The sequence below is a fragment of the Panulirus ornatus genome, chromosome 19 (genome assembly GCF_036320965.1).
Source record: "Panulirus ornatus isolate Po-2019 chromosome 19, ASM3632096v1, whole genome shotgun sequence".
In the NCBI taxonomy this organism is placed as follows: Eukaryota; Metazoa; Arthropoda; class Malacostraca; order Decapoda; family Palinuridae; genus Panulirus; species Panulirus ornatus.
Genome location: NC_092242.1, coordinates 64,119,272 through 64,238,775, shown reverse-complemented (window position 1 = coordinate 64,238,775; position 119,504 = coordinate 64,119,272). Strand labels below are relative to the sequence as shown.

The 119,504-nt window shown below is 39.9% G+C and overlaps 3 protein-coding genes across 9 annotated transcripts; 1 reads left to right on the top strand and 2 right to left on the bottom strand.

The window, feature by feature from the left end:
* Nucleotides 1-4,286: 4,286 nt before the first annotated feature.
* LOC139755603 (battenin-like) lies at nucleotides 4,287-49,567 on the top strand. Of its 3 annotated transcripts, none has more exons than XM_071674139.1 (12): nucleotides 4,287-4,438; nucleotides 30,457-30,921; nucleotides 36,261-36,561; nucleotides 38,397-38,475; nucleotides 40,040-40,219; nucleotides 40,845-41,077; nucleotides 42,306-42,449; nucleotides 43,250-43,400; nucleotides 43,531-43,599; nucleotides 45,949-46,098; nucleotides 46,660-46,800; nucleotides 47,421-49,567. In XM_071674139.1, the coding sequence occupies exons 2-12, from the start codon at nucleotides 30,804-30,806 to the stop codon at nucleotides 47,553-47,555; spliced, it is 1,701 nt and encodes a 566-aa protein (XP_071530240.1). In that variant the 5' UTR covers nucleotides 4,287-4,438; nucleotides 30,457-30,803; the 3' UTR covers nucleotides 47,556-49,567. The 3 variants fall into 3 exon arrangements, with proteins under 3 accessions (XP_071530240.1, XP_071530242.1, XP_071530241.1); XM_071674141.1 differs by lacking the exon at nucleotides 4,287-4,438 and adding an exon at nucleotides 9,705-9,826; XM_071674140.1 differs by lacking the exon at nucleotides 4,287-4,438 and adding an exon at nucleotides 9,786-9,930.
* Nucleotides 49,568-50,437: 870 nt separating this feature from the next.
* Nucleotides 50,438-83,327, bottom strand: Srp54 (splicing regulatory protein 54). 3 transcript variants are annotated; one of them, XM_071674136.1, is made up of 13 exons: nucleotides 83,112-83,327; nucleotides 81,199-81,439; nucleotides 80,747-80,890; nucleotides 80,353-80,525; nucleotides 75,271-75,453; nucleotides 72,665-72,751; nucleotides 66,847-66,927; nucleotides 65,991-66,327; nucleotides 62,948-63,102; nucleotides 62,646-62,750; nucleotides 57,990-58,025; nucleotides 56,315-56,450; nucleotides 50,438-54,091 (listed from the first exon to the last, which is right to left on the bottom strand). In XM_071674136.1, exons 1-13 carry the CDS (start codon nucleotides 83,231-83,233, stop codon nucleotides 53,954-53,956), a joined length of 1,938 nt encoding a protein of 645 aa, XP_071530237.1. In that variant the 5' UTR covers nucleotides 83,234-83,327; the 3' UTR covers nucleotides 50,438-53,953. The 3 variants fall into 3 exon arrangements, with proteins under 3 accessions (XP_071530237.1, XP_071530238.1, XP_071530239.1); XM_071674137.1 differs by having other exon boundaries at nucleotides 72,677-72,751; XM_071674138.1 differs by lacking the exon at nucleotides 72,665-72,751.
* A 6,003-nt stretch (nucleotides 83,328-89,330) lies between these two features.
* LOC139755600 (kelch-like protein 24) lies at nucleotides 89,331-118,433 on the bottom strand. Of its 3 annotated transcripts, none has more exons than XM_071674133.1 (14): nucleotides 118,156-118,433; nucleotides 116,181-116,360; nucleotides 112,919-113,041; nucleotides 110,323-110,457; nucleotides 109,240-109,406; nucleotides 106,702-106,873; nucleotides 105,574-105,771; nucleotides 101,930-102,042; nucleotides 100,887-101,041; nucleotides 99,767-99,987; nucleotides 98,544-98,646; nucleotides 98,016-98,123; nucleotides 97,622-97,782; nucleotides 89,331-95,954 (listed from the first exon to the last, which is right to left on the bottom strand). In XM_071674133.1, the coding sequence occupies exons 2-14, from the start codon at nucleotides 116,310-116,312 to the stop codon at nucleotides 95,910-95,912; spliced, it is 1,833 nt and encodes a 610-aa protein (XP_071530234.1). In that variant the 5' UTR covers nucleotides 116,313-116,360; nucleotides 118,156-118,433; the 3' UTR covers nucleotides 89,331-95,909. The 3 variants fall into 3 exon arrangements, with proteins under 3 accessions (XP_071530234.1, XP_071530235.1, XP_071530236.1); XM_071674134.1 differs by having other exon boundaries at nucleotides 118,165-118,337; XM_071674135.1 differs by having other exon boundaries at nucleotides 118,180-118,337.
* Between the last annotated feature and the right edge of the window lie 1,071 nt (nucleotides 118,434-119,504).

The following is a 119,504-nucleotide window of genomic DNA, read 5'->3' as shown; positions in this document are numbered from 1 at the left end:
GTTCCAAGAGTTGAATGAGCCGTGAGGTGGTGCTAGGAGAGCATTGTGCGTAGATTTCTACGCCGTAATCAGCACCTTGTGAGTGCCTCGTAAACGCATACGCGCGAGTGTGGGAACCCACCAATGCAAAACTATGTTCTCGTACCGTGCAAGTTGCCCATTACTTAACCCAGCCACTACACCCTCACTTAAAAGATTCGTCACTGGAAATATATATATATATATATATATATATATATATATATATATATATATATATATATATATATATATATATATATATATGTATATATAGTCGTTTACAATTCATACAATCACGTCAAAGAATTTTTTATTTCTCATAAACGCCTTGCTAATTTAGAGTCGTCGGAGTTTTAATGAATATCTTTAAATAACACTTACGTAGTTGATATTGATACATTATCCAGTTCAAGATAAAAGTATTTCTTTAAAGAAAGTTATAATTAAATTTTAGAAAATTATAAAGATGGAGAAAAATACGTAAAAACTCCTTCCAAAGGGAATTTATTGAAATAAAACGCAATGGAACTTGATGTGGATATAAGCGTTCTATTTGTAAACAAAGGCAAATGCGTGGTCTTTAAAACAGTGTAAGGCGCTTGGTGATATTGTTATACCCTCTATCATGTTGTCCAAGAAGCAAATTTTAGTTGTAATCCAGGACAAGACCATACCCACCAAGCCACATATCTACGCCGGCTGTGCATACCACTGTGTGGTCAGAGACGGAGACTTGAGGCAGATGTGCGTGACAATCTGCCCGGCCGACATACAGAGGAAACCAGTTTCAACTAGTTATGATCAAGAAAAAAGGTATTGCCACAGTTGTAATTTCAGTGTTTTGTAGTTGTGTGAGCATGAGCGTATTGTGAATGACAATTTTGGTTTTCAACGAAGATTGAAATCTGCCAGTTATTTAATGTTCAATGCAAGTGGTTAGGTTATTATTTTTTTTTTTGTCAGGTATGTATAATGTAGAACGCACAATCATTTAAGAAAAAGAATTTATTCATTGTGGCTGTGTTATAAGTTGTTCCTTTTATTTACTAATCCGCAGAGAAACCATCGTAGCTTATGACAAGGTTGAACCCGAATGTAATTCTCTACTTGCTAACTGCACTCAAGAGTCAGGTGGGGAGGCAGCTTCCTGATTTAATTTTTCAGGTCACTCAACTCCCAGCCACTATGGATCCCTGCCTTGACGTTATTGAGTTCATAGAATGAACCATCCATAGGCCAGAAGCAATTTGCACAACAGCAGGTTACAAATTGATGTTATTAACTAGGAATTCAGTTATGAAGGCGCAACTAGGCTTCAGAGAACGAAGTAGGACAGTTTATTAAGGGATGACAGCTTCTACGTATATTCTAGTGACGACGTATATGTAAACACAATCAATAAATCGCTTTACATGAATTCTTATTAAGACGTAATTGTTTTCACTTAAGCAGAAATTATACTGTACATTGCAGACTTGATATAATCAGTCTTTAGTAAATCATAAATTAGATGTATCAAATGCTACGATAATTCACAAGAGCAAAGTCTTTAAAGGAATAGAAATACTTCATTGCGCCACTGCCCCGTCATCGTGAAGGACGTTTGGCAGAAACTGCTTATTGAATCGTTTAACTGCTGTCAAGGTTTGGGCTTCCAGAAACCGCTTTGTGGAGAGCTGAACTCCGTCGACACTTGGGTATTCCGAAAACTGATTGATTTCTGATAAGACGTCTAACTGTCGCTACACGAGGTGGATTTTTCAGAAACACACTTGGTACCTGGCATAGGCCAGGGTTGGTGTATGCGTAGGAGTAAAGACATGGTATACATGTACAGATTTTAGGTATGGGGCAACATGGGTAAAAATCTCTCCCCGTAAAACAAATACTTATCATATATTTCGATAAACTGCGGAAAATGTTGATTAGGATAAACTGCCAGAAATTTATGTAAGCAGCCTACAGTGAAGCACAGAATAATCCACTAGCTTTGTTCACTTACATTTCTACCAGGTTTCATGTAAAATAGAATATTTTGCACTTAGCGCAGCTCTCGATAATGGGAAAGAAATATACGTGAGCAGAACAGCATTTTAATAAGATAACGTACTGAAATACATCATCTAGAAAATCTTAATAGTTTGGTGGTGGTCATTCCAATCATACCACTGCACCATTATAACTTGATTTATTTCACGATATCAAAAGTAATTTATGAGAAGTATTTAATGCATGAGGTAATGGACAAGAAACACGACAGAAATGCAAATGCGTGCTTTACATTCAGATGATGATGTTTGTTTATTACCCGGCTTGCCTTGGACCAATCAGTGTTTGGAGGCGAGCGACGCAGTTAGGGGCGAGTGTTTTGGGAGTATGGGATGGAATGAGGGCGAGGGTGTGGCGGGATTAGGGTGAAGTGGTGACGGAATTAGGGTAAGGGATAACGCAATAAGAGTGATGGAAATAGGGTCAGTGTAGGTTGAAGGAGAGGAAGGGGGTAATTAGGGCCATAGGTGATAGATCAGACCTAAAAGAAAGGGCTTACAGTACTTAGCCGTATGAAGATGGAGCAGTCGAACTCAAACAAAGACTGATGTTTAATTTTTTATTATTAGAAGTAATTCAAATTGACCTCGACCAAGTAATTAGGTAAGCTATGCATCATCGATAGTCTAAATGTTCCATATTTGATATTGATTAGTCTCTTTATTTCGAAGAAATTTGGTAATTGTATTATTGGCACACTTCGGCACATTCCTACACACCTAATTGAGTGCCCACACCATATCGCAGCTGAGACGGATTTTGATATTTCGTTTTCGTGGACCGGTAGAGTTGCCCATCCTCTAAATTTAATTATAAATACAGCTTCGTCCTAAACATAGGATCATGTGTCCGAATGGTAACTTCGCCAATTTTCACACCGGTATCACAACCTCTGTTAACAGGACTTTCTGGTCTTACAGTGGCAGTAGGTATCACCCTGATTAGAAAAAATAAAATCTGGCAAAAGCGGAACAAAAATAAGTGTTTAGCTTTATTGGAAAGAACAAAATTGTGTTAGTCATTGAATGAAGACATTTTACCAGCTGAGTGTAGGTTATCCTTGGGGACGGTCGCTCCCACTCCTGCTTTATATAAAATCTTAAATGACGCCACAAAAACATGACGGTGTGTATCACATGGCAAGTGGAAGGTACAAACAAGTTTCCTTTCTGTTTTAGTATCATAAGTGATCTCATTTCGGACCCATGCAACATCTCGAGCGTGGGGAAGCAGTAACCTAGTACAAATTCAACGTTGTTAAAACGCAATTTCTCTCTATGTCGCTTTGTAAGTTTCCGTCGTGATCATTCCGTTCAATTTCAAAACACATTTCAACTCTGTATAATCATGTAAGTTTCCGTCGTGATCCTTCTGTTCAATTTCAAAACACATTTCAATCCTGTATGATCATGTACGCCCAAAATTCAAAACTATGTAGATACGGAATTTATACATTGATTAGATGATAGTCGTACGTGGGTGTTTACGCAAAAGTAGTGTAGGGAAGGCTTTTTGGTACTACGGCACAGCCTTTCTGAAGGTCACGCGATCGTCAGCCTGGTTGCTACTGAATTATTAACAGTGTTGAGGTCCGTGACATTTGTTCCTAGGGTTACCAGGAACCTCGCATTCCATCACAGTACATAGGGATCCCGTAGAACAATCCGCTTAACGGAGCACAGCCCCAATCGCTCATCAGTTACGTTGATAAACTATAACAGTAAAGAGTCAGAATAAAGGCTAGGTTTTTTTTTTCTTCTCCGCGTTTGGTCGTTGGGAAGATGATCAGTCGTTAGGAACAGTTGCAGTTGAAAACAGTCGGGAGGTTTTCTTTGAGATTACAGAAAACGATCGATGAACAGAGGTGGTAACCTCTCACAACATGCGATGGATAGACGAGTTGAAGTAGCGAAGCAGTCGCACGAACCAAAATTGAAAATACTAAAGGAAATCCGCGTAAATAATGATAGGCTAACGACAATCATATGGATTGCAGACTCGTCGGGCATCACCTTCTCGACGGTCAGTAGGTTGGAACCCATAATAAACTAGTTCAACTTGAAAGAAAGTACTTTGCATAGACGCAGCCTAAGGTAGGGAGGTCCGCTCGTAAGTGGAGCGTAGTTAAACCTAACAGCCAGAGCGGCTCTGGCAGCCAGTGACCACCAACACGCCCGTGTAAACACACCCGCGCATGCGCAAGTCACAGATCTTAGTACGCGTAAAACATTGTGTGTGGAATAGTAGTGGAGCCGCTGATGCGTCAGTTGTCAAGTGGTGTTCTTGGTGCGGAGTGGGACTCCTGTCAGCCCCACACACAGCCCGTCCACCTTCGACCGTCTACCCCTAAACCTTGATTAGGCTATAGGTGAGTGCTAGGGATGCAGCGGAAATTAAGGTGTCTTATTGTTACTATCGACCGTAGTTGTCATTGCTTTTTTGTTGAATTTCGATTTAATAGTTCTTCCCAGACAGGTGTTGGGATCTCTTGTATAAACTGGATTTCCGATATGCATAACTAAAGCGTTTATTACTTTGTAAACAAACAGTTTGTTGTGCTACTGACGCACAAATTAGAATTACTGATGTGCTCGGTGCACGCGCTGAAAAATACCAGCGCACAAGTTTTATGGACAATCGATGAAACTTGAATAATTCCCTGTGAACAACGCTACGGTAGAATATGACGTTTTCGTGCGAGAAAAGAATGTGGAACGAATGGGAATCAATCAATGAGTAATGGAAGCGTGTGAAAACTAAGGCAGACTTGTAAATCCAAGGCCGAATGACGAAACATTGGGAAGAATGAAAACTGGTAGCTTAAATCCACCACTAAAATGATCAGATAATTTGCCTAAGTCTAGAAATAAATCGGGCGGTAACTTAGTGTTAGATAATTGGCAAATAAATCAGGCGGTAGCTTAGTGTTAGATAACTAATGAGTAAATCTTTACGAGGAATAAATCAGACTAGCCCGTTTGTCCGAGTATGATTAGCCGGGAGGGCAAGTCCATTTGCAGATAAGTGAGATAGATCTGGGGACCGCCAGAAAATGTACACCATTGTCATCAAATGTACATCACTTCATTGTACATCCCTGGTAGAGTGTACGTCATCACCTTATGTACACCATATTTTATTACACATCATCTGCACCACCAGAGTACAGTACACGTTATTTCGATGTGTCCTTTGCCTTCAGTTTACTAAGAAACGCCAGTAACGTCTGACGCCATTCATTATTATTATATAACCTCGGGACCTCGTCGCCAGGGGCTTCTGCACCTTTACAAAGCTGCGCTATAATCAGTAGCAAGGGAAGGATGGGCTCCTTTAGAGTAAGTGTAAGAATTTCTTGGACGAGATTGGACCTTGATGCCAACAACCTCGTCAAAGGTGACTTTTCTCTAGCGATATTGCCACAAGCAGAGTCCGGTAACGCCAACGCCATCTTTTAAACCAGTGAGCGATGGGCTACATCGCTAACTATTGAACATCTGATACGAGGTTTATATCGTGGCTGACATTTCCGTAGCACCGTTGCTATACTTGCTATAGGCTGGCATGTTCCCCTCGCCAGTAGACGGCGCAGGAGAAGCGTTTCGTTCCTCCTGTGTCATGTAAACATTACTGGAGCGTAAGCAGAGCCATCTGTTAAGCATTTGTAACATTTCTGGAGCAGAGATATTAAGGTTAAACCGAATCCAAACATTAGTCATTAATGTTTAGTCCTCGATAATGGATGCTATCAGCTCACATCAGGGGGGATAATAAAAGGCACTTTTAAGACGAGCGGACGGCTATGGCAATGACTGTGAGTGCCTGTTAACGTAGTTAGGACGTTACGGGGCTTCTTAACTACACAGCCAACACCGTGGATAGAAAAACCGTCACCGTACCAAGCAAAACCGGCGCCTTACGTAAATCGACCGGCAACGTACCTAGAATAAGACAATATAAACTACTCGGCAGCAGCACCAGACGTAACCGCCTACCTTGAACAACCGGCACGTATCAAGAACAACTAGAACCGTACCGAGAGAAAACCTGCGTAGGACACACACACACACACACACACACACACACAGCAGCCGGCATCGTAAGAAAAAACAGACGGCACCATACCTAAAGCAACCAGCACCATCCCCCTGAACAACCGTTACCGTATGTTGCACTGTCTTGCTTTGCCTCCAACGAAACTCGTACAACATTGATTGTGGTCCGTTGTAATTCGGGGATCACCACTGTGAGTTGTGGCGGTTGCACGAGGTGTTCTCTCATGTGGCGTCGTGCTCCTATAATGCAATTAGACAAATACATATATGAAATCGTATGTTACGAATAGGTAAATGCCAACCAACGAACCATTGAGTATGTGTAATAGGAGATTAGAAACGTAAGGTCTGAGTATGGAGAGAGTTTGTGAATTAGAAATGGCCGAAGACATTATTAAAGAGGAACAAGATTGCGTCGTTAATGGACTCGGAGCGAGGTGTTTCTAGTTTCGTTTTAATGGCATGTAATTGTGTTGCTTTCAAGTAGTCTAGTTGGTCATTTCATATGATAATTGTTGTTGTTGATTTGCCTCGTTTGCAGTAAAATAATTGCCCACAGTTTGGATCCTAATTCATATTAGGTTTCCTTGTCTTGTATAGAAGATTGCTGCAACTATATTATTATACTAGAAATTGGGCACGAAAGAGAATCGTGCTGTAATTATTTCCCCTGTTAATTTTAAAAGTATGACTCACAATACATCTGTTTTTGTATTAAAACAATAGGTAAATACTAATTTGGTAAGAGAGTAGTAAACGAAAATGAGTTAATAGACTCAAACATTTAGGAAGTATTGAAACGTAGGTTAGGTAAATGCATGGCCATTTATAGCTGGCGCTAGATAGGTGGCCAGTAGGGCCTCCTCCACCTTCGTTTTAGTCATGCTTTCAAGTATTTCTTGCTCGAAATTAGGTGCCTATTTTGTGGGTGACACGCCAGCTAGCGGGTAGAAATTAACATAAGTTTCCTTTTTACTAACGCAAAGGAGACGCAGCCACTTTTACCTTTAAATAATTTAATTTAGATTTGTATGGAATACCTCTATACAAGGAGATACTTCCTCGGTGTGTTTTTGTGATGAAAATTCGGTGTTCATTATGGCGTACAAATTTATGCTTGTCTAACCTTAATGGCGCTGAGGACAAAGACCGAAGAGATGGAAATAGTGAAACGAGTTCACAGCCGCTTAGTGTGCCAAGAGGGGAGATTTAAATCTTCCACTTCCCGGTGATGTGCATTTGATTAGTTGTTTGACCCTCTCCAATGTGAGGTTCACTCGTTTGGTTGTTTGATCCTCCACGCACGTGATGCTCACTTGATTGTTTGTTTGATCCACCGTGATAGGCGCTTTATTGGCTGTTAGATCCACTACTTCCTTCTCATATGCACTTGACCGGGTGTTGAATCCACTGCCTCCCCAGTCAATGTGCGCTTGATTGGCAGTTAAAGAGGATTAGCACAGGGCATCAGAAGGCACGCTTCTATTTATCCTCATGTATATTAGTCTTTCCAGAAGAAAGCAAAACATTAACATGTATTTTAATTACTTTCGCTCTTTATGTATTGCACATCTCATAATGGAACCCAACCGATAGAAAGTTACGACTTATTGAACAAAATGGTTCAGTAGATTTAGGTAAAATCAAGAAGGACTAGGGAAATTTAAGCAGAACTGGAAAAATTATAAATGATAGGAGGCAGTCACCCTTGATGTAAGACACGTGTATACATACTTTACATTTTGTGATGGAAAAGGAATTAACAGAAGTAAGGAAATAGTTGACGTTCTTTTGTTATATTAGTTCTCGGTAGATGCGAGGCTAGGCTTGCCAGCCGCTTCGCTGCGTTGCACAAATGCTGAGTTTGGACGGATGTCTCTTGATAAACAGATTCCTCCGCCGTCCATCCTATATGACACGTTCGAACACACTGCACTATGAAAGACCACAGCCCCCTCCTTCACACGGACGGAGATTATAGTATGAAAGTAGGTGTTAAATTCGACAAATTGTACGCTCTGTATTTTTCAGTAATCTAGAAGTTCGTGTTGTTAACTTAAGAATGTCCTACTATTGTAGATGAAGCTGAGGTTTAAAGCAAAGTAATGAAACAAGTTCTTTCGTGGCATAGTTTATAATCGTTAGCTCAACAAAGAATGAGGTTAGTTCGCGCTCTTATCATGACCTCGTCGTAAACGAACTGAGACCTGAAGAATTTCACTTTTGAATCAAAAGCTTCAAAGTCGGTGGCTATTTTGCCTATTACTCGGTACCGGTGGTTCACACGTTGTTTTGCCGACTAAGTTATTATCCGTTATCTCCGCGTGGGTTTATCGACTGATCGCATTTGCACATACCATCATTCATACAGAGATCACTTCTGATAAGATGAATTTGCACGGAATCTACTAGGGACGCTGGAAGGTTTGTGATCAGTCGCCGTCTTGAACGTATTTAACCCTAAACCGGGAGGACCTCTGTCCCCCGCGCCCTGGACCGTGGCTTACCTCGAAATAAACTAACAGAGATAAGATAGATGGGAAGGGGCCAGAATAAGACGGAAGGGAAGGGGCGAACGAAGTCTCCCCCGACAACGCAGGTTTCAGGTAAAGACACCAACCGTGCCACTGTCTGTGCTAGTTATTGGTGTCATTGTTTACCTTTGTATTTTGGGTTATTGGTTTATCAGGAGACCATCATACTCGACTGACCTGGACTGATCTGTCCTAAATCCATAAGCTTGGTTGTCGACGCCGGAAGCGTCGAAGTCTGTGGCCCCTCAAAATTAAGGTCTGTTGAAGATCTATGCCGTAACCTAAACTGGATCAAGGGTGGTTAGTAAGGGTGTCGAGTGGGAGAGTACGCTCTCAGAACACCCCTGGTCAGGTCAGTCAGGGTCAGAGGTCATATTGAGTGTTGTGTAGGAGGGTACAGTCTCGGTACACCCCTTGGTCAGATCAGGGAGGAGTATATTCGGTATTGACCAGGTCAGGTTAGGTTAGGTTGTACACTAAAAAATTCCATAATGAAATGGAATGAGTTTTGTGTGTGTGTGCTTCAACCATTAGACTTAACAGAAGAAGACTTGCTGATCTTATGAACTCATCTTCGATGCACTACTTTGGATCTTTAAGTACTGAGGGGGTATGTCATCTGCCTCCTTTCTTGGCCACTATTTTGAAGCAGCTAACGCGACAGCTTCCCAAGGTAATATCTAAGAGGCTCACGTTGATTCGCCTTTACACGTTAATATTTTCTAAGGACAGTTCATGAACACATCATGTAATCTCTTTTCAGGTATTAAGTTTCCTCCTCCTTTCCCTCCTAATTGCTTACAAAGTCCACGGCTGTAAATCACAAGAGAGATTGTAACATCGCCAGCTGGCGCATGTTTACACTTCCCAGCTGATTTTCCCGCCTTGCCATTGGTTATTGGTTGCCATGGCGACGAAGACTCTCCCCTGTGATTGGCCGAACTTCTCACTTGCGATGCCTTAGGCGATCTTACGAGAATATTCTGAATAGGACTCGGGGAAGGGGGTTTGGGGGGGGGGGGGTCTCATAGCCTCTGGAACATCAGTAAGTTCAAAGCTCGCCAGAAAGGAGCGCAGGCAGACTGTGAACTGGCAGCTGCTCGTGTGAAGGGAGACGACCACGACCCCGGACCGTACAAGACATTTACGATCCTCCCTCACTCAGAGGTAATTGAGGACAGTCTTTCATTTCATTTCACGCCGAGGAAGCTGTCTGTGTCTGTGTGTGCGTGTGTGTTTCTAGCAACAGAAAAGAGAAAACAGAGCATCAGGTGAGCACATCAGAAGTTTCATTTGTTTTACGTGGAGATTTGTCTCTCTGTCTGTCTTTTATCTTTGGTTGCGACACGAAAGTGTATTGACCTGTCTAGCGCATCCTGTATGGGTCTGGCAGATGTATTTCTGATGGGAAAGGTTCGAAAACGAATTCAGCATTAAGAAGCGTCTTACGTCGTTTGACATTCCTTTTGTACATTTATATAGGGAGTCTTTGACATGAATAAGCTCCAAATGATGTATCGTCTCCCTCAGAGTGAGGTAGGAACGAATGACTATGAAATTTCGTAAGTGATTTCACGCCAAAGATATCGTAATGTGGAACAGAATATTTTTGAAGTGCTTGAAAAAGAGGTTGTATGTAGATACGGATCAAATTGATGGATGGACGTGAACATATATATATATTGTTGACCAGACGAATTTGGCTCGGACAATTAGTGACGGTTACGGCTATTGCTAAAAGTATAGGAAATTTGACGCGTGTTGGATGCGTATGTGCGTACCGGCTATCTGGATGTGGTGTGTGTGTGTGTGTGTTTTGGTCGTTGTCAAGACCTGCGTGTACCTGGATCGTTGTCAAGACGTGCGTGTACCTGGATCGTTGTCAAGACCTGCGTGTACCTGGATCGTTGTCAAATGCCGTGTGTTGGTAATTGTCAAGTGGTGTATGCGCGTATTAGCTGTCAAAGTGGTGTATGCACGTGTATGGATTATAGAAGCTGTCAAATGGTGTGTGTGTGTGTGTGTGTGTGTGTGTGTGTGTGTGTGTGTGTGTGTGTGTGTGTGTGTGTGTTTTGTCGGTAGGCTGCAGACCAGACTGCCACACAGTGAAAGACATGTTTTGCACACATGCTCAAGGCACGTCAGACCATAACACACAGACCCAGTCTCCCTAATTCCCAAATGCAAAAGGACAGGGACATCTCGCCTGGTACAATGTTGATAACGAGATGCTGTGCACCCAGTTATACACAAGACACCAACGCAAAGATGAGTGTCGAGAGTAATTCACACCATCAAGTCAGACAACACGAGGGGGAGACTAAAGAGATCCTCAGGGTTGTGACAGAGACCGAGGGAAGAGACCTCTTGAGTGAACACAGTCAGTCACAGCATAGAGACCAGGTACGTGCAGGTGAACCAAGGAAACTATATGTCTCTCGCCTGGCAAAGCATGACAGAGAAAAAGGAGTCGTTGAGTACAGAGACAAGATAGAAGGGTGGGGAGGGGGGGAGGTCATGGGTACCCCAGAGGGTGCTGACACACACACACACACACACACACGCGCGCGCGCGGGTGGGAGGGGGGGAGGGAAGCATGTCGTGGGAGGGGAAAGCACCTGGCGCTATTCAGAGTTGAGGACCAGAAAGTTACTGGCCCTTGTGATAGTGAACGGATCTTGGCATTCGTACATACATGAGCAATGTCGCAAGCCTGTGTGTGTGTGTGTGTGTGTGTGTGTGTGTGTGTGTGTGTGTGTGTGTGTCTCTGTCTGTGTGGTGGTGAGGTGGTGACACCACTGTGGTGAGAGGGAGGGTAGAGGTTGTATCCGGCTCTGGTTTTGGTACGATGGTGTGTGTGTGTGTGTGTGTGTGTGTGTGTGTGTGTGTATGGGAACATGTGGTTCGCCAGGTGACCTGGTATTGGATTACCAGTTAGAACTCTCTCTCTCTCTCTCTCTCTCTCTCTCTCTCTCTCTCTCTCTCTCTCTCTCTCTCTCTCTCTCTCTCTCTCTCTTTGTTTCACATCCTACCTACAACGGGATAATGTGTAGGTCGTATGTCAGTAACGAATATGGTTTACGAATATGTTGCCAAAGTTCAGCTGTTTCAAGAACGTATATTGATATGGATCAGCTGATCAGAGCAAGTGTGTTGACGTGGATCAGCTGATCGTAGCGAGTTTGTTGACGTGGATCAGCTGATCAGGGCGAGTTTGTTGATATGGATCAGCTGATCGGCGCGAGTGTGTTGACATGGATCAGCTGATCGGCGCGAGTTTATTGATATGGATCAGCTGATCGGCGCTAGTGTGTTGACATGGATCAGCTGATCGAAGCAAGTTTGTTGACATGGATCAGCTGATCGGAGGGAGTTTGTTGATATGGATCAGCTGATCGGAGCAAGTGTGTTGACGTTGATCAGCTGATCGAAGCACACACTGGCTCTCATCTGTCTCCTACCGTCCAACCTTCTCCCCCTGTCTCACTGTAACCGTCCATATTCATAGCTGGGATAAGACTTGTTTTTTTTTTTCTATATTTTCGTCAGACGTCGCCTGTCTGTATGTCCGTCTTAGAAGTCCAGACCACCCTGAAGTCCAAGGGTCGTACCGTCATGCTCAAGGGTCGTACGGCTGTACTCGGGGGTCGTTCCATTTTGCACAAGGGGATTGATTATATTGATTGTTCAGAACAGTGTCCTCATCATTGCTGGGAAATCATTGAGACATAATAACATTAGGAAATTAGAATTCTTGAGTGAGGAATAAGCAATATGGTGGTTGTATGGCAGCGAACGAACTTCATAAACTTAATACAGGAAGGGTGTCTGGGGAGTCAAGGAATTTCATAGAAATTTCTAGAATATCGACGAAATTTGATTCCAATAATGTTTTTACATGGAGTACTTCCTAAAGATGGTGTGTGTGTGTGTGTGTGTGTGTGTGTGTGTGTGTGTGTGTGTGTGTGTTCTAGGCATTTCTGTAGATGCATGTATGTGTGTGTGTGTAAATGATGTACATACCTGTTGTGTAGGTTTTTTGCTTGTCTTTTTCCGTGTGTGTATTTGTGTGTATGTGTAAGTGTTAGAGAGAGAGAGAGAGAGAGAGAGAGAGAGAGAGAGAGAGAGAGAGAGAGAGAGTACGTATGTGTGTGTGTGTGTGTGTGTGTGTGTGTGTGTGTGTGTGTGTGTGCAGGAGAAAGATATTGATCATCCATTGAATTCCTGTGGCTGGCTCTCAGCCCCAAGGCCCTTACCATATCCTTAGGCCTTGTTCTCCTCCCTCCCTCCCTCCCCCTTGTTTGATGGTTCTCCCTTTGTCATTCCAAAATCTCTACCTTACCCTCAGCCCTTGGACCCCATGATGGTCCATACTATCCTTGCCAGTGTAAGACCCTTGCCTTGAGCCTTGTGTCCCATGAGCTGTCCTTGTCACTCCAAGGGACCAGCTATAGCCTTAATCCTTAGGACCCCATGATACGGCTGCCCAAGTGTCCATGGCCCTGAATTTTCGATCCAGTGATGCCTGGAGTCCTCCTCATTCCAAGGGCTTTACCCTGGCATTAAGCCTTGGCTCCTCCGACGCCGCTGCTCCGTCTTGTGGCAGGGTTAGTGTGGTGGGGGAACACCCGCGCCCGTGCGGACAGCGCTCACCTCTCTTGTTGGTGGCTCGAGCACAGAACCAGCAGACCGGTTGACCCATCCCTTTATGACGACTCTGCGGCCTTAGGGTACGATAGCCTGGCTCCCCTTGGATCTTACGCCTTAAGGGAGGGGGTTCAGGCGAAAGGCCGAGGGTCGTATGATCATGTTGAAAGCGTTGGGCATATCCAGTTCAAGGGTTCGTACTGTCGTGGTCAGGAGGTTAAAGGTGGGATGTTGTGGCCGTGTGGTCAGGAAGAGGACAGGTTGATGAGTGTATCAAGATACTCGTTGTAGAGTCACTCTATCCTGACTTCCATCTGTTTGCAGGTCTTGTCCATCTATTAACCTGTGTGTCTGTTTGCCGAACTGTTAACAGATCGGTCTATCAGCAGTCGTATCTCCCTTTCCGTCTATGCATTCATTTCTAATACCCATATCTACTATCCACATACGGTTCTACAATCCTGTTAACAGTGTGTGATAAGATTCTGCGGTCAGGACTGTACTCTCTGTATGATGAGTTTGTTCCTGTCCATTTGGAGGTGGTGGTGGCACAGTGGTTTCAGCGCTCGACACGGGCAGTCTCGAAGCTTCACAATCGATACCCGTCTGAGAGTGGGAAGTGCCGGTCTGTTAACGCCATGAGCATGACGGTTCGGGTCTTGGGTACATTATCCTTGCCTTTCGACCTTCAGTCCTACAGGGTAAGGCCAGAGGCCAAGCCAGCATTCCCAAGGGTCGTATCTTTGTATTCAAGGGTCGTACCGTACCGTCGTGCTCTCGGACGGTACCGTCGTGCTTAAAGACCGTACCGTCGTGCTCCAGGACGGTACTGTCGGGCTCAAAGATCGTTCCGTTGCGTTTAGAGAGTTTTGAGGAACGGTGAAGCTCCGCGTAGGAGCTAGCAAGCACATTTGAGATCTACAAACCCCGAGTTCTGGGTGGTTTACCTCCAGTGGTATTGTACTTCTCGGATTGACCAATAGGAAGTTGACGATGTCTGGTGGTGAGTTGTGTCATCCGTTCGTGCCACCTGCTCCCGGGCTTCTGTTGACGACTCTTCTGTCCTTGGAACAAACGTGTTACTGTTTGATGTTGCTTCCCTGTGCGTGGTGCATTGATGACTGTTTCTCGTCGTATCACCGTCTCGAGTGTATGTCGTCGTTGTTTCTGTCTCCCAGGATGGCGTTTTCAGTGTTGTCCCTGCGAGGGTCTAGGACTGACCCTAGTGTAGGTACTGTGACCGTGTTGTGTGACCCTGGAGGTCAGGGGAATGTCAGTAGTTACGTCAGAGGTTGACCTTGACGGCTTCGATAAGCCGCCTAGGTTTGCTGGTGGCTTATTTTGCCTCTGCTTGTGGTGTCAATGACCATCACTACTTGATCTACTGTTTTTTTTTTTTTTATATGTTCCTTCGTTTTACTCTACTATTTCTTCGCCCTTCTTTTAACCCCCACTTGGGGCCAGGGCGGGTAGAATACTGACACGTTTCTGTCTTAACGACATGTTGATGTCTTAAGTCTCTCTCTCTCTCTCTCCCCAGAACACCATTAGAGCGCCTCTCCTCCCACCACGGGAGCCCGGGAGGTAGCCAGTCACTCTCTGGCCCAGTAGGTCTTGGCAAACTTCCCCCCCAGCCTGAGGGCGATGCCCCAGTGTACCCTACCTGCTGGTGGCTGAGTAGCCCACAAACCCACTCGTAAACAGAAACTCTGCCAGCCAGTTGGGAGCGCTGGGGAGACCCACTCCCTCTTGTCTTCCCTCGGGGTACTGGCGAACGAAGGTGGGGAGGGGTCGGCGGGACGGGGGGACAAGTCACTGGCCCCGTAGCCTTGTTCTCTCTGACGACGGCGGCTGGGGTCGATCTCCTCCAAGACTTGGGGAAGCTGCAGGAAGACTAGAACGTTGCTTCCGGACGATTTTTTTGTTGTTTACTTTCGCACGATACAGAGACGTGGGTCTCCCGAGACGTCGCGTCTGGTGACGCCTTCCCAAATGTTGGTCACGACGTCTCTGATCATCATCATCATGATCATCATCATCATCATCATGATCATGATCATCATCATCATCATCATCATTCATCATCATCATCATCATCGGGTCTGCTCGTAGTTGCTGTGCAGAATTCCTGTACCTCCTCTTCTTCTATCTTCTTCCTCAGATGTGACTGCTATTAGTATTATAACAGCTGCTACTATACTACTATAACAGCTACTACTATTACAACAGCTAGTACTACTACTACTCTAGCTACTACTACTACCACTATAGCTACTACTACTACTACTAATACTACTACTTGTACAGCTAGTACTACTACAGCTACTACTACTACCGTCAGTGCTGGGAGCTGTGGCGTAATCCTTTCCCTCTAACCGGTTATGCTGGTTTACCTTCTCACATGCCTGGCCTGGCCTGGCCTGGCCTGGCCTGGCCTGGCCTGGCCTGGCCTGGCCTGGCCTGGCCTCCCTTACAACCAGTTATTACACCCGCCCACCCCTGTCACACCTGCTTCTCTAGCTTCTTCATCTGATCCCCCACCCCTCCTAATACCTCGTGTCAGCACCCCCTAGTACCTAGTGTCATAACCCCTTAGTGTCAGTACCCTCTAGTGTCATAACCCCCGAGTGTCAGCACCTTCTAGTGTCATTACCCTCTTGTTGCCCGGGGACCACGAGATATTGTTAGCTGTCTTACCTAACCACTCAAGAGCCTCGCTTGCTTTGTCCTCTTGAGGGTTTATAATAGGGGGTTTTGTGGGATTGGGTTGGGGGGGGGGGGTGTTAGGTACCCTTGGTTGCTTACTGTCTGGTCACTGTTGTTAAGGCTGGTAGTGCCAACAGCAGTGATGACAGTGGTTGTGGAAGCCCCTACTAGTGACGTATGTCGCTGGTCCCTCGATGGAGGGTGATGTTGTGAGCAGACGATGATGTACAGCGATGGGTGATGTGGTTGTTGGAGAGTGGACGGTAGTTAAGTGTTATTAGATAACAGTAATGATAAAGATGATGATAATGTTAATGATAATACTGCTGCTGCTGCCAGACGTCCTGTAATGCTACCAGACGTCTAATACGCTTTCAGACATCCTGAAGCGCTGCCAGACGTCCTGAAGCGCTGCCAGACGTTCTGAAGCTCTGCCAGACGTCCTGTAGTGCTGCCAGACGTTCTAATACGCTTTCAGACGTCCTGAAGCGCTGCCAGACGTCCTGAAGCGCTGCCAGACGTTCTGAAGCGCTGCCAGACGTCCTGTAGTGCTACCAGACGTCCTAATACGCTTTCAGGCCTCCTGATGCTCTGCCAGACGTCCTGAAGCGCTGCCAGACGTCCTCAGAATAAGGCGAAGCAACCCCGGTGTTCCTGCTTCTGGTGTTATTGTTTTGTTTCCGTGTGTTTCTAACGACAAATCCAATGGAGATGTGGATCCCCATACGAATGAAACAAGGGTGTCTAAATCTATTATGGATCCCCGCGCGTGAGAATGAAGCAGGAGTATCTAAATCCATTACGTTGCGACCGGAGGCCGTCTTCAGGGAGACTGATGCAAAACCAACATACACCACTGTTTATTTCCTCCCGCTTGGCTATATTGAATCCCAGGAGCCGGAAGTATTTGGACAGCGGGCAGTGGACACTTCCTCCTGTCCCAGTAGATTCAAGGTCTTGGCTCTGGTCGCCAACACTGCAGGTGTTACCAGGGGAACTTGGTAGGATGAGAGAAGGACCTCCCAGTACTTTGTAGGATGACAGAGGGACCTCCCAGTATTCTGTAGGATGACAGAGGGACCTCCCAGTACTCTGTAGGATGACAGAAGGACCTCCCAGTACTCGATAGGATGACAGAAGGACCTTGTAATACTTGGTAGGAGCTTTTGATGTTTGACCAAGGTAAAGGTAGGAAGGTGCCAGGGTTAGGCACATACCCAGGTACTTGTGCCACGTATCAGGAATACCAGTTGGTGAGTCTGTATAGGGAAGGAGGGAGTGCCAGATGGAATCACTAGGGAGTAGATAGATAGATAGATAGATAGAGAGAGAGAGAGAGAGAGAGAGAGAGAGAGAGAGAGAGAGAGAGAGAGAGAGAGAGAGGGAGGGGGGGGGCGGGGAGGCATTCACAGTGGAGGGAGTACCAACAGAGTTGAGAACTCGAAGGGAGGGTGGAAGTGCCAGGGAGAGGAGGTCGACAGTGAGAGGACTGGGGCTCTGCATGACATGGGTGCCACAGTCCCACACCATAAGGCGTGCCGAGATCCAGTCTCAAGGGGAGGGACAGGGTGCCATGATGATGAACTGGGTAGGGGTACCAGGGTGAGGTACAGGGTATGAGGGTGAGGTACAGGGTACCAAGGTGTGGTACAGGGTACCAGGGTGAGGTGCAGGGTACCAAGGTGTGGTATAGGATACCCATTGTGGGAACAGGGCGGTGATCTGGGTGCCAGGGTGAGGTACAGGGGCACCAGGACGAGAGACAGGGTGCCTGGGTGAGGGACAGGGTGATTAGATAGGTACCAGAGTATGGGTCAAGGTACAGTGGAATGAGAACACAGTACGATGGTTGAGGATACACGATACGGAGCTTGTGGTGTGGGTTGCCACCGTTGCTTTGATGCTGCAGCACAGTGGTGTTGATGTATCGGGTGTAGGTAGAGACCACTAATTACAAAGACCATTGTAATACCAACGACCACTGTAATACCTGGTTGCAGACTACGACTACCTACAAAGACCATTGTAATACCTGGGTTCAGACTAGGCCTACCTACAACGACCAGTCAGCTGATCGTCTCATTCTGCATCATCTGTTTATCTCCTTATTCATCCATCTTTCTGTTGGTCTGTCTACCTACCTGTCTATAGACTTACACGTCTGTCTACCTACCTACATTCCTATCTACTTCCTAATCTTTCTACCTCCCTCTTGCCTACCTACCTCCCTATCTATCTGTCTGCGATGTTTACTTTCCCCTCACTATTTCATCCACTTGGCACTGCATGTTCCACTACTTACACTCTCGATTTACTCCACTTTCCATTCTGGTCCAGTCCACTCATCCACTTCATCTGTTCTAAACTTACCAGCTGGTTGGCGGACCAGCTGGTAGACTCCACCCACCAAACTGCCCTTTACACCCACCAGCTGGATAAATCATCGTACAAAAGGTGGGAAGTTACTGTCCATATTGGGTTGTTATCGTGCATGAGGGAGAAGATATCGCACCCCATGGGTTTTAAGCTGTCGTGCACAAGAGGGTATGTTAACGTACTCGTATAAGTAAGAGATCTTACTCATGGTGATTACCTACTCTACGTACGTATGTTATTCCATATATATATATATATATATATATATATATATATATATATATATATATATATATATATATATATATATATATATATATATATATATATATATGTATATTGGTTACATGATCACACACACAGTTACATGATTGTTAAGTTATCGAATACAGAGTAGGTAAGTCATCTTGCGGTAGGGTTCAGATATAGTACATGAATTAGATAAGTTATCGTATATTTGGGTTGTTACTGTGCACAGGATGGTACGTATTATATATATATATATATATATATATATATATATATATATATATATATATATATATATATATATATATATATATATATATGGGCTTAGTTACCTTACAAATAGGTTAGATTTTCTCACACAAAGTGGGAATGAATAATCGTATATGCGGTTTGAGTTATCGCACATACGGGATATCATAATTGATTTTCAGATTATCGATGTGGATACCAAGGGAAAAAGGACTTGGCATAACATGGAATCGTGGAGATTGGAGTGAGCCATAGGGTGGGTAAGGGGGCGTAGGGAACCTTTTTATAGGCATGTGTGGAAGGTGAGGTCATTGTCTCAGAAGACAAATAGGGTTATGTTTGATGGTATAGCAGTCCCGACGGTGCTGCATGGAAGCGAGTCTTAGGGCCTTGGATGCAAAAAAAGAACGGAAGAAGGAGAACTTGCTGGAAACGATGATGGCAGGACGTACGGTACCAGTTGAGATGGGTTGACCGTCTGTGACAGAGGTAAGGTAGCTAGCGGAGGATGGATAAGAGAGGTGACTAGGGGTGTGCTAAAACGGTTCGGACATATGGAGAGGATGAGTGAAGAGCGAGTGACCAAGAGAATCCAAGTGTCTAAGAAGTGAAGGGAGACAGGGGGAATGATGCACCAAGGAGACAGAAACGTGGAGTTACAGAAGCTTTTTAAGTTATTTGGGCGAGTAAAATTCAGGAGGGTGAGAGGCGTGCAGGGAATAGACTGAATTCAATCATTGTGTTGGGCTGGGAGCAACGTGGTGCCAGTAGGCAGAACCAGGAGATATAAAGTGGATGAGGTAAACCATGGAATGCTCTGTGGGGCTTGGCTGTGGATAGTCGGCTTTGGTGCAGTGTGCACGACAGGTGGAGGAGAGAAAATGAGGCCAATTTTCGTTTGTACCCGACGCTACCTCCATGGGCAGGGGTAACAATAGCGTATAAAGGAAAAACTATTTGATTATTATTTCATTTTATTATTGTAATTATTATTATTATTATCATTATTAGTATTTATCATTATTATTAATCTGGTATTGAAGTCATCGTGCCCAGTGGAATGAGGGAGTTTCTTTATTGTGGCAAAAATTGATTGAAGATGGTTTGATCTGTGCCAAAACACGCCGCTATTTTTTTTGGCAAGGTCACAAAGCAGGGCTCCCGGACGTGGAATGTGTACAGCGTGTAACCGTTTGTTCTCTCTCTCTCTCTCTCTCTCTCTCTCTCTCTCTCTCTCTCTCTCTCTCTCTCTCTCTCTCTCTCTCTCTCTCTCTCTCTCTCTCTCTCTCTCTCACACACACACACACACAGATTGCAGGTGCGGGATGGCATTTTTTAGAGACTACCTCGGTAGCTTCGGTGATTACGACCGGTGGCATATTTTAAAAGGTGATATTGGCAGCGGTGAGAGCACCAGCAGATAACGTCTGGCCATTCATACTATCAGGTTCGGTTATCAGACGGAAAAACACTCTCGTGAAGGGTCAAGTAATGTGGTATTGGTCGTTCGTATAACCCGGCGATGACATTGGCCACTATGACGGGACAAGAGGCTTATCCATAGAGTTAAAACCCATGTTGACCCACTTTACCTGCCTGATGATATATTATTCCCTCCCTCCTTCCCCTGTCACACCCCTATCACTCGACTGTGTCAGGCCTATGAGCACGCCACGACGGCACGATCCCCCTCGAAGTCGTAAAGGGTACGACCCTTAGGGATGATAATAGCCTAGGCTTCCGTCAGGGGATCGCATTGAAGACCAGGTCATCATACGAGCCTCAAGGGTCGTACCGTCCCGCTCTCGACACTGTCGCATTATTTGTGTCGCAAAGCGCCCAGTATCACGTGGAGTCTGCTGGGTTCCGACCGTCTTCTTAAAGCGCCTCGTACTCCATAGACCTTCGATGACGTGTCCCACTTGCTGCCTGGCCTAACCAGCCACCACACTCTCGTTCGCGGGTCACGTCCCGTTCGTGACACGACTGGCCCACGGCGCTGCATGGGACCAGCTGGGGGTCGACATGTCCCCTGGGCTTATAAGGTTAACTCTTCTATTTCTGGACGTGTGAGCCTCCGCCCCATATGCCAGGATTTTGTAGGCCAATAATGCCAGTAGGCCAGCGATGTATACCATGATTTCTGGCCTACGGCACCGGGTCTGTAAAGCTGTGTTTTTTTTGTTTTTTTTTTTAGCCAGTGTACAGTCGTGTAGCGAATCATCTCAAGTTGGACGGGGTGCCCGTCTCTGCTCATGCAGTCAGGAGGCCTAGTTACACGTCATCTCAAGTTGGGCGGATGCCTGTCTTCGTTGGTATAGATGGATGTGGCTCATACTTCCGAACATCACTTGGTCCACACCCGCCAAGTGTGAAGTATGTGGTTCCTGGCCATCACCAAGTGGCCCACGTCTTCTGTCGACTCATTCCTGGGAAATGTGTGTGTGTGTGTGTGTGTGTGTGTGTGTGTGTGTGTGTGTGTGTGTTGGCGTTGCAATTTTTTTTTATATAGTATACTTGGCGACCGACCACTGGGCCACCTTGGACCTTTTTCTTAGGATTTCTGTCGGTGCTTAGTGCCTGTCTTGTCCCATTTGTATTAACGGGTTTAGAACACTAGGGGGAAAAAATGCACTAACACACACACACTCACACACACACACACACACACACACACACACACACACACACACACACACACAGACACAGACACACACACACACAGACACAGACACAGACACACACACAGACACAGACACAGACACACACACACACACACACACACAGACACACACACACACACAGACGGAGGCTGCGGGCGAAGGATTGATTCTCCGTCGACTCTGGCGTTCTGGTGTATTCTAGCCCAGCGCATCATCAGACTCGACGCTCTCCCAAAGAGAGAGAGAGAGAGAGAGAGAGAGAGAGAGAGAGAGAGAGAGAGAGAATATGGCGCCACCGGAGAGATTCAGTTTGAATGGTTGATCCAACATCATGATTCTGGAAGGCGGTATTTTGGAATACTAATATAACAACATTGGAAGTGATTACCGAGGCAGAGCACACAGGTTGGCCTCGGTCTACAATATGGGGCAAATGTAAGATTTCGTTATAAAGATGAGGACATTACGTCCCTCTCATCATGGATTGCCCTGAGCCTTTGCCTCTGCTCCCATGCCTGACACAAGGCTTGAGAGAAGGCTAAACGAAGCTGTGGGAGTTATATTTTGGGCTGCCTCAGAATGACAGAGATTCTAAACACTATGAATGAACTTGGACTCCACAGCATCAGAGGCAGAATGACTGGAATTAAGTCTTCTTCATTGGGGTTCGGATACCCGGTCAAATCCATGAGAAATAAGCCTCCCATACCTTCATCTCTAGTGGAAGACGCCCATATATATATATATATATATATATATATATATATATATATATATATATATATATATATATATATTATGGGTCACTACACCTGCAATTGGATTCTGGGTGTGTGTGGTTCACGATCGTTGCCGTGCGAGAGAGCAATCACACGAACTACTTCGTAGGGAACTATTAACTCTAACATCCCTCCCCTCCCGAAGCCCCTGCACACATCACGGCCGGAGTTAACGCTGGAGGCATTAATAACACCCGTTATCACAGTGATACCATCTCAACCGGACGTAATCTCTCGTAGATCATCTGTACAGATGACCCCTTAGAACATGTACAACCTTGGTACTGCTGATGATATTGCTGATGTAAACACGTGCTGCTCTTTTCTTTTTTTTTTACGAGGATCAGGCAAGTCCGGGGTCAATGATTGGACATGTTCACACTCCAAACCGAGTTGTTTTGTAATCTGTATTAGCGCTTTAACTTGTTCGAATCTTCACGAGAAATAGTCTGGATGTAAGTGATTCTCTTTCCTCACCAGCTACACTGACTTACCTTCAGTATGAGTGTCGTATGCCTGTGTCTGCAGCACAACAAATGACCCTTTATGGAGTTAGAATCCACAATGTTTGGATATCCTTATATAATGGGGTTTAGAATGTGTGATAAAGCTCGTGAAATTATCAAAGATATCTGCACTGAAGTGTGGCACTGATTATCCCCTCCCTGGGTCTACCTGCGAGTAGTCTTAAAAACAATGATGCAGAAAGAACACAACAAAAGACGAAGTGAAACCAACACAAACAGATCCCCTCTGCCATCGTTCAAGGCGGACCACTGGATGTGGCTGCAATAACAGGATCGGTGGTAGACACCTTGACGTTGTTGTTGGCCGACTGCTGCAGAGCCACAGTGACTCGTAAGAGTTTGCTTGCCTCTGTTGTTGATGCTCTAAGAGACCGAATGAATATTTTGCCGGTAGTGCTGTTGTCATCCCTTGTCAAACCACGTCCTCGGCTGTCGTAAAACTAGCGAGTTAGAGATCATTTCAACAGAGCGTTGTAAGATGTGTGTGTGTGTGTGTGTGTGTGTGTGTGTGTGTGTGTGTGTGTGGGTGTGTGTGTGTGTGTGAAACCATCTCATCGTAACAATGTGACGAAGGTACTTCGAAGGTATTTGATGAAGTAGAAAAGCTATCTCCTGGTACATGTGTGACAGTGGACACGTATCATACTTTTGTGACGTTACCACATCTGTTTATGATGATGGTGACGTAACAAAGGGGGAACCCCGACCCCATCATAGGTTACACTAGTGCCCTGTTGGTGATGTGGGACTGATGATGGACTGGTTGAAGAACCTCCGCACGAGGGTAATCAGAATGACGTGCTGTCCGTCCGTGGGCTGAGGCTGGAAATGTGATGACCACAGCACCAGTGGAGACGCGCCCAACCCTTCCTGAACAGGATGTGGACCGTGTCACAGGTGAGGACGGACGTCCCCCCCGCAACACACCCGACCACCTGAAGGTGATCTGGATCAGCTTCCAGCGCGAGAGGCTCCACTTCTCCACCTCGTCGCTCCCGTAGCCTACTACTCCTGGAGCGAGATGGAACTGATCGCAAAGAAGACGTGGACAGTAGTTAAGGATGCGATAGAAACGTGGCACCACCACCCTTGTTGGCGACACTGAAGTCGACTCACCAGGAAACATAATTCGCCGAGGCGATCGTAACCCACCTGCGGCGGCGGTGTATGTGTGGGTGGGTGTATATGTGCTCATCATGAACGATTTGGCAGTCATCCCGCTCGTATCTATCCAAGGACGACCTAGAGACTGGTTGGGCAGGGATCCTCCTCCTGCGCAAGACTCGTCCCAGCCTAACGCGTGTCGGCTCTCGTCCGCCGGAGCAGAATGACATCTGTGAACAGTTCAAGTCGCGTGCTGAGTCAAGGCAGTGGTACCCCAGAGTAGGGATGTACTGTGCTGGGTGACATCAACGAATACCAAGTGGGACATCAACTGGGAAGGCTCCTGGGAACGCCTTGCGTCACTTCGAACCAATGTCGGGTCGTAAACCATTGATAAACAGTTGATAGTGGGACCAACCAAGTGTGCGTCTCGTCTGAACCCCCAATTCTGGACTGGATCATCGTATCTGATCATGAGATGATGTGTCACTCAGGTCTTAACTAGGATTAGACTCGGTGACCTTATGGTCTTATCGTGCAAGGTCACGAGAGTTCAGACCAGCAAACTCGAAACCTGCTCGGCCTCGATCTAAGGAACACTTCAGCCAGGAAAGCTTCGTCAGGTGTCTCGGTGAGCAGTGAACTGGTCCGTTGCCATGGTCGACGACATTGGGTGAACTTCAAGACAAATTATTATCTTTTTTTAAGGGGGAACAATTTAGCGTCCTTCAGGGAGATGCAGCTTAAACAGAAAATTGACCCGTGGGTTACCGTCGAAATTATTGGCTCGCATACGTCAAGTGGAACAGATCCATCGACCAAATTTAAGCAATGCAGAGATCAGTCAGATTTTGAGCAATACTTCGAAACCAGATCAGATATAAGAAAGATGAAGGGAAATCCCAAAAAGCATCGTAGGTAAATGCATTTACAGATACTAAGGACCGTCCACCATAAATTGTGGAAAATATTGCAAGGGTCTTGTTGCTCCATGAAACTAAATGTAGTAACATTGTCTTGAATACTGATGCTGTATTATGCTTGGACAAAACAAAGGTAGCTGGGTTTGATGAATTCTTCACCACCATTGCCTGTATCACCTGCATATTACTGACCTGCTTTGATCTCGCTCACGTCAAAAAAAAAAATTAATGAAAGTGAATATGCTAACAAGTTTCTTTCATCTGCTATTGCAGACGATCAAGCGTGTAAAAAAAAAAAAAAAAGATCTCACGCAACACGAGTGTACGTAATGTTGTTAGTTTAAGACGACCTTCTTGTGTCCCTCGCCTCGCGAACTGCGAGACGCAGAGGTGATAATAACATTAAGATACGTGATGCAACACACTGGGAGGATACTTACACCCCAGTGTGTACTTGGCTCGGGGAGGCGAAGGGCTTCCTGGCCGACCTGGGTTGATGGTATTATGGCCGCCAGACGCGTTCGCAGGCCTCTTGAATAGGATTGCGGACGGTGTAGGTCAGTAGACAGACGGTGATAAAACAGGAGCGACGGGAGACTGAGTGCTAAAGCATTCGTGGTCAGTACACGACGCCATATGAACTTACGACACGTAGTGTGTTCCTGCATGATTATACATTGCGACCCATCGTCGTACGACTCCACCAAAGTACGATAGCGACTCGTTGTACCATCGATTACACATCGTACACTTCCTTCTCTCACGACCATCCATCCTCCTCTTACCCTACGGGTCTTTAAAGTGTTTCATGGTGTGTACAGAACTACGTCAACACAAGGACCTAAAATTACCTTTTAAAGAAAATCCTTGACTGAGACATTTAAGGTCATTGACTTAAATGCTGTGTAGCTGGTGCTTCGCTACCCACTGTCCTCCCTCCACGTCAACCACCAGCCTAGCCTACTCATCACCACCCCCATAGAAATTAACTTTGGGTTTACTTTAAAATAGCACCCCCGAGATTACTTTACTTTAAAATAGCACCCCCAGAGATTACAGTTTACTTTAGAATAGCACCCCCAGAGATTACTGTTTACTTTAAAATAGCACCACCTTCCCTTCCCCTCAGAGATTAACCTTATAGTTTACTTTCATTGTTCCAAAGTTTATCCCTGGGTTTCCTTCAGCACTTCCAAACTTTCTCCCGAGCGATGGTAACTCGAACCATCGTGACGAGGTCAAGACTAGAGGTCACAAAAGGCTGACCCTCAACCGTGTGTCCTCCTCCCGGATGTGTGAGCATCTCCAGTTGTCTATCACTTCCCGCTGGTTACATCGTTACATTTTAAATTGTAAGCCTGGCAGCTGGTTGGGTCTTTAAAGGCAGCCATCCATCACCATCAGACTTAAAGACACCGAACGAAGAATGTTTCGACTCCTTTTTCTTCACGGGTGTTGAGGAGGAGGAGGAGGATTCTCGAGTCCTCCGCCACACCGCGTTGAGCTGTTGTTCGCGGTGTTGAGTGTCAGGGGCGCCCGTTTGTATATATCTCTCTGCGTAGGTCTTGGCTTAGAAGGTCGGGTCGTAATTATAGGCTATAGAGACATTCCCTTGGAATGTTGCAATACCCGTGCGAAACTACAGCATCGCCTGGTTGTTGGTTGTCCACCACAGCAGATGTGTTTTTGGTTTTTGTTCGTGCGTCGGGGCACCAGGAAGAATTTTCTTTGTTTCTTACAAAGCTGAGTTTTTTTTTTTTGTTTTGTTTCCATGTTTTCTTTTTTTGTCTGCGGTTTTACCTTGGTACAAGTTGGGTGCGGGTCCACTTCACAGCCTCGAGACTGATAGATCACACAATCTCCTCGTGACTGTGGGAGAAAATTGGCATCGTTCGGGGAACAAGAGGTGCGGTGAGCGCTACGCGCTAGCCCTGCCCCAGACAAAAAAAAAAAGTAAAAAAATATCACGTCCAAAAATCAGTCGTAGGTAAATGAGAGGAGGATAGTACGAATGAATGACGTGTGCAAATACGACAGATTGGTAAATACGTTTACCGGAGTCACAGACAGACTCTGTGTCTACTGGCCAATAAACTGCCCTCCAAGTGGCTAATAAACTGCCCTCCAAATTCCTCCACCCACAAACTGCCATTACCTATAACCATTTTTCCTCCTAGAAAACGATTTTTTTCAACCTCTCAAATTGACCCGAGTTTAGGGCGTCATCCAGAGGTGAACAGTGGAAGTCTTCGGCGATGATCAGACCTGGAGCACGACGGTACGACCCTTGAACACGACGGTACGACCCTTGAGCACGACGGTACGAGCCTTGAGCACTATAGTGCAACCAGAGGCCAAGCTGTTGTACCTGAAGGAGGATAGTATCATCGTGCTCAAGGGTCGTACCGTCGTGCTCAAGGGTCGTACCGTCGTGCTCAAGGGGAATTATATTTTTTCTCTTATCCTTTATATTTTCGACAAACTCCTTCAATATAATGCAGACGCAATCACGAGATAATCTAGGACTCGAACCTTCTCCCTCATAATGCTCTTCAAAGACACTGGAGAATCTGATCCGTTTAGATGCCTCTATTTTGTTTTTGTTTTTAAACTTAATATCTTCGTGAAAGCCTCTCGTGCTTCAGTTCCAGCCTGGTTATTAGGGACATCTACTGATAACTGAGGTGAATTCACTGAATAAGAAAGAAATTAATGGTTTAATGAAACTGTTATGATACAGTCCAATGTATTTAGAGAGAAAAAAAGAAAATCTGTGTCGAATGTCATCATGAAAACCTTGACGATCACTTGTCCTCGTGTGATCTTGTTGATGTTGAAATTAGTGGAGTTGAGGTACTGCGTCTCAAGTGGCCTTGTCACGCAAACTCCATACTTCCCAGGTCTGTTGGCGACGTATGTTGATGGGGGTCTGTTGGCGACGTATGATGAGGGGGGTCTGTTGGCGAGGTATGTTGAGGGGGGTCTTTTGGCGACTTATGTTGGCAGATCTGTTGTGCCTCGTCCGTGGCTGGGCTGGGCTGGGCGGAGGTCACCACCACACGGCAGCGAAGCTGGTGTAGCTTTCGCGTCTGGGGACGTTTGTGTGGGCTGCTGCCCCCTACCCTGAGCCTGAGCACAGGGCTGCGAATTGCTTGTGTGGGAACGCTCGCCTCAACTACCATTCTCTCTCTCTCTCTCTCTCTCTCTCTCTCTCTCTCTCTCTCTCTCTCTCTCTCTCTCTCTCTCTCTCTCTCTCTTTCTGTTGTAGTGTTATAAACGTCCGTGTAAGCCAAAGGTTATTACAATCCTGCCGATTAGCTTGCTCTCCGGCACTCTACCACACTGGCAGTCTACCACACTGGCAGTTAACGCTAGCCTCGAAATGATAATTGTTTTTTTCTTTTTTTTTCCTACCGTTTTGTACCGTCAGCCAGGACTCGGGGGCCGCCAGAGATAACTGGTCAGTGGGATGGGATTATCCGGCCAGTCGGTCCCCAAGGCCTAAAGTCCTGTATTATTATTTCAGCCACCACACCACCCGCAACCACCACCACCATCCCCACACCCGCTGACCACCACCACACCCGCTGACCACCACCACACCCGCTGACCACCACCACACCCGCTGATCACAATAGGATATTCTTGTCCTGATGGACTTCTGTGAAACCTGACCTTCCTGGCTGTAGCTTCATCGAACTGGTCGATGTTTGAGAGAGAGAGAGAGAGAGAGAGAGAGAGAGAGAGTGTATATAGGTATTTCGAACACGCGATTCGAATGACTATTATCAATTTTCATTTTTCGAAAGCAAAATTTGTATATATATGTGTGTGTGTGTGTGTGTAGATACAGCACATGTTTCTACGAGTTATACAGAGTGTACACACAAAAAATTCCTAGACGATTGGTATTGATATGTCCTGAGCCGCGTGAAGGCAAACCTCTCCATTGTCCCCGTCACTCCGGAGTTGAAGGAGTGAAATGTGAAGTGTTAAATCTTGTAAACATCCCTGAAGGGTTTTGTGTTATCCACCGGCGAGGGTTGTACCTGTGCTACAAGTGATGCACTTAACGGTGTGTGTGTGTGTGTGTGTGTGTGTGATTATAGTTCGTATGTTGCGGGGAGAATTTTTTACACTCGTGTTTCCCCGTCTTCTGACACTGTATATACGTACTGGATGTTTACTCCTCTGTTCACACACGCACACACACACACTCACACACATATCAGGCTTACGCTTAGTAAAGTAAGATATTGTATGTAAGTATACGAGATACAGACCCGAGTGTACAAGTCGTATTTATATCAGGTTTGCTGTGGTGTTTTGATACGTCAGGGGATCCGTCGTGAGGAGAGTCCTAACGCCTGTGTGTGTGTGTGTGTGTATACCACTGTGATGTAGGGGGTCCGTCAGGTGGAGTGTCACGTTGTGGCTAGGCCAGTGTGATGGTCTGATCGGCCTTAACGCGTGTGGTTGTGTAGAAACGTGGTGTCATACTTGGGGTTTTTTGATGGCATGCCTGACTTTTGAACTGACCTTTTAAATGGGTCAGGTCAGGACAGGGTAAGAGGCTTGACCCACATACCTCGGGTCGTACTCGAGGGTAGTATCGTTCTTAAACGTCGTTGTTTCGTATTGAAGGGTCGTACCTTCGTGGCCCAAGGGTCGTACCGTCGTACTGGGTTGTCGCACCGTCGCACGAAAGGTGCCAGACTACACAGTAAGCGACAGTCGGACGCCTAAGTCAATAGGGGCACACAGTAACGTGGGACCTGGTCGAATCTAGGACGCTGTGGATTTCAAAGTGTTTGTACTCTGGGCTGACGTTGGTCCAGCGTTCGTTCGTTATAACGTGCGTTCGATTTTAGGGTTGCTGGGTTCTGGGCTACCGTCGATCTGCTATGATTGTGTTCTGGGTTGCTATTGGTCGAGTGTATTTGTATTCTGGGCTGCTAATGGTCTGGGGTATTTGTGTTCTGTACTGCTATTGGTTTAGCCAACTGGTCATTTGTGTATATATATATATATACGCACGATCGTCCTAGAACTGGTCGTTGTTGGACGGCTTCTCCTGTGGCTGAGGTGGCTTCTTTCCTTCTCTTGTGGCGCCACCTTTATGTTTCTCTCGCAAACAAATATACACACTAACCAGAGTCGGTACATAACAAAGTAGTGATACTTTGTTACCTTACTTGGGTAGATTGTTTCTGAATTTACTTTCGCTCAAGTATGTAAGAATCTAACTGCTTTGGCCTTTCTCTCGTCAAAATTTGGAATATAAAAGTTAAATTAAAAATCTCGAAATAGCCTCATGAAAGTATTCAAAATTACCAAAGGCTATGATTACCTTGATCTGACGAACTACGTAAAGACGTGATTCGTTTAATTTCAGTCGTAGTAATGGATATACACTCGTGGCCAAACGTTTCGCCCTCGAATGAGGCGAAGTGCTTTGTCTTCAACGGGACTTTTAAGATGTAGAAAATGGATATAATAGTCAGGACGGTTGTGAGCAGGACACCAGACACGTCATACCTGTATTGTGTAACGATATCAATATCTTTTTTGCAGAATCATCACGAACCTCTGCGTCCGCATGAAGTGCAGGGTGTCGAACCCCCGGCAGAGCGTAGGCATGGTTGCAACGTCTCCCCTGCCGTAAGGCCCTGTGGTACACGGGCCCCCCCATCTCAGATTTCCTCTTTCACTTCCTCGCGTCCCGACACCGATCCTTCATCCCCGTACGCCAGGTTCCTCCTCGTATCCACATCTAACCTCGCTTTCCCTCTACCAGCACAGCCAACACATACACACTCACCGGAACTAAGCATTCCCTCTCAAGTACCTAATATTGTCCTCCTGGCCTAGACCCACTTGGCCCACGTCCTTGTCCTTGGCCACAGGCCCGGAGGTCAGAGATGGCCCCTGGCCCCCACGAGGAACCGCTGCTGGGGAAGAACCACGACCACCGCCAGCGTCTCCTGCACCAACAAGAACCATGTCGACTCCCCGTCGTGAACATCAAAAAGAACGCAGGTGCCTCTCTCCTTGCCCAGAACTGGTTCATGTTAACGTTAGGAACTTTTTTTTTAACATTGGTATGATGTTGGCTTTGAGCTTCAGATGTTTAGTGTAGGTAGGTGATAATGAGATTACCTTCTTTCCCCGGAATTCATCTCGCTCAACATAGCACTCGATGAAGACGACTTCCCTTGCGCTCTGTTGGAGTTAATTGGTGTCCTGGTTGTCTTTTCCCGTTACTTGTACACAAAGAATCGTGTGTATGCAAGCACGTTCTTGCATGTGCCATAGAGTCAGACCTACATTGCATTCCTAATACGTTCTGTACATTATTCATCTAAGCCGTCCTTGAATATGGTGTGTTGTTACAGATCCTTAGATTGGTCCCGGTAAGAAGTTCGTGAATGTGTTTATGATTTCGGTCGATGTCGTACGTCTGGTAGAGGAGTTGGGCGGCCGTCGCAGTGAACGGCCCCTGTTGCCGCCACTAGCCCGGTAGAAACTTTTAATCCTACATTACACGTTCAAGAAGACCAGAGGGTTACCGATATCATGCTAACTCGTATCTAAAACATGTTATCTCCCCAGTGATAAATACCAGTCCCTTGCCCCGTTGATGAACAGACCTTACTGGAACGGCAAACTTTGGCATTTTTTTTTTTTCATGTTTTTATGAATGATATGAAGACCGAAGGCCATGAGCGAGCGTGTAGGTGAGTGCTGGCAAGTGTTGTAAATTCGAATGTGTACACGCGAGGCTAGAGCGTAAGGGTAGGTGTGTGTGTGTGTGTGGTGAGGGTCGGATGGTGAGTGAGTAATAAGATACAGTTGGTGGTTCAAAGTCTCACTTGGTTGGTCATATGATACTGTGCGTACGCTTCCTCTTCACGGAATAGCTTCAAGGACATTCTTAAGAGGTCTCACGACCTATTTTCTGTCAATTGCCCGTCAAAAGATACATCTGTTGTACACTGTGATTGGCTATTTGTACGGTGCGGAGGAGTCCTAGGCTTTTAACTCGCTCATGTGTGTGTGTGTGTGTGTGTGTGTGTGTGTGATTAGTATTTGTGTGTTACACTTGTTTTGCCCCGTCTTATAAGCTTGTTTACTTATATCGTTATTCTTGTCTGCACACACACACACACACACACACCAGCCTAAGCCAGTGACCCACCTATCGACTTTCTCCAACGGAAGGATAGACAGCTGGGTTGGCTGTAGTCTGACTGCTACGCTCAGGATTCGAACCTGGGTAGGCCCATACCTAAATCAGGGTCAGCGCTGCTTACCACCACACCATGGAAGCCTGTAAATGTGTGTGTGTGTTTGTGTGTGTGTACCTATTTTTACTGTACGAAGAAGGATTTTCCGCAACAAGGATTCGGACCTTTGCGCTCGATCCTTGGCGACAATGACCGCTACAGCGCGAAAGTTCCGCATTCACTATGTCTTCTTTCACTTTCTTCCTGCCTGGTGGTCCAGCCATCTAATCATCCTCCCACGCGGTGCAGCGTCAAATGCTTTATGGCAGTTAGAATACAAACAACCCACCAGGTCTTCCCATATGTCTTAAAACAGAGCTTACTCTTTCGTGGAAGTTTGAGAGGTTCGCTACACATGGCCTCCTTTCCCCGAGATCGTGTTGTCTCTGGTGATTTACCCTCTACAAGAAGTCGTCCATCTGGTTTTCCTTTCCATTACCTTGCGGGCCACACTCCTCAGGGAGACTGGTATATATAGTTCAGCGTTTCTTGTATAGACAGATATGACCTTTGCCTATTTCCACTCCCTTAAGTTTTCCTTATTCCAGCGACATCTTAATATTGTTTTGATTGGTTTGTCAAGTGTGTTTGTACCGTATATAGCTGTGGACCCGTTCATCGCGACAAAGGAAGTTCAACTAAAGTTGTATCCATACGCCATTCTTTTTTTTTTTTTTCCGAACTTCGGTTCACAGACACGCAATCTTGATTGGAGAACATAAGCAGCGTTCTTATCTACAGCACTCTGTATCAGGGAGGAGGTCTCGGATGACTGGTTCGCGACGTACATGAACTATTGATTTGTTCTGCCGTTAAAGCTTTTAACCAGTCCGTATGGGCTACAGAAAACTTACTTGGTTGTTCTCAGCGAAATTTATATCCCGTTTCTATTGATGGTGTTATTCGTCACAACCTCGTCAACCAGTCGCCATCTCTCGTTCATCGAAGTAATTAGCATAACGTATGAAAATATCAATTCGAAATATAACATTAGCTAGCACCTGTTTAAACCTTTTGATGAGTACGCATGACAACACGATCCTCGAGTATGATATTATGGCAAACGCTGTAGCTGCAACTCCGTGTGAGGCCACGTCTCGGAACTTCATAAACCATTCCTTGATGTTGTGTAAACATGGCGGTTCTGTGAAGGCGGAAGTGGCGAGACAATTACACTGACAGGTGTACTTTGTTAGTTACACACACACACACGCACACTAGATGGAGCCCCCATGAGTGTATTACTCTCGCTCAGTAAAATGCAATTGTGCAGTTACATATACAGACACACACCCACATATGATAGTGCGAATGTGGACAGAATACAGAGGTCTGACAAGCTGTTTGGTTGAGAAGGTTTATGGCGACCCAAGGTTGTTAGGACTCCCTCCCTGTACAGGACAATCCATATGACTCGTGGGATCCCAGGATAGTTAGAATGCCTCCCTCCTTATACACACGTAGGTGATGACACATACGCACACACAAACACGAATCGTATTGTGTTGTGGTTAGCTAGCACCTTTCCGCTTACCACGTTCAGTTCCAGGAATACAGACATCAGCACACAACAATCTGTTGACAGAAGTGCACGATAAGCTTCTCTTATCTTTTTTTATGACATTTTATATTTCCTCTCACTTTGCCAGCTGTTCATGAAGTGTCTGCGCATCCTTCTCTTACTTGTGACTCTATGGCTAGGCTGTGCCATCATAGCTTGCCCCACATTTACTGTTTTTCTGACTAGGGCTGATGAACATATGTTCTACATAAACTTTAAGAGCTGTCGGGAGCTGCGTCTTCTCATATTTCTACTTCACCTTTTAATATTTAATGTATGCAGATTAGAAATACTTTCATCAAGCGTGTACATCATAATCTAAGAAAGTTCATACCTCATCATTTGGATAGACTTCCCTTCCTTCACTTCATAATCCTTCCATTACATTATACCTCAATCCTGATCCAGAATTACGCCGTCAGTGAAGACTCAAAATAACCAGTTGTGAATCCCCCTCGTCCAACCGGTTCCTGGGGCATTACGTAGCATTGAATTTCCTACAACTCTCCGTAGACGAGGAGAGACTTTACTTTTTATCTTGAATTTTGCAAGACCTTGTGCCATCCCAGTATTGCGCGTTGGTTTTCTCAGTCAGCCTGATAAAGCAGTCTATAAGAATTGCTCACTCACACACACACACACACACACACACACACACACACACACACACACACACACACACACACACACGCATACATATATATATATATATATATATATATATATATATATATATATATATATATACATGTGTGTTGTGTACGTTTCGTCGTTTCTTGCATTAGCGGAGTAGCGCCAGGAACAGACGAAGAAAGGCCACATCTACTCACGTCGATTCTCTAGCTGTCATGTGTAATGCACCGAAACCACAACTTTGTATCCACAACTTCTGAAGGTAAGTAAAGTCATAGGAATAGGGCAAGACTTTAGGCGTCAGAGAATTCCACGGTTTCGCTGTGTGAGTAAAGTCGGCGTCGTAACGGTCAGTCCCCTTGTGGCTGGTCTCCACATATACCGCGGGTGCCAAGGTCTTCTTATAAGGTCTGGGAAACGCAGACACTTCGCTGGGAGTAGTGACCGAAATAATAACATAATCCAGTGTAAATACGTAAATAATCTGACGTTTATAGAAAGTCAGATCCAACGTACAATTATTTTAGATATAATTCAACGTTTTGCTGAGTATATGAGATAAGAAAAAGAGGTAGAAACAAAACTTCGCACTGACTTGTGCCAACAGGAGGCGGGAAATGTTGGCACTGGACCCACAGGCCTAGCGTCACCACTGTTTATTTTGTTTCTTTACTTTTATCATCAGAAATGCGATGTTTCCCCTGACAGTAAACAGTGTGTTCTTTCATTTTATGTTGAAACTGTTCTGTGTCGATTCGGCTTCTATTTCTAAAACCGTGGACTTCAGTTTTGCTTGCATGCAGCTTTGATCTTGTTGTTGGTAATGAGACTGAATTTTTTCATTCTGAAATACATAGATAATTAAGAAATTTAGATGTTAAAGGCAAACTCATGAATAAGTTACTGCCAGCAATAGATCTCAAAACCGGCAGCACTCTGATTAAGACCAAACTTGTACTCTTCAAGATATCACTACTTTGAAATATTAGACTACAACCAGTACGTCTCGAGTTATAGCAACCTTGATAAAAGATTGTAACATAAGCTGTCATATGTAACCACGGTGACACTTCTGAGGTCGCGCCCCACCACTCTTAGGTACGCATCGTTCTTATATTTCCAGGAGAAAGGATTGTGTGCGTCTCCCGAAATTTACAGTCCATGACTTGAAAGTAAAGGATTCTTGAGTCATTTTAAGAGAAAAGGGTGATCACAGCCAATGGGTCATTTCCATATATTTAATAGCAAGCAGTTGGTTCATACCACAAATTCCAAAGTGCAGTTGTACAGGATCACTCTCGAATATTTTATTCAGTTTTAAGACATAGCTTATCACATTAATGGACGTCAGTTTTTGAAACTGTTTATCATCGTTTGATAAAACAGATTTACAATGAAAATTTCGTTTTCAAAAATGCCCAGAAGGGCGGTTAGAGCAGGCATAAAGCTTGCCAACCAACGCACATAGTGGTGTGAGTTGGGTCATTCTTACTATGATCGGTCAATGCACTTAAAGCGGACGACACCTGGGTCGTCCATGAGAGACAAGGAAGAGGTGCCCACATCCTCCCACTTGCCCTCAGCCTTAGCTGGTCTGGGAAGGGCCAGTGGCTTTGGTTATTATAAAGGCAGGTTTAGTGGTAGGTATCGTGATGGAGGTAGTGATGTTGATGGTCATGGTGCTGATAGTTTCATCCCTATAGTGGTATAGTGTGAGCTGTTTCAACTATGAAAGCTATATTGTTGGTGGTTGATGGTAAAGATACATTTGCGGGATAGTACTTGCGATAGTAGTGCTTTATGTAGTGGTAGTAACATTATTATTGGTAAATTGGTATTATCAGTGGTAGTGATGCTACAAAGTGGTGCTAGTCGGTTGACACGATGTTCCTCCACAGACGACGAGTCGGAGGAGGAGCGACTGCTGGAGAGCTCGGGCGCCAGTTGTACCGTTGTTAATCCCAGACTTGTTGGCGCCACTGCAGCCACCAGTGACTTTGAAAGCAGAGGGACCTCGCTCCCGGGTGACTCGCCTCGTGCTCAACATGAAGAAAAAACTGCCGGGAAGGCAGATCAGCCAGATGGAGGAGAGGGAGGAGCGCGGGGTGAAAAAGGAGGGAGAGAGAAAGATGACGGCAGTGAGGATTCCACGAGCCAGGAGGAACCACCGCGTCGACGCAGGGACCTAGCAGCCTACTGGTAAGGTTAGACGAATTGCACCTTGCGTAAAGACTGGACTCTCACAGACACTGTTTATATTGTTCTTCACCCTAAGTGATTGTAGTGTCCGTGTCTAAAACCGTCAACTCTTGATTCTAGTTGCATAATTGTTTGATAAACGGTATGGTGAGTAGCCTAGCTCGCTCCGAGGGCTCCCGCTTGAAGCCTGACTCGCGCGCGCTTTAATGTATCCTCATACCTTCTTGTTTCTCTGTGCCTCGCAGTTTGTCATGATCCTCTATGCCCCGCCTCCTCCTCCTCGACCTTTTTCCTATGTCTCGTCTCCTCTGTTCTGCCACTTGTCAGTGCCCGGCCTGTTCTGCACTGCCACCTTCCCTCTACCCCGCCTGATCTATTTCGTCCGCTTCCTTGGTCCCTCCGAGTTTTCCACCTCCTGTCCCGCTCTTTCTCTCAGGCTTTCTGATTAACTGTTACCCCCGCCAGAAGCTCTCCCCAGGGTAAACGATGCAATTCGAGTCAAACTTCGGCCGAGGAAACTATTGGGAAAGGTTATTATAATCGGATTAGCCATATCGTGTACCTTTGTAATGGATATGGCACAAGAAGACACCGTCTTCAAAAATAAGTTTTTCAGAGATAACGGATTTTGATATAACTTGATCATCTGCTTCGCCAGACCAGTGATAGGCATCAATAAGCTGAAGAGATTTTGCGGTAATGTGTTTGTGCGTATGTAACCAGAAGGATGTTTGTGTTTACATGCATTGTTTTAAGCTAAGGAACACCTAGTGAGCGGAAAAGTATTTCAGCTTGTTTGAATAAGTAAGATGTACTTAGCACTTTTCTCAGGTTTAGTCGTAGGTATTTATATAGGCCAAATCAAGCCTCATAATTATCTTTTAGTTGGCATTAATGAAAATTTGATAAAGCTTGATGTGAATGAGACACGAAGGTAGCGTTTGCGCAAGACTTCCCTAGTGTCGGCCGAGTCCTGCTATTCATAGGTGTTCGACAGATAATCTTGGTGAACTAATACTAAATTATGCTCATAAATTTATGGCCAGGTCTAAAACAAAAGTTGTTTTAAGATTGTCTCCGTTAGGTGGACATGCCTCCCACTTGCTTTCTTCATTTCTTATATTTCCTTTTTTTCTGATCTTTGAAATTCGTCCGTTCATCCCATTAATTAATAACCTTCGTTCCTTACCACAGAAATTCGCAAGTGTGACTTAGATAAAGAAGCATTCCAGAGCCATCCATACGGAGAGCGTGTATGGTATTAAAATCAATGACCATGAACATGCGATGTTCAATTTTTTCGACTGACTACAGCGACGTTCTTAACCTAAATAGACCCTGGCAGTCAATTAGCCTTAAGTCCAAATAACCAACCAGCAAGAGTTCGACATCAGATCTTACCCTCAGTGAATTATTTCCTTGTTTCTTTGTGGTAGGATACCCTTCCTTAGCTTGAAAAATTGTTGTATTTACCTGGTTACATTCGAAATATAATTTGTGCGGGTTTATTTACCGTAATGAACTTAATATATGACTTAGAGTACATTTGTAATTGGACAGATATGAATGTGTCTGTGGCAGAGAGTTATAATAACTTTCATGGAAGTCAATGTATGGCAGGCTACTGTTTTTCAGAGAGGAGGTAGAGCGGGTACTTAGTATCTAGGCAACAGAACACGAAAAGTTGCCAGAGCCTGCCCCACGCCCCACCCAGGGAAGTTGGTCATTACAGTACAATTGTGTAACAACTGACCCCGTCCGGGAAGTTATTACTCATTACAGCGTTAACTATGTAGCGAGTGACGTTGATGTGCTTCCCTTTGCCCCCCCTCAAGGCTGCTTGGCTTCTGCAACAACTTCACCTACTGGGTCATGATTACTGCCGCCTACGATCTCCTCAACGCCGAATCGCAGGTGAGTTGTTTTTTCAGTCAATGTGGTGAAATATTTTCACAGCGGACGCTGTCAAAGTCTTTTCAGATTATGATAGAAAATAATGATTGACATGGATATCTGTAGCCAGTAGCGCTACGGGAGGATGCTAGTCACGCACCCCATGCGCCCTCTCCTGCCTCTTGTAAATTTTTCCGAGTGGACAGAAGTTGCTAATCCTTTACCCTTGTGATGTGAAATGGAATTTTCATGTGATTGAATGTATATATATATATATATATATATATATATATATATATATATTTTTTTTTTTTTTTTCATACTATTCACCATTTCCCGCGTTAGCGAGGTAGCGTTAAGAACAGAGGACTGGGCCTTAGAGGGAATATCCTCATCTGGCCCCCTTCTCTGTTCCTTCTTTTGAAAAATTAAAAAAAAAAAAAAAAAAAATACGAGAGGAGAGGATTTCCAGCCACCCGCTCCCTCCCCTTTTAGTCGCCTTCTACGTACGACACGCAGGGAGTACGTGGGAAGTATTCTTTCTCCCCTATCCCCAGGGATATAATTATATATATATATATATATATATATATATATATATATATATATATATATATATATATATATATATATATATATATGCTTGTTTCAGGTAGATTAGTTAAGGGTTGGTTTTGTATATTTCGCATCGGCTGATGCTCAGAATCGGCAACAAAATATCAATAAAATATGGTAAATATGCTGAAGAAATACGTGAATGATCCAATTTAAACTTGTGCTTCATTTATTGTCTTTCATCTTGTCGCCTATGTTGATACAAAGTTAAGAGCTAAGGCTACCTCACTGTACCTTCCATTGGAAGTCAGTCGGCATAGGCGGCGGAAGAGGGAATTTACGAGGGCTTCAAACCCCTTAGTTTTTATGAGTGAATTATTTTCACCGTAGAATTTATTAGTTATTCGTACGTAAGAGGAGCAATAATTGCAGAACAGTCGTTTAGAAAGGGAGGCATTTGTACCGATTTCATTACATGCCGCCAGTTTAATGTATTACCATCACTAACGCATTTACATACCAGGGTAGGGAGATATCACATACGTCTGCTCCTCCAACCTCGGAGCACGACATTCGCGTATACGAGCTCCGGGGGGTGGTTGTAGGAAGGACCCGCCTAGTATGGGACAGTAGGCCTTTTGCGGAGTCTCTCTACCCCCATCCTCCGTGCAATTTTAAGTACGTTTCACTGATCCTGATAGACGTTTGCGGTGTTCTAGACGTTTGTAGAGAGTTGTGTCCTAATGTCATTAGCTCTTGACTGACTAATCCTATTGGGAAGATTACACTCCGTCTGTGTAAGCGTGACGGAGCTTCGAAGTAACGGCGCTCTCGATTGTTTTCATCTGTGCATCGTACCGTATCCAAGTGATGATGTAATATCTTCCGTATTTATTGGCAAACTCGTATATGCTAAACAGATCGGTAGCCTTAGTCTTCCATTCATTGGATACGAAAGGTAAGGACCAGAGACACTCGGGTGGTGGTAGCAGGTGGTAATTGATGATGATGCACATCCTTCTCCCGACAGGCCTACACGGAGCGCGCCCACCAGCGAGACCAGACCTTCCTGCTGCATAATACTAGTGATGTCACGACCCATCCTGCCAGTGACTTTTCGACCCATCCTACCAGTGACGTCACTGGCTGGCAGAATGAGTCGGCCAGCACCTTCATCAACACCTTCAAGTGCCTGAGACACTCCACAGGGGTAAGAGTGCCTCATCTTAGCTTAGTTCAACACGAGATTAGTGATGTGAATCATTTTCAAGGGAAAATACACACTGGTTAAGAGAAGTCACTACATTGGTAGTTTGATCGTATCTATCTACAGACAAGACCCAACGACGGAATTTCACAAGTACATAGCTTCTCTCACATCAGCTTTGCATATTAGAATTGATAATTGCTCTTAAATACTGTATTACAGGTGAGTGCAGTGTAAAGAGGCAGTATTTGTAATGGAAAGAGTAGGGCTATAGAAAGCGGTGCAAGTTTCAACTCCTAAAAAGATGAATCGGCAGAGTATTTTGCTAAGCAAGACTAATGCATACTGTTGCATATTCCAAGTTGAACTGGTTGCTGATGCCAGTTGAACTAGTTGCTTGCAGGATCAAAGTAACTATTTGTAAATGTTTGAGTTGGGAAATGGTCACTAGTGAGGATACAAAAAGCCTACCATTCGCGTCATCAGATGTTTCATTCCCGGGTCTTGCTGTAATGTTTTGAGGTTCTGCTGTCTTGCGAGCATATCATTGGTGCTATGTTTCATCTTTGGGGGTCTTCCTTGCTGTCGCAACAATACAAGCTGATCTGCTTGCTGTCTTCCCCCGCAGGCCATCTTGGTGGCAGATACGCTGCCTGCCACAGCGTTGACCTTGGCGGCGCCGCTGACGCTGCTAGTGGGAGTGGGACTCCGTGTTGGGCTGATCGGCGGCCTCTGCGTCGCCTCCTACCTCATCCTCGGCCTCGCCACCTCCAAGTATGTCTTCTTGGGCGTGGCTCTGGCCTCTGCCTCACGCGGCTTCTCAGACACAACTTTCCTGGGTCATGCATCCCACTACCACAAGTAAGTTCAACTAGATCTCAGTGTAGCATTACTTGACTTCAAGATTTCCCTAAATCAAATTTCTCACGAGATAGCATATCATTCAGAGTACATCCAACGTTCAGGTTGCTGCTTGCGGTAAATCATAGGATTGCAAGATGAATGTAACGTTTGTATATTTGAAGGATTTGCAGAAGTACTAACGTATGTTCGCACGAAATGTCAGATTATGAAAGAAGAGTGGAAAACGGAGTTTTGGGGATTGGTCCTAGTTAATACAGTAAGAAATGGCTCAACACCTTATTGTTAAAGGTATCTGAAATTGAAAAATTTTATCCACTAAATTTTATCTACTATTTGCAACTAGTAGATAATTTTCTGCATGAAATATTAAGCTTATGCAGTGAAGAAACTATGTTAGTTACCTACCCACTGGAGTTTCACAATTGTTACAGTTATTTGCCCACTGGGGTCTCGCAAAGACTTTTTGCGACCTTTGTGATATTCTTTTGCGCTACCTCTGACAGGATGAGCATGGGATTCACAGTGAACTTGCCTCTGCAGCGGCAAGAATAAAAATTCAAGTAGGGACGAAACTTTCTAGTAGGTTTTGAGAAGTCGCTAAGAAGACTACTGAAGATCTCTTGTATTGTCTGTACATTTGAAAAATTCTTTACCATAGCAAGAGTGGCAAGTCATAGGGAAACTGATCGCTATTGATATAGTGGTAGCGATTATAGTGAATGCCGGGCGTGTGACAGTATCATGGGCTAAGGTGTGACAAACAACAAAATCAGTAGTTTAGGATCACAGCCACAAACTGAAATGACTACTACTTGGAAGGACGTATGCGTTATCAAATATGAAATGGTTAGCCTGGAGTTAAGTTCATTTTACCTGATAAGTGTACAGGACGCATGCATGAACCCCTCATGTAATCACAGATTGTCAGTGATTTCGATACTTTTATTATTGGATAGAGGGCGAGAAACTGTTTGCTGTCCCAGTGAAATTAATTGTTTAATGTTGATCAAGTTTCATATAACATAGTATGGTGATCGTGTTAATGTTGGTGAATTGTGACGCGTTTGTATTAGTTATAAGAGTTGTGAAGTGATTTTTGGTTGATGGCCTGCTGGAGTAAATGTGTGATGGGAGGAGTTACGTATTCAAATGTGAATAAATATTTTGCACCTATGTGAGTTGGTCTGCATAGTGACAGATATGAACTGGTGAAGTTTCTCTACAGGCACGTCTTGTCGCTGTGGTCGTCTGGGACGGGCGTAGCCACGTTCGTGGGTCCACTCTTGTATTCCAGCATGACTACAGCTGGCATGTACCCTCAACACGTCCTCCTTGTCTTCCTTGTTGTCCCCGCTCTCATCGCTGTCAGGTATGTCAAACCCAGCAATCTCTCCTATCAAGTAGATCAGAACTACACTGGCAAGTGAGGCCCATCCCTCTCCAGTGGGCAGGACAGACCAAACCCTCGCCAATACAGATGGATTGACTAATCCCCTTCTAGTTAGTTGTGACAAATAACTCGTTAGGTAGGAGGTACCCAGCTCTCTCATGAGGACTTTGACAATTGTACCATCTCTCGCAATTATATCCTTATCCTGTACATGATAGCAAACACAGACATGTCGCTACAATGATATAAGCCATTTTGTTTATTCTTCTAGACATTTATGCATATAATTGGGAAAAGCAAATGAGAATTAGTGTTCATGGACTGACCCAAACGTCTTGGGAAAATGATACATGAAGGTATAGGGTTTACTTTTGCAATGTTGATGAAATAGAAGATTAATGCTTTTTTTCAGGAAGAAGCAAGGAGAGGTTTGCTTCAGAGTTATATTAATGTCAGTCATTTATTTATTGTTCAACACGTGATGGTCAAAGATGCGAACAGAACTAAAGCTCAAGATAGAAAGAAAAGTATGTAGATCATTTTAATGTAAGAGTACCCAAAATTCACGAGTCGTCCTCGACAAATTTGCATATAACTTGAATTGGTAAGGTACCCGTATGAACTGAACTACCCCCTACCACCACCACCACACTCGCAATTTTTCCTGTGTTGGCTTAGTTTATATTTGTACCATACCTAAACTAACCAAACATAACCAAGAAAAATGTAAGGGATGGAGGGTGGAAGTCTTCAAGTAATCCAGGTACTTTTTTCTTCAGCTTCTCGTGTGTATTGAGTCGGCACAAGAAGCATCATGCAGATGAAAACTTGGAAAGGCAACAGCCAACAGGGATACCTTGTGATGAGGAAATAGAAAATGAGAAGCAGAAGTTGGCTGTTGTTGTAAAAGAAAAATTTTTTTTGTTCTTGGTAAGTTATCGAGTTTTTTTTCCCAAATCAAATGAAGAAAACATAATTTGAAACTGTTACTCTAATGATATAAGTGTGCACTGTGACTATTGATATCAAGCGTCTCAGTAATGTATTTTTCTCCTTTCAGAGGGCACAGAAATATCTGTTACCACTGGCAGTCTTTTACTTAGTCATGTACTTCACTAATCAGGGATTGGTAAGTGGTCAAATTTTATAGTCTTGGCATTAATGAATTACTACTGCATGTTGTGGGTGGAAAAAGATAGAGAAAATGTTGGTATATATTAATTTAGAACTTGTTTATCCATCCTTTTGATTTAAGGTGTGGTTTTATGTAAATGGAGTTCGTTGACTTTTGGCCTTTACAGATCATAATCAAATATGGAAGCTGAAGATTTTGTAACATTCCTAAACATCTCGAACCATTCCATCCATTTCCCTAAGAGCTAAGAGCTAGAACATCCAGGGTTTTCTCATCAAACTAATTATATCTTCCTTCTCATTCAAGTTACATCCACACAAATGGGCATGAACTTCCAAGAGAAATTCTTGCTTGGGTCTTTCTTTTGTTTCTGTTTTAGACAGTGATAGTACCAGGAAAAGTTTTCCACTTGACATTATGGGCTTCTTTATAAGATGCAGGAGATGGTCCTTTAGTTTTCTTGCATTCTTACACCTTCAAGTAAATTGACTTTGTGATGTACAGTAAATATTGTAAATTATGTTTTGTAATAAATGGCAGTGCATTGAGTCTGAAGCAGATGGAGATTTGGAAGCAGGCAGAGAAATGCTGAAAAGGAGATGGTATATTTTGAGGGACTTGAATTTGCTAGAAAAGGGTAGCAGATGTGGTACGTTTGGGATGAGGTGGCATGCATTGCAAGAGATTCTAAACAAGTGATACGGTCAAAAGAGAGGAAGTAGTGAAAGCTTTGCTTAAGATGAAGTGGCAAGAATGGATGAAACAGGCAGTCACATTTGTTAAAAGGATTGACAGTTTTACAGATTGGCTTGTCAGGTTTCCCACCATGTCCATGGGCCAAGTTGAGGTGTCTGAGGACTGGTAGACTGCATATTTAGTACATAAGATTAGATACTGTAAGTTTGAAAAGGTAAGACCAGCAGGAAATTACATGTGTCTGGGTATGGATGTGGCAGTGGTTATAACCATGGAAGCTGAAGTAAGTGGGAGAGGGAGCTGGGTGCTTTAACCTGTAAAGTGCAGTCACAGCGTGCACAAAAAAACAATAAAAAATTCCTTTATAAAGAGATGGAGTAACGTTCAAAATTAGAGGTACACTGAAAATTGTATACTTTGTGATAGCCTGATGCACTACTCAGTGAGGAGTGGATGGGTGTGTGCAATTTGTCTGATGACTTCTGATGAGGGTTTATTTTTCTCAATTTTTATACTTCTGCTTCATACACCAGCACCGCATTGTTGATGACTAACGTATATTTTTTGAAATACTACACTACTGCAGTTCATACTAAAAAAGTTAAATAGTGAGTTGATGATTTGTTGAGAGGATAGCCTTTTTTTTATGTTACAGAAGTCTTTCATTACCCCATGATTACACAAAGAAAATAAAGAGGACTTTTTGCAAATTTTCCTAAACAAGCCATGGAGTAGTGTGAATACCTTCCATGCAAGTCTTGCATAATCCTATCCAATAATGCTCAAGTCACTCATTTCACATATAATCATTTTCCACTTTCCTTACAAATTAATTCATATTTTGGGTGTTCTTCCTCTTAACTTTGGTCATCCAACATTCTACATATTTTCTGTGGGGTCATTATGTACATGCATTTACAGGTCGATGGCTGTCCACTTGTAGTTTTAGGGCTACTGGGTAGAGCAGATGTTTTTCCCATGTCAATCTGGCAAAGCAAAAGACTGCTATGGACTACTAACAATACGATAACACAGCTTGATATTTAATCCGGCAGGAAAAGTTTAAAACTAATCAATGTTAGGCACTGATTTCTTAAGAGGACATTGATTGATGTCATTTGCCATTTGAAGGTTAAGTTAACATGGAAATAATATCTCTGCTGTACACATAAAAGCAGATGCTAACTAGTTGCTCTGCAGTAAAGAAAGGTTTGCCAGTTGTATTACGGGAAAGACATCTTTTATATTGCTACCTTAGCCTAACTCTACAGAAGTATTTTAGATGCTTCTCGTATGAATTTGAAACTTTAGGCCACCAGTTATGTGTTAGTGCTTGCAAGGCATCTGGTAGAATACAGCTTCCCCAGTATGGTAAGTTTTATTGGCTGCCATTGCCATAACAAATTTTGGACTGGCTGTCAAAAAAAACTTACTGCATGCCTATGGGAGAATCTTTAAAAAAAAAAAAAATATGTAGGGATGGAGACCCCCAAACTTCACCAGGTACATAATTTCTGTAGCATAAGTACAACTCATTTTTTATGAAAAATATTTTGACTGTATTTAGACATCCTTTTATAAATCCACTTATACTTTTATAATGACTCAAATCTCCTGTTTTCATTCTTACACATCAACAACAATTAGCTGGAGTTGGTGTACTTCCCTACATCCCATTTGACACACGCCCAGCAATACTCATGGAGTAACACTGTTCGCTGCTTGGGTACTCTTATCTCTCGCAGTGCACACAAGCTTTTCCTCTTGCCTAGCACATGGATCTACAGCATACTAGCTGTAAGTAAAATCAATCATTTGTGTGATTTATGATTCACTTGTTCAGTTTTTGAATGGGTCAGTATATATTACAGTATACTTGTAACCTATAAGCATATAACTTGGGTTTTATTATTACCTAAAGTACTCCTTAAAGTACCAAATCTAATGAATATTTCTAGACATTATTGCATTAGATGTTTTTGTCTGTATGCCATGATTTCAGCATAGGTAGGGCTGGAGGTAATCAGCAATCATGACAAACCATAAGTGTGTAGAATATTACTGTCTCCTCTCTCTCTCCTTATCCCACTATCCTCCTTATATCCCCTTGCATTCTCTATCTCTCCTAGGTTCCTCATTTTCTTATCCCCCTTCATCCCTGTTTGTGTCTTCCCCCATTTCTACTCGTCTCCTTTTCTCCCAGTTTGTTATTCACTTTCAGTTTCTAAACCTATTCCCTTCCCTCTGTAGGTAGTGGGTCATGAACTAGAATCTGTATTTTAGGAAATAAAAGTAGGACATTTAGGATGTAGCATCAAACACTAGGGCATATATTATGTACCTTTTTGATCTGTCCAGATGATGATTATGGTGGTGGTTGGGACAGAGGCACACTACCATTACCTGCCCTCCGAATACATTATCTTCAGTCTCTTACTGCTGCAGGGACTCCTCGAGGGTGCTGCCTTTAGGAACACAGTATTTTCCATGCATAAAAAGGTAAACAATAGATTGTTTCGATTGAAAAGAAGTTTTGCAGCATAAGGAAACTTTGGTACTCAATTCTCATTTGAACTGCTAGTGCAGAAGTGAAATATGCAACATGCATAAAATCAGCAAGTCATATTTCTATATGCAACTAAAAAAAAACTATTTTCTGCCTTTAAAAGTTACTAAGTTATTTGCAAAGAGAGTAAATGTGATTACAATCTAGTTTCTCAACAAAAGCTGACACTGGTGACAATGGTACCAATGGATTCCTTACACTTTGTAGAGTTGCTATAGAGTGGGATTTTAGATGTAGCACTTCCTACTCACAGGATTTTAAAAGCAGTCAGGGCTTTGAATTAGAGGGAATTTGTGGATTAAGAGCACTCTTTATCATTATTTCAGAGCTTAAGAAATCAGTTGGTACCACTTTCATCAAAATCAATTTTCTAGAACAGGAGGGATGCATACAGCTGTTGTACAGACAACCAAAGACAACCATCCTTCTGGTGCTTGTTGGATTTTACAAAGCCTTATTTGATTATTAAATTGACTTAAGAGGTGAATGAAGCTTGTATGTTCATTAATTGACCTACAATTGAATGATTAATCAATAATTTTTATACCTCCAGGCTAGCAGCGAGGAGCGCGAGTTCTGTCTGGGAATCTTCCCTACATCTTTGTTTCTTCCAGCAATGTTAGCTGGCTTTGCCTCCATCCCTGTTCATGACCTTCTTTGTCAACACCATCTGTATCGACAAGGATAATCTGGGTGACCCATATTACCAACAGTATCTCAAGGGTAGTAGCACATTGGCATTACAGTACCTCTGAAATGAGGCATCATTCAAATGCCTGTGTCAAGTTTTTATCAACTCCATTTTCAAGCAAGCCATGCATCCACATATCCATTATTATACATCAGTTTCCATACTCATAATCACATGTAAAATATTTGAACTTTAATTAATAAGTGTGAAAGAGATTTCGAGCGATTGGGGACTGAATATGCAGGAGGGCAAAAGGTGTGCATGGGATAAGTGAATTAGAACAATGTGATATGCTGGGGTAGACATGTTGTCAGTGGATTGAACCAGGGCATGTGAAACATCCAGGGTAAACCCTGAAGAGGTCTGTCAGGCCTGGCTGTGGTTAGGGAACTGTGGTTTCAGTGCACTATACATGATGGCTAGAGAATGGATGAGTGGATGTGGCCTTTCTTCAACTATTCCTGGCTCTACCTTGCTAATGCGGAAAATGGCGATCAGGTATGAAAAAAAAGTAATAGTAGTAAAAATGATGATAACAGTGGTTTATTGTATTGACTGCAGCCAAAGGTGAAAGTGTCCAAAGAAAATATGTATAGCATAAGTGGGGTTATAAAAAGCGTGGGGGAAGAGACATTGAGTCGGTCTCTGCCTACATAAAAAGTTGGGATATGTAATGTACTGATTGTTGTCATTCACACAGGCTGCATTCACACTGGTTGGGATGGGGCTACTCTTGAAGCCTATTGTGTGGTGAGTAAGGAGAAAGACCAAGAGCAGGAGGCAAAGTGAAGTTTAGGAAGCATACAAGTTGTGTAGATGTTCTAGTGTTGTGTTAACAAAGGATGTAGAGGTGAAAGACTTGGTGTGGTGCTGATTTGTTTCTTTGAGCTTATTGGCAAAAGTAATCAAGAATCTTGGTGGACAGTACAGTTTAGAGTGGGCTGAGATTTGGTGAGGCACAAGGGGACAGAGCAAAGTTAGAAGCAAGACTAGCATGCATAACTGTAGTCTTGATTTGGTTGATGTTAATCAAGTTCTGCAGGGCATTGTTTTCAGTGCTGATATCAATGGTAGAGTTATTGGCATTCTTTCATTGAACAGGTGCATCAGGGGGTATCATTTATGAGGATGAGGAAACGTAAAGGTCCCATCTCTGTGTCCTGTGGAGCACTATATGTAGTAAACTGGAAGATACAAATGGCCTCTCAGAAGCGTACAGCAACCTAGAATTGATGGCTTTTGTTGGTTATTAGTAGCTGTAAGGAATGCTTATGTGCATGAAAAAGGGTATGCCTAACTCTACATCTGTATGTGTTTTATCTCGGTTAGAATAACTACATTCATCTTGAAAGTCCACTAAGGGACTAACTACAAATGCCATACATTTTAAATTCTTCCACCTGCATTTGAAGGAATAGGGGAGTCCCTTACTTGCAAGAGGAATATATAGATTCCATGTCACCAGTAACTCTCATGAACATGTGGAAAGACCCTTGCTGCTCTTCTCCTCAGGGATCACCGTGGTGAGAAGATATAGTACTGACTCTCACCCAGACCCCAATGTACTACACAGTGGGACTTGCACGCAATGATAGCTGTATGTCATAGCTGGACATATGCGATCATGAAGTTATTTTAAATATATTAAGCAATAAAACCAGTCTTCAAGCACAGCTGAGTTATATATGTGAGTGAATCAGGTGCTGGGATTGCTGCGTAAATGCTCCTTTAAGTGGCCTCAGTGCATGAAAATGTTAATGCAATAGTATTGGAAAGAGATTTAAATATTTATGTAATGATGGGTTTAAATGGCTCGGTATTTCATACACTTCAAATTTCGCTAGTTTTGTTGTGTGGGAGAATCTTTTTTACCATTGGATTATTCTGAAAGGGTTAAATATTTAGAGGAATGACCTATTCTGAGATATATTTTGTAGATAATAGAATTATCAGATAATGTAGAACTGTAGATGTAAGAAAATTACAGAAGTAAATAATTGTAATAAGAATTTTGTAATTTTTTTCACCAAACTGTTGACATGAAGTGAAACGGTGAAAGATTAAAAGAAAAAGCGAAGTAAGAGATTAGACTTCTTCAAACCAATTCTTTTGCCAAAATATTCCTTTTGTTTTGTAGAAAGTGGCACATGGATATTATATGCTTGAGGGCATTGTGGTATGATGAAAGTTTATCAAATAAAGTAATAAGAAGGTGTGGTGGAAGGAAGAGTATGTTTGACAGAGCTAAAATGGGTAAGCAGAAATGGTCTGGGCATACGGGAGAGGATGAGTGAGAAGAGGCTAAGAGGATATACATATCAGAAATGGAGACAAAGCAAATGGAGAGACTGAATTGGAGATGGAAGGGTGGAGTGAAGGATCCTTAAGCGACTGGGCCAGAACACACACGACAGTTTGAGGTAAGCATGATTTAGAACAAATTGGTACAAGTAGTAAACTGGGTTTGAAGTGTTGTAAATAGGCTAAAACCTGGGTATGAGAACAAGACAGGAATCCACAGTAAGATCTATGGATAAGGCACTCTGGTTTCATAGCATTATACATTACATCTAGATAGAGAAAATGAAGTCATTCTTCATCTGTTCCTGGTGTTAACGTGCCATGCAGGAAATGGCAAATAAATAAGAAAAGTATTCTACTTTAAACAAAAGAAAGCACAAGATACTATGCACTTTAAAAACAGTTGAAAGTATACTTATACCATTACAAATAGATTGTTAGAAAAACCAAGAAAGCCATTATGACTGACAAATTAATTTTGTTGGAATATGAAAGAATTCCAATAGCATTCACTCCTTACCTAAACAAATGGACGGAAAAATTTTCCTAGTTAAAGTAGGGATAATAACATTGTGAGCATTAGTTTGTCATTACAATTTATGAGAAGTGAAATCAGAACTAATTAAGTGTTCTAAAAGATTTCAGTCCCTTGTCAAACATTCACATTCTCATTTACAACATGTCACATTTATACAATATTCTATTTCATTCTAGTGAGGCATTATAAAAATTACAAAGGACCTATATCTTTAAATATGATTTACAAATGAGAATTGGAGCTCAAACTATCTAACTGTAGGATTAAAAAGCTTTTCTGGTGCTATGTAAATGGGATGAAAGAATGGTAAAAGCTCTGGATGCATTTCAAAGTCAACTTTCATAACATGAAAAGAAAATCTTGAGACAGGATGTTATTATATAACAACCTATTTCATGGAGTTCCTGCAACTTTGAGGCTGCACTCCACTCTGGAGCAAAAAGGCCCTTGAAAAGAGTGTAATCCTTTCCATCCATTGATATAATACTGTCTTGCTGAAGACTACCTTTCTTATGATGTAACCATGAGCAACCCAAATCCAGAAACACCTAAGACGGGATATTACAGGTAAAACAAGTTTTGATGTACTGTAATCAACCTAGACAAAATTTTTGGACTACCTCTTTTAAGGGACATGTTGCACAGCTTCCTAACTCGAGGACACAAATTTATGTATAGGGTCTTAAAAGCATCCGACTTAACTGTGGTACACCATGCTGCATCATCTTGCCTGAACAGTAATTTCTTTATGTAAAAAGGAAATCAATAAGAATGTGAGCTATGTGGAGATCAGAAAATTGCACATCAAACTTCCCAGCATCCTGCATACAGCAAAGCACAGACTATGGCATGCATTTCACTTTTACTTTCTGACCTCGGATAAGTAATGAGAAATCATTACACTTAAAACAATAATTTTGAAGGTTTATCAGGCCTTAACAGGAAATCTAATGATTTTCACCCTTCATCTGAAAACTGAAATAAAAAAAAAATTCCAACTCCCTGGATTTTTGCTGAGCACATTCTGTTCACCTAAATAATAAAGAATATTCACGAACAACCTAACATTTTTCTTTTCATTTCTGCATCCCCACAGCTGATTTGTTCATTTAAATAAAACAAAATAAAATCATTGTGTTGGTAAACAACTACTGCAACTGACAGCACTATGAGTGAGAGGTCACTTTCAGTGAGACTGTATTTTCACTAGCAGATGAGAAGGGAAGCAGCATTGTTGAGAACCATCACACCCTAAAGAAGCCTAACTTTCTCTGCTTCCATGTAAAGCATAGCCTCAAAGCTGTAAGAGCCCAAGAAAATAGGTCCTAGGGATCATAATAATAATGAAGATGGATGTGTTGGAGATGCAATGTTTGAGGACAATATGTGATGTGAAGTGACTTGACAGAGTAAGTAATGAAATGGTGAAAGATGTGTGGTCATAAAAAGTCTAGTTGAGAGAGCAGAAGAGGATGTGTTGAACATAGGGAGAGAATAAGCAAGTAAAGGCCGACATAGAGAATATATGTGTCAACGTCAGAGGGAACCAGAAGACCAAACTGGAGGTGAAAGGGTGGAGTGAAAAAGATTTTGAGTGATCAGGGCCTGAACATGCACAAGGGTAAAAGGCATGCATGGAAAAGAGTGAATTGGAATGATGTGGTATACTGGCATTGCCATGCTGTCAATGAACTGAACCAGGACTTAAGAAATATCTGGGGTACACCATGGGAAGGTCTGTGGGGCCTGGATGTGGATAAGGAGCTGTGGTTTTGGTGCATTACACATGACAGCTAGAGACCATGTGAGTGGATGTGACCTTTTTTCATCTGTTTCCTGGCGCTACCTCACTGAAGCAGGTGGCGGCGATGCTGCTCCCTGTGAGGCAAGGTGGCGCCAGGAATGGACAAAGGTATGCTAGTATTAATATGTACATGGTGACTGAGTTTGGTAAAGTGTGTGAAAGAAGAAAGTTAAGAGTAAATGTGAATAAGAGCAAGGTTATTAGGTACAGTAGGGTTGAGGGTCAAGTCAATTGGGAGGTGAGTTTGAATGGAGAAAAACTGGAGGAAGTGAAGTGTTTTAGATATCTGGGAGTGGATCTGGCAGCGGATGGAAACATGGAAGCGGAAGTGGATCATAGGGTGGGGGAGGGGGCGAAAATTCTGGGAGCCTTGAAGAATGTGTGGAAGTCGAGAACATTATCTCGGAAAGCAAAAATGGGTATGTTTGATGGAATAGTAGTTCCAACAATGTTGTATGGTTGCAAGGCGTGGACTATGGATAGAGTTGTGCGCAGGAGGATGGATGTGCTGGAAATGAGATGTTTGAGGACAATGTGTGGTGTGAGGTGGTTTGATCGAGTAAGTAACGTAAGGGTAAGAGAGATGTGTGGAAATAAAAAGAGCGTGGTTGAGAGAGCAGAAGAGGGTGTTTTGAAATGGTTTGGTCACATGGAGAGAATGAGTGAGGAAAGATTGACCAAGAGGATATATGTGTCGGAGGTGGAGGGAACGAGGAGAAGAGGGAGACCAAATTGGAGGTGGAAAGATGGAGTGAAAAAGATTTTGTGTGATCGGGGCCTGAACATGCAGGAGGGTGAAAGGAGGGCAAGGAATAGAGTGAATTGGAGCAATGTGGTATACCGGGGTTGACGTGCTGTCTGTGGATTGAATCAAGGCATGTGAAGCGTCTGGGGTAAACCATGGAAAGCTGTGTAGGTATGTATATTTGCGTGTGTGGACGTATGTATATACATGTGTATGGGGGTGGGTTGGGCCATTTCTTTCGTCTGTTTCCTTGCGCTACCTCGCAAACGCGGGAGACAGCGACAAAGCAAAAAAAAAAAAAAAAAAAAAAAAAATGTATGTATGTGTGTATATGAGTGGATGGGTCTTTCTTCACCTGTTTCTTGGTGCGGCCTTGCTGACGTGGGAAACTGCAATCAAGTATAATAAATAATAATAATGATAATCTTACACGACCTGCTGCTTAATGAAATTATTTTGTAGTAGGCTCTAAAGTAGAGCCTGCATCCTGTTATCTATTCTCCTCTAAAAATGAGAGAAAGGAAGTTGGAAAATTAATGCAAGAGGGTTCTTCAAAGAGTAACTTTTACTCAATTGTTTTCCTCGTGAAACAAATTCATAAATCTTTCCACATTTGCATTTATTTTCAATCGTATTATTTCCCCATTACTGACAAAGGGGTTAAAAGACCTTAATCAAATTTTTCTGAACTACACAGAATAAGAAAAAAAATTGAAAATTAAATAGAAAATATTAATAAATCATAGCTGGCTAAAATGCAATGAAAGATGTTTCTTTTGATAACTACAATATGATCCTGCAATATATTTTTTTATCCAATGTCTGACAATTCAAGATACACTACTTCCAGCTTTATGTCCAACATCCAAAATAGGCTACTACTAAATTTTTATGATCTGAAATTAACCATGCTTCTCAGTAGTCTCATATCCATACGTTTTCCATACCTTTTACAGAAATCAAACATATGCTTCTCAGAGGTCTAACTTTATGACAACAGGAAGTAATCATGGAGAATCAGAAATATCCATATCAACTGTCTCCCCCTTGTCCTTAGTATCTTCCTCCTCTTTTTCTTTCTTCTTTCCTTTTTCATCCTCACCATCATATCCTAACTGTTCCTCCTCATCATAATCTCGTGACACCTGGAATGAGAATAGGCATTTCATGAAAGAATTGAAAGTGTTTTCAACAACAACTTCATATGCAGTTATCAACAGATGGTGAAACAATGAACATGCATTCATGTAAGTAGAATAAAAAAAGACATTTTCAAAGTCCAATAGTAATAAAATGTAAATAACTTACTGAAAGTTCAAATATAAATTTCCATATATCAATAATTTATAAAGGGCCACATAGTTTGGATGCCTTTAATTCATCCAACTCAGTCATGTAATAAACAATTTAGCTATCAAAGCTAGTAAGTTGTAAAACATTGGCTACAGATAATAATAAGTATAATCTCAATAATACATAGTATTCATCAATAAAAGATTTCAGTAAATAACCAAATAGTAGTTCTCACTCTTACCTTATACTTTGAAAGTACAGTTACACCTACTTATTTTTACCTGTTAGTCCATACCCACACTTATGATCCACTAGTACTCACCTACACCAATATTTACTTGAACGGCTAAAGTGTGGCATGATTACCCTATCATATTGAAAAATTATGCTTAAAATAAAACTGGATTAAAATAAAACGTTTATTCCATCATAGATATAGATATATATAATTAATATTTTACTATTTGCAATAGCTATATTTTTTAGATCCATTCTAGGTTGCCATCCAATAAATTCAATTGGTTAATACAAAGTCAGCAATCAAACTGATATTCATTATATTGAAAATACAATGGTAAACCACCTTTAACCCCCAAACAACTGATGTGCTCTTAAGAGATGGTGGCCATCATTAACTAATGTTATAATTCTTGCTGCCTCTGTCCAAATTTCCACCCAACTTGTCATATCACTATTAGCCTATAGAGGTCTCTACCACTGCCAGGAAGGTACAGCATAAAATTCTGCTCTCAGCACCCCTACAACCACCATTATATGTGCCTAGCCATCACCCTGCAGGTCATGCAGACATGGTGATCCCACAGAAAAAACATCATTGGATAAGCTACATCTTATATATATATATATATATATATATATATACAGGGTTGAGGGTCAAGTCAATTGGGAGGTAAGTTTGAATGGAGCAAAACTGGAGGAAGTAAAGTGTTTTAGATATCTGGGAGTGGATCTGGCAGTGGATGGAACCATGGAAGCGGAAGTTGATCATAGGCTGGGGGAGGGGGCGAAAATCCTGGGAGCCTTGAAGAATGTGTGGAAGTCGAGAACATTATCTCGGAAAGCAAAAATGGGTATGTTTGAAGGAATAGTGGTTCCAACAATGTTGTATGGTTGCGAGGCGTGGGCTATGGATAGAGTTGTGCGCAGGAGGATGGATGTGCTGGGAATGAGATGTTTGAGGACAATGTTTGGTGTGAGGTGGTTTGATCGAGTAAGTAACATAAGGGTAAGAGAGATGTGTGGAAATAAAAAGAGCGTGGTTGAGAGAGCAGAAGAGGGTGTTTTGAAATGGTTTGGGCACATGGAGAGAATGAGTGAGGAAAGATTGGCCAAGAGGATATATGTGTCAGAGGTGGAGGGAACGAGGAGAAGTGGGAGACCAAATTGGAGGTGGAAAGATGGAGTGAAAAAGATTTTGTGTGATCGGGGCCTGAACATGCAGGAGGGTGAAAGGAGGGCAAGGAATAGAGTGAATTGGATCGATGTGGTATACCAGGGTTGACGTGCTGTCAGTGGATTGAATCAGGGCATGTGAAGCGTCTGGGGTAAACCATGGAAAGCTGTGTAGGTATGTATATTTGCGTGTGTGGACGTATGTATATACATGTGTATGGGGGTGGGTTGGGCCATTTCTTTCCTCCGCACATATGCCACCTAATTTCCCTTTCATTGATTTGTAGTGTGAAAGTGTAAAATTTGAACATAATTTTAGTCACCAATAACACTGTGCCTGTGTATGAAATAAGAGTACAGTATGAAAACAAATTCAAGAAAGACACCAGATATCACTGTCCTCACCTTTTATCAGGAACTGTCAGATGTGACATCCACAATATCCTCAATTCTTCTCTTAGAAGTGGACCAAACCAACACAAAGGGGTTTAAACAACTTTCAGTGTATTTTCTATTGCTTTTGAATGTTAATCTATTAATTCCTAAAGAAATTTCTATTTTCTACACCAAGATAGACTTTCAAGCTAATGCCTGCAGTTTAAGGATTAGCAAAAGTTAATTTGAAATAAAATCCACAGCATCAAACTCAGATTTATTCCTACCTTTGATTCCTTCTTCTTTTCCTCTTTCTCTTTTCTATCTTTCTTTTTATCCTTCTTTTCCTTTTCCTTCAGTCTCTCCTTATCTTTATCTTTGTCCTTATCACGGCTACGGCTGCGATCACGACGAGAATCTTTCCTATAGGGGTAAAACATCCACACGTTTAAATTAACACATTCAAATCTACAAAATTTAAATGTGATTCTGAGATGAATTTTATTAGTATTTGCATATTTGTGAGATACAGAAAAATGTGCCTACCCGACCTCTCAATCAATATATAAGAACAAGTAATCAAATAGTAACTCACTATCAAAACAAAGTAGAACAGCTATTGATGCCTTTACCTTATCAGATGCAAAATTTAAAAAAAAGTGCCTACTTTATCAGATGCAAAATCTAAAAAACAAATGTAAAAATCACCTCATCCCCTCAAATGGTGTCATTCCTCCATCAGGCCAATGTGCCTTACTGGTTCTCATTTTGACAAAACTATAAACTAACAAAATGAGGAGGCAGAACAATCACCACAGTTACAGTACCAAAGCACAATACTGTATGAAGATAATACCATTGCTTGCCAAATAAGATGAGATGTTGGTCAGATGGCTGATCACTTACATGATGTGTTTATGCATGCAAGTAAGAGCATTAATCTTATTCTTGAGGAAAATGTACAGATGCATTAAGACATCAGTTTGAATGGAGATGTTGTTGCTATTGATAAGTTATGGTATTTGGCAGACATATTAAATACAAATAGCTATGGACAAACTACATTGTAAGTAGAGTCACATTTGGGAGAAGTACTGAAAGTGTAATGAGATCTGTTTGTGAATTAGATGGGTTAAAAGTTTTGTGTGAGCAAGAAACTTGTATGATGAAGGGTCTGAATTCAGAAAACAGACAAGGAAATAGATGAACATGAGAAAAGTACACTTTGAGATAAAATTATGAAATATGTATGTGGATGATGGCCTGTTCATGTGGTTAGATGTCTGACAGATATGACATATAATAAGTTGTTGAAATTCTATAACTGTAGAAGAAGGCCCTGAAGTAATGAGAAAATCATAAAATAAATGGACAGATGTAGAGAGAAATTTTGAAAGCTAAAGGTATTTGCAAGGAAAATGGCAGGGAATGAATCTTATCAGAAAGAAGTGAATATATTTTTTGTGAGTAGAAAAACTAGCCCTGTACAAGAATCAAAACTAACTCTGGAAAGTGAATCATCAAAATGTGCTACTGTTAATAAAGACACCTCTATCAACTTCTGTACACTTCACATAATTCAAGAAAACATCAGGTACACAGAAGTGAGCCTTAAGAGGAAAAATTCTCATTTGGCTCCTCCTGTTCTCACTATTATGAGATCACGCAAGAGGGAGGATTTCCAACCCCCTGCTCCTACTCTTCACAAGTCCAATACATTAACAATTTTGATTATCAATGTCTACCTTTAGCACTGTTTAAGTTTCATTTATAACAGTAGAAAACATTAAATCGATACTATTATCAAGGCAGCAAATAATGTTATCATAAAGAAAATATATTTCATGAAACTCATATCTACATGGAGCACTTTCAGTGAAAGAACTGGTCTGAAACATGAAATGTGAGTATTTCAAAGAATGTTTAATGCAATTTTCCATTACAGTGAGAGTAAAAACTTACTTTTTGCTAGAATCCTTGTCCTTAGATTTCCCTGTCCTGAAGGGAGGAAAAAATTTGCTTCAGATTTATTCAATGGCTTTTATTTAGTAATAAAAAAGCTAGCAAAATTAACATATCAAACAAGTACAAAGTTTATGGAAAACATGAGAAAATTATAAATACACATACTATGATTCTGATATACTTAACCCAATCACTTTATAAAAGGTTATGGTGCTAGATTTGTTATAGTGTGGTCGGTCACTCAAAATAAAGGGAGATACTAAACTGCTACATTTGTTCATTATACTGGTACTGATTCTTTTAAATATCAATAAAGGTTGAGCATCCCTAATCCGAAATCTGAAACATTCTAAATTCCATAACTTTTTGAGCGGCAACATGACATTACAAGTGGAAAATTCCACACCTAACTCACTTGCCCATGTTGGGCTCTAAAGCTCTGTTGGCATCAGTTTGTTTGCAAACCATCGTCACCACCAGACCTACATGCATTACTCAGTTTTTTTCGCATATTCTCTGCTCTGTGGTGCAAAGATATTGTTGAAAGTGTCAATAAGGCCTGCAGATACCCCTACGGGTAACAGTGATATGAAAAAAAGGGAGCCTATAGATGACATGGTGAAATTGTGTCATGGACTTATTGAAGGACTAGAGCAGCATGTGATGGACTTATTGAAGGACTAGTACAGAATGCATTCATAACAGAACAAGAAATCATGTCAGTTTACAAAATCAAAGAGAGATTTCTAAGACAAAAACCATTGTTAATGAGGTAGATGATGCTGGAGGAAGCATTTAAAAAAGCCATCCAGCAGAATACCTCCTCATCCCTAGAGGATCCACTTCCTGATCCCTCAACTTCTTCTGAAGTCCTTTCTCATGATGATGTCAACAGTGACGTACCCTCCCCTAAAGTTTCTGAAGCCATATGTAGTCCTAATATTACTTGCTGCATTCATTTTCTTTCGTAAGTAGAGATCAAGTTTTTTTATAAGTGCAAAACATTTCAATGTGAAATCTGAATTTCATCTCCACCTAAAATGCCATGTCTGAGCATAACATGACCTGCTAGCAACATTATATACATGCAAATATTCCAAAATCCGAAACACTTCTAGTCCCAGGAATTTCAGGTAAGGGATACTCAACCTATACTACCTTTGGTAAATATGAAGTTTATGGACACCATAAAGATAATTCATGGACATGGGAGAACCACTTATCAATAAACTCCCTACATTTAACAAAGTTATTCAGACTGGGGAGAAGTGATTTAGATAATAACTTTTTACCCTGCAATAATAAGTAACATGGTAATGGAGAGTGGTATGAAGATATGGAAAAATTGGGGTTAATTAGTGTCTCAACTAACCTACACCAGCAACCAAGATATACAGCAGAAATATACCATCATGAATGCAGTGAATGCTGGAGTCTGAGTGCAATGGCCAACTGTTGTGGAGGGGGGGTAGCAGCTCCAGCAGCCACTCGAGAGTGTCTACCATTTGTTTATATACACATCTGAATCTACATTCCCTAGGCATGTATGATTTACTCTTTCTTGTCAGCCTTCTGAACACCACCAATTTCTACAAAGGAACGACAATTCCTTAAATCTTACAGAATCTCATGCCCATGATGCAATTTCCATAATGAAGACAATAAACATTTACTCCTTAATCATCTTGCACTCACCTCACACGGATTTACACATGAGAATTAAGAGAGCTGAGTTATAAGGAAAGGCTACAGGCTTTAAATTTGCCCACAATGAATAAAAAGACCTGATAACATCACTTCTACAAGACTGACAGCAAAAATGGTGAACAGTTCTTTGAGAGATGTAGAGATAGAGTACCAAAAGGACACGACATGAATTCAGCAAGAAATTTGTTAAAAAGAAATGTAAAGAAAAATCTTTATGGCATAAGAGTAGTAGATGAATGGAATATTAAGAATAGGGACATGCACACTGAATGCAAACACCAAACAGTGCCTACCAATGAAACTGATACAAGTGGGCCTGCACCAATTACACGTATATTGATGCAAATCACTTTACCCCACCTAAAATAACATTTATGTCCACCAGTGACGTTGGCACCCTCTAGCAAGCAGTGGCATTCCACATGAGCCCACCTCAGCGGCAGTTTAACAGTCATAGGTGGCAGGAGTATTTTGTTTGTGCTTCCCACTTTTGTCCTGGATTTTCTTTATTGTTTCCCTTTTCATATTTCTAACAACTGCTATGGTTGGAAATAATCACATGACAAAATAGCTACTACAGATACAATTTAGAAGGGTAATAAGCAAACTAATGAAATTTCTAATATTACCAGTGTGAGCATGAGATCAGTAAAATTATGGATGAAAAAATCTATTGATAGTGGCAGGACTGCTACCCCATCCCATGTGAAACACCCTGGGAAGGCCAGAAAACCTCTCCATGTACTCTAAATGTTATTAAACATCAAGATGATGTAGATACACACTTGAGTGCACAAGAATTAAAAGAAAAAACCTAGACCATTCAGTGTTGTGTCGGTAAGGACAGGTCAGCGACCCTTACACAAGGAGTTTAAGAACCAGACCCGTAGGTATCAAATGAAAAGACTCAATTCTTAAAAGTGTCTTGTCAGCGACACTTACACAAGGAGTTTAAGAACCAGACCTGTAGGTATCAAACGAAAAGACTCAATTCTCAAAAGTGTCTTGTGGAGTGACAAGTCTACCTTTTCTGTGACAGGTAGCCATGGCAGGAATGTGTACAGGTAACCAGAATGTTATCCCTTTGACACCAAGTACATTGCAAACACCATAAAGTTTCCTGCTTACACCATAAAGTTTCCTGCTTCGCTTATGGTATAGAACTGTTTAAGTTATCAGGGTGTTGGGTACCTTGTAGTAATGCCAAATAATGAAACTATGAACAGACTTAATTACCTCGAGCTACTTTGTGATCATCTTCCAGATTCATTCAAAAAGTGTATGGACGAAGTTTTCTTGCAAGAAGGGGCTCCTTGCCAAGCTGCCAAACTAATCACTAACAGGCTTAAGGACTATGCAGTAGAGTTTTTCACTGACTTGCCTGGGAATTCATCAGATCTAAATCCAATTAAAAACTTGTGGGTGCTTATGAAAACAGAGATGCTTTATCGATACCAAAGTAGAAGGAAGCCTCTCATAGCTTCAGAACATTACTGATTCAGTTCCTGATCATTTCAAGGAGTATAAAAAGAGGAAAGGGAAACCAATACAGTACTAGCTGGGGTGAGTACATGTTTACCCTTGATAGTTGTGCCGCAGCCCCTCACGCCACCTGTACATAAACTTAAGATGCTATATGATACTCGTGTGGAAGCCAAAAAAATGTATTCACAAATGAGTTATCAAAATGAACTGGCAGGATCATGTCTATCATCTGGACACCTGATTGGGCTTCCTTTTAACATCCTGCTTCCCTTAAAAGCTGGGTCAGGTCAACCTGGGAAAACCAGTAAGGCAACTGATGACCTGAGAGGAATGTTTTTTTAAAACTTCATCCTTTATCAGGTTATCAGTCACTTTACTCGTCTTCCTAAATTGACCTACTAGGAGGAACAACGGTTCTAGAAGGGATGATGTTATAAGAAAGCCAAAACAAATGTCTGGATGATGGACCCAGTTCAGCCAGCACATCCTGAGATCTTATTTGTAAACATTATTTTTCCTTCCCATCAAGAGTATGGGTCTTTTCTTCCCAAGACATCTTCTTAGGACCCATGGTTTGTCACTGGTAGAGGAAAAATAGCACCAAGAAGAAAAACAGTGAAAGAATTACAAACAAAGATAATGAGCAATGATGCATCCCTACTCTCAATAATTTGACATAAATGGAACAGAAAAAATGTTTAGCTGACTATCTATATCTCTGATGCTTGTTCCATTTAGAACTCCCTCAAAGGGGTGGCCGCGGCAATAGTCTCCATAACTAAAGAACTCCAGCGTCACTTCTTAGCCTTTAGTGCCTCACTCTTAACAGGCCACTAGAAGAGGGAATGTCTAGCGCAGAGTCTGCAGAAGCTCCTACCTTATGTTCTATGTAACTACTACTAATACTCCTACCTACTACTTCTACGTAGTGTTTCTACCTAATGCTCCTGCCTAAATATTCCTACCTACTACTTTTATCTACTGCTCCTACCATTTTGCTCACTGCAAGAAAATCTAAAGTTATGAAGAATGAGCTGCACGAGTTAAAAGTTACATAAGAGATATTATGCTTGTGGACAGAATGCGCGAAGTCCACATGTTAGTGAGGCACCTAGCTATGGTGAGAGAGGCAATGGCCTATGAATAAAGGGGAATCTAAAAATGGTTTTACCAATACAAATCTGAAACTAAATTACTGATAACTATGGACCTGAACAATTGTTAACATTATGTTCTAAGCTCCATATTCAGGTTCACAGAATTCTTGTGAGATAAAATAAACTAACACTGTCACACAGACAGTTTGGGCAAGAACCCTACTTGCATCCTTCATCTGTATTCAGATGCTAAGGCAGCTATGTTCCATGCACAGGAAAATATGTTCCTTTTAATACTTTCCAGTTCATAATCTATTTGCAATTATTAAAAGGATCTTTCATTCTAGTACAGAAAAAATCTTACTTTGATCTTGATGATGATCTTGACCTTCGTCTGGAGCGTTCATGTGAGCGACCACGATGATCTCTGGAACGATCCCTTCGAGAACGCGACTTGCTGCGGGATCTCCTGCAATGTGACTCATTCAGCAGAAAATGTACACAATAATTCTTACCTAAACTAAAATCCGTTCATGTAGCCCACCAGTGAATAAGTAACTGGAATCATATCATATTTTTTTCAAAAAGAACGAAACTAATTGAACTTTAATTCTGATATTCACATTTTAAAATAGTTTCAAGTAGGGATGCTCATGACATTCTTACCTGGATCTTGATCTATGTGAACTTTTTGTTCTTGTACGGCTTCGTGAACGAGACCGAGATCGTGAAGGTCTCTTGCTACGAGACCTAGACCGTGTTCGTCGGCTCTTACGGTCACGAGAACGAGTACGTGAATGTGAACGACGGGTCTTGCTGACCTGAAGGTATTCATCACAAAAATAGCTTCCATTAAACTGTTTTATTATTGGGGTACCTGTAAATTGTTTATGAATTTCTGCAATATTATTCTGCAACACCATTACAATTCTTTTATCAATAAGCACCTTTTGTGTACTATTTCAGAGGAGAATATGAGACTTGGAAAATGGATGCAGAGAAAAATCATGAAATCTGATAAAGACAAACCACAGTGGAAACCACCAAAAGAGATTCTGTGAAGGGAATGGATAAGGAAAACTGACCCAATGAGCATAGTCAAGTTGTTACAAATAGATGGAAAAAAGACTGCTGGAGAAATAAAAACACGAAGATTATAAAAGTAGAAAAGAGGAAACATTATCAAGGAAAGTGTACACATGAAAAGTGACATGGTTTTTGTCAATTCTACAAGAGACAAGTTGTGAAAACGAAATAACAGTACACTACCAATTCATTACCTTTAGCTACAATCCCATTCACTAACTCTAATTCCATTTATATTTACATGGGATGAAATAGGTGCACATTTCTTAAAAGGACACTTCTATACACCTTATCACCATTAGCTGATGTTTTACATAAGCATTTATCCACAAAAATTAATTAAACATCATAGACAAAGATCAAATTTAAAAGATTTCAAAACACACAGCAATCACTCTAGTGAGGAATAACTTGCTGGCAAGTGGCTGCTTCCATCAATGTACAAAGTCCAACTCACTTCAGAATATGGTGGTAATACATTCAGAATTCTTATGTTATAATATTGCCTTTCTACTTTCTGAAACTACCTACAAATGTAAGATTAGAAAGCACACTCCCCTAATCAGCTGAGTGTGTGGGAAATGCCTGATTATCTCAAAGCTGCTCATGATGTCCCTCTAGTAGTAATGTTTGTAAATATATTGTGCAAATCAATATTCTACTGCACATCGTATCTATTCTATCTATATCTTTGATGCCTGTTCCCACCTGCAACTACCTCAAGGGGGTGGCCATGGCAATGGAGTGTCCATAATTAGTGAACTCTAATACTGCTTATTAGCCTTTAGTGCCTCACCCTTAACAGGCCACTGGCAGAGGGCAACTCCAATGCAAGCTTTGCAGAAGCTCCTACCTAAATTTTCTACCTAATGCTACTGCCTAAATGTTCCCATCAACTACAACTACCTACTGCTCCTTACATTTTGCCAAAAGGCAGGGCTAGTGCATGGTCCTTACTGCAAGAAAATCTAGAGTTATGAAGAATGAGCTGTGTAAGTTAGGTGTTGTCAAGTGTTATGTACTTAGAGAGATTGGATGTTTGTGGACATACTGTACAGATATACTGTATACATTAATATTCTATTTCAGTACACACATATCAATAAAGAAACTAAATATCTAGGCATAATTTTCTGTAAATATATCTCAGTGATATGGAATCCTCCATATTTGCACCACCTAAAAATAGTAATCTAATGCACAAAAAGTTAACTGCCAATCTCATGGTGAAGCATGAGGGTAAGGTGAATGTGGGAGTGAATGAGTTGGGATGGAAGCAATGGGTGACAAATAACCATACCATCCAATGGTCTTCCCTCATCCCAACTTCACTCACCTGCTTTCCATTACTATCCCTCACAGCTTTTGTAAATGATTGTTACTGTGTACATCTACTCCTTCCCCAAATTCTACATTCAATATTTGCATCACTCATCCAATACCATTGTTGTTCACCACAAATGTAATACAATTAATACTGGTAAGAAATGGAGTAGAATCTCCAAAATGACATGCTAAGATGATACTTGCCTTGTAAAATTAATGGAAAATTTTGCAAATCTAAGAGTCCCTTCCGCAAATTTTTTAGGTGATATTCAGGAAAATTCAAGTGGTTTCTTGGCACAATTACCAAACCTACACTCCAACTAATACGCCATCACTACATTTCCTACCATGTCCATCTGTGCCTGCGTGTTTGCTCCCATGAGTGAATGCTGTCAGTTTTCATACAATGCACTTATATCTATATTTACCACGCTGTAATTAAGAGGACTAAGTGTGAATTTGCCTCATGTACATTTCATGAATGCAAGATAGAAATGGATCTAGGGTGGATGGCCATCACTCAGGAACACAGCCCTATCTCTTACATGTTAAAGTGCTGGACAATATAAATATATTTAAGTACAATAATGTGCTTATTTTTTTCTTTATTTCTTCCTTAAACATTTAGATTACCAATGTGCCTGTGCTGTATACAATGTTTCTTGATATTTTATTCATATTTCTGTGTGAAAATTGGGTTCAGAAACCTACCCCAAAAATGTAACACCCTGTATCCCACTGAATTCTGTGGTAAAATAGGTTCCACTGTGTGGTAATTCCTTTGAATAATTTCTTAAAAATGCATCTCCAACTTAAAACAGTGATTAGGTGCATATCCTCAACTTCTATTTAGTGTGAGAGTGAGAAATGGTTTTTATATTTGTACAGCACTTCATAATCGTTTTGAACACCAAAATGAGCTTCAGGCAATACTTTTGTCTCCAACTTAACTTATACCCTTCAATACAAAACGTTTCCATTCCATAAAATCAATACCTATTTTGCTTGCACTTTCATGATATACAGCTATGTTCAAATAGTTCACTTACAAAATCTGAGTTTCTACTAACCTTCACTGTTTTAGCCTCATATTTGGCAGATAATTCAAAGAGCAATACCAATAAGTTTTCAAAATAATCATGAAGACATAAAGAATGTATAGGAATCAATTTATTCCTTGAGTTTCCTTTTTCTGTGACAGCTATCTCTATTGTATTCATCATTATATTCTAGAGCACAATAATCATTTTCAGTGCAATCAGTAGTTACCTGTCTGAACTAATCAACATGAACTAACCTCCTTTTTTTTCTCTTTCTCCACTTCTTTTTCTTTTTCCTTTGGTTCCTCAGGCTTTGTATCCTCCTTCTTACTCTCTTCTCCATTAACTGGATCCTTTCCTTCTTCTTTGATTGTCTCTAGTTTTTTCTCTTCTTTCTTCTCCTTATCTTTCTCCTTAGTTTTCTCTTTATCTTTCTCTTTGTCTTTATTCTTGCTGCTACTGCTGCTGCTATTGCTATTACTGCTACTGCTGCTCTTATCTTTTTTTGAGGAGGAGGAACTTGCTTTGGATTTGGACTTCGACCTAGATCGCTTTGAGCGGGACTTGGATCTAGATCTTTTTCGAGAGCGAGACCTGTGGAGACATTAATTCATATACATCAAACTAACTCTATAAATTTTAAATCCAAATAATTCAGATAAAACATATACTATACTGCAACACATACCATAAAACCAGAAAAATAGCATGCACACAAGAAAATCTGCACTGACATACGTGGGTATAATTTTTTGGTTTCCTTAATTAACTACAGTCTAATGTATAACACTGACTGGAATACTTTCTTCAGTAAGGACTAAAGAAAACTGTTTCAATACAGTTAAGAGAGGTTAAAACAGAGGCAACTTTTATTCTTTACTTATATATGAACCTAAGTCTTTTGTGGTGGTTATCACACAAATCAGTACTTCAGTCTCAAAAGCTTCCAGATCTTTACTAATGGAGGATGCACATTAGTTTATCATTCTTTTCTCAACTCATCAAACTTTGTTAAAATATTGCCCAATTATATATTCTTTTTAACCATATCTGCCCCTATGCATCTAGCTAAATTATAAACTTGACTGCGATGAAAATCACTACTACGCTTACCTTGACCTAGACCTCCTCCGAGATTTGGAAGATGACCTTTTCCTTCGAGAACTAGGACTGTGTGAACGTCGGTGCCGTTCTCTGTACCATGTGCAAATAAAAATTAATTTCCTTTAATCTCCAACATCTAATCTTAATGGCATGTTCTTTAAAGTACTGAACTAAACAATGTATCTGAAACAGCTTATCATTGAAACATTTGAGGAGGAACATGAAGTAAAAGTCAAGTAAAGTCAAGATTTGTAATGTATCAAAAGAAAGACTGCAGATGCTAAGGGATTCTTTTTAAGGAAAATGATATAATCTGCTATGTAGAGGATTAATTTAGAAAGACTATGAGGATTTGCAAATTCATTCTGGCAGAAGGAAAAGGGGGAACAAAAGTCCCACACATAATGAAGGGGGTTACATGCCTAAAGAATTATTGTTTGAGCAATTTGTTGTTATACTAGTCGCAAAGTATAAAAGAGCTTACACGTTAATAGATTCTGCCAGCTTGTTGTTACACCACGAGGGAAGTTATCTTCAGCAAGGTTGTGTACTATCAAAGCAAAATCGTGCTGGAGAACTTATAACTCCAAAGGAGTCCATCCTTTCCCTACTAACGATTACAGCACAGCCTTGGGGCTTTAGTAACTCCTAAAGAAAGTGACCTGGGATTGTATAATAAAAGTGAGGGAAGGGGGGGGTTACTTTCCAGACTAAAAATTTGCATTCATGAAAAACAAAATTATTCAACATGTAGGTTAGATGGTGAGCACTATGTGCTAGGCCTGCTGTCATGGCAAAATCTTATCATAGGCACTCACTGGGAGGTAATCATGAACATTTCACCTCACTGATAGTGGGAAGGGCTATGTTGATCTAGGAAAACGTGGAGTTCCATAAGGTACTGGAAACACTTTTCGAAATAGAAAACTTTGAAATGAATAACTATGAAAATTTAACTGACAGCAGAGAGGGTTATGCTGATCTGGAAAAACATGGGGTACAGTAAAAGTAAGGAAAATACATTCTATCATAAGAACCTACAAAAACCTTTTGTGGGGCACAGCACAAATAAGGGAGACACTTTTACTAACCAACAGAAGCTATGAAATCCTTACTCAACTGAGAATGGGGTGGCTAAACTTACCTAAAAAATTCTGGGGTACCATAAAAGAAAGGGAAATGCTTTTAAAACAAACAGAACCATGAAAAGCTTACCTAACTGATTGAGGAAAAGGATAAGCTAATCTGGGAAAATATTAGGTATAAAAGTAAAGAAAACACCTTTAGAAATGAAGAAAGCCAATAAAAACCTTAATTAACTTCCCCTAGAAATCTAATTTTACTGTATTTTCAATGTTGTACAAAAAAATCCATTATTAGCAATTATTTCTGTGAAGACTCTAAACCAGAACTTTACTGATGCCAAAATTAATCTTATCAACCGAAAAGAACCCCAAATGTAGGGTAATCAGGTTGAATAATACAACAGCAGGCAGAGATGTGTTCATTACCTCTTGCACACTCCTGTTAAGAACTGCCCCTGGAAGCAACCACAGCATTCCCTTTGGCTTATCCTAAGCCCAACACCTCATATGGTGTTATATTCCCACATCCCCCCTAAGATTAATCCTCACCAGCAGTTATGTCTGTGGAGAATCTAAACTGGAACTTTATTGATACCAATAGTACTTTTACTATCAAAGGAAAAGAACACCAAATGTAGGGTAATTAGTTTAAATAATACGGTAGTAGGTGGAGATGTGTTTACTTCCTATTGTACAATGCCGCTTTGCATTTGGATTCCCCTAAGCCCAACATCTGATAAAGCATTATACTCCATCATCTCCCCACAAGATTAAGCAAACTGAAAAGTGTGAAAATCAACAAAATACAATACAAAATTGTCCAGTTAGCTTAGTCACCAGTGTGCTCTACTCAGGTGAGACATGGGACATTCTCAGCTGGAGAGGACACTCAGGAAGTATCTTCCTGCCCAGAAATCTAAGTTGTAGACAGCCTGTGGGTGACCAGGTGGAGGGCCAGAACACTCCACAGATATCTCCTGTTCCTGTAGGAAAGGCAACTACTGCCATCTAGCTTGACAGCATACTATCAGTGTGAGAGTGCCTCAACCATCACACCTGTTCTGTTCCATGCCTCTGATCCTGGATCCTGACTCGTTGTCCAACTGTCAGAGGAATATGGCCTGTTGTGTTACAGTTAATCAACACCACCTCATCCAGATGTGCCACCATTTTGGAGCTCCTTCTGCTAAAGGGCCCACCTCCAATGCTAAAGCACATCTCTGAAAGTACATGGCTATGGTCTCATCATGTCCATGTCTGCCACTAAAGAACTTGCCACACTGCACTCCCTAGTTCAAGGAACAGAATGCCAGGCTCCAGATGGTGTCTACAGCCTCAGACACTTGTAAAGCTTGCCACCATCTGGCAAAGAACCTGATATTTAGGACACACTGAAGGGACAGATACAATACAGATGGATGTGCTGGATATAACTCATCAGACCAGTGATGGAGAGATAGCTAAGTCTTTATGGATCTCCTCCTCATGCAGAAGGCTGCTGATGATATCTTCAGGTCACACTTCCCAGGAAAGGCATCTCCCTTAGGTGCTGGATAGTGCTCTCACCAGTGAAAATCAATGATAATCTTGGCAACAGGTAAAATTGTGCAGATTGCTAAGCCATAATGGTGCCTTGTTTACACAACAAAGCTCTTGCGGGTGTTCCTGGCAGAGTTCTCTTCAAATGCCTTTCACCTAGAGTTAGGGGGCCCATCATGCTGGGACTTGATGTGTCACATAAGGCCCAAAAAAAGTCCAGTCTATGTAGGATAATCATGTGAAATAATACAGCAGTGAGCAGAGATGCATTTACTACCTCTTGTACACTCCAGTCAAGGACCACCCCAGGGCAATTGCTGTGCTGCCTCCTGCTTCTCCCAGGCCCAACATCTCATACAGCTGCATACTCACATCAAGTAATCAGACAATCCCAGGAGTGAGTTTGAAAGTGGAAACATTGGTAAAACTGTTTTGAATCACATTCCAGTGCTGATGGTTATCTTGTGATGAACAAAAAAATTTCATTTTTTAATGTGCCATATGAGTGAGAACCACTTGAACAAAACAGAAAAACATTATAAGTAATTGCATAATACATAAATAAACATAAACATCACATACTGAAATGGACAAACTTAACGTGGAATATTTCACAAACTGTAAGTGACCATGGCAATTACACTTGACACTGTAAACACTTTACCATTTTCTTTGGGATACAAATCTAAGTTTTCTTTGGCAGTGGTTGTAAAAACAAATCTTAAATTATCTACTTTTTTTCCAGTTGAAAATAACTGAATAAAAAAATATCTAAATACTCTGACTATCTGGCTATGATGATCGATCCAATTTAACACAGAGATCATTGCAGATCACTGTGAAAAGCAACAGAAATCATCAAAAAACGTTCTGAACAGTCCACAGGGCCAACCATTGCTTCTCAGTTCAAAGGTGGCCTAAGGAACTCTCATAATCTTGCTTTCTGCTCTTCAAGTTTAAACTTCAGAGATACAATAATGATAACTGTATCTTCTGCCACTCTTATACTGATTTATATTTGTTAACTCTTTTTACCTTCATTTACATCATACTTAGGTAATTCAGTAAGTTATGGAAAATGTGGACACAATGAGTATCCAGAAGGTACAGTCATATGCCTGCGACAAGCAAAAGGTTCCAACGAAACAATGACTCAGTTGCCAGCTGACTCCACTGTCGCCTCCTGCAGAGCAATTCATTCATTGTTTATCATTAATTTTTTTTCAGTAATTTGGGAGGTTGTTTTCATTCAAGATGTAAATATATGATGCACAAGTGTATGTTCAACATTATAGTGCATATATAATGAGAAACAATAGTATGTTTTTGAAGGCTGCTTAGGAGCTTGCAACATGAGCAGTTTAGTGTACGTTTGAATCAAGTACTTTGATTTCTTTATGCATCCTTTGCAGTTTGTTGATTGTCATGAGTATCTGCTACGTATTGTGATGCACGGATAAAGATACATAATAATTACATATGATGTTTTTGATGAGTGTTCATGACCCAGTTACATGGGGCTCGTAGTATCTCTTTAAATCTGGAATTTTCAACTCTTCCTCCACATCCTTTACAATCAGTTCATTATAACAAGTGTAAGGAGCAAGAAATCTCCTGCCCTTATGAAATGCAAGCCATTCTGCAGGAATCAGACATTAGATACTTTGTCTTCATTCATTTATTTATTCCCCTGCTATCAGATGTTATCCTTACGAAAAAAGTGATAAATATGGAAACTTAATCATTTTGCCTTGATAAAATGACAGTAGAAATAGGTTCAACAACAATTTTCATATTTCATATGCGAATTCATATTCCTTAAGAAAGCAGCTACAAATAAATTCTGTGACCAAAACTTTAATCATCTTATCATCAAAGGAAATGAATACCAGGTATTTTGTTCAATCAATTAAAAATATGAGGGCTAAAAAGACTAGTTCATTTGTCCATTTCCTTTAACATCAAAATACCAATAGATACAAGGAGTACATTAATGAGTCTTTTAGTCATACTTTGTAATGATGGCAGAACAAAATAATTTAAGTTACCACAAACACAGTTGAAATAAATTTGGATCTGTATCCCAGAAAAAGTGCATTCTAGTGTTTAAATGGTGTCACGCTTGATTTGATGAAGCACTGTACACACACACACACACACGCACAAGGTTCATGGTCTGACGAAATTTTACCATACATGCAGGTATACCTGACAAACCTCTTGTTCAAGGTGATGCTGGAAAGAGGCAAAATGCCAAGGGAGTGGAAAAGGGGTAAATGTCATACATATCTATAAGAAAGGGGACTTATGGTAATGTCAAGAAGAAATGAATCATAGCTTCACTTGCAAAAATCAAATTTACAGCTGCCATGCATAATGTTCCAAAGACAGAGATCACCATCCATGGATATGCCCTAAAGACTACAACATGGTTTACCCTAAAAATTCAAATGCCCTGGTTCAGCCTAACAACAGCAAGTCACACCCTCCCAACCCATATATCAATTCACTCTAATTCATCTTATCCAATGCAAGCCTCTCACCCTCCTGAATTTTCAAAGACCCCGATACCCTATGGCCTCCTTCACTCCAACCTTCCATCTCCTCCTCTCCCTTGCTTCTGCCACTTATGGCATGTAGCTCCGCTCTGTTGATCTCTCTTGACTATTCTTCTTCATATGCCTGAGCAAATCAAGCACACACTGGTCACTTGTAGTACTCTACACTTAACACTACACCTCTCCCTGACACTCATTTCTGACACAATCACCCTGCTTCACAAAACATATTTTCCAAGGGCATCTCATTTCCAAAACATCAACCTGCATCCTTTCAGCTGCGTTCAAGTCCAAGACTCTCATCCACACAACATTGTCAGGAATACTGTACAGTATCATTCAAACAAAATCACCTTTGCCATTTTGAACAATGACCTTTCCTTCCACATGCTCTTAATGCAACAGATAATATTGCCCTAAACATAGTATGGTTAAGAGTCAAGCAACAATACCTTCACCTTGTCAATGGGCTCAGTTTTTTCCTAAACATTATGAATTAATTGCAGCTCAGTCTAATCAGGCAATGTTTTGAATCTTCTATTCATCTCAGACGTATAAATGTGACTGCTGCTACTAAATATCTTGATAAAAATAGAGGCATAAACAGACACATCAACAGAAACTGAGACTGATTTAAAATAATACCTGGACCGAGACCTTGATCGGGTTCTCCTGTGAGACCTGGATCGACGGGAGCGAGACCTAGTGCGGCGTCGTGACCGGGATCGAGACCTTTAAAAATCAGGAATATAAAATATTTCTGATGCTCAGATTTCAGTGCAAAACTGGCTGCTTACACAACACATACTAATCTGAGTACCAAACATTTTGTCACTCTTCATTTACTCTAAAGGTACCCCCATAAAATCTGTTTTTTCTTCTTCATGCTCGTTCACTTTTTTCCCAGTTTAGCGAGGTAGCACCAAGAACAAATGTAGAATGGCCTCATTTGCTCACATCCACCCTCTAGCAGTCATGTATAATGCAATGAATCGAAAACCCTCTATCCACAACCAGGCCCTAAAGACCTTTCTGTGGTTTTTCCCTGCCCACTTCATATGCCCTGATTCAGTCCATCTACAGCATGTTGCCTCCAGTATACCACATCACTTATTCACTATTCCATTTATGCCTCACACCCTCCTGCATGTCGCTCCATCCTTTCATTTCCACTTCAGTTCCCCTTCCTTGTCCCCAACACTTCTGACACACATACACTCTTTGCCAACCTCTCCTCATCCCCTCCATATCTCCAAATCATTTCAATTTCAGCACACTCTCTCCAGCTATCTCAACCATACTATATTCATCACCACAACTCTTTCACCCTACCACTCCTTCCTCAATTAATCATCCTTACATCATATATTGTCCTCATACATTTCATTTCTCACACACTTGCCCTCTTCCATTCTTTCTAATCTAGGGCCTACAACTCATATCATTACAACACCTCTGGGACTACAATGCCATTAAACAACCATCTTTGCTCTCATAAACACATTCCTTAACACATAGGTTATTTAGCTCCTCACCCACCCTAAAGTTCACTTCAACTTCCTAGTTCCATTCCTTGCTAAGTCCACTTGCAGGTATCTAAAACACGTCACTTCCTAAAAGTTATTTCCAATCAAACTCACACTGTAACTAACCTATCACCCTCTACTGCTTAACTTAATAACCTTGCTTTTATTCACATATACCCTCAACTTTCTCCTTTCATACACTCTCTCAAACACAGAAACTAACTTCTGCAGTTTCTCACTTGAATCCGCCACTAGTGCTGTGTATCACTATACAGGCATTCCATCAATTATCAGGCAACCAAGCATGAGCCAAACATAGTGATAATCCTAACTCATTAATCAATAATCATCATTCCCTTTCTTAAGAAATCTAACTGCTATCACATCACTCTAGCTGCTTTGCCACCTACACAAGGCTTTTGCCACATCTTTTTTTCACCCAACTACATGCCATAACCCTCTCACCTCACATACTTCCACATCCAAAACATGCTACATCTGCTATCCTACCCTTGAACACATTCATCAGTCCTTCAAAATACTCACTCCATCTCCTTTTTACCTTATCTCTGCCTGTTACCACTTTCCTATATGCCATGTCACTGATGCCCCTATTTGACCACCTGTTTTTCTCACATTATTAAACTCCTTCAGAAATACTTTCTCATTTTCCCAGAAGTTTACTGATACTTGCTCACCCCACTTTCATTTGCCATCTTTTTCAACCCCTGCACCTTCCTCTTAATATCCTGCCACTTACTCTTGTACATCTCCCAATAACTTGCACTCCTTCCCTGCAAGTAAAGCCCATACACCTATCTTCCTCTTTTACGAAAAAATTTACTTCATCCTATACCACACACTACTGCTTTTCTCATTCTCAACTCTCACCATTTGCATACCACACTTCTCTTGCACAAGTTAGCAATGATTTTCTATATACCACCACCTTACATTTACAAAATTTTCTCTTAAAAATCAGTTTTATCTCATTTTCACAAACCTCTTCCTGAAAATTTACCTAATCTTGTTCATTCTAACTTCTATATAATATTTCTTTCTTCTTTCTTATAGCTTCTCATTTCTAATCTTCTCGATTTTGTTATTCCCTTATTGGGTGAATTTTTTTCCAATATCGAAAATAATCTCAGTTACTTCAAATACTTGCTTAAAACTAAGTAAAATCTTATAACTACCATCATTTTTCATAATTTCCCCCCCTCCTTGCCTTCTACTGTTACCACTTAAATGCCTCATATTCTTAAGAATTAGCTGTAATTTGAGTGATCAACATTTTTTCCATCAAGTCCCTACTGTTAACAGAAGGCGTCAGCTTAGCCTGTGCGACAAGTGCAACTAAACACATCTCTCAAAAATCACTGTTGAGTCTTTGACACTAATGTGTGAAGGTGTGTAATGACACTGGGTTTGAAAATTCTATGTAGGAGCTATAAATGAAAGTGCTCACATTTGTCATGGCATCTGGCCCTATATACATTCTAACATATATTTGATGACTTTAGCTAAAAAACACAAACAAGGATGTCAAAATATATGAACATATACGTACAAAGATATGGATATAAACATGGGCATGGTCACAGACAAGCATGAAAAACGTGTACACAATCACACACAAAAAGTGGTCAATAAAACAATTACACACGCACACACACAAACACTAACTCAAGAACTATCTATCTATCTATAGGAAAGGATACTCACCGTGATCTTGACCTGGATCTCTTCTCTTTTGATGAATCTAAGAAGGACATGACAGGATCAATGGCTGAAGCTATATAGTTTTGTGCTTCTTTTACACGCCTCATTGCTTCTTCTATCTCTCGTTGTGCAGCCTCATTACTTTTTGTTTGAGGTTTGATAATTGCTACAGCGGAATGGTTCACCCTGAAAGGAAATAGCACTTAAATACTCTATTAATCCTTCCAACAATTCTTTTATATTGGAAAATTACTTTGGAAAAAAATTCTCCTGAAGTGAAATTTTTTTAAACTATTTGAGAAAAGATACACCAAGCAACCAAATATTGGGCAGATGATGAAATTACTCTCAAAACAACATGTCTCGTGTGTTACATATTAAGATTTTAAAAGCCAAGCTTCAAAAGTATTAAAACTTTCAAAATCAATAGTCCAGCACATTTAAACTACTGCCAATAGATCATGAGTTTCCAGGGTTGAATGCTTTTGTGTACCATGTGCTGGCAAGAACATGCCACGATGCTGATGCCTGAACATAAAGCAATAAAAGTCCATGCTTTTTTTGCTTGTTTCAGTCATTCTCATCAATGCTGCTATAATAATGTCTGCCAAAATGGTGAAAGCCTCAAGATGAAATGTGGGAAAGAAGCAGGAGTGGATGGGACTGACGTTGAGTTTCTCTAGTAAAAGACTGACAGTGTTGCTAACTGGTTAGGCTTCTCTAAGTAAGACCCAAGGTGCTGTGCCTGAGGACAAGCAGAATGCCTGAATAATGCCACTATATATATCAAAGGGGGATAAGGATGAATGTTCAAATTTGAGTAAGCAACTTACCAGGTACACTCAATGCTTATATCTCTGTAATTAAAGCGTTCACTTTTGTTCCTCACGCCTTTAAATAATGGTACTATCAAAGCATTCTCAAGTACCTCATCTCACATTTATTTATTTGTATCTTTTGTAATTAAAAAAGTCTAAAAGAAATGAATTTAAGCATAAGACTGATATTCAAATGATAATGTTACTGAAAAGACAACATCAATCCAATACCACATATAACATTTATCCATTGTTTATCCTATTCAAGAATCTTAAACAGTTCTTTAACTAAACAAAAAATTTAGTAAAAGAACTGAATTTGGTAAATAGTTCTTACTAAGCTGGTTAGCGATCTTCAAGAAGTGAGTAGTACTTTAGATGAGTGTATGAATTGCAAGTGACATTGTGACTAACAGTCATGTGATTAGCTTCAAGCCATCATGTGGTGACCAACAGTCATATGGCTGACTGTCATGACAACCAACAGTTTAACACCTCAAATGACTCATTCTGTTCATTCTCAATTCAACATTCAATACATCTATAATCAACTGAAACACATTCATGAACAATAGTTCATTCACATAAGTATTAATTTAATCATTACTCTCTCATACAGTATCACTCATTTGGTAAATATAATGAAATCTATTTGTCCATACTCTTCATACAGCACCAGATTTACTTTTGTCTGTCAACAAGCATGTAGATGCCACATGCAAGAGCAAGTAAGCATTTTCTTTACGATCAGAAAATGTTTGAATGCAGATCAAAAATACAGTTTCTTGTGGCACTGAATGAGTAAATCTACAAATGGGTTAATTTACAATATCTTAATGGTGCCATACTGATTTTGATACATTTACACTTATAAAGATAATTCAAGCACCCTTTTCTAAACTTAATGCTAAGGGGACTGTAGAAACCTTAATGATGTAGCTGATATTTATATATTTATATTTTTATTATACTTTGTCGCTGTCTCCCGCGTTTGCGAGGTAGCGCAAGGAAACAGACGAAAGAAATGGCCCAACCCCCCCCCCCCATACACATGTATATACATACGCCCACACACGCAAAAATACATACCTACACAGCTTTCCATGGTTTACCCCAGACGCTTCACATGCCTTGATTCAATCCACTGACAGCACGTCAACCCCGGTATACCACATCGCTCCAATTCACTCTATTCCTTGCCCTCCTTCCCTCCTGCATGTTCAGGCCCCGATCACACAAAATCTTTTTCACTCCATCTTTCCACCTCCAATTTGGTCTCCCTCTTCTCCTTGTTCCCTCCACCTCCGACACATATATCCTCTTGGTCAATCTTTCCTCACTCATCCTCTCCATATGCCCAAACCACTTCAAAACACCCTCTTCTGCTCTCTCAACCACGCTCTTTTTATTTCCACACATTCTCTTACCCTTACGTTGCTCACTCGATCAAACCACCTCACACCACACATTGTCCTCAAACATCTCATTTCCAGCACATCCATCCTCCTGCGCACAACTCTATCCATAGCCCACGCCTCGCAACCATACAACATTGTTGGAACCACTATTCCTTCAAACATACCCATTTTTGCTTTCCGAGATAATGTTCTCGACTTCCACACATTTTTCAAGGCCCCCAGGATTTTCGCCCCCTCCCCCACCCTATGATCCACCTCCACTTCCATGGTTCCATCCGCTGCCAGATCCACTCCCAGATATCTAAAACACTTCACTTCCTCCAGTTTTTCTCCATTCAAACTCACCTCCCAATTGACTTGACCCTCAATCCTACTGTACCTAATAACCTTGCTCTTATTCACATTTACTCTTAACTTTCTTCTTCCACACACTTTTCCAAACTCAGTCACCAGCTTCTGCAGTTTCTCACATGAATCAGCCACCAGCGCTGTATCATCAGCGAACAACAACTGACTCACTTCCCAAGCTCTCTCATCCCCAACAGACTTCATACTTGCCCCTCTTTCCAAAACTCTTGCATTTACCTCCCTAACAACCCTATCCATAAACAAATTAAACAACCATGGAGACATCACACACCCCTGCCGCAAACCTACATTCACTGAGAACCAATCACTTTCCTCTCTTCCTACACGTACACATGCCTTACATCCTCGATAAAAACTTTTCACTGCTTCTAACAACTTTCCTCCCACACCATATATTCTTAATACCTTCCACAGAGCATCTCTATCAACTCTATCATATGCCTTCTCCAGATCCATAAATGCTACATACAAATCCATTTGCTTTTCTAAGTATTTCTCACATACATTCTTCAAAGCAAACACCTGATCCACACATCCTCTACCACTTCTGAAACCACACTGCTCTTCCCCAATCTGATGCTCTGTACATGCCTTCACCCTCTCAATCAATACCCTCCCATATAATTTACCAGGAATACTCAACAAACTTATACCTCTGTAATTTGAGCACTCACTCTTATCCCCTTTGCCTTTGTACAATGGCACTATGCACGCATTCCGCCAATCCTCAGGCACCTCACCATGAGTCATACATACATTAAATAACCTTACCAACCAGTCAACAATACAGTCACCCCCTTTTTTAATAAATTCCACTGCAATACCATCCAAACCTGCTGCCTTGCCGGCTTTCATCTTCCGCAAAGCTTTCACTACCTCTTCTCTGTTTACCAAATCATTTTCCCTAACCCTCTCACTTTGCACACCACCTTGACCAAAACACCCTATATCTGCCACTCTATCATCAAACACATTCAACAAACCTTCAAAATACTCACTCCATCTCCTTCTCACATCACCACTACTTGTTATCACCTCCCCATTTGCGCCCTTCACTGAAGTTCCCATTTGCTCCCTTGTCTTACGCACTTTATTTACCTCCTTCCAGAACATCTTTTTATTCTCCCTAAAATTTAATGATACTCTCTCACCCCAACTCTCATTTGCCCTTTTTTTCACCTCTTGCACCTTTCTCTTGACCTCCTGTCTCTTTCTTTTATACATCTCCCACTCAATTGCATTTTTTCCCTGCAAAAATCGTCCAAATGCCTCTCTCTTCTCTTTCACTAATACTCTTACTTCTTCATCCCACCACTCACTACCCTTTCTAATCAACCCACCTCCCACTCTTCTCATGCCACAAGCATCTTTTGCGCAATCCATCACTGATTCCCTAAATACATCCCATTCCTCCCCCACTCCCCTTACTTCCATTGTTCTCACCTTTTTCCATTCTGTACTCAGTCTCTCCTGGTACTTCCTCACACAGATCTCCTTCTCAAGCTCACTTACTCTCACCACCCTCTTCACCCCAACATTCACTCTTCTTTTCTGAAAACCCATACAAATCTTCACCTTAGCCTCCACAAGATAATGATCAGACATCCCTCCAGTTGCACCTCTCAGCACATTAACATCCAAAAGTCTCTCTTTCGCACGCCTGTCAATTAACACGTAATCCAATAACGCTCTCTGGCCATCTCTCCTACTTACATAAGTATACTTATGTATATCTCGCTTTTTAAACCAGGTATTCCCAATCATCAGTCCTTTTTCAGCACATAAATCTACAAGCTCTTCACCATTTCCATTTACAACACTGAACACCCCATGTATACCAATTATTCCCTCAACTGCCACATTACTCACCTTTGCATTCAAATCACCCATCACTATAACCCGGTCTCGTGCATCAAAACCACTAACACACTCATTCAGCTGCTCCCAAAACACTTGCCTCTCTTGATCTTTCTTCTCATGCCCATGTAGCTGATACTATATAATATTCTCTGAGACTCATTGTGCTTTTGTATTCATGTGGCATCATTTACAGTATATTTAAGCTTTACTACACTTTTTAACTGTCTTTAAGGAATTCATTAATTCCTTAAACCCAATCATAGACAGCTGATAAACATCAGTAAGTGGTAGTAATACAGTTAATGACAAAAATGTTTTTTTCCTGTGAAATCCATTAGTGGCTTCAATTTCACAGTGTGTACATACACAAAACTTCACTGTACAAAAAAATATATCAGGTAATATTAACATCATCCTTTACAGTATCTATTTGTAGCTATAATGATCACAGCATCAAGGGAAAAAGAAACTGGTGCTTATGTGCACAATACAGTGAAATGTCCTCTGCATGACAAAGTAAGTACAAACTCAGCCAATATTTGAAGAACTATTCAGTGCATATATCACTCACGATGAATCAATATCAGCAAATGCAAAAAGTACTGTATTCATTTACTAACTTAACTATTCGACCCAAATGCTCTTGGTGGTGCATCTTCAAGGCAGGGATGATGGATGGTTGCTCAGAGTATTCAACAAGTGCATTTCTTGTACCATCAAGCTCCACACCCAATCGAAGATACCGAACCTCACCACCCTTTGATGCAAAGTCCATTAGCTGATCGGATGTTATCTGAAAATGAAGTGATGACCCTAATCAGCACTACTGTATCCAGACAATCACTGTATGTAAATCTATGGCAATGTTTTATACCAATCTCTTGGATATCCAATATGTAACCAAATTCTGTAACCATAAAAGATTTAGCTATGATAGCCCTCTACAGAATTAAAAAACAACTTTTGAAGTGCAGAGAGACATAACAGGAGTATCATATTTTCTTAACCACTCACATTTGGGTCGAGGTTCTCAAATACAACTGTGCGCCGAATCTCATTTATCTTATGGGATTCTGTTGTTGCTGGAAGTGGTGGATAATCTGGGAGATCATTCTCCCCTAGACTGGGATCATATGTCCTCAAGACAATACCATCAATCTGAGAACAAAGGGTTTAACTGTAAAAATCGAATAGTATACATAATCCTAAGATTTTACAAAATAAGTTGCTTATATAAATCAAAACATTCTGACTAATTAAATCATCAATCCTATGGTAATCTTTATCTTTTATCTTTTAATGAAGACTTTGCATGTCTATCAAAGGAGACAAAATTTATAGATCTCTCCATGTCTGGCTTGCATGTCCATTAAACAAGTTATAAGCTTCACATCTTTTCATAATATTCAAGGAAAAAACACAGTTTCCTTATATAATAAGCACCATTTCAAAAGATCACTTCTAACCTGATTAGTGACATGAGCTGGCCATTTAGCTTCCTGTCCTATCCCTGGGATAGTTCCACCCGTTCCAAGAATCTCCATTGCTCGCTGCTCATCTGGCATGTCCCCCGTGGTGAAAGGTATAATGATGAGTGCTCGGTCAATAAACACCGTGTTGGTGAGGTGTTGAGCCACTGCAACTGACTCCCGGTCATGGAACTTGAGAAAACAAATGCGAGACTGGACTGGTATGGCAACATCACGACTGGAAAGTAATTACTAATGTAATTTAACATTATGTAAACACTATAATAATAGCTTCAAACAGCTATCAATCTAACTTTGGGCCTCCTTCGTTCTTCCACTATACAGCAGAATGGTTTTGTGAAATTTCCATTTATGTGACAAGAGCTCTTCACAATTTCCACCATTAAGGCAACTCTCTCTCTCTCTCTCTCTCTCTCTCTCTCTCTCTCTCTCTCTCTCTCTCTCTCTCTCTCTCTCTTCTCTATTACAAAAATATTAGGATACAAGTCCAGCCCTTATTTTGAAAAAAAAAATAGAAAGACTACAGCTTCATCAAGCCTATGGCAAAAGTATGAAAAGTATGGTGAAGAAGACAGTACAGGACAGGAAAAACTTAAAGTAAAATTTCATAGAGAATTAATGACTCAGTGAGACAGATTCAGGTTTAAAAAGAACACTGGATCTTAAAAAGAGGTTGTTTTCTATGAGTGACAACAGTGGACTGTTTAGTGAAAGATGTCACGTACATTCACCTGACAAAATTTTCTTCAGCTATTCTCCGGTATTTGCACTATTAATAAAGAAGTATAAAGAATAATGGGGGTAAAGGGACAAAAGTTATTTATGAAAGGAAAAACAGTAAACAAAAAGACAACACAGAAATAAGAATCATATTCAAAAGCCAATGATCCACCTGTTAACTGCCTTTAAACAACCTATCCCCATTTTTCCTTAATGAATGAATGTAATCCATTCACACAGGACTGCTTTTGCACTACAAGATCTAATAATTTCATTCTTACTTAGAGCTGGGATTATAATTAATCCAAACCCACAAGAGATTGTAAGACAAGATCTACTATCTATAGTGGAAAATCCCCAGCCCAAGGCAATAAAGACAATAGTTTGAAAGACATCAAAGTCAAGTGCCTTAAAAAATTACTGTACTGTAAAAAGTTTTATACAAAGCTCCCACTTGGGTTGTAAAAAAAAAAAAGCAACCAGTTTTTCCAGAGGAAGGGCCAGGGAAGTATTCCCACTTGGACTGCAGACAGAGTAAACCAGTAATCCCAGAGAGAGGACTAACAGGTCTATTTGGAAAATAAAATCTGAACTCAAAAATAAGGGTTTTTAAAGGCAATCTCAGGTAATACCACAACTAGCATCGTTCTGTGGTGACAAGGGATAAAGTGCTCTTGCAGAAAACACCAGTCACTTCAAAGACACCTTATTCTTCAAGGCAAATGAATTTCTGGCCAAACTGGACTCAACTAAGTAAAAGGGGCAAATGTTAGGACAAGGTCATACATTAGGAATGCATAAAAAAATCTCAATACCTGAAAGTCTGTAAGGTCGACTGTTCGTGTTACAAATTATGATAATTCTATAAAATTAGAATAAATACATACATCTGACTGAAGGTGAAATTGTCCAACTATATAATAATAAATCCACTGACACGATGTAAACAAATGTTGATACATCATATTAGTCATACTTCCAATCTATGTGCAGTTTATGGGCACCGAAGTAATCTATGGAAGTGAAAGAAAAGCCTATCAGCGCACTTCTTACACTTCAGACATAAATTGTACCAGAAGAGCTTGATCTGGATCTTTTTACTAATTTGATCTTGCCTAACGTGAAGCAAGTCCCTACCGGATCTTCACGCTGCCACCGACAGAGCTTACATTGTAGGATACAGTCTGATGTCTTCTATCTTTCCCAGGAATCCAAAAAGCGTTGACATTTGATCCTTAGTAGCCTGGGGGGCTATGTTGGAAATCTGAACAATTCTGGTTTTCGACTTCATGGTCAAAATGCCTGCCTAATCAGCTACACATGACAAACTTGACTGGCCACGCAGCTTGTAAACAACGTCGGCCTCCTTCCCATCCACCACGGAGCCTGTGGCAGACGGCACGACACCTTCCTTACTATCCACCGCAGTAGGTGTCTTTTTAAGTCGCCTCATTTATCATTTCTACCATCGAAGAATTTACAATTACGTCAATTCAATTATGGCATTATTTCTTAACAATGCTTAATGCTTCACTTATGAAGCAGTCTTGAAGCCGAATTTAGTAGTAATCAATGTTTGTGTTCCCATGGCATATTATCATATACAAAAAAAAATTTTCTTCTTCCTACAAACAAGAATAGCACAATGAACTACGTTACCTAGCTTTATCACTTTCAATTTTTCATATGTAAATTCTTGATCTATGGGTCATATATTCAATGTGTTTATGGTCAAAGATGGATTTCTTTTTATTTTGCATTTCATCATTCCCTATCAAAATGATGCTAGATTAGAAAATGAACTTGTTAATTCAGCTGAAGAAAATGGATTACTGTTAATAACGCATAACTCTGCAATCTGTTTATCTCCACTATCATATACAACCAGGGGTTTACTGCTGGCATATATCATTCAGATAGCTGCCTTATCTTTCTTATAACTAGAAGGATATTTTAAAGAGATATCTTTGGTTTGTTTTATTGATGACTAAAAGATCTGCTTTCATGAAAATTCATAATACATGAAAAATGATCAAATAATAATAATATTCTGATACATCAAAGACAGCATTTTTTTTTTTTAATACCTTAGGCATTCCTACAGTTATAAACATTTCCATATAATATAATTACACATAATCTTTAAGTATTATGAAAAAATTAGTTTTCATTTTTCAACAGTTACTGTATCAATGAAAATGATGATTTCATTAAAAACATATCATATTCTATACACAATCAGAACACTATGGTTGTGAAGTAATACTGCAAGAAAATATCATGTCAGCACAGTTACTGTAATAATAAGTGCAAAAAAAAAAAAAATCGTAATGATTCATCAGCAAAATTGTGTCAAAACATTAAAACCTAAGGACAGGGAAAGTGACATGAAGGGGAATTTCATTCCTATGAGAAGTACAGCAATGCCATACATTCATTTGACACCAAAGCCAAGTTTCTCTTGGAGTTTACAAAAATACTAATTTTGATGTTATTCATCCTGAAGTTTCATAATAAGTTCCACATTTTTCAAAATTGAAGAGAAAATATCCATGAAATATGGATTTATTGCCAGACAGGGGTATCTTCCTCAACATATGCCCTTACTTGACTAAACTTCTGAACTCATTTGTTTAGTTTAAAAAATAAATGTTACTGTGTGTGCTTTGATTATTTATCATTCATACACTGTATATGCATAAGTGTGCACATGAAAGCATGTAACTTTGGCAAGACTGTCTTTGGAAGTACAGTCTCATCAAAGAACTTTCATTCCAAAGTGCACATTTCCCCGCTACTAGAAGCAGCACAGCCTTGGGCTGCAAAAGCCTTTAAAAAGAGATCCTCAGTAACACCATGATTCTTTCCCAGAAACTGGTTCTGGGTACACAAATACATGTACTAAAGTGTTTACCTACTCTGCTTGCTCAAGGTTAAGCCACAAGTGAGGCTGTATCACAGAATACAGTCACTTCAAAAATTTTATTCATTTCCATGCTACTGGAAGGAGCAAAGCCTTTAGAAGTCTTGGGTAACATCCAAAATCTTTCACAGTATGTGGTCCTAGGGTGGATTGAATCAGGGCATGTGAAGCGTCTGGGGTAAACCATGGAAAGTTGTGAGGGGCCTGGATGTGGAAAGGGAGCTGTGGTTTCGGGCATTATTGCATGACAGCTAGAGACTTAGTGTGAACGAATGGGGCCTTTGTTGTCTTTTCCTAGCGCTACCTCGCACACATGAGGGGGGAGGGGGATGGTATTCCATGTGTGGCGAGGTGGCGATGGGAATGAATAAAGGCAGACAGTGTGGATTGTGTGCATGGGTATATATGTATGTGTCTGTCTGTGTATATATATGTGTACATTGAGATGTTTAGGTATGTATATTTGCGTGTGTGGACATGTATGTATATACATGTGTATGGGGGTGGGTTGGGCCATTTCTTTCGTCTGTTTCCTTGCGCTACCTCGCAAACGCGGGAGACAGCGACAAAGCAAAAGCAAAATAATAATAATAATAATGATAATAATAATAAATAATAATAATAATAATTTTTTTTTTTTTTTTTTTTTTTATACTTTGTCGCTGTCTCCCGCGTTTGCGAGGTAGCGCAAGGAAACAGACGAAAGAAATGGCCCAACCCCCCCCCCCATACACATGTACATACACACGTCCACACACGCAAATATACATACCTACACAGCTTTCCATGGTTTACCCCAGACGCTTCACATGCCTTGATTCAATCCACTGACAGCACGTCAACCCCTGTATACCACATGACTCCAATTCACTCTATTCCTTGCCCTCCTTTCACCCTCCTGCATGTTCAGGCCCCGATCACACAAAATCTTTTTCACTCCATCTTTCCACCTCCAATTTGGTCTCCCTCTTCTCCTCGTTCCCTCCACCTCCGACACATATATCCTCTTGGTCAATCTCTCCTCACTCATTCTCTCCATGTGCCCAAACCATTTCAAAACACCCTCTTCTGCTCTCTCAACCACGCTCTTTTTATTTCCACACATCTCTCTTACCCTTACGTTACTTACTCGATCAAACCACCCCACACCACACATTGTCCTCAAACATCTCATTTCCAGCACATCCATCCTCCTGCGCACATCTCTATCCATAGCCCACGCCTCGCAACCATACAACATTGTTGGAACCACTATTCCCTCAAACATACCCATTTTCGCTTTCCGAGATAATGTTCTCGACTTCCACACATTTTTCAAGGCTCCCAAAATTTTCGCCCCCTCCCCCACCCTATGATCCACTTCCGCTTCCATGGTTCCATCCGCTGACAGATCCACTCCCAGATATCTAAAACACTTCACTTCCTCCAGTTTTTCTCCATACAAACTCACCTCCCAATTGACTTGACCCTCACCCCTACTGTACCTAATAACCTTGCTCTTATTCACATTTACTCTCAACTTTCTTCTTCCACACACTTTACCAAACTCAGTCACCAGCTTCTGCAGTTTCTCACATGAATCAGCCACCAGCGCTGTATCATCAGCGAACAACAACTGACTCACTTCCCAAGCTCTCTCATCCCCAACAGACTTCATACTTGCCCCTCTTTCCAGGACTCTTGCATTTACCTCCCTTACAACCCCATCCATAAACAAATTAAACAACCATGGAGACATCACACACCCCTGCCGCAAACCTACATTCACTGAGAACCAATCACTTTCCTCTCTTCCTACACGTACACATGCCTTACATCCTCGATAAAAACTTTTCACTGCTTCTAACAACTTGCCTCCCACACCATATATTCTTAATACCTTCCACAGAGCATCTCTATCAACTCTATCATATGCCTTCTCCAGATCCATAAATGCTACATACAAATCCATTTGCTTTTCTAAGTATTTCTCACATACATTCTTCAAAGCAAACACCTGATCCACACATCCTCTACCACTTCTGAAACCGCACTGCTCTTCCCCAATCTGATGCTCTGTACATGCCTTCACCCTCTCAATCAATACCCTCCCATATAATTTACCAGGAATACTCAACAAACTTATACCTCTGTAATTTGTACTTCCTGCCCTAGGAGTCCCTCTCATCTATATGTGGTTCGTTACCTTACATACCTCACACCCTGCTGCAAGTGCAAGATCCAAACACTCAAAGAATCTTTCATTCCCTCCTTCCACCTCCTTCTAACCCCTTTTCCTTGTTCCCTCCACTTAAGACATGTAAATCCCCTTAGTCATACTCTTCTCACTCCTCCTCTCCATATGTTCTAATCATTTCAGCACAACCTCTTCATCTCTCATACATACTCCTCTTACTACCTCTCTCTTTCCCTATCACTTCTTATTGTCCTTAGGCATTCCATTTGCAACTCTTCCACCCTGTTCCATCTTTCTTTATCAAGGGCCCATGCCTTGCATCCAAACAAAACCACTGGGAATACCATACCCTCACACACCCATATTTTCCCTCACGGACATTGTAGTATAAACTTCTGCATGCTTCAGAGAGTTTTCATAGTCATAATTCCTCTAAATTACAGTAAGATCATTATCTTATACACAGTTCTGTCTGCCCTCAACATTCAAAGAGGTAAGTTCCTAGAAATTGGCATAAGTGTCTGAGTAAAGCCTATGGGAAAACATTAAATGGACCACTCCCATGGAGACCTACCTATGCAAGGGTTCAAGGCTATCAAGGAAAAATTTAACACATATGCAGAGTTTATAGTGATTCAGCAATTCATTTGCAATACTTCCATCCTCTTCCATACTTCTTTATCAAGGGCCCGTGCCATGCATCAGCACAAAACCATCAGGATTTCCACACCTTCATGCATAACCATATTTTTCCTCAGACAGTGTGGTATAAACTTCTACAAGCTTTAGAGTCTTAATTCAGTTATTTCCTCTTAATTACAGTATGATCATTACTTTACACAGAATTCTGTCTGCCCTCAACATTCACAGAAGTTCAGCTCCTAGAATATGGCATGAATGTCCAATCTGAGAAAAGCCAGAGAAAACAGGTTAAATGGACCACTCCCATGCAGACCTACCTACACAAGGGTTCAAGGCTAACAAGAATAAATGTAATGCTTATGCAGTGAACATACTGCTTAAGAAACATAAAAACTAAAATGTAAACATGTTAGCCACAAAGAATAATTAAATAAAAATGAAAAAGCCGTATGACTCTCCAAAGATGATGATTATGATCTTGAGATAACATGAGGATGATGGTGATGTTGGAGGGTGCATCAAAGGGATGTGGAACCTCCTGAATATCATTCATGGGGGGAAGCCCACAAGAGGCTGTACAAGAAGCCAGAGAACTTGCATTGGTTGCAGGATCAAAAAAGATCATGATATATCCTGTGCCTGGTAAATCTGGTTGCACAATCATCAGTGGACCCAACTGAACCTCGCATGGTGACAGGTCAGGTGGTGCTGCCAGTCTTCTTGAAAAACTTCATGGCACACAATAAACCTTTTCTACATCTCCTTTGAGACTTGGGTCACAGGTTTGGAAAGACACTTCAGTACCTTTGGGCACAGCTGCTGCAACACTGTCCTAGCTATATGTCTCAGTTTTCCTTGTATACCTCACAGTAAACTCATTCATTCTATAATGGTACCCCGCTGATGCAGCCACCTCACCTATATCCAGACGATCTAATGACCCCTCTTAGGCTTTGTCGTAACCTTTTTCTGCCTTTTTGTACATGATTCACATGCACCACTCGATTTACCCTTAGGAGCCAATATCAAGGTAAAAAATCAAATAATGTAAGCACAGTATACTATAGGATGGCTGAGTTCTGCAAGATATTTACATTGCAAAAGTCAGACAACAACAACAAGCATGATGTACTCCAATCTTGTGTACTTCAAGCTGTACACTGCAGTTCAGTGGGTAAAAGGAAGGTGTCCTTGGTGTGGAGGGGAAACAAATATGTCATGGTATGGGCTTGCAACACACAAATCTATAAGCTATAAATGTTAAACAAGTGTAAAAAGAAACCACTATGAATGACCAGAAATGCCACTGCTAAATCTGTAAATGTGGTGGGCAGACAGTATACCTTAGTTTTGATTTCAATCAAGCTATTCATAACTAATTCATTACACAGTATAAGAGTAACTTCATATATCATGAGATGGTGAATATATATGTAAAAAGAAAATGGTACTGCAAAAAATACCAATCCCTATTGGAAATAACAAAATATAAAGCAAAACAGACATATGGAATAAAAACTACTGTCAAGGTTAAAATAGAGTGTCAACCAAAAATTTCCCATATATCAAACTACATTAAATGGCACAGTAACACACACAGAAATCTTAGCGGAACAAAAACGGGTAATAAAAGGGCAACTTGCAACATCCAATAAGTAGCTTTTACAATAATTACAATTACAGACCATGCTTACAAGCATATTCCCTAAACAGTGAAACTCAGTCTGTTATGAAAACATGCAATGAAAAAAACTTCCCATACAAATGACAGGACACAATTCACTAAAGCAAGAAGGTAATCATTTTACAAAGCAACTGAAGGTGAGATATAGTCAATAAACTATATCATAGTCGAGCTTATGAGTATTCTATTTTTGCAAACATTTTAGTCTTGAAAAATAATATAAATAATTTACATCACATGGACTTAAATATAAACAAGAAGAGCTATCATGGGGTAATTGGTGCACTTGACTAGAAAAACATTTCATACTACATGACCAAGACAGGAAACCTGAAATCCCATGATATGTCTACTTCCATGACAAAACACTTGTTCACAGCCATAATGTTTACAAAAATCAGATGGTTACAATGCCAACTTATACATTGTGGTTACATTATCATATGTATCTTTCATGATAGTTATGGGCAATACAAAGATTAATTCACTATATTGCTTTATAGGAGGGGAGGGGAATGTGAAAGAAAAACCCAGAGTACCTATAACTGATATCTTTCCTTGGATCAAGGCAAGTAAGTAGCAATCACCACAAAAAGAAAGTAATGAATATCACAAGTGATCTCTAAGAATGGGAAATCTTTCACAATGCTGGCAATGAAGTTAAAAATTAGTTATATTTGCCTATTCCAAAACAATTTGTAACATAGACAATGTTACTGTGAATTCCTATACTATATCTATTTCAAAACAGAAATTACAATACAAACTGCTCTCTGGATTATTATAATACAGAAATCCTATTCACTGCACAGTAGTAAGATGTTATCATAAAATAATGAGATAATATTAGTACTGTAATATGTATAGGGCAATTAAAAATTTCCTTTTACATATAATTTTCCCAATGAAAATTCAAGTTATGCACCAATATATCAACAAGAGATTTTGGGAAGACTCTGTATGAGCCATCCTACCTTAAAGCAGGAAGGTGTTCCTGTGACATAAACAAATAAAAAAAGAATGTTTGGACATCAAAATACCATTGACAAAAAATCTTCCAACCTTCCCAGTTCATTTAAGACTCCATTTGTATTCATTTTTTAGTGTAATAACCACACAGGCACCTTTCTTTAACATTCACTATACAATTTCTTATAATCTTGCTATTTGTTTGCATAAGATTCAGACAACCATGGCACATCACCCAAAAAAATGGAATCATCTCTTTACGTTTCCAAAAATACTGTAGAATTATCGTTTTTGCACTACATCACACATTTCCTCTATCACCATGTCTTATCATCATGTCTATGAGTGAAAGTACTCCTGAAAAACTGAATGACTCTAGAATCTGAAAGCTTGCTCATTAGCAATTTGCTTTTATGCTTTTGTCTTCCTCCTTTATTTTTCATTTTTTCTTGCATTCCTCCTTTTCTGACTTTAGCAAGGTAATGACAGGAAAAAAAAGACAAAAGCCTCATTTGCACAAACTTAATCTTTGTCCACATATAACTGACTGGAAAATACGTGCTCTACCCATTCACTTATATTCACTGTCTTCCATACTCCTTTTCTATTTTCGCTGAATACTGTAACTGGTGACTGATATACATTACTCAAATTATTTTTTCTCACTCCTGTAAGGACATTTCAAAACACTCTTACTTTTCAATGCTTACTTTAAAATGCTCTATACACTATTTTTTCCCCCAAATGCTTTTCCCAGAATTCTTACATTCTTAAATACTTTTTATCTCTTTCCAAACCCCCTTCTTATCAGTTCTAATGCAGTGAACTATATTCTGGGGAAAATAAATTGCCTTTATCCTTTCATTAACACCATGATGTATATCTCTTGACATATTTTGCCTCATATCCTCTGAATGCACAAAGAAACAGTGTACCTAAATTCTTATTCTAATTCATTCTTAGTAATCAAAAAAATGCATTAGCTTGCCCAGTAAACTGTGCGCAAATATCTCAAATACAATTAATCTCAAATTTCTCATAATCTTTTGAATATGAAACTTCATTCCAATTCAATACTGACAGCCTCTCAACGTAATATAGTGTACAAGTATGTATAATTACTTGCATAAATGATCATTGCTGAAACTTTTTCTAACCCAAGTATCTTACACACCAGCAACAACAGTCTTGAAGTGATACAGATCTCTCAAACCCATCTATAACAATCTCTTGATTATATGCTTTTATTAGGACAGAGGTTACTTAAGACATACATTTCACAGATATCAGAGTCCAAATAATTGTTTTCTTCCCTATTCATTAATACAACTTCATATACCACAAATACTGAAATCAAACAATTACATCTATGGTAAATCTGTATTGTACAGTACTTAACATATCAGTAAGGTAGACACAGCTCATAAACAAACTTTTCCAAGTCTATATAGTCCAATGAATGAGTACTGGCTTTTAGAATTTTGAAGCACTTAGACTGTTGAAAAACTTTTATGAGCCTTAAAATCAACAAAGAACTTTAAAATATTATCCTACTCTTGATGAAATATATAATCTATGAATAACACAAACTATCTAGAAAAACACCATTTTTCTCTGGATAACAGATAACAATGGGTTTCAGGATAGTAAACACAGTGTACTATCAAGATGTGCCATGCTTCCCAAGTACAAATAAAATTTCAAAAACATATAAATGATTCTAAAACAATACTGAATAATGCCCTAAGTCCTGAACATATCTACATAGCAATATCCATAATATTATCAACAACAGTATATGCCTTGATTTTGGTATATTACACAAGACAGAGATAGCAATTGTGTGAAAGGCCTTAGTTTGTCTGTTCTTTATGCTATCTCAATAGGTAGGAGAAGCATTGTGTGTAAATATATATAATAGAAATACAAACCACACAAACAAATGCCATATTAATTACACATTCCACTTATGCACACAGTTGTTAAATCATTAAATGGGTTTCTATTCATCTAAACCTTATCAGACTTTGGTGCATTTCCCTCCATCAATCATCTTTCCTCATTATCAACAAAGCCCACAACACTCTAAAGCATATTACCTTAGCAACATTTGTTTCTTCTACTCTCCAAAACAAGATGAAGTAGGCTTATCTTGAACCTAAAAATGACAGTAATCAGCTCTACACATACCTTAACAGTATACATTCTGCCTGCCTCACTACTGGACTGAATCTTGGTTTCATGAACTGCAGAAGTACATAATATCCCTCCTATTCATGGTGCCAACTAAACTCTTCTACTTTTAACATAATCTTGTGCCTTAGCTTTGCTAATCAACTTACTTTCAATTTGTCAATATTGCTCTGACATCTCTGGCTCATTTTTCTTCAGGATTAATATAATTTTCACATTAACGTATATTGTGCAATGTTAAATTCTACATTATCTGAGATGAATATGAAGAAAATGGCTAGGACTCTTGTGTGATATGGCTGGGAGTTAGTATGTTATCTGTGACTTGCCTCCTACTGTTGGATGATGGGTGTTGGTTTAACAACGTATTCCTGTACTAGTAATATTTAGTTGAAGGGGAGGCCTCTGTCTCCCTCTGAGAGTGTCAATATACTTTATCTAATCTAGAAAACAAACATAAACTTTTTAAAATCAAAAACAAGTAATCTACATAACTAATTATATAATGAACACAGATTATCACTACAGCAGTTACTTTTGGTAGTTATAAGTAACCTGAAACAACCTTTAAATGAGCCTCCACCACAAACCAGCTTGGAAAAGCTGTTTTTCCTCTGTGCAAGAAACATTTCAAATTTCAGAGGTAATGATCCTTGTCTTTGTTGAAAATTGGCCTTGTTTTAGCTCTACAAATTTCCAAAAGCACACAGTACTACCCCTCATTACAATAATATGAAGTAAAACAGAATACTAAAGACATACAGAAAAAGTATAAAATTTAGTGTAACATTCTAAATAATCAATATACATTTTCAGATATTGTAATGTAACAAGTCCTCTAACCCAGGCTCCTTTATTCAGCAGTAATTACAGCCTGGAGCAGCACAGTACATCATCTCATGCACTATGTACTCACAAGGTGTTGCATTACTATGAATGGATTCTCCTAATCTTTTGTATTCAGCATTAAATATATTGGAAACTACTATTTCTTACTTCACTGGGTTTAATGGTACTACCTGCATGAGAAATGTGAAAACAAACTTTATTCATTCTGCTTGATACTGATTTTTCTATATACATTTTCATGCCATCTCAGGGTAAACTTTATCAAGAAAAAGACAATAGTACATAAGACAAATGTAAAAGTATATCACTAAATCTAAAGATTATGAATATGTGCCTCACAAATATCAGTACTTAAAGGTTGCATCTTGCCAACAAATGGCAGACTGCATCACAATAACATATATTGCTCCCTAACACCATAAGTATACATGATGGGAGGGAAACAAGTGAAAACTATGGTTTGTATAACAAATACCTTGATAAGTCAAGGACACAAATCAAACATAAGTATCATCTTTAGGTTGTAGGTAAGAATCACAAAAAAAGAAGTGATATGCTAAAAGGAAATATAAGAGGTATGAAGAGTGAAATAAAATAAGGCTCTTGGAGTGAATCAATTTACATGATTCTGAAGGAAGGCAATGAATTGGTAACCAAGTACTTTAGGTATGATGTGTGTGCATATGCTCAGAACTATAGTATGGCTGTTGCTTAAGGTACTTGTACACTAACCAACTCAAGCAACAAATACCCTTTTCTTCTGTCCTTCCACCATATATTTCTCATATGGGATAAGTCAAAGGTAGTCCCCACATTCCTGTGTTGACCATACTAAAGAAATATGTTTTACAGATACTTGAAACACTTAGCATGCACCATCAAGTTACAAGAGCATGCAGTGATTTATGACACAAAGACTTTCATCAAAAAGTGTTTGACACTGAAAGATATTGCATTTGTGTTCAGTATCAAGAAAGTTCATTAATATTTCAATATCATATGCAAAAACTACCTACAGCAAAAGGACATTGACACATGCAGAACTACCTTCGAACATTTCTGTTACCACTCTCCACACCTTTAAATGTCAGGATTATATAGCAATATTCAAAGAAGCTGCACAAATATATTGTATATTCAGCTAGTTATCAAATAAAAGTGGCAGTTGATACATGTTTGCATTAATAAATAAAAAGATAAAATTTGAGACATGCAATACGCATTAATGAAGTCATATTTCAATCGTTCCAAATGTACATATCAATATATGAAAGGCAATTAGGCAGATAAGTATAATGATTACTTCATCATAATCTTATACGGGTATTGTAGAAAGTAAAAATAAAGAAAAGCAACAAAAGAAAGAAACAAAAGAAAGAGCATTCTTGAAGAGTACTATGAGTATATACAGACTTCTAAATATAGCTAGAAAGAGGTATTAATAAGACAAACCATTAACTTTCCTTGATTCTCCTCCCAAATGTGACTTGAGGCCAAACAATCTACTATGTGTGACTGAAAAATGTAAGAAATAAATACAAGAAAATTTTTCTCCCAATGAGGGAATAATCCTAACTTCAAGTGAGAGTACGTCACTGATGAAGCTATGAGGCATATCTTCTATATCACACTGAACATTTCAGAAACATTCATACAACAGAAATACCTTTAATCATCATATATCACCTTATTCATTAAAAGAAAATATCCTAGAGACACATTACAATACAGAATTGAGGAGCACTCTACAAAAACCTAAAATATTGCCTTGAATCATAATTCATTTGCACTCTCCTATTCATTGCAACACTAATACCATTGCCCACCTTGTGCATAATGCAACTGTGCAAGACAATTAAACCAAACATAAAATTTAATCGCCCCTCAGATCTTAAAATACACTAAGCTCTACAATGTTTACTTGGTCTAATCATTATATTTGCCATAGTGGTCATAGGTGAGGCTGCCTGATATGCCAGATTCCAAATCTGAGACATTTAAGCTTATATACCCAGTTTATTATGCTTAGTTTTTTACTAGCATTTTTTCTTATGATTGTTACAATTCATGTGGACTTTTGTACCATTTCAGAAATTTACATTATAATTTTTCTATATACTGTATAAAATATTTAGCATGTTACAGCACTATAAGCTTCTCGTATTACTAATTCAGATGCCATTTTCTTTTCTTTATTTCATACAAAATAGTTTATGTCTACAGCTCACATGTAAGAAAGATTGACATCAGGCAGCCTATCTGGACGTATGATAGGGAAATCTACAACCATAAAATCACAAGGTGTATAAGTATCCAATTTTTAGTATTCACAACTTAATGCAAGGAAGTAGTACTGTACTGATTTATAGATTTTGATCATATCACATTTCATTTTCTTTACAGTTATCTTATCATACACTTTAATAAAACTTATTATACATACACCTCACTGGACAAAGATCATGGACTGGCACTTATTCTGGCTACTTCCAGAACGTCTGTCGTGCTTGGTTGGTGGAGGCTCGGGGATGTCAAGACAGGGGAGTTGCTAGATCACCTAAGATCTCTTTTTTAATCTGCAAAAGAAAACAGATAAATCAAAATAAAAAGTTATGATAAAAACATGTTAAATTTGGTTTCACCTTTCAACTGATTCTTCTACACTTCAGCATTTTCCCAGCTTCATCACACACTTCCATGAAATTTCACTGTTAGCTACTCTAACCCAACCAAATGTGCAGTTACAAAGAACATCTCTCTTCGTCTGAATATCCAGCAGTCATATTTGACATTTCCCTTCTCTCGGGCATATAGCCTCATATTCATTCCAGTTGTGATGTACATCAAGCTTTTTCCAAATTTGTTTTTATCCCCACATTAATGAAATGGCTCCTCATACTGCTTGCCAAATCACTCACATTACCCTTTCAGTGATTTCACCAAATATCCATAGCAAGACAAAGACACCAGCACAACATTTTAGCTCTGACGTCAAACCAGTATATCAAATTCTCTCAAATCTGACACATGTTTAGCTATCCTCAAAAAAATCTTAACTACCATTACTACCCTTCCATAGTTGTTAATCTTTAAGCATACTGCAATTCTGTCTTTATCCAGCATTTTATATCCAACTATCTCTGTCTTTCGCTATGACTAAATAAATGGTAACAAAATTAGACTTGTATACACTTACATGTTTTTAAGATACATGAATTCAACCCCTTCAGTCCTAACTATATAATATCAAATTTTCAGATGGGTCCTAAGTATGCGCTCATTCTGAATTTCCCTGCCATGGCATATGAAGGAACCAACAGTTCCTTTACTCCCTACATCTTTGCAATTCTGATTAGCTACAGAAATATCCACAGGGATCAGTTAGCCAAATAAACCATGGAGGTGAGTATGTTGGATGCTTCTCCATGTGAGTACCTTCCTGCTTAAAAGTGTGAATAAAAAAGATTTTGTCAGAGTTAAAAGGATAATAACAGCAAACTGTCACACTTGGCCATGTCAGAGAAAAATGAAGAGTAATTTTGTATCCAGATAGTCCCTGACTTACAATGATTCGACTTACGATTTTTTTACTTTACGACATTGCACTACCGATACAAATTCAGTAGAAAACATACTTTGAATTTTGATCTTTTCCCAGGCTCCTCAATGGCAGAAAGCCACAGCTTCAGTAAGCCATGCGATCACGAGTGCAAACAACCATATTAAGTGTATTTTCATCTTATGTTCGACTTATGTTGGGTTTACCGGAACGTAACCCCTTCATAAGATGGGGACCAGCAGTATAATATTAGGAGAAGACTCACTCTCCAAGCAAAACAGGAAAATGAAAGTGAGAAATGATACAATGTGTCACTGAGTACACTGTGACTAATTGGAAGTGGTATACAAGATTCAAATATTTACGATGTGCTGGATTGAAATGGTTCTGGTTGTTTAAATGGTTCATATCTTTTTCAAACATTCAAACAGAATGAGAATCTGTCAGACAGGGAGATAACTATTTAATGTCGTAAGGTCTGAATGGGTTGAATATAAACAAACTTAACATTAAAAGTAGCAATCATGTCTGATTGCATTTAGGACTTTCTTTCTAAGGTGCTTGAGCAGATGGATCAACATAGATAAGACAATGGGAGGGGATATTACTGGTCAATTGCACAGTCTAATACTGTGAACAGAAATCTTAACTTCAATGAATCAACCACACAAATGTCTCACTAACCCTGAGTGGTGCACAGGATAACCAAGACCGGCCTGTTAACATCTCGCCAACTTGTGTCCAGGTGTCTGTACAAGGGATGTAGCACTCAATTGTGTCATGGAAGTGCTCCCATCCATCTTCTCCACCTAATATATATATCTTTCCATCCACTACAGCTACACCTGAAATATTCAAAAGTATGATACTACCATAACCTTTCTAACTACTGCCTAGTGCACCACTTTTCATTCATACTGAGGGACAATTTATTTCTAACATATCCAGGAGCAATCAAAACATTTGGGAGATTCTGGAATTACCAATTTTCTTTGAAGACTGGAAAAGTGGTATCACATCATGCTCAGCTAAGAGAATGGGTAACAGTGCTAAAACAGCATAAACTACATATATGTACCTGGTCTATAGCGACGTTCACACATGCTTGCAACACTCTCCCAGGTCTTGTTTCTAGGATCAAATCTCTCCACTTTATTTGTATTCTCAGTTGATGCATGCCAACCTCCTAGCAAAAGATTTACCATATAAGAGAATAGGTCTTTGAACTACACCAGAAATTAATATGTAAAGTAATGGATTAACTCACTGAGGTACAAACTTTTACACTATAATTCAATTGGTAACTGACATAACTCTGCACAAATGCAAGTACCATCTTACTGTTTCTGTTAACTTGAGTTTAGTTTCCACTACTATAAAAAAGTAAAATACTGTATTAATGGTCTGACACACTTAAAGGATCCTACATGACACTAAAATTGCACTAAATGTATCATCTGGAATGTCAACAGATCCTTTTTGCTATAAATCAACATGGCCAACATTCTGATCAAAATGCTCTTCAACTGGACTGAATTCTTTTCATTCATGAGCATTGAAGCATCTTGAGATCTAATATTACAAAAAAGGTTTAGTTCAAGCACACCTATGATGTAGATGAGGCCATGAAGAACAGCTGCTGCTGAACCACTCCGAGGAATGATCATTGGGGGAAGCTGCTCCCAGGTGTCTGTGTGTGGGTCATACATCTACAAAGGAGACAAAAAATAGTAAATATGGCAACATAACCTAAAAGCATACCTATACTCAATGAATGGTGGGATGAATAGCATGCAAACTTCCAGATTAATACATGAGTAAATAATTCACATGTAGCATTTCAAAATTTTCATGAAATAAAACCAAAAGGAATGTTAAAAATCACTCAAGGGATCATTAAAGAAAAGGCTTACAAGAAACCAAGATATATGGAAATTAAAAACCGTATCCCAAAAAATATTCTTCAAATGACACTAAAATCAGTCTACAAACTTTTAGTCAGTCCAATTTGTTTCCCATAAAAGATGTATGCTTAAGAGCTCTAAAAATGAAACAACTTTCTCTATTTAATCTAATTCCTCAAGACAGTAGTTAATGTACCCAAAACTGTTAATGTAGAAACAACCTGGAAGACACTTTAAGTGGGAAGAAATGAACTCTGACAACTATTCCTAACCTAAAAAATATCATCTAATGTCAGATCTTAAGGATCTGGGAAAGGAAAGCTAGGATGAAGGGTTTTGAGTAAAAAAGTGTAAAAATAACTACCCAGTTGTAATATGAGCAACAAGATAACTGTTAGGCTTTTTGTTAAGCCATGATGAATTAACTTTTCCTATCAAATACAAAAAATAGTTGTCAAAGAAAAAGGCTTAGTTGGATGTCAATTCTTCATGAATTCAAATTCTCAAAACTTTATGCTATTCATAAAACCTGGAGGACAATTCTTATAACTGTATCAAGACTGTGCTCATCCCCCTTTTTTCAAGGAAAGTACTGTACTCCATGCAGTATAGGCACTATCCTTGAAAGTTACAAGCTTTTAGAAAGAATTGGTCCTCTACATGACTGTCTGCTTGAGGTAGTGGATAAGCATTAACAGACTTGATATATTTTGAATGTCAGGAAAAGAGGTTGTTGTGTAACAAGGAGGGCAGGGATTACATGCATTCCTCTTAAGAGCACTCTAACCTCCTAGAACTACCCTTGTTTGACTTCATGAAGAAAGAGGATCCAAGTGGCCTATTCTGGTCAACTTTTGAGGATGAATAAATATAACTCCACATCACACAAAAGAAAATTCATAATGAAATAATCATATCTACATACTTGCACTAGGTCAATCCCATCTCCATCTTCTAAAATTGCACCTCCACAAACATAAAGCTTTCCTTGGTAGGCAGCAACTGCAGGTGAAGTAAGTGCCATTTTCATGGAAGCTACGGGACTCCATGAGTTGGTACGTGGATCATATCGTTCAACAAGAGTCAATCTATTACATCCATCCCAACCACCAACAACATACACATAGCCATCCAGTGTTGCTGAACCTACAAGAAAATAAGAATACTATTACAAAATTTTAGAGGTTTAGGATAAAATCCGAATATCTCCTGGAGGTGATTTTACTGTAAACCCTTCTATGTACTTACTTTGGGCAAATCCTGAAGTTATGAACCTACTGCTAAATATATTTCATAAAATTAATTTCTCAGTGGAATAGACACTTCTATTCTGAAATACTGTGAAATATGGGACTGGAATAATACTTTCTTCACTTCCTCCAGATGCAAAATGCTGGAATATGCAATGATACCTAAAAATTCAAGAACTTCTGTCTAATGTGTCCATGAATCAGGAGTAGGTAACAACAAAAAAGAGCATAAACTGCAAATTCAGGCAATGCAGCAACACAACCCCATGACAGGAATTACATAAACTTAAAGGAAGGCTTTAATTCAAGAAAATATATCAAATTCAAATAGTAGTATGGGTGGGTTTTACAGCATAATCCCTCTAGTCCATGATAAACTTCTCTGTTTCTCCTTCCATTAATCTCTCTCTCTCTCTCTCTCTCTCTCTCTCTCTCTCTATATATATATATATATATATATATATATATATATATATATATGAGTTTCTAACACACACAATACTCAAAGTTAAGTTACAGTAGTAAATAAAACTATGCCTGATAAATGTGTTTTACCAGGTGTTGCACAGGGTACAACTTAACTTCAATTATGTTTAAATGTAGGGTGCTTACCATTTTTCCCATACAAATCCTTGTACAAAGGTTGTTTACATTCCATGGAAGTAAACCTGAGAATATTTTCATAATGATTCTTTATAATCTTTATAACAAAAAAAGTTCATATGCAATACATAAAGTACTGAGGACAGGAAGCAAAAAATACTTCCAACTACACATAAAAAAATCATAACCCACCTAGTTCTGACCTCGGCTTAGACATGGGTGCCAAGTCATGCCATTCATCTAATACTGGATCATAACGCCATAAGCAACGAGTTACTGTACCATCAGGAAACTCTCCTCCAGCCAAGTACAGGACATTCTCACCCGACACAACAAGGCCATGCTTGCTAAAATGGATGAGTAGTATCAGCAAAAATCTTTAAGATTTACTCTCTTAAAATTAAACTTGTAAAAATGAAAGAACTGCATCATCTGGCATCAATCTACCTTTTTGAGCTACAGTATATCATAATGGTGGTAATAAAAGACCTCTACATATCCATGCTTAAACCTTTCCATGCTACAGTTCTGAGTACTCACATTGCTTATTATATGATTTAACACACTAAACTATAAATCTTAATGAGGAGAGATACTTCAGCAATAAAAACAAACACAAATATAGTAAGTAAAATATACAGAGCAGAGATAAACATCATGTGAGAGAATGAAGCACAGCTAATTTCAGGAGACTGTTTTGTTTACTAGGAATAAGTCTTTCTCTAGTAAAATTAACATTACATCTTCATTCAGGAGTCTGCAATACCATATCTTTTCTGTTCTTCATGAAATGCTATTTTCCTTTTCTGTCATCTCTTATTCCGTCCCCTTCACTCTTAGTTTCTCTAAATATGCTGCTCTTTTTTTCTAACGTTCATGTAAAAAACTCATCCTTTTCATATGAATTTTCATTTCTTTCAGTTCATGCAGTTGGTGGCTGTTTCACTTTTGTGACAGCCAAACTCTTATGCCTTATTCAGCAGCATATATTTCACGCATTCTTGTTCTTAACATCCAGCGTAAAGATAACAGATAAAATCTGAAGAAATTCTGGGTGAACAATTCCATTTTAAATAACCTATGAATCTATTTATATACATATCTATTTAAGCATTAAGAAAATACCTTTCAAAACCCTAAGATGATCAATGTACTTACATGCATCTAATACAGCATTACACAAGTGCAGCCTGACATACAAATAAACATAATCACTGTAGGATAACCACACACACCTGACAGCAAAAGGCAGACATGAGAGGCTTCTCCAACAGTGTGCCAGAGGATCAAAACACTCCACTGACCGCAGCACTAGTTTGTTGTCCTCACCGCCCACTGCTACAATCACCTACCAACAGCACAAACATTCAATTTAAGTCTAAAACTGTGTGTAACTACAAGGTGAACACACGAAACGTAAAAGAAGTGATAAAGGGAAGTTGGTGAACTACTGTGAAACAATAAAACAAAAGATACAGAGAAGTAAGCTCTCAAATCAATGGAGAAAAACTCAGATTTTAGGGATGAAAGATATAGAATATAAGGTAATTAAACATTCCCTAACACTAACTATAACTAATCTATTATGGATCTATTTTTTCTTCTTTTTATATTTACAAACACCTCTGTTATTGATCAAACTATGATTTATATGTTGCATAATTCAGCAGAATCATACATAAAGAACTTGAAAAGTATATCTCTCTGTAGCATAAACATTCTTATATCAGATCTTTTCAAAGAGACTCATTAAAAGCAAAGCCACCTATAAAGATATTTTCTTATGCTCCATTCCCATATGGGCATGTAACATTTGTGAGTGTAAAAACTCATACTTCTTTTAAGAATCCAGCCAGTCACATGCATGCTTATACAAGATGAGGCCTAGTAAGTGAAGAAATCCCTCCCTGAATTGTACTATATTCAATCTCACATCTAAAAATATAACCTTAGTCATCTGAACATGCACAACCTATTTCCAGAAACACAAATCTTAAAAATATAATTGTTGTGCCTTTTCAACAAATCAACAAACCATTGACAAATGTCTCACCTTCAAAAAGAAAAAAAAATGCAAATGAACCAATGACAAGTAAGTCATCAATGCCTTACCCACTCCCTCCTCCAAAAAAAAATCCATATACACCCATTGCTTGCTTTATGCAGGGAGTAAGTTCAGCAAAAACCTCGCTCAAAGAGAAATCACTTATAGTGTATCAATAACCATATATATACATACATATATAAATTTTTTTTTTTTCTTTTGCTTTGTCGCTGTCTCCCGCATTTGCGAGGTAGCGCAAGGAAACAGACGAAAGAAATGGCCCAACTCACCCCCATACACATGTATATACATACGTCCACACACGCAAATATACATACCTACACAGCTTTCCATGGGTTACCCCAGACGTTTCACATGCCCTGATTCAATCCACTGACAGCACATCAACCCCGGTATACCACATCAATCCAATTCACTCTATTCCTTGCCCTCCTTCCACCCTCCTGCATGTTCAGGCCCCGATCACACAAAATCTTTTTCACTCCATCTTTCCACCTCCAATTTGGTCTCCCACTTCTCGTTCCCTCCACCTCCGACACATATATCCTCTTGGTCAATCTTTCCTCACTCATTCTCTCCATGTGCCCAAACCATTTCAAAACACCCTCTTCTGCTCTCTCAACCACGCTCTTTTTATTTCCACACATCTCTCTTACCCTTACGTTACTTACTCGATCAAACCACATCACACCACACATTGTCCTCAAACATCTCATTTCCAGCACATCCATCCTCCTCCGCACAACTCTATCCATAGCCCACGCCTCGCAACCATACAACATTGTTGGAACCACTATTCCTTCAAACATACCCATTTTTGCTTTCCGAGATAATGTTCTCGACTTCCACACATTCTTCAAGGCTCCCAGAATTTTCGCCCCCTCCCCCACCCTATGATCCACTTCCGCTTCCATGGTTCCATCCGCTGCCAGATCCACTCCCAGATATCTAAAACACTTTACTTCCTCCAGTTTTTCTCCATTCAAACTTACCTCCCAATTGACTTGACCCTCAACCCTACTGTACCTAATAACCTTGCTCTTATTCACATTTACTCTTAACTTTCTTCTTTCACACACTTTACCAAACTCAGTCACCAGCTTCTGCAGTTTCTCACATGAATCAGCCACCAGCGCTGTATCATCAGTGAACAACAACTGACTCACTTCCCAAGCTCTCTCATCCACAACAGACTTCATACTTGCCCCTCTTTCCAAAACTCTTGCATTTACCTCCCTAACAACCCCATCCATAAACAAATTAAACAACCATGAAGACATCACACACCCCTGCCGCAAACCTACATTCACTGAGAACCAATCACTTTCCTCTCTTCCTATACGTATACATGCCTTACATCCTCGATAAAAACTTTTCACTGCTTCTAACAACTTGCCACCCACACCATATATTCTTAATACCTTCCACAGAGCATCTCTATCAACTCTATCATATGCCTTCTCCAGATCCATAAATGCTACATACAAATCCATTTGCTTTTCTAAGTATTTCTCACATACATTCTTCAAAGCAAACACCTGATCCACACATCCTCTACCACTTCTGAAACCACACTGCTCTTCCCCAATCTGATGCTCGGTACATGCCTTCACCCTCTCAATCAATACCCTCCCATATAATTTACCAGGAATACTCAACAAACTTATACCTCTGTAATTTGCCTTTGTACAATGGCACTATGCACGCATTCCGCCAATCCTCAGGCACCTCACCATGAGTCATACATACATTAAATAACCTTACCAACCAGTCAATAATACAGTCACCCCCTTTTTTAATAAATATAAATATATATATATATATATATATATATATATATATATATATATATATATATATATATATATATATCAACTGACTGTTATATTTCTCTCTTGTGTCTCCCCTGATGATGTGATTATTACACGAAAGTGCACTTGGGAACTTTTTGTGTTTCATTTTCCCCGTGGACTCATAGGAATATCTTGATCATGCACAAAATTGTGATCCTTTCCAATATATATATATATATACATATATATATATATATATATATATTTTTTTTTTCATACTATTTGCCATTTCCCGCATTAGCGAGGTAGCGTTAAGAACAGAGAACTGGGCCTTAGAGGGAATATCCTCACCTGACCTTTCCATGCCGTACTCCAGAGGTTTCACATGCCCTGGTTCAGACCATTGACAGCACATCAACCGTGATATAGCACATCGTTCTAATTCACTCTCCCATGCATGCCTTTCACCCTCCTGTATGTACAGGCCCCAATCGCTCAAAACCTTTTTCACTCCCTTAAGGGAGTTCCAGTTGGGAACAGGTGTCAGTGGTATAGAGGCATAGATAAACATCCAGAATAGAACTAATCATGAGAAAATAGAAGGGATGTAAATTCAAAGAATGAGCTTAGTTAAAGTAAACAATTTACAACTAGTACAAAACGAAACTGGCTAGTAGAGGATTTGAAAACAGAAGTCACAGGAGTATGGGATAATGCTCATGTTAAAACAAAAGATGAAACTAGAAAATATTTGGTTACATTACAAACAGTCAAATGAAGGAATACAAGAAAAACAAAATGAAGGATTAATAATCAGTGATATTAAAGAAATGGAAGAACAAGTAGTATAAGAGGAAGGAGTTACAATAAAAGATATAAGGCATGGAAGTAGGTGGAAATTAACTCAAAGAAATGCAGTTATATGGTATGCCAAAACTGTGTATGGTTAGTAATGCAAAAGAGGTCAGTTGCGATATCTCGGATGAATGAGAAAAACAGTGAATAAAGGAATATTACTTACTGTTGTGGTGTTTGTGTTACGTCTGTGGCGGGTGCGTGGTGATACAAGTTGATGACGTCGGTCGGGAAGGAGATGGTACAGCCTGGCTTCTTCCACTATCACTCGACACTCTGGTGACGATCTCACGGCCATTTCTCCTTCCACAACATCCACTAAAAAATAAGGACTTACCAGTGCCAACCTCACACACTCCAGGGCCTGCGAAAGGGAAAAATACTGCTCAGTAAATCCTTTCAGTTACATCCACTGAAAACTCATTCATATTCCTTAAAGGTGCTACTGGACTCCCTCTGCTTTTGGTAGCACCACTGGTGAAGACACCAGCAGCAAGGTACATAACTGTCAGATGATAAAGGTGAGTACAGTCTTACTACAGAAATTCTCACCACAGAAGATAAATACTATATTGTTGGGAATATGCTTGGCATGGGTATCCTTTTTGGAAAGAGTAAACAGTATCTACAATTTTACAACATGGAACACTTAAGGAATATACATAATTTATACAGTTACAACTTGCGTAGTTGTTATACCATAAATTGCCTTGTAAAGATTCACTCATCAGGAAAGAGCAAAGCCCTTCTTCACACAATAAATTGTGAAAATCATGTGTAACAATATGCCATAAGATCCTATAGAGAATAAACTAAAAAAGGAAAGGTTCACTTGCAAACAGAAGGAGTGAATGCATCCTGTCAGTAAAATAAACTTAACAGTCCTCTGAAAACAACCTGAACAGAACAGAAATTGAAAAGATGTCTACATCCTGCAACCTACCCAATAATTTTATCACATAATCCCATGATCCCTTTTATGAGGCTCTTGCTGCTTCAAAGCTGGAGTCCAAACTCAAGCTAGGCCATGCTGGACTCCAATAGACTGAAAAGTTCAGCGATAAGACAGTACTCCCTTGCATCCATTGACGATGATGCAGCCTCGCCAAAAGTGGTTCCTCACTTGTAGTGTAACCATTAGCAGGCACACAGGCTGGCAGACAAATGCTATATTCATATGTTGACATGCAACAGTTTAAATCAATTCCATAATATATACTGAGAAACTGATGGTCCTGATATTTAGATATAAATCCTATTAATTTTGAAACACATATGGTATATCCTCTCTTACCTTGTGAAAGATAGGTGCCCTTGCAGTATAGCTCTGATGAAGCCAGGCAGTGGTAGCATCAAATACATGCTCCTCCCTTTCCACCTCCAGATCATCAGCAGATATAATTTCCACCACCTTCTCTACTGGAAGACTGAGCCATTCCTCACCTCCCATCACACGTGTAAAATTCCTAAAGTATAGAATCATTAAAATGTTTATTATAGAATACCAATCTATGGATATTCTATGTTCCTTTCCTTGTATTCAAAGCACGGTGACCAAAAGCAAAATCTTTTTCACTTACTATGATTTACCTTGGTTTTTTCAACTGTATCTTCATCCACACACACACACACACATCTTCATCCACACACACACACACACACACACACACACACACACATACATACACAAACCAGAACAAAAAACAATGATAATGATTCTTCACTTCAGGACGGTCCACGAAGTAGTAAAACATGCGCCACTCAGACATGGTAAAGTAGTGATAATGGAAGATTTTGATTACAGAGAGACAGACCTGGGTGATTTGGATTCTCACAAAGATGGAGGTTATGGAAATATGATTTCTTAAGATTTCATACCAGAAATTGTTCTATCTTCACACAAAATAGCATGGAGCTTGAGAATATGATTTATGATACACCAAACAGTAAAGTAACCATACAATGCTTCGGTTTGATTATAAGATAAATGAGGATGTAAAAAGAGCAAAGAGGAGACCAGACTCAGAGAGAAGGTAAAAATCACTGACCCTTCACTGAATTCAACAACTTCTAGGTAACAAAAGGTGGGGAAATGGAGTTCAGTAACCAAGAACTAGATCACTCTGGCAAATGGTTCTGTGAAATTTATAGAACATTGGAAACATGGGTACTTTTAGCTTCAAATACAAAGGGAAGGTAGAAAAAGAGGGAGGAGTGGTTCAAAAACAAATGTTAAAAAGCAAAGGAAATTCCTGACATGCTATGGTACATACAGCACTATAAAAAATTAATGATGAACAACTGATACAGTGGATACATATCACTTGACATAAAAAGGAGACAGACTAGAGAATTACTAACAGAGAAAAAAGATGAAAGAGATAAGAAGTACACAAGTTCTCATTGTTATAGTCACAAAAGTCATTCTGAAGGTAATAAACAATTGATAAGCATAAAAGGAGCCTTGAAAAATGTGTGGAAGTCAAGAACATTATCCCGGAAAGCAAAAATGGGTATGTTTGAAGGAATAGTAGTTCCAACAATGTTGTATGGTTGCGAGGCGTGGGCTATGGATAGAGTTGTGCGCAGGAGGATGGATGTGCTGGAAATGAGATGTTTGAGGACAATGTGTGGTGTGAGGTGGTTTGATCGAGTAAGTAACGTAAGGGTGAGAGAGATGTGTGGAAATAAAAAGAGCGTGGTTGAGAGAGCAGAAGAGGGTGTTTTGAAATGGTTTGGGCACATGGAGAGAATGAGTGAGGAAAGATTGACCAAGAGGATATATGTGTCGGAGGTGGAGGGAACGAGGAGAAGAGGGAGACCAAATTGGAGGTGGAAAGATGGAGTGAAGAGGATTTTGTGTGATCGGGGCCTGAACATGCAGGAGGGTGAAAGGAGGGCAAGGAATAGAGTGAATTGGAGCGATGTGGTATACAGGGGTTGACGTGCTGTCAGTGGATTGAATCAAGGCATGTGAAGCGTCCGGGGTAAACCATGGAAAGCTGTGTAGGTATGTATATTTGCGTGTGTGGACGTGTGTATGTACATGTGTATGGGGAGGGTTGGGCCATTTCTTTCGTCTGTTTCCTTGCGCTACCTCGCAAACGCGGGAGACAGCGACAAAGTATAAAAAAAAAAAAAAAAAAAAAAAAAAGAAGTGCTACATCAGAAGGGACCAGACCAACTGTTACCAATGACTAAGCACAAGTTACTATGTATGGACTGGAGGATCACCATAAATGTCTGAAAATGTTGAAGGAAATGATATAAACACAGGTCTTAATTGTCTTAATACGAAAGTAAAAGTGTGAGTAAGGAGGAAGTGATTAGTACAGAAAAGTAGATATTGGATTTGAAAGAAGCAGATTCAGCCAGCATGACAAAGTAACATGAGGGTAAGCCAAACTCTTATTGTGGGTGACCTTCCACTTCCTCCTCTATCATTCCAATAATAATCTTAATTACTTAAAATGTTATAAATACATATCAAACTCATCCTTATTCTCAATTACTGAAGATACTCCAAGAAAGAAATCTTTAAAAAGAGTACACTGCTGAAAACTTACAGTATTTTGAAAATTACATTTTGCTCACCAAATTACTTTGGGAGTACAGATCATATACACCAATAATGAGTTCAAGATGACTCAATATCATAAAAATCAAAAGGACTTCTGAGCACATATTTCTTTTAATGGCTAAAAATGAAACATGCTCAATGTATGCTTGAGGCTAAGAAATACTGCTAAAACTGAAGTCAGGTCTCCCTTCACATGGAGCAAAATATCACATCACCTATATTGAAAAGTATTAAAAATGCAATGAATCATACCTCAATGTATATGCCTTTGCTTTTTTGGTAAGATCATGGCAAGCATGTGCTTCAGCAAAACAGTGAATCCCAACACAGTTTGTGGCATCAATGTGACGTTCAAGGAAACGGCAACAAGCCTCTCTTACTGCCACTACTTCCAACAAGTTAGAGGCACTTAGAAGTGCCTGAAAAAAATAAATCATGTATAAAAATCAAATTGTTACAGGTTTCCAATTAGTAAGTAAAAAAAGAAATACTACAATGAAGTAACTATTCAAAACAAAAACAATCTTTTTTTAACTAATGTTATTATGCAGAAAAAGCTATTTCTCCACAAGGTACCCATTATATATGAGAATGAGTGTGCAAACCCAGAAAACTGTAGGGCATATGAATTTGGCAATGGAAACAATAAAATGTTAAAAGTTTCATCAAAAATACAGTATGACAATTAATCCTAAGGAAAATTAATATATTTGATAGAAAAGGTCCAGTGGTAAGTAATAACTATAAGGGTGTTCCATGGAACATTTCTGTCATCTGCAGTACAGCAATGCTGTTGGCAGCAAAATAAGAATGGGTGGAAATACTGTTCAGAAAATAATTAGTATCAAAACATTACCATAAAGTTCCATGGCCATAAGAGAAATTTTCTTTAACCTCTGTCAGGCAGATAGCCACACAGGGTTACTTAAGCAAAGCATTTCCCAAACCCCTGCCAAAGCTCAGTGATGAGCCATTTCTAGCATTATTCATTGTTGCATGATACTGCAGCCTTCCCCATACTATACAGCAAAACATCAAAAAAAATATATGTGAAGGAGTAAGAACAGAGGATGACAAGAATTTCTAAGAGATGAAACTGTAAATTCAGACAGCATACATAAATTCAAAAATGTCTGTGACATTAAAGAATATCTGGGTTCCTATTAGTGTAAAACTCCTTCCTCACACTGTGAAATTAGGGGATTATAACAAAATTAATCAAAAACACACTGACACAAAAATCTCAGTTAAAACAATAGAGCCCTTCATCCTTTTATCTTTATGCCACTTTCACTTGGGCTACTAAAAGCTACGACAGGATTTTTGTTCACTTACTTGGACATTACTTTCTGTTATTGTAATGGTTGAGGTGTATGCATAATCAAGCAATAAAGACACCATTCCAGCATCAACACCACTTAGAGTAATGTGCTCCTGCTGAGATTCTGCCAAATTACTTAAAAACATTGCCTGTACAAAATAGAAAGGCATATGATAAACTCATAATGTTTTCATATCGTAAAGAACCATTCCAAGATAATGCTAAGAAAACATATTACATGGTGCACATTTCTAAACTTTAGCTGTAAAAGAACAACAAAAACCAAAGTATGATATAAGCTACTTATTTACTTCTACTTCGAGACAATTTCTTTTGCATATCATTTATTCATTTCTATGTAAAAAGCAAGCCATCATAGTATTAACTTTACAATGAATTACATATTTAAAAGAATTTAGGAAATATCATTGACACAATATTAGAATTGTGATCTGCATACTAACAGGTGGTTAATTCTTGATAATCATAAACAAAATGCAACATTAGCTATATTTTTCATTATATTCCATTTTCCACTGCTTCATTCCACTGCCAGATAATGTATATTGGCTCAGCTTAAGTAAAAGTAAAGGGGTCAGATTATTTAGCTGTCTATGTCCAATTAGCCTTAGCAACAGCTTCCGACTAATAGTAAACATGCTACAAGCTATTAGGACTGGCTTCATATGTAATCAGAATGAGAAAGTGGTCAGAGAGAGTTTGCCTACTGTGTACCAGGTGGGCGTTGTATGCAGTTTTGCTATGCAGCAAAAGGTAATGCTTGATGAGGATGTCTGTTGGAGGTGATGGGTTAGGAGTCTGCCTGGCTGGTTGCAGGGGCTGAGGATGTCGATAGGGTGCAGTTAGTTTATGAATAATTCACCAAGGGGATCTTGGGTGTGGGTGTTCACCCAGGCTGGGTTGTGGGGCACTGAAATCTCCATGTAGAAAACTGTTGTGTGAGCTGGCTGGGTTCTGTAACTAATGGAGAGTGGCAGCAGGTGTTAATACGATGCACGTATCATTTAGTTTTCATCTAATTGATTAAATATCAAGAGAATTGTTTGTGCTTTGCATAGTATTGAGTGGTATCACTAAAAGGGATGTTGTGGTAAACAAAAGTTATAAGTCCTCCTCTTTATCTACGCTACTGTCTTGTTACAGAAGTAGGGGAGGGTGGATGTAGGCACAAATCTGGTTTCTTGGATGAGGGCATGCTGTATTTCTGGAGTAGGCTGAGTACTGCTGTGTTTATGTTAAAGTGAATGATGTCTATTGTGTGAATAAAGTTCTGTGGGGAAGAACTCTACCTTTTCAGGATGAGCCTGTGTACTCTGAACTGATGTTTATTGGGTTTCTGTGTTTTGAGCCTTGGAGTTAAGATGTGTTGTATGTGGTAGCATCTGGGCAGCTGATGCATATCCATAATGTTATGTAGCGTTTTATATGTGGGAGCGATGTGCAATGGAAATGTGTTTAATGGATGCAGCTGTTATATCTGACAAAGAGCTTTTTTTCTGTGTTGAGGGAAAGGTATGAAGGATACATGTATGTGTAAGTGAGTGGACCAGGATTTGGGCTCATGTCAAGAGCTTACATATGTAGCAGGAAAAATGTAGGTGACAGTGTGTAACGTTTTGATCTAACCCATGGTCCTGCCTGGTGGCAAAGTGTTGACTGATGACATTATCACCTTAATAAGGATGTCTTTTTGACAACAGTGTTGTCTCAGGCAGGCAGAGTTCAGGAACATATAAGATGCTACTCTCAACTTGGTGGAGATCATCAGCTGTTTAACACTGAAATCATGATCAATTCGATGACATTGCACATTCTTCATCTCAACTGGTGAGCAACATTAATCAAGGCTATGGCTGTGGAACTGGTAGCCAGTTCACTTGAAGACTGTTAACATTTCTCAATAATATATGCAAGAAAAGTGAGCCATACAAAGTCTGCGTGTATCACCTGATTTCATTCTATAAGATTTGGAAGCAAAATATATGCCCTTTTCATGGTATGAAGTTATGAATTTTCCAAATGTGTGGCTTGATACATTAGCAAAAGCTTCCCAATGTTTTCTTAGCAAAGAGAGAGGGTGGATAATGCTACCTGATGGTGAGGTTCTGATGACATAGAAGAATTTTGCTTAATCACTATCTGCAAAATTCAACATAATATGGTTTTGTAACTACCTAGGTCATATGTTGTCCAGAACATAATCAGGCAAGGAATATCTCAAGCATATATTCTCAAAGTATCATCAAGGTGAGAAAAATGCAATACTCTAGGCAGCAGGGGGTTTAAATTTTAGCACATACAAGTAACTTATCAGAGAAGTTCTATTAAACTAATCAGACATATGCTCTTTTGAATATCTGATGAAAAAATAGGCATCTGGTGTGCACTGTGTTCAGGTATCTTTAACTTACTAGTTAATGAAAAAAATACATCATGATCTTAGCAGATTTTCATAAGACTACCCTCATCATTTTACAACAAAACAAAAAATTGCATAAATGTATTTAATTTGGTTTCTGAAAAATCCGTCACTAATTTCATTAAATGAGCAAAAATGAGTAAGAAACACTCTCTGACAATTATGCTTACCCGAAAGTAGGGACTAAAAGATGCTAGTACAGATTTATGAACTGGAAAAGTCATTCCATCCACACACAGGGTCACATCACAGAAGTGCCCACTTTTACGTAGCTCATTGAGCCCACAGAGTACCTGAAATCGATATATATCTGAGCTAAAACTAATTCCATGTGAAAAGGAAGTCTTAACTATTCTATACAACATATCCTATTCAACACTGGGTGGATATCATCTATTATATTCTAAACAAAAAAGCAATTAAAAAATAAAATGTATTCTCTACGATTAAGAGGCTGGCTGCCTTCCAAGATGCCAACAGCCTGAAGATGAAAAAAAATATTTGTACAATGCATGCCCCAAGCATATGGTTTTATACTCCCAAACTGATATCACAATGTAGCTGACTTTTAGCCTTGACCTCCAAGACTTATTAGATGCAGAACTTTATCAGCAATAACTGCATTAAAAGTTTGGCCAATTGCCATTTCACACATTTCTAGAAATTGCATATCGAGTATTTAGTATCATTTAATCATAAATGGCGTCAAAAGTTGATCTCCAAAATTTGATGATGTAGAAAGCTGTGTATAATGTCTATGACACACGCTTGGTCATTATTCATTTAATATGATGAATTATATGTGTACAGGTATTCAGCAGTATTATAATTCATCAAATTTTGCAATTTTGATATCTGACCATTGATATGCAATTATCATTCATAAGCAGAGGTACTCTGAACTGTCTGTGGTACTGGCTTGGTCAACTCCCAGTCCCCATCATCAGTTATTGTCCATGCAAGTATTTGAAAAAAGAATTCTATTACACAAAGGTGGTGCATTTGATCTTTCAATACAATATCCTAAACTTAATCAGCAGTACAACTCTATGCAGTGTTTGTGGTATAAGTCTGGTCCACACCCATGGACCAAATCTTCAGAAATTATGTAATCAGTACATATGACTTTGTAACTGCAACATTTGGTGTTAAACTTTGTATGTAACATAAGAGGTACACATATGTACATATATGTTTGATGAACCTCTTAGATTTCAATGAGAGAGTGAGATCCGTTTTGGGTTGATTGTCCTCTCTGGACTGCTAGAAAGCATTCAACACTGTACCACATGGGAGGATGGTAAAGAGGCTGGATCTGCAGACAGGGCTATGGGGGGAAACTACTTCATAGTGGAAGGGAACAAAGGATGCATGTCAGAAATAGCTTTCTTAAATGGGCTGAGGTCACCAGTGGCATGCTGCAGGGGTCTGTTCTGGAATCAATGCTTTTCATCATCTATGTAAATGACTTGCCTGCAAGGCTGAACTCCAACCTGATTATGTTTGCAAATGATTCCAGGGTCATTGAGAGAAGCAAAAAAACAAAAAAATCATCAATCTGCATAGGGAACCAGTCAAATTTCAAAACTGATTTCAAAACTGGTCTGATACATGGTTGATGAAATTCAACTCGGCTAATTTTTTTTCAAATCGGAGGCTCCAGTCATGGACAAACATCCACATCAAGGCTCAGCTTTAAATGAAATATGAAAAGGTTATTGAAAGGGAAAAATAAATGAGGAAAAGCATATATGAATTTTGGAGGAAGTGAAAAATCTGTCTTTAGAAAAGTGCAGGTTATCAAAACAGCCTATCCTTGAGTTGCTAATGGCCACACAGTAATCATGACACAGCAGCTTTCCAACAGAAAGATAGGAAGAAATAAGGTCATGGAGGCAGTAAACAACCAGATTTTATCTCCCCAACTGAGATACCCTGTACGAGTTTACTTAGGAAGTTGTGTTGGGATGAGATGTAGATCGAGTGAGAGAAGAAAGAGCAGACTTGAAGGATGTAGAGGAATGAAGTGCCAAGTCATCAGCATATGAGTGCATTTAGTCATTTGTAGAGGTAAGGAAAGCTTTGATAAAAAAGGAGAAAAAGTGTACAAGACATGACAGAACCTTGAGGGACACCAATATTGATATAGAAAAGGGGAGTCTGATCCATCAACAACCACGAGGACAGATCAGCCAAACAGGGAGCAAAAAGAAGGAGGGAAGCTAAAAGAGGGGAGCTTTGGGATGAGACCTCAATGCCACATCCTGTCAAAAGCTATGGATATATTAAGGCAACTACATATGATTCCCCAAACTCTTTCAGGGATGATGACCAGATATCAGTAAGATAGGGAAAGAATGTAAAGTTTTGAGGACAGAACACAGTAAAATAAAGATCTGAATATTATCTGGAAGAAAATAAGCTGCAGGAATCTATAAAAGAGAGAGACTTGGGAGTACACATTATCACTAACCCATCAACAAAGTACAACTTTATCAGAATAGTCATGGAAACAAACTGTTTGCAAAATTACAATAGCATTCAATTATTTATTTACTTATTTATTTATTTCACTTTGTTGCTGTCTCCCGCGTTAGCGAGGTAGCGTAAGAAAACAGACGAAAGAATGGCCCATCCCACCCACATACACATGTATATACATACACGTCCACACACACAAATATACATACCTATACACCTCAACGTATACATATATATACACACACTGACATATACATATATACACATGTACATAATTCATACTGTCTGCCTTTATTCATTTCCATCGCCAACCTGCCACACATGAAATAACAACCCCCTTCCCCCGCATGTGCGCGAGGTAGTGCTAGGAAGACAACAAAGGCCACATGGGGCAATATATACTTTTCATAAAAAATAATACATTCATGCAGTAAATTAATGTTAAATGACAAGCTCCTGATGATGGAATTTAAATGTTTAGATGACCATAAAAATATCTAATCATATTTTCGTGAGCAAGAACCTTGCTGCTACTGCTAATATCGACAATGTGTTTCCTAAAACTTTTTGGGTAAAGTATCAGTTTATCTTTGCCACCCTATTTCTTTATGGAATTGGAAAAAAACTATCAATAAATTCCTTAAACTAAACAGGAGTGATTTAAACTTGCAATGAAAGATCTGAAACCCTTTCTTTTCAAATCTACAATAAAATATAACTATCAATAGGGAGAGCTATGATAATCAGATAAATGTAGAGTACACAAAAAAAGTAGAACTACTTATGTAAATTAACACATGAAAATCTAACCTAACTTACCCTTGCAACTGAAAATAATCTTTATTTACACCAGTCTAAATCAAATCAATTGTGAAATGCACTTAGATATCAGTTTTATCCAGTTTCATAAATAATTAGATCAATAATTCACCTAACATTGCTACAACTTACAGCCTCAGGATGAGCAGAATTGACAAACTTGCAATCTTCACTCGGAGATGATGCCTGAGATTCTGATCCGTCTGTTGCTCCTCCTCCTCCTCCTCCTCCTCCACGTGAAGGACCAGTGTCCCTACGTGACATTTTCTTCCCTATTTCTATTTCTCCTACATATCAACGAACAAAACAGTTCTGCAAATGTATTAATTAAGTCAATGAAAAAATTCAAGGTGTGTTTATCCAAAATATATCTAAATCTTTTTAAAGTAAGAGCACTGATGCATTTCTTAGGTCAAATGTTTTGTTACCCAATCTCAAAAAACACAAAAAATGTTTTCTACAGCTTAGTATTTCATTCATAAGAAACAGTCTGCTCACAGGAATAAAAATGACAAGGTCTGGGAGTGGTCAAAACTATAATATTCTATGAAATGTTCAAAAATCATTCTTTACAAAAACTGACGACCATTCTGTGAGCACAGTAACACATTAGCTGATGTTGGTTGTGAAAGGTGACTCTACAGTAGTAGAAATTCTCTTTTTCTAATGCTTATCAAAGATATCTTCCCATGACTGGAGCTTTTGTCATTACACTGCATTCTAATGATACTTTATGTTATACGATATGAAGTACTGATGCAAGTGACCACAAAGTAAAATACAAGCAAATATGGCACATATACTGAATTGTTATGTGATAAATACTTTGATAATTCTGAGACATGACTAGAATTAGTATACATAAAACTAATAAGGTAATACATACATTGTTTTGCTGCAGAATGGAATTTGAGACAAGATGTATTTTGACTTTTTAAAATTACTTTCAGACTATAACTGATTAATTGACAAAGGCTCCCTCTTCCAAAATATTCTACCTAGTGTATTTCAAAGAGTTTTTACCAAATCACTCTTTATATAAATGATGACATTTTGCTTCTTGTATCATGACTTAGTGGACATGTGATACCATTGTCTCATGACCCTGGAGACAATACTAAAGACGTTAGAAATGAGGCTTGATTTAATTTCGTTGACTCTGTTCTTTAATGGTCTCGTTCTAACTCTCAGAAATCCTTCGACTATGACATGTTCTCAAAACTGACCATAAAACATGAACCTTATGATCATATCTTTTGTCACCTGTAAGCAAGAATTGGATCACTAATAAGATAACTTGTATCAGGAGGAGGAAGAGTAACTGGAAAGGCAATGAATCAATGCCAACACATAAGGCTTCTCTGTCCTCAGTTCCAAGGTACAGAATTCTTTAAAAAAGTTATTTCATAAATAATCTAAAGCAGTGAAAGGTGAACTCTTAACCTTACAGACTTAGTGTAAGTTAGGCCTGGACATCTTGTGCAAAAATAAATTTCCACATCGTTATTATCTACTTTATTCCATTACTGTAATATCATATTTTTGTAAAAGGGAAGATGATGGGTCCAATGGTAATTTGGCATGAAAAAAGGAAGACATGCCACTCACTTTTCTAATAATAAGAAATTATGAAAAACAGGAATGATACAAAATACAAACATTATTATATTCTCTATACAAAAACTACCACTGCAGAACAAATCAGACAATATACAGAGATAATAACAATTTGGAACTATCTTAGGCAATTAGCCGTTTTCTTCTTAATAAGACATAACTAGTCAATGGAACAATGTGCCAAACTATGTGACACCTTTGAAGGCGTCAGGTAGATGGGGACAAAAATCTATCGTGTCAATAATGATATATTCTCCAAATCTCTATTCACAGCACAGTCTTATAGAACCATGAGTATCCTCAAGATCTAATATCATTCAAAACTTACAAACACATTATGAGAGTCATTTACTTTCATGTCAAATAAACAGAGACATGGAAGGCTATAATACACAAACTGGTTCTTGCCTTCCGCTTCAGTTATCACCTTTGAATTCAGTAGCTTTGGCAATGTTTAACCCAACATCCACATAAGGGAAAGTTACTTAACATTAATCACCATAACTCTATTCACCAGCGGCGGGCAGGGAATTATAATGCCAGCGGTGGAGGGGCCAGCCCGGTGATCCCTCCAGTTTGACAGAAGCAGAGCAGCTTCCCTTTACCGTCCACACCTGATCATTATCATACACAGTCATCCTCACTGGATCTTCGTACTTCCAATTTCAGAACGTACACAAAATTATGCACCAGATACATTTGTTTTCTGTCATGGTTTTGCTTGTATATAAGTCAAGTAAGTGGACACAGTAAATAATAATTGCATCAATATATCAAAAACATGTATGGTAGAACGTTTTAAAGGGTTCAAAGGTATTCTAATTTAAAAGAATGTCATTTGGCGAAATTATGTGATGGATGTCATTTCTCAGCATGATAATAAAGGATTCTTTATGAGTCTGTTACAGGAAAACTATAACGCCCCATAACAAAGTCAAGAGTAAGTTTATGGCATGAGAAGGTATCACAGAAGTGAACAGCAGTGATTCTATGTAATAAAATGATTTACTTCTTGTGTCAGACCATAATTGGATTATGCCTCTTAAGTCTAACCATCACACCAAAGATGTACAGAGATGTAATTGAGAGGGTCCAGATGAGATCAACAAAAATGGTACCTAATGTAAGAGAGCTGAGCTACAATGAGAGGCTGGCGGATACAATGCTGTCCATTATGCAGAGAGGAGAGAGAGGGAAGGACGTTATAACAGCCTATAAAATTCTGAATAAGTTCCATAATACTGATAAGAACAATTCTTCAGAAGATGCAGCAACCGAGTGACCAAAGTATGCCATGCAAATTGCTAGAACTGTGATCACATGAACAATTATAAAATCCATAATTCACCAGATCGGTCTCCCAAACATTGACATACATCGAATCTACACTGTATATCATTTCGTTCTTAAGAAATTAGAAAAAACATAAAAGAATAATAAAAAACCCGAAAAAAAGATTATCTAAACTTTAAACTATCCAAGAATGACAAAAATGAGGAAGCCAATTGGTAAGATAGCGGTAAGCGCTAAAGACAGCATGGTCGTGTTATATCTTCTATAATAGTATGATGATAGAGGCACCTCGTCATTTATGTAGTGTTTTAGTACAATTCCTTTTATAGGGTTGGAGAAGGAAGTGTGGTTAACGGGGTATGGAACGAAGGGCTGGGATGGAGGGGATTCAGGTGTGGGTTTGGTGAAAGGGGGGGGGGTTAGATCAAGGATGGCAAAACTTTAGATCATTTTGAATACCTGTATCAAATCACGCATCCTTCCCTTTCTACAAAGTTACATCATTTTAGGTTTTCTAAATGGCTCTCATAGGCTTCATTTCTCATT

What these genes read in the sequence shown, in the direction of transcription:
- Srp54 (XM_071674136.1), bottom strand. Translation starts at nt 83,233, where the DNA reads ATGAAGTCGAAAACCAGAATTGTTCAGATTTCCAACATAGCCCCCCAG. An exon ending in ATCAGACTGTATCCTACAAT is followed by an intron (nt 81,440 to 83,111) that starts GTAAGCTCTGTC and finishes ATTACTTTCCAG; the next exon opens with TCGTGATGTTGCCATACCAG. An exon ending in TCACATAGATCAAGATCCAG is followed by an intron (nt 62,751 to 62,947) that starts GTAAGAATGTCA and finishes GTCACATTGCAG; the next exon opens with GAGATCCCGCAGCAAGTCGC.
- LOC139755603 (XM_071674139.1), top strand. Translation starts at nt 30,804, where the DNA reads ATGGCCCCTGGCCCCCACGAGGAACCGCTGCTGGGGAAGAACCACGAC. An exon ending in GCCTGAGACACTCCACAGGG is followed by an intron (nt 40,220 to 40,844) that starts GTAAGAGTGCCT and finishes CTTCCCCCGCAG; the next exon opens with GCCATCTTGGTGGCAGATAC. An exon ending in GGATCTACAGCATACTAGCT is followed by an intron (nt 46,099 to 46,659) that starts GTAAGTAAAATC and finishes TGATCTGTCCAG; the next exon opens with ATGATGATTATGGTGGTGGT.
- LOC139755600 (XM_071674133.1), bottom strand. Translation starts at nt 116,312, where the DNA reads ATGTCACGTAGGGACACTGGTCCTTCACGTGGAGGAGGAGGAGGAGGA. An exon ending in TGTCTGCCTTTTGCTGTCAG is followed by an intron (nt 101,042 to 101,929) that starts GTGTGTGTGGTT and finishes CATCCATTTTAG; the next exon opens with CAAGCATGGCCTTGTTGTGT. An exon ending in TGAACGTCGCTATAGACCAG is followed by an intron (nt 97,783 to 98,015) that starts GTACATATATGT and finishes TGAATATTTCAG; the next exon opens with GTGTAGCTGTAGTGGATGGA.